Raw genomic sequence first — 126,295 nt, 5'->3', positions numbered from 1 at the left:
ATCAATGTGGAGCTATATACAGGGAGTACTAGTACCAGATCAATGTGGAGCAATATACAGGGAGTACCAGATCAATGTGGAGCTATATACAGGGAGTACCAGATCAATGTGCAGCTATGTATATACAGGGAGTATCAGTATCAGATCAATGTGGATCTACATACAGGGAGTACCAGTACCAGATCAATGAGTAGCTACGTATATACAGGGAGTACAAGTACCAGATCAATGTGGAGCTACACACAGGGCGTACCAGATCAATGTGGAGCTACATACAGGTAGTACCAGTACCAGATCAATGAGCAGCTATATACAGGGAGTACCAGTACCAGATTAATGTGGAGCTATATACAGGGTGAACCAGATCAATGTGGAGCTACATACAGGGAGTACCAGATCAATGAGCAGCTACGTATATACAGGGAGTACCAGTACCAGATCAATGTGGAGGTATATGCAGGGAGTACAAGTACCAGATCAATGAGCAGCTATATACAGGGAGTACCAGATCAATGTGGAGCTATATACGGGGAGTACTAGTACCAGATCAATGTGCAGCTATGTACAGGGAGTACCAGATCAATGTGGAGCTACATACAGGGAGTGCCAGTACCAGATCAATGAGCAGCTACGTATATACAGGGAGAACCAGTACCACATCAATGTGGAGCTATATACAGGGAGTACCAGATCAATGTGGAGCTACATAGAGGGAGTACCAGATCACTGAGCATTAACGTATATACAGGGAGTACCAGTACCAGATCAATGTGGAGCTATATACAATGAGTACCAGTACCAGACCAATGTGGAGCTATATACAGGGAGTACTAGATCAATGTGGAGCTATATACAGGGAGTACCATATCAATGTGCAGCTATATACAGGGAGTACGAGATCAATGTTGAGCTATATACATGGAGTACTAGTTCCAGATCAATGTGGAGCTATAAACAGGGAGTACCAGATCAATGTGGAGCTACATACAGGGAGTACCAGATCAATGAGCAGTAACGTATATAAAGGGAGTACCAGTACCAGATCAATGTGGAGGTATATGCAGGGAGTACCAGTACCAGATCAATGAGCAGCTTTATACAGAGAGTACCAGATCAATGTGGAGCTATATACAGGGAGTACCAGTACCATATCAATGTGCAGCTATATACAGGAAGTACCAGATCAATGTGGAGCTATATACAGGGAGTACCAGATCAATGAGCAGCTACGTATATACAGGGAGGACCAGTACCAGATCAATGTGGAGCTATATACAAGGAGTACCAGTACCAGATCAATGTGCAGCTATATACAGGGAGTACCAGATCAATGTGCAGCTAAATACAGGGAGTACCAGATCAATGTGGAGCTATATACAATGAGTACCAGTACCAGACCAATGTGGAGCTATATACAGGGAGTACTAGATCAATGTGGAGCTATATACAGGGAGTACCATATCAATGTGCAGCTATATACAGGGAGTACGAGATCAATGTGGAGCTATATACATGGAGTACTAGTTCCAGATCAATGTGGAGCTATAAACAGGGAGTACCAGTACCAGAGCAATGTGGAGCTATATACAGGGAGTGGCGCCCCTCCTCGGTCGCTGCCACCACTATTAGCTGCCACCAATCGTTGTTTCTGTGTCTTTTGGTTTTGTCTGTCTATCCCGCACCTGTTTTGTGTCTGTCATTAGTGGGGGGTTATTTAGTGTGTATTTTCAGTTGGGATTCTCGTGCGGGATTGTTTATTGTCTACTCTAGACAGTTGCGAGTATAGCTGTTTGTTTGCTGGATATTGTCTATTGTATTGCCGGGCTGCGCCCCGTGCGCTTTTTCCAGAGCGTTTAATTTTTGGGAATGTGTTTTTCCCTGGCGGACTTTGTGCCCTACTGCTATTGTGTTGGCATTTATTATTAAAACACTGTTGCTCCGGCCCTCTGCCTCCTGCTCCTGATTCCACATCTCCACTGGTCCTAGACAGCCGTGACAGAATCCCGCACCATCTATGGAGTCAGCAGGAGCAGAAGCGCCGTCCATGGCTGAGCAGGTCTCTCACCACGCCAGCCTCCTCCACCGCCTAGGCTCGGCCATGGACCAGGTGTTGGCCGGTTGGAGAACTGGGAGAGAGGTGCTTCCCCAGCTGGACCAGCTCCGGTCCCTCACCCTGCGCCCCTACCCACACCCACTGAAGCGGGCGCCGGCGGTATCCGGATTACTCCTCCCCGGGAGTTCGATGGGTCGGCCGCTGGGTGCAAGGAGTTCTTGCTCCAATTGGAACTATACCTGGCGACCGTCCGCCCCCCTCCCTCCGACGAAGAGAGGGTGAGCGTCCTCGTCTCGTGTCTCACGGGTCGAGCCCTGGAATGGGCCAATGCGGTCTGGGATGGCCCAGACTCGGCTCGGGGCGACTACCCTGAGTTCACCCGCCGCTTCCGGGCGGTTTTCGATCATCCCCCGGAGGGCAGGGCGGCGGGTGAGCGGCTATTCCATTTGAGACAGGAGACGAGGAGCGCTCAAGATTTCGCCCTGGAATTCCGGACTCTCGCTGCTGGATCGGGGTGGAACGAGCGGGCCCTGATAGACCACTATAAGTGTAGCCTTCGCGAGGACGTCCGCCGGGAGCTGGCTTGTAGGGACAACACCTCCACCCTAGACCAACTGGTGGATTTGTCCATTAGACTGGACAACCCTGCTGGCTGCCCGGGGACGTTCCAGTCGGGGCCTGTTCGTTCCGCCTCCCAGTCCTCCCGCTCCACAGCCCATGGAGATAGGGGGGGCTGCGTTGAGGAGGACCGGAGGGGGGGGTCTCTCCTGCACCCGCTGTGGGCGCAGAGGACACACTGTGGACCGGTGCTGGAGAGGTCCACCCGGGAGTTCGGAGGGCAGGCAGAGCACTACTTCGACCCCCCAGGTGAGTCCGCACCAGCCACACCCAGAGCCCCCTGTCGACCACATGTACACCTCCGTTTGTTTTCCTGATTTTTCCCCTCACTTCCAGTATAAGGCACTAGTCGATTCAGGTGCAGCTGGGAGTTTTATGGACCGTGGGTTAGCGAAGAGGTTAGGGATTCCCCTGGTTCAGCTGCACCACCCCTTCCCCGTGCACGCCCTAGATAGTCGACCACTAGGGTCAGGCCAAGTAGGGGAGGTCACAGTGCCACTGGTTATGCAGACGTGGGGGGGTCATGAGGAGCGTATCAGCCTGTTCCTTATTGACTCCCCAGCGTTTCCGGTGGTACTGGGAATCCCCTGGCTAGCCACGCACAACCCTCAGATTTCGTGGAGGCAGAGGGCTCTTACGGGGTGGTCGAGGGAGTGCTCAGGTAGGTGCATAGGAGTTTCCATCGGTGCGACTACGGTGGAGAGTCCAGACCAAGTCTCCACCGTGCACATTCACTCAGAGTATGCCGATTTGGCTATCGCCTTCAGTAAGACGAAGGCGACTCTATTACCCCCCCATCGACGAGGGGATTGTGCGATAAACCTCCAGGCCGACGCGGTTCTTCCTAGGAGTCACGTGTATCCTCTGTCTCAGGAGGAGACAGTGGCTATGGATACATACGTCACTGAGTCCTTGAGACAGGGATACATTCGGCCATCTAAGTCCCCCGTCTCCTCAAGCTTTTTTTTCGTGAAGAAGAAGGAGGGAGGTCTGCGCCCGTGCATTGACTATAGAGGTCTAAATGCTATCACAGTGGGTTTCAGTTACCCGCTACCTCTCATTGCTATGGCAGTGGAGTCATTTCACGGGGCGCGCTTCTTCACGAAATTAGATCTCAGGAGCGCGTATAACCTGGTGCGTATCCGAGATGGAGACGAGTGGAAAACCGCATTTAGTACCACATCGGGCCATTATGAGTACCTCGTCATGCCGTATGGGTTAAAGAACGCTCCCGCTGTCTTCCAATCCTTTGTGGACGAGGTCCTTCGGGATATGCTCGGGCAGGGTGTGGTGGTGTACATCGATGACATCCTGATCTGCTCCGCCACACGCGCCGAGCATGTGTCCCTGGTGCGTAGAGTGCTTGCGCGGCTGCTGGAGCATAACCTATACGTCAAGGCTGAGAAATGTGAGTTCTCCAAACAAGCCGTCTCATTTCTAGGATATCGCATTTCCACTTCGGGGGTGGAGGTGGAGTGTGACCGCGTGACGGCTGTGCGTAATTGGCCAACCCCAACCACTGTGAAGGAGGTGCAGCGGTTCTTGGGGTTCACTAATTATTATCGGAGGTTTATCCGGGGTTTTGGCCAGGTGGCGGCTCCCATTACCTCACTGATGAAGGGGGGGCCGGTGCGGCTACGATGGTCAGCAGAGGCGGACAGAGCCTTCCATCGTCTGAAGGTTCTGTTCACCAACGCACCTGTCCTGGCGCATCCGGACCCCTCTTTGCCATTCATAGTGGAGGTGGACGCGTCCGAGGCTGGGGTAGGAGCTGTGCTATCGCAGCGCTCGGGCGTTCCTCCGAAGCTCCGCCCATGTGCATTCTTTTCTAAGAAGCTGAGCCAGGCGGAGCGCAACTATGATGTGGGGGACCGGGAGCTGTTAGCCGTGGTCAGGGCTTTGACGGTGTGGAGACATTGGCTTGAGGGGGCACGTCACCTTTTCTCATCTGGACCGACCACCGTAACCTGGAGTATATTCGGGCAGCGAGGAGGCTTAATCCCCGTCAGGCAAGGTGGGCCATGTTTTTTACGAGGTTTCACTTTACCCTCTCGTACATTCCAGGTTCCCGGAACCGGAAGGCTGACGCACTGTCGCGTCTCTACGACACCGAGGAGCGGACCATCGATCCTACTCCCATACTTCCCGCCTCCTGTCTGGTGGCACCGGTGGTATGGGAGGTGGATGCGGACATCGAGCGGGCGGGTCGGTCAGAACCCACTCCACCGCAGTGTCCCGTGGGCCTGAAATACGTTCCGCTTGGTGTTCGCGATCGCCTGATCCGATGGTCCCACACTCTACCCTCCTCGGGTCATCCTGGGGTGGAACGGACAGTGCGGGGCCTGAAGGGAAGGTACTGGTGGCCCACCTTGGCTGAGGATGTTCGGCGTTATGTCTCTTCCTGTTCGGTATGCGCTCAGTGCAAGGCTCCTAGGCACCTGCCTCGATGGAAATTACAGCCCCTCCCCGTTCCACAACGGCCTTGGTCTCACCTCTTGGTGGATTTCCTCACGGATCTCCCGCCGTCCCAGGGGAATACGGCGATCCTGGTGGTTGTGGACAGGTTCTCTAAGTCCTGCCGTCTGCTCCCTTTGCCTGGTCTTCCTACGGCCCTGCAGACCGCGGAGGCCCTGTTCACCCATGTCTTCCGGGCACTATGGGGTGCCCGAGGACATCGTATCTGATCGGGGTCCCCAGTTCACGTCCAGGGTGTGGAGATCGTTTATGGAGAGGCTGGGGGTCTTGGTCAGCTTGACCTCGGGGTTCCACCCCAAGAGTAATGGGCAGGTAGAGCGCATTAACCAGGATATGGGCAGGTTCCTGCGGTCGTATTGCCGGGACCGGCCAGGGGAGTGGGCGCAGTTAGTGCCATGGGCCGAGATGGCCCAGAACTCTCAGCGCCACTCCTCTACCAACCTGTCACCCTTCCAGGTGGTATTGGGGTATCAGCCGGTCCTGGTGCCATGGCAACAGAGCCAGACGGAGGCTCCTGCGGTGGAGGCATGGGTGAAGCGCTCTCAGGAGACCTGGAATGGTGTCCAGGAGTGCCTCAGGAGGGCTGGTGAACGACACAAGGAGAGCGCTGACCGCCACCGCAGTGACGCCCCCCGTGTTTAACCCGGGGGACAGAGTCTGGCTCTCGACCCGGAACCTGCCTCTCCGCCTGCCCTGCCGGAAGCTGGGTCCGCGGTTTGTGGGGCCGTTCAAAGTCCTGAGGAGGATAAACGAGGTGTGTTACAGGTTACAACTCCCTTCATATTACCGCATTAACCCCTCGTTTCATGTGTCTCTCCTCAGGCCGGTGGTAGCTGGTCCGCTGCAGGACGATGAGGTGCTGGAGGTCCCCCCGCCCCCCCCTGGACATCGGGGGGGCCCCGGCGTACACAGTCCGAGCCATACTGGACTCCCGACGTCGGGTAGGGGGCCTGCAGTACCTTGTGGACTGGGAGGGGTACGGTCCGGAGGAGAGGTGCTGGGTCCCGGCGGCAGACATTCTAGATCCACCTATGCTACAGGAATTCCACCGTCGCCGTCCGGATCGGCCGGCGCCTCGCCCTCCGGGCGGTCCCCGAGGTCGGCTGGAGCTGCGCGTCAGGGGAGGGGTACTGTCACAGTATCTAACGAAGGTGGCGCCCCTCCTCGGTCGGGCGGCGCTCGGCGGTCGTCGTCGCCGGCCTATTAGCTGCCAACAATCGTTGTTTCTGTGTCTTTTGGTTTTGTCTGTCTATCCCGCACCTGTTTTGTGTCTGTCATTAGTGGGGGGTTATTTAGTGTGTATTTTCAGTTGGGGTTCTCGTGTGGGATTGTTTATTGTCTACTCTAGACAGTTGCGAGTATAGCTGTTTGTTTGCTGGATATTGTCTATTGTATTGCCGGGCTGCGCCCCGTGCGCTTTTTCCGGAGCGTTTAATTTTTGGGAATGTGTTTTTCCCTGGTGGACTTTGTCACGCGCCCTGTGCCCTACGGCTATTGTGTTGGCATTTATTATTAAAACACTGTTGCTCCAGCCCTCTGCCTCCTGCTCCTGACTCCACATCTCCACTGGTCCTAGACAGCCGTGACAAGATCAGCTTTAATATTGATAGATTGTAGCTTCAATTATTGTAATTGTCTGCATTTCCAATCCATCATATTTGTTTGTAAATTATATATATATACACACAGTACCAGTCAAAAGTTTGGACACACCAACTCATTCAAGGGTTTTTCTTTATTTTGATTATTTTCCACATTGTAGAATAATAGTGAAGACATCAAAACTATGAAATAACCCATATGGAATCATGTAGTAACCAAAAAGTGTTCAACAAATCTAAATATATTTTAGTTTCTTCAAAGTAGCCACCCTTTGCTGTGATGACAGCTTTGCACACTCTTGGCATTCTCTCAACAAGCTTCACCTGGAATGCTTTTCCAACAGTCCAACACCCTTTCTTTCTAAAATGATCTGCCGAAATTGTTGCAACCCCTATTACTAGCCTGTTCAACCTCTCTTTCGTGTCATCTGAGATTCCAAAAGATTGGAAAGCAGCTGCTGTCATCCCCCTCTTCAAAGGAGGGGACACTCTTGACCCAAACTGCTACAGACCTATATCTATCCTACCCTGCCTTTCTAAGGTCTTCGAAAACCAAGTCAACAAACAGATTACCGACCATTTCGAATCCCACCGCATCTTCTCCGCTATGCAGTCTGGTTTCAGAGCTGGTCATGGGTGCACCTCAGCCACGCTCAAGGTCCTAAACGATATCGTAACCGCCATCGATAAGAAACAATACTGTGCTGCCGTATTCATTGACCTTGCCAAGGCTTTCGACTCTGTCAATCACCACATCCTCATCGGCAGACTCAATAGCTTTGGTTTCTCAAATGATTGCCTCGCCTGGTTCACCAACTACTTCTCTGATAGAGTTCAATGTGTCAAATCGGATGGCCTGTTGTCCGGGCCTCTGGTAGTCTATATGGGGGTGCCACAGGGTTCAATTCTTGGGCCAACTCTTTTCTCTGTATACATCAATGATGTCGCTCTTGCTGCTGGTGAGTCTCTGATCCACCTCTACGCAGACGACACCATTCTGTATACTTCTGGCCCTTCTTTGGACACTGTGTTAACAACCCTCCAGATGAGCTTCAATGCCATACAACTCTCCTTCAGTGGCCTCCAACTGCTCTTAAATACAAGTAAAACTAAATGCATGCTCTTCAACCGATCGCTGCCTGCACCTGCCCGCCCGTCCAGCATTACTTCTCTGGACGGTTCTGACTTAGAATATGTGGACAACTACAAATACTTAGGTGTCTGGTTAGACTGTAAGCTCTCCTTCCAGACTCACATCAAACATCTCCAATCCAAAGTTAAATCTAGAATTGGCTTCCTATTTCGCAACAAAGCATCCTTCACTCATGCTGCCAAACATACCCTCGCAAAACTGACCATACCAACTGATCCTCGACTTTGGCGATGTCATTTACAAAATAGCCTCCAATACCCTACTCAATAAACTGGATGCAGTCTATCACAGTGCCATCTATTTTGTCACCAAAGCCCCATATACTACCCACCACTGCGACCTGTACGCTCTCGTTGGCTGGCCCTTGCTTCATACTTGTCGCCAAACCCACTGGCTCCAGGTCATCTACAAGACCCTGCTAGGTAAAGTCCCCCCTTATCTCCGCTCACTGGTCACCATAGCAGCACCCACCTGTAGCACGCGCTCCAGCAGGTATATCTCTCTGGTCACCCCCAAAGCCAATTCCTCCTTTGGCCGTCTCTCCTTCCAGTTCTCTGCTGCCAATGACTGGAACGAACTACAAAAATCTCTGAAACTGGAAACACTTATCTCCCTCACTAGCTTTAAGCACCAGCTGTCAGAGCAGCTCACAGATCACTGCACCTGTACATAGCCCATCTATAATTAGCCCAAACAACTACCTCTTCCCCTACTGTATTTATTTATTTATTTATTTTGCTCCTTTTGCACCCCATTATTTCAATTTCTACTTTGCACTTTCTTCCACTGCAAATCTACCATTCCTGTGTTTTACTTGCTATATTGTATTTACTTTGCCACCATGGCCTTTTTTGCCTTTACCTCCCTTTTCTCACCTCATTTGCTCACATTGTATATAGACTTATTTTTCTACTGTATTATTGACTGTATGTTTGTTTTACTCCATGTGTAACTCTGTGTTGTTGTATGTGTCGAACTGCTTTGCTTTATCTTGGCCAGGTCGCAATTGTAAATGAGAACTTGTTCTCAACTTGCCTACCTGGTTAAATAAAGGTGAAATAAATCAAATAAATAGAAAGTTCCCACAAATGCTGAGCACTTGTTGGCTGCTTTTCCTTCACTCTGCAGTCCAACTCATTACAAAGCATCTCAAATGGGTTGAGGTTGGGTGATTGTGGAGGCCAGGTCATCTGATGCAGCACTCCCTCACTCTCCTTCTTGGTCAAATAGCCCTTATACAGCCTGGAGGTGTGTTGGGTCATTGTGTTGGGTTGGCGCCCCCCCCTTGGGTTGTGCCATGGCGGAGATCGTTGTGGGCTATACTCGGCCTTGTCTTAGGACGGTAAGTTGGTGGTTGGAGACATCCCTCTAGTGGTGTGGGGGCTGTGCTTTGGCAAAGTGGGTGGGGTTATATCCTGCCTGTTTGGCCCTGTCCGGGGGTATCATCGGATGGGGCCACAGTGTCTTCTGATCCCTCCTGTCTCAGCCTCCAGTATTTATGCTGCAGTAGTTTATGTGTCGGGGGGCTAGGGTCATTCTGTTACATCTGGAGTATTTCTCTTGTCTTATCCGGTGTCCTGTGTGAATTTAAATATGCTCTCTCTAATTCTCTCTTTCTCTCTTTCTGTCTTTCTCTCGGAGGACCTGAGCCCTAGGACCATGCCTCAGGACTACCTGGTATGATGACTCCTTGCTGTCCCCAGTCCACCTGGCCGTGCTGCTGCTCCAGTTTCAACTGTTCTGCCTGCGGCTATGGAACCCTGACCTGTTCACCGGACGTGCTTGTTGCACCCTCGACAACTATTATGATTATTATTATTTGACCATGCTGGTCATTTATGAACATTTTAACATTTTAACATCTTGACCATGTTCTGTTATAATATCCACCCTGCACAGCCAGAAGAGGACTGGCCACCCCTCATAGCCTGATTCCTCTCTAGGTTTCTTCCTTGGTTTTTGGCCTTTCTAGGGAGTTTTTCCTAGGGAGTTTTTCCTAGCCACCGTGCTTCTTTCACATGCTTTGCTTGCTGTTTGGGGTTTTAGGCTGGGTTTCTGTACAGCACTTTGAGATATCAGCTGATGTACGAAGGGCTATATAAAAATAAATTTGATTTGAAATTTGATTGTCCTGTTGAAAAACAAATGATAGTTCCACTAAGCACAAACCAGATGGGATAGCGTATCGCTGCAGAATGCTGTGGTAGCCATGCTGGTTAAGTGTGCCTTGAATTCTAAATAAATCGCTGACAGTGTCACCAGCAAAGCACCATCACACCTCCTCCTCCATGCTTCACGGTGGGAACCACACATGCAGAGATCATCCGTTCACCTACTCTGCCTCTCACAAAGACACGTCGGTTGTAACCAAAAATCTCAAATTTGGACTCAGGCTAAAGGACAGATTTCAACCAGTCTAATGTCTATTGATTGTGTTTCTTGGCCCAAGCAAGTCTCTTCTTATTATTGGTGTCCTTTAGTAGTGGTTTCTTTGCAGCAATTTGACCATGAAGGCCTGATTCACGCAGTCTCCTCTGAACAGTTGATGTTGAGATGTGTCTGTTACTTTAACTCAACAAAGTATTGATTTGGGTTGCAATCTGAGGTGCAGTTAACTCTAATGAACTTATCTTCTGCAGTAGAGATAACTCTGGGTCTTCCTTTCCTGTGGCGGTCCTCATGAGAGCCAGTTTCATCATAGCGCTTGATGGTTTTTGCGACTGCTCTTGAAGAAACCAAGTTATTGACATTTTCCGTATTGACTGACCTTCATGTCTTAAAGTAATGATGGACTGTCGTTTCTCTTTGCTTAATTGAGCTGTTCTTGCCATAATATGGACTTGGCCTTTTACGAAATAGGGCTATCTTCTGTATACCACCCCTAACTTGTCACAACACAACTGATTGGCTCAAACGCATTAAGAAGGAAAGAAATTCCACAAATTAACTTTTAACAAGGACTGTTAATTGAAATGCATTCCAGGTGACTACCTCATGAAGCTGGTTTAGAGAATACCAAGAGTGCAAAGCTATCATCTAGGCAAAGGGTGGCTACTTTGAAAAATCTTAAAATATATTTTGGTTTGTTTAACAGTTTTTTTGGGGGGGGGTTACTACATGATTCTATATGTGTTATTTCATAGTTTGACATCTTCACTATTACACGGAACCCAAACCGGCTGTGCGCATGCGCCATCGTGCATACATTTATTTTGTCCCCCTACACCAAACGCGATCACGACACGCAGGTTAAAATATCAAAACAAACTCTGAACCAATGACATTAATTTGGGGACAGGTCGAAAAGCATTAAACATTTATGGCAATTTGGCTTGCACTTGCTAGATAATTTGTCCTATTTAGCTAGCTTGCTGTTGCTAGCTAATTTGTCCTGGGATATAAACATTAGGTTGTTATTTTACCTGAAATGCACAAGGTCCTCTACTCCTACAATTAATCCACACATAAAAACAGTCAATTGAAACGTTTCTAGTCATCTCTCCTCCTTCCAGGCTTTTTCAATGTTTAACTTATATGGTGAGTGGCTAAACTTTCATAGTACTACCACGACAACCGGCAACAGTACATCTTTCAATCACCCACGTGGGTATAACCAATGAGGAGATGGCACGTGGGTACCTGCTTCTATAAACCAATGAGGAGATTGGAGAGGCAGGACTTGCAGCGCGATCTGCGTCAGAAATAGGAATGACTTCTATTTTAGCCCTTGGCAACGCAGACGCTCTTTGACGCGCGCGAGCAGTGTGGGTGCAATAATTGAATAACAGTGGTGTAGTCAGCGTATTGTTCTACAATGTAGAAAATAGTAAAAATAAAGAAACTCTTGAATGAGTAGGTGTGTCCAAACTTTTGACTGGTACTGTATATAGTCCAGTGAGTGTGCATAGGGTCAGTGCAAGATAGAATCAGTGCATATAGTTCAGGTACCATTAATTGACCATTTAGCAATCTGGCTATTTAGCAGTCTGGCTATTTAGCAATCTGGCTATTTAGCAGTCTTATGGCTTTGGGGTAGAAGCTGTCTGGGAGTCTGTTGGTCCGAGACCCGATGCTCCGGTAACGACTACCTCATCTCTCTACCCTACCCATACAATTCACTTTAAGGTCCCTCAGTCGACCAGTGAATTTCAACCACAAAGACCAGGGAGGTTTTCCAATGCCTCGCAAAGAAGGGCACCTATTGGTAGATGGGTAAAACAAAAACAAAAAGCAGACATTGAAAACCCTTTGAGCATGGTGAAGTTATCAGTTACACTTTGGATGGTTTATCAATACACCCAGTCACTACAAAGATACATGCGTCCTTCCTAACTCAGTTGACGGAAAGGAAGGAAACCGCTCAGGGATTTCACCATGAGGCCAATGGTGACTTTAAAACAGAGTTTAATGGCTGTGAAAGCTACAGTGCCCTCCACTAATATTGGCACCCTTGGTAAATATGAGCAAAACGGGCTGTGAATTAAAAAAAAAAAAATGTTTATCCTCTTGGTCTTTCATTCAAAATATTCACAAAATTCTCACCTTTAATTCAAATAAAACAATTGAAAGAAAAAATTAATTCTTATAATAAAACAAATATTTTTCTCAAACATATGTGTGCCAAAATTATTAGCACCCCTTCATTCAATACTTTGTGCAACAGCTCTGAGTCTTCTCCTATAATGCATAAAGAGGTTAGAGAACACATGACAAGGGATCTGAGACCATTCCTCCATACAGAATCTCTCCAGATCCTTCAGGTTCCAAGGTCCACGCTTGTGGACTCTCCTCTTCAGTTCATCCTACAGGTTTTCTATGGGGTTTAAGTCAGGGGACTGGGATGGCCATGGCAAAACCTTGATTCTGTGGTCAGTGAACCATTTTTGTGTTGATTTTGAGGTGTGCTTTGGATTATTGTCCTGCTGAAAGAGTTTAAGCTTCCTAGCAGAGGCAGTCAGGTTTTGATTTAATATCTGCTGGTACTTGATGGAGTCCATGATATCATGTATCCTAACAAGTTGTCCATTGCCTTTGGAAGAAAACCAGCCCCACAACATCAAAGATCCACCACCATACTTCACAGTGGGATGAGGTACTTTTCTGCATGGATATCTTTCTGTCTACGCCAAACCCACCTCTGGTGTTTGTTTCCAAAAACCTCTATTTTGGTCTCATCTGACCATAGAACCGGTCCCACTGAAAGTTCCAGTAACGTTTGGCAAAATGTAGGCGCTTAAGTTTGTTGTTCGATGACAGCAAAGGTTTTTCATGGCAATCCTCGCCAAACAACTTCTGGTTATGTACATTAGGTGGCGTCTGATTGTAGTTTTGGAGACTTTCTGACCCCAAGACCCAACTAACGTCTGCATTTGTCACGATTCCCACCGACGGTGGCGCCCCCTCCTGCTCGGGTGGCCTCGGCGGTCGTCGTCACCGGCCTATTAGCTGCCACTGATTCCCTTTTTGGTTTTCCCTTCTTTTTGGTTTTGTGCACCTGTGTTTAGTTTGGTTAATTAGCGGGGCTATTTTTGTTAGCTGGTCCGCTTCCGTGTTGTGCGGGATTATTTCTATTGTGACGGCTCATGTTCGTGTCGGCGCTATTTTACGCCGTGTGTATTTTCTCCCGTGTTTGGGAGTATTTTGTTTGATGAGTGAGTGTAAATTAAATACGCCACTACCCTGTGCTCGCTGCTTCCTGTGCCTCATTCCTTCACCACGACTGCCAATCCGTTAAAGAATCCCGCACCACGAAAAGGCATGGAATCAGCAGGAGCAGCGGCCACCCCTGTCCCCTCGATGGAGGAACGCGTCCTCCACCACACTACGGTCCTCCACCGCATAGGATCCGCGATGGACCAGATGATGGAGAGGATGGACCGATCGGAGAGAAGTGGTCTCCTCTCTCCACCTCCGGCTCCTCCGATACAGCCACCTCCTCCTCCCACTACGTCTTGCTCAGGCGCGCTTCGTTTGGCGCTCCCGAGGGAGTATGATGGGGCGGCGGCTGGGTGCCAGGGATTTCTGCTCCAGCTCGAGCTGTACCTGGCCACCGTCAGACCTGCTCCCTCAGGAGAGGAGAGCGTGAGTGCCCTCGTTTCCTGCCTGACGGGCCGAGCTCTGGAGTGTGCTAATGCGGTCTGGAATGGCCCAGACTCAGCGAGGGACCATTATCCAGAGTTCACCCGCCGCTTTCGGGCCGTGTTCGACCACCCTCCGGAAGGAAGAGCGGCGGGTGAACGGCTGTTCCACCTCAGGCAGGAGACGAGGAGTGCTCAGGACTTCGCGATGGAGTTCAGGACCTTGGCTGCTGGGGCGGGGTGGAACGACAGGGCCCTCATAGACCACTATAGATGCAGTCTCCGGGCGGACGTCCGCAGGGAGCTGGCCTGTCGAGATGCCGCTCTATCCCTGGACGAGCTCATCGACATGTCCATTTGTTTGGACAATCTGCTGGCTGCCCGCGGGCGTTCGGAGAGGGTCCTGCCCGTTCCACCTCCGTGCACCCCCGCCCCTACCCCTATGGAGGTAGGGGGGGCCGTGCCAAGGGGCACCGGAGGAGCTGGCTCCTCCTGCACCAGCTGTGGTCGGAGAGGACACACGGCCGACCGGTGCTGGAGGAGCCAGTCTGGGAGTTGAGAGGGCAGGCAGAACACTTCTCAGTCACCCCAGGTGAGTCAGCACCAGATTCACCCAGAATCCCCTGTTGGTCACGTATTCTTACCTGTTTTGTTTTCTAAATTTTTTCCCTCTTCCCAGCATAGGGCGCTAGTCGATTCAGGCGCAGCTGGGAACTTTATGGATCGTGGACTTGCCATTAAGCTGGGCATTCCGCGGGTGCCGATAGATCCCCCCTTCCCCGTGCACTCCCTAGATAGCCGACCATTAGGGTCAGGGCTAGTCAGGGAGTCTACGGTGCCACTGGACATGGTAACGCAGGGGAATCATAAGGAACGCATTAGTTCTTTTTCTTATTGATTCGCCTGCGTTTCCGGTGGTGCTGGGGGTCCCCTGGCTGACTGGTCACAATCCCCGTATTTCGTGGAAACAGGGGGTTCTCCAGGGGTGGTCAGAGGAGTGTTCAGGGAGGTGTCTAGGAGTTTCCATAGGTGCCACGTCGGTGGAGAGTCCAGACCAGGTGTCCCCCGTGCGCATTCCCCCTGAGTACGCCGATTTGGCGATCGCCTTCTGTAAAAAGAGGGCGACTAAATTACCACCCCATCGACAGGGGGATTGTGCGATAGACCTCCAGGTTAACGCTGCGCTTCCCAAGAGTCACGTGTACCCCTTGTCACAGGAGGAGACAGCGGCTATGGAGACATATGTCACTGAATCCCTGGGACAGGGGTACATTCGGCCCTCCATCTCACCCGCCTCCTCGAGTTTCTTTTTTGTGAAGAAAAAGGAGGGAGGTCTGCGTCCGTGCATTGATTACATAGGTCTAAACGCTATCACGGTGGGGTTTAGTTACCCACTACCTCTCATCGCTACGGCGGTGGAATCATTTCACGGAGCAAAGTTCTTCACGAAACTGGATCTCAGGAGCACGTATAACCTGGTGCGTATCAAGAAGGGAGACGAGTGGAAAACCGCCTTTAGTACCACATCGGGCCATTATGAGTACCTCGTCATGCCGTATGGGTTGAAAAATGCTCCAGCCGTCTTTCAATCATTTGTTGACGAGATTCTCAGGGACCTGCACGGGCAGGGCGTGATTGTCTATATCGATGACATTCTGATATATTCCGCCACCCGCTCCGCGCATGTGTCCCTGGTGCGCAAGATGCTTGGTAGACTGCTGGAGCATGACCTATACGTTAAGGCTGAGAAATGTGTGTTTTCCAAACGAGCCGTTTCCTTTCTGGGTTATCGCATTTCCACCACGGGGGTGGTGATGGAGTGTGACCGCGTTAAGGCCGTGCGTAATTGGCCGACTCCAACCACAGTGAAGGAAGTGCAGCGGTTCTTAGGCTTTGCCAATTACTACCGGAGGTTTACCCGGGGTTTTGGCCAGGTAGCGGCTCCCATTACCTCACTGCTGAAGGGGGGGCCGGTGCGTTTGCGATGGTCGATGGAGGCTGACGGAGCCTTCAAGAAGTTGAAGACGCTGTTCACCGACGCACCCGTGTTGGCGCACCCGGACCCGTCTCTAGCATTCATAGTGGAGGTGGACGCATCTGAGGCTGGGGTGGGTGCCGTGCTATCACAGCGCTCAGGTACGCCATCGAAACTCCGCCCCTGCGCTTTCTTTTCGAAGAAGCTCAGTTCGGCGGAGCATAACTATGATGTGGGGGACAGGGAGTTGCTAGCAGTGGTAAAAGCTTTGAGGGTGTGGCGGCACTGGCTTGAGGGGGCTAAACACCCGTTTCTCATCTGGACCGACCACCGAAACCTGGAGTACATCCGGGCAGCGAGGAGACTGAATCCGCGTCAGGCAAGGTGGGCCATGTTCTTCGCCCGGTTTAGGTTCACTATCTCCTATAGACCGGGTTTCCCTTAACACTAGAGCCGACGCGCTGTCCCGTCTCTATGACACGGAGGACCGGACCATCGATCCAACTCCCATCATTCCAGCGTCTAGGCTGGTGGCACCGGTGGTATGGGAGGTGGACGCGGACATCGAGCGGGCATTAGTGTTGGAACCTGCGCCTGTGCAGGTTCCCGTGGGTCGCATGTATGTGCCGCTCGGTGTTCCTGATCGTTTGATTCGATGGGCGCACACGCTACCTACTGCGGGTCATCCTGGTGTGGCGAGGACAGTGCGGAGTCTCAGGGGGAAGTACTGGTGGCCCACCTTGGCTAAGGACGTGAGGTCCTATGTCTCTTCCTGTTCGGTGTGCGCTCAGAGTAAGGCTCCTAGGCATCTACCGAGAGGGAAGTTACAGCCCCTCCCCGTTCCACAACGGCCATGGTCGCACCTGTCTATAGATTTCTTGGCAGATCTTCCCCCCTCTCAGGGGAACACTGCGATTCTGGTGGTTGTGGATCGGTTCTCTAAGTCCTGCCGTCTCCTCCCATTGCCCGGTCTCCCTACGGCCCTGCAGACTGCGGAGGCCCTATTTACCCACGTCTTCCGGCACTACGGGGTGCCGGAGGACATTGTCTCTGATCGAGGTTCCCAGTTCACATCCAGGGTCTGGAGGGCGTTTATGGAGCGGCTGGGGGTCTCGGTCAGTTTGACCTCCGGTTTTCACCCCGAGAGCAATGGGCAGGCGGAGAGGGTGAACCAGGAGGTGAGCAGGTTTCTGAGGTCGTATTGCCAGGACCGGCCAGGGGAGTGGGCGAAGTACATTCCCTGGGCTGAGTTAGCCCAGAACTCACTTCGCCACTCCTCTACTAACATGTCACCCTTTCAGTGTGTTTTGGGTTACCAGCCGGTCCTGGCACCATGGCACCGGAGCCAGACCCGAGGCTCCTGCGGTGGAGGACTGGGTACAGCACTCCAAGGAGACCTGGAGAGCCGTCCAGGACTCCCTGAAGGAGGCCAGTGGACGGCAGAAGAGGAGTGCTGACCGCCACCGCAGTGAGGCACCCGTGTTCATACCGGGAGACAGGGTCTGGCTCTCGACCCGGAACCTGCCCCTCCGCGTGCCCTGCCGGAAGCTGGGGCCGCAGTATGTGGGGCCCTTTAAAGTCCTGAGGAGGATAAACGAGGTGTGTTATCGGTTACAACTCCCTTCCTATTACCGTATTAACCCCTCGTTTCATGTGTCTCTCCTCAGGCCGGTGGTAGCTGGTCCCCTGCAGGAAGGTGAGGTGCCGGAGGTCCCTCCACCCCCTCTGGACATCGGGGGTCCCCGGCGTACAGCATACGGGCCATTCTGGACTCGAGACGCCGGGCGAGGGGCCTGCAGTACCTCGTGGACTGGGAGGGGTACGGCCCGGAGGAGAGGTGCTGGGTGCCGGCGGAGGACGTCTTGGACCCATCCATGTTGAAGGATTTCCATCGCCTCCGTCCGGATCGCCCTGCGCCTCGCCCTCCGGGTCGTCCTCGAGGCCGGTGTCGGCGCGCTGCGGGAGCCGCGCGTCAGGAGGGGGGTACTGTCACGATTCCCACCAACGGTGGCGCCCCCTCCTGCTCGGGTGGCGCTTGGCGGTCGTCGTCACCGGCCTATTAGCTGCCACTGATTCCCTTTTTGGTTTTCCCTTCTTTTTGGTTTTGTGCACCTGTGTTTAGTTTGGTTAATTAGCGGGGCTATTTATGTTAGCTGGTCCGCTTCCGTGTTGTGCGGGATTATTTCTATTGTGACGGCTCATGTTCGTGTCGGCGCTATTTTACGCCGTGTGTATTTTCTCCCGTGTTTGGGAGTATTTTGTTTGATGAGTGAGTGTAAATCAAATACGCCACTACCCTGTGCTCGCTGCTTCCTGTGCCTCATTCCTTCACCACGACTGCCAATCCGTTACAGCATTTCTCCAGTTGTGATCCTTGGAGATTTTTTTGGCCACTGTGCATGGGGTCAATATAGAAACACGTCCTCTTCCTGGCCGATTGTTAACATCTCCAGTTGCTTTAAACTTCTTAATTATTGCCCTGATAGTGGAAATGGGCATTTTCAACCGTTGAGCTATTTTCTTATAGCCATTTCCTGATTTGTGCAGCTCAACAACCTTTTGTCGCACATCTTTACCGTATTCTCGGGTCTTTCCCATAGTGGTGGATGACTATGGGAACTTGGCCTGTGTGTCACCTCATATTTATACCCCAGTGAAACAGGAAGTCATGGCTTACCACTTAAGTGGTCCAAATCACTCAGGTGAACTTAAAAATTTAATTTTACTTACATTAAAGGTTTGATTTAGTGAATGTGTTGAATGAAATACCAAGAGGATAAACAGCAAATAATTTTTTTCACAGCCCGTTTTGCTCATATTTACCAAGGGGGCCAATATTAGTGGAGGGCACTGTATTAACCTTTGGTCCTGAATACAAACTGTTATGTTTGGGGCAAATCCAATACAACACATTAATGAGTACCACTCTCCATATTTTCAAGCACAGTGGTGGCTGCATCATGTTATGGGTATGTTATGGGTATGCGTGTAAGTTTTTCAGGTTAAACAAAGAAATAGAATGGAGCCAAGCACAGGAAAAGTCCTAGAGGAAAACTTGGTTCAGTCTGCTTTCCACCAGACACTGAGAGATGAATTCACCTTTCAGCAGGACAATAACCTAAAACACAAGGCCAAATCTACACTGGAGTTGCTTACCCAGAAGACAGAGAATGTTCCTGAGTGGCCGAGTTACAGTTTTGACTTAAACGTATATATGAAAATCTATGGCAAGACCTGAAAATGGTTGTCTTGCAATGGTCAACAACCAATTTGACAGATTTTTAAGAATTTTTTAAAGAATAATGGGCAAATGTTGCACAATCCAGGTGTGGAACACTCTTAGAGACTTACCCAGAAAGACTCACAGCTGTAATCGCTGCCAAAGGTGCTTCTACAAAGTATTGACACAGGGGTATGAATACTTATGTAAACAAAATATTTCAGTATTTAATTTTCAATCAATTTGAACACATTTCTAAAAACATGTTTTCACTATGTGTAATCTATGCATCTATATGTCATTCTATGAATAGACAAGTAAAAAAACATGGTAGGTCTCATACCGGTAACAAATTGAATCTCCTTTCACCCCTGGTCCTCGGCACAGCTGCTGGCAGTGCACTAGTGTTGACTGTAATCACATGATGCCTTGTGTTGTCTTTATCATGTCCACCTTATAAACAGGTGATTGTTGTTAACATGGTTCGGTCATTTAATGAGGAGCTAGCTTCTACTGTCTGGTACAACTTATCCAATCATTCATCGGAAGAAAGAGAAGGGATGGAGTGGGTATGAAGGTTTGAGGAAATGTCAAGTCTTGAAATAAGGGCTTTTATTTAGAAGGATTTCTTATTACCATACCGGAAATGACATCGACATGCTCCCCGAGGTCAAAAGGTATACATCAGAACACATCGGAAGGAAAGTCACAGACCATATAATAAAATATATTTAGAGTAATCAGGTATTTCTATGCGTATATAGCGAAATTATATTCGCTTTGTAGATAGGTATAGCCAGAACCATGTAGTCGTTAGCTAGCTAGGTCCACATGGATAGCTAGCTAAGTTAGCCCACGCTGATCTAGCTAGCTCCGCCAACGTTAGCTGCTTTGTACACCGCTAGCTATCTAGCTATAGCTGTTGTAGCGTGGACTGTAAAATAATCCCAATCTTACAGTCCACGCTACAACAGCTATTGGGTTTATTATGCTTGCTAGTTACGTCCCGACTGATTTGCTCCAATGTTGGGATTGATTTGGGTCCCCTACACAACATGAATATAATAGCTAAGTACAGTAACTAGCTAGCCAGCTAACTCATGCTAACAGAGCAATGGCCAAGTTCCAGGCTGATCTTAAAACGGATGGTTATATGTTTTAAATTTCAGCTAATAATGACATGAAATTACAGATGAGTGCTTTGATGTATACATATTTTTTTTACAGGTACTCTAAAGTCCTGCCATTGACTGCATTGTCGTTGTTGCCGCACAAGCAGGACAATATGAATCCACTCAGTTCAGAGAAGGAAACATTGATGGATGAAATCGAAAAGAGTTTGTGGAATTTAACTGAGGACAATTTACGCTACATGTGTGAACGTTGTGGAATAGATGGCTCTGAAGTTAAAGGGATGAATCATCGCTTATTACGGCGTAAAGTCATGGAGGAAATGTGGGACAATACGGAGTCAATGATATCAGAGGAGCAGGGAATGTCTTGGTTAGTCCAACTGAAAGACGACATCAGGAGGATACAGGAGGAGGGTAGCAGTGCACGCATGAGTCCCAGCCAAGCCGATGATGATGTAGACTGCAATGAAGAACACAACAAGGGAGACAGGGATTGGTTGCCTAGCAACGGACTGACAGCGGAGCCCTTGCATCCCAGCCAATGTGATGATGATGCTGTCGACTGCGATGAAGAATGGAATGAAGAGGGAGGAGCTGGGTTGCCTTGCAATGGACTGGAGGCGGAGTCAGCTCCAGAGAGGAACAGTTACGTGAGTATTTCCCAGTCAGAAAGTGTTTTGTTTCTCAACAGTCTTTTCTTGGTTCCTTGACCTCCTATAAATGCATTGAAGGAGAATATCTGAGTTTTTTCCTCTTGGACTTTATCCTCCAATGTATTTTAAGAAGACCAAGTAATCAAAGATGATGGGAATCAAGGAAAGACCTTTGAGATCACTTTAAAAAAATACATTTTAGTCACTTAGCAGACGCTCTTATCCAGAGAGACTTACATTTATTTAACTAGGCAAGTCAGTTAAGAACAAATTCTTATTTGCAATGACGGCCTAACCCCGGCCAAACCCTAACCCGGACAGCGCTGGGCCAATTGTGTGCCGCCCCAAACATGAGCAATTAGGGTTAAGTGCCTTGCTTAGGGGCACATTGACAGAGGCTTGAAGATTCGAATCAACAACCTTTCGGTTAATGGTCCAATGCTCTTAACCACTAGGCTACCTTTTGAGACTTCAAAATTCCTTGACAAGTACGAGAGTGTTTCTCACCCTGATTCTCTATTTTTATGATTTCCAGGACAAGCCTCCACCACCCCCCTCCCCTCTCCCAGAGTCCCCAGGTCGTGCTTCTCCCGGCAGCGCCTTATTGTGCGGTCTGAAGAGGGTGTCTGTACGGCTCGACGACTGCAGGAAGACACCGGGGCAGAGTAGCCATATAATACACAAGACAACACAGACAGGAGAGAAACCCCACAGCTCGTCTAATGCTGAACATATCTGTGATCACTGTGGGAAGAATTTTGTCACAGCTACCAATCTGAAAACACATTTACTGTGTCTGTCTGGAGAGAAACCGTACATGTGCTCTGAATGTGGAAAGAGATTCACGCAGGCCGGCAATCTTAAGAGACACCAGAGAACTCATACTGGGGAGAAACCGTTTGTTTGTCCTCGTTGTGGGAAAGACTACAATGATTCTGGAAACTTAAAGAAACACATGAGATCTCATGCTGTTAAACAACACACAGGGAACCCCACAGTGAAACCTTACCTCTGCTCTGATTGTGGGAAGCAATTCATTGGAAAACAAAGCCTTGAATATCACCGGGAGGTTTTTCACACAGAACACCCTCACCGCTGTGATCAATGTAAGAAGAGCTTCATAACTGCAGCAAGATTGGAATCACACACAAAAACACGACACCCGCCAACTGATCCTCTGAAGAACCCACACGTGTGCTTGGAATGCGGAAGGGGATTCCCTGTGGCCGCCAGTCTTAAAAGACACCTGAGAATTCATTCTGAGGAGAAACCGTATGTTTGCCCTCAGTGTGGAAACAGTTACAATGATCGTGGAAATTTAAAGAAACACATCAGAACTCACACAGAAGAGAAACCCTACCACTGCTTGGTGTGCGGGATGAAGTTTCGTCATACAAAAACGTTACAACGGCATCACCAGGAGAACCACAAGGGGGAGACACTGGGTCCCATCCAAAGGCATCAAGACCCTCTTCCATGCCCCCACTGCGGGGAGAAGTTCTCTACCAAGGCTCTTCTAAAGGATCATCTACGGACCCACCCTAGCCGGGTCCACTGCTCCCAGTGTGACAAGACCTTTTCCAATAAAGGTAACTTACTTGTTCATCAGAGGAAACACACTGGAGAGAGGCCTTACCTTTGCCCTCAGTGTGGGAAGAGTTTCTCTCTGGCAGGGAGTTTAAAACTTCATCTCCGGATTCATGCTGGTGAGAAACCTTACTGCTGTACTTACTGTGACAAGAGATTCACAAGGAAGGGCCACTGCAATAGTCACATGCGAATCCACACTGGAGAGAAGCCGTACCAATGCCCTGACTGCGGGAGGAGGTTTGCTGACAGTAATGTCCTGAAAAACCACAGGCGGACCCACACAGGAGAGAAACCGTTCCAGTGCCGCATGTGCGATAAAGCCTTTGCCCAGTTGACCAGTCTGAAGAAACATCAGGAGACACATAGCCATAATCACACTGTGCGATAAAGCCTTGGCCAGTTGCGCAGTATGAAGAAACATCCAGAGACACAAATTCAGCCTGTCTCTGTCAGGAATCCCTACGTACCACACAATCAGTCCGTCCCTAATACTTACCCACCACGTCCCTTTGGCCCTCACCTTTCCATGTTGGCAGTTCTAGAGAGGGATTTGGGACCAGGTGACTGAAGTTACCAAAGACAAACAGCTGGAAATACAACTTTGTATCACCGACTTCCTCTCATTAGGGCCATCTGAAGGCATTGGATCAGGTGTCTTCTTGATCTCTGGTTTTAAAAGACTTGTCAGCAATCTTACCACCATGACCAGTTCATTTTAAATGACAAATGTGGGTATCCTGTTAGCCTGACATCCAGACCTGTTTTGTGCTAACATTCCACTCTCCATGCCATGTTTGGCATATTAGAATTAGAAAAATGGATACTGTGTGGAATGTAAGCACATCTAGACTGGTACCCAGGATAGTATCTTGTATCTTGTAACAAATAATATTTTTCTGTCTCAAACTGAAATGATTCTGCTCGGCTCCCCATTCAAGTTGAGTTCACATTTTAGCCCGGGAGTTTTTGTATTTACTGTTGATGTTTAGATACGTTGCCCATTTGAATTTATTGCCGAACCCAACTAGAGTTAATAAAAATGGTGACAGAAATGTGTTGTTGGAGTAGATCTTTATGAGTAAGAAGGATTATGCATAACATAGGGTCCTAATATAACCTAGGGTCGTAGCATAACCCAGGATCCAAGCATAACCTAGGATTCATGCATAACATAGGGTCCTAATATAACCTAGGGTCGTAGCATAACCCAGGATCCAAGCATAACCTAGGATCCATGCATAACATAGGGTCCTAATATAACCTAGGGTCGTAGCATAACCCAGGATCCATAATAACCTAGGATCCATGCATAACCTAGGGTCCTGGCATAACCTAGGGTTCAAGCATAACCTAGGGTCCAAGCATAACCTAGGGTTCAAGCATAACCTGGGGTCCTGGCATAACCTAGGGTCCTGGCATAACCTAGGGTTCAAGCATAACCTAGGGTTCAAGCATAACCTAGGGTCCAAGCATAACCTAGGGTTCAAGCATAACCTGGGGTCCTGGCATAACCTAGGGTTGAAGCGTCACAGGCAAAGTGCATGTAGTACAACATCAAAATTGAGTGAGGACAGAAATTATTATATTGTTTATTATTAATCAATATTGGCATGACCAGTGTAATTCTATACTGAACAAAAATATAAACGCAACATGTAAAGCGTTGGTCCTATGTTTCATGAGCACAAAAAGCTTATTTCTCTCACATTTGGTGCACAAATTTGTTTACATCCCAGTTAGTATTTCTCCTTTGTCAAGATAATCCGTGACATATCAATAAACTGATTATACAGCATGATCATTACACAGGTGCACACTGTGCTGGGGACAATAAAAGTCCAGCTCCAAAACATCAAAGTTGTCTCAAGTTTTGAGGGAGCGTGCAATTGGCATGCTGACAGCAGGAAAGACCACCAGAACTGTTGCCAGAGAATGTTATGTTGATTTCTGTACCATAAGCCGCCTACAATTTGGGTCCACTGCTCCCGATGCGGCAAAACCTAGTCCATTAAAAGTAACTTACTGGTTCATCAGAGGATACACACTGGAGAGAGGCCTTACCTTTGCCCTCAGTGTGGGAAGAGTTTCTCTCTGACAGGAAGTTTAAAACTTCATCTCCGGATTCATGCGGGTGAGAATCCTTACGGCTGTACTTACTGTGACAAGAGATTCAGAAGTAATAGCCACTGCAATGGCCACATGCGAATCCACACGAGAGAAGCCGTACCAATGCCCTGACTTCGGGAGGAGGTTTGCCGACGGGAATGTCCTGAAGAACCCACCGGCGGACCCACACAGGAGAGAAACCGTTCCAGTGCTGCATGTGCGATAAAGCTTTTGCCCAGTTGAGCAGTATGAAGAAACATCCGGAGGCACAAATTCAGCCTGTCTCTGTCAGGAATAGGAATGGTAAACGCAGCGGTCAGGCTGGTTCCACCAGGCTAGGTTTTGAAAGTTAATTGGGACAAAACTCAACTGTTTTGACCAGGTCAAATGTCACCAATCTGATTCAAGTGTCCTCCCTGTTCCATTTCTAGGAATGCTGACAGTGAGGGAATGTGATGCTTAGAGTCCCCTTGCTGGTCTTCTATATGTTGAACGTCGCAAACACCAAAAAGTACTTGTTACATTTTGACAGGAAAATGTCTTTATACTGTTTAGTACTTTGCTTCTTTTGGAGTATTTCCATTGATAATTAAAATGTTGCTTCAACACAAGACCTGAACATGTTTCTGACTTGCCTAAATAGACAGATTGGTTGTTTAGCAACAAAACCGACACATGCGGTGTTGGCTTAGACTGTTGGCAACATGTCAACTATATTTAGTCTCCAAATATTTATTGAAAACATAAATACATTTGCACAATGAGCATTTTTTGTCTCTCAAATCATTATGGTTGTTGGTTGGCTAGCTAGCAAATTGTTGCCATATTAGGGACAGATCGAAATTTCCTGGGGGGGGTCCAACTCAAGGTGTCATAAAAAGAAATCACCCCCCTCCCCAAAGTTACAAATATTTTCACATGACCCTCCCCTTGTACTGTAAAATAAATTGAACACCCCCCTCATAGAATTAACACAAAATAATGTTTACGACCACAAATAACAACTGTAGTGACCCTGTGTTTATGAATATGATGTCGACTTTGCCACTTCAGGATGCTTTTTGTGGCACAGTCGACGCCACGCAGGGCTACAGGCCAGAAGGTTGCGGGTTCACCGACCATCACAGACAAGTTCACTCTCCCTGCATTACACTACGGTCGGATCCGGCTGATCAGCCAGGGGGAAATTTGATTTTCAACATTTTTATGCAATATTTCTAATTATATAAAATATATGCAACAGATTTTCCACCTTGAAAAAGAAAAGGAGATCCTTACACTCTAGGAGCTCAGATGCAATAATTGTATAACCAACGTTTGGACAGACAAGCTGTCTTCATCAGGGTATAACAGATTTTCCACCAACAGGTTTCGGTGCCAATGCGCCACACAACCAATAAAACAAACCAGTGATCCAGGTCATGGCACCAATGTAACAGTTTTGCTTCCGTCCCTCTCCTCGCCCCTACCTGGGCTTGAACCAGGGACCCTCTGCACACATCAACAACTGACACCCTCGAAGCATCGTTACCTATCGCTCCACAAAAGCCACAGCCCTTACAGAGCAAGGGAAACAACTATTTTAAGTTCTCAGAGCGAATGACGCTATTGAAACGCTATTAGCACACACCCCGCTAACTAGCTAGCCATTTCACACCGGCTACATGTAGACACATTACACTATTTTTTACATACTGTCACGTCCTGACCAGTAAAGGGGTTATTTGTTCTTATAGTTTGGTCAGGACGTGGCAGGGGGTATTTGTTTTATGTGGTTCAGGGTGTGTTTGTGTATGTGTTCATGTAGAGGGGGTATTTGGCTTATATGGTTCGGGTTGGTTATGTATGTAGATGGGTATTTGATTTATCAGTCCAGGGTTTTGGTTATTGTTCTATGTTAGTTTATTTCTATGTTCTGTCTAGGCGTTTGTATTTCTATGTTTAGTTAATTGGTGTTGGGGCCTTCAGTTGGAGGCAGCTGTCTATCGTTGCCTCTGATTGAAGGTCCTATAAATAGGTACGTGTTTGGCATGGGATTTTGTTTCCGTGTATAGCTTCATGCCTTACAGGACTGTTAATCGTCGTTGTGTTCTTGTATACGTTTTGGTTTTCCTTCTTTGTCCTAAATAAAAGAAGATGAGTATACATTTTCCCGCTGCGTCTTGGTCTAAACCCTATGACACCCGTGACAGAATCTCCCACCAAACACGGACCAAGCAGCGGAGAAGGGAGCAGCAACAGAGCCCAGTGGAATCATGGACATGGGAGGAAATTCTGGACGGGGCTGGACCATGGCACCAGGCTGGGGAATATCGTCGCCCACCGGAGGAGATAGAGGCAGCCAAGGCGGAGCGGCGCCGGTATGAAGATTTGTACGCGCCGATGGGGAAGCATGAGAGGCACCCCCAATAAAAAAAAAAATTGGGGGGGGCACACGGGTAGTTTGGCTGGGCCAAGGGTGAGCCCTAAGCCAACTACCCATGCTTATTATGGGAAGCAACTGGAGGGGAGAGCGCCGGAGTATGCGGAAGTGCGCACGATCTCGCCCAGGCGCACGCACAGTTCGGTGCGAGCGATCCCAGCCCCTCGCAAGTGCCGTGCTAGAGTAGGCATCCAGCCTGGGGGGAGGCTGCCTGCACAGTGCATCTGGCCACCAGTGCGCCTCCTAGGCCCAGGCTACCCTACGCCTGCTCTACGCACGGCAACCATCAGGCCTCTGCACAGCCCAGTTCGCCCTGTACCAGCACTCCGCTTGTGCAGGGCTGCTATTTCCATCCAGCCAGGACGGGTTGTGGAAGAGGTGCGCTCCAGACCTCCAGTACTTACCCATGTCCCGGTGTATCCAGTTCCTGCTTCTCGTGCTGACCCTGAGGTGCGTATCCATAGTCTGGAGTCTCCTAAACCAGCACCAGGCTTCCAGTGCGTCAGCCCAGTCCAACTTGTCCTGTTCCTGCTCCCCGCACTAGCCCTGTGGTGCGTGTCCCCAGTCTGGTACCTCCACTACCAGCCCTACGCATCAGGCTTTCAGTGCATCAGCCCAGTCCCGAGCTTCCGACGACAGTGCCTCCTCCACTGTAGGAGGTTTGGGGAGGGGGGTTGTAGCACAGGAGCCGTTGGTGACGGCATCCACCTTCCCTCCCTTTAGTTTAGGGGTTTATTTTTGTTGGGTTTTTTGTAAGGTGTATCCGGCATTTGTATTTCTATGTTTTGGTAATGGGGATTGGGGCCTTCAATTAGAGGCAGCTGTCTATTGTTGCCTCTGATTGAAGGTCCTATATTTAGGAGTGTTTTGTTTTGGGAATTGTGGGAGATTGTTTCTTGTTTTGCTGTATGCCTGATGAGACTTTCCAGTTCGTTTGTTTTTTTGTATACGTTGTTTGTTTTCCTTCACTAAATAAAAAGATGAGTACATTTTCCCGCTGCGTTTTGGTCTACACCCGTGACAGAGTTGAAGTCGGAAGTTTACATAAACCTTAGCCAAATACATTTAAACTCAGTTTTTCACAATTCCTGACATTTAATTCTAGTAAAAAGTCCTTGTCTTAGGTCAGTTAGGATCACCACTTTATTTTAAGAATGTGAAATGTCAGAATAATAGTAGAGAAGGATTTATTTCAGCTTTTATTTCATTCATCACATTCCCAGTGGGTCAGAAGTTTACATGCACTCAATTAGTATTTGGTAGCATTGCCTTTAAATTGTTTAACTTGGGTCAAACATTTTGGGTAGCCTTCCACAATCTTCCCACAATAAGTTGGGTGTATTTTGGCCCATTCCTCCTGACAGAGCTGGTGTAACTAAGTCAGGTTTGTAGGCCTCCTTGCTCGCACACACTTTTTCAGTTCTGCCCACAAATTTTCTATTGGATTGAGGTCAGGGCTTTGATGGCCACTCCAATACCATAACTTTGTTGTCCTTAAGCCATTTTGCCACAACTTTGGAAGTATGCTTGGGGTCATTGCCCATTTGGAAGACCCATTTGCAACCAAGCTTTAACTTCCTGACTGTCTTGATGTTGCTTCAATATATCCACATTTTCCTGCCTCATGATGCCATCTATTTTGTGAAGTGCACCAGTCCCTCCTGCAGCAAAGCCCCCCCACAACATGATGCTGCTACCCCCGTGCTTCACGGTTGGGATGGTGTTCTTTGGCTTGCAAGCCTCCCCCTTTTTCCTCCAAACATAACGATGGTCATTTTGGCCAAACAGGTCTATTTTTGTTTCATCAGACCAGAGGACATTTCTCCAAAAAGTACGATCTTTGTCCCTGTGTGCAGTTGCAAACCGTAGTCAGGCTTTTTTATGGCGGTTTTGGAGCAGTGGCTTCTTCCTTGCTGAGTAGCCTTTCAGGTTATGTCGATATAGGACTCGTTTTACTCTGGATATAGATACTTTTGTACACGTTTCCTCCAGCATCTTCACAAGGTCCTTTGCTGCTGTTCTGGGATTGTTTTGCACTTTTCACACAAGTACGTTCATCTCTAGGAGACAGAACGCGTCTCCTTCCTGAGCGGTATGACGGCTGTGTGGTCCCATGGTGTTTATACTTGCGTACTATTGTTTGTAATATTGTTTGCTCCCAAGGATGAACCAGACTTGTGGAGGTCTACAATTTTTTTTTTCTGAAGTCTTGTCTGAGTTCTTTTGATTTTCCCATGATGTCAAGCAAAGAGTCACTGAGTTTGAAGGTAGGCCTTGAAATACATCCACAGGTACACCTCCAATTGACTCAAATGATGTCAATTAGCCTATCGGAAGCTTCTAAAGCCGTGACATAATATTCTGGAATTTTCCAAGCTGTTTAAACGCACAGTCAACTTAGTGTATGTAAACTTCTGACCTACTGGAATTGTGATACAGTGAAATAGTTATAAATAATCATATATAATTACAGAGATATAGACACATTACACTATTTTTTTACATAAATACATACAGTTGAAGTCAGAAGTTTACATACACTTAGGTTGGAGTCATTAAAACTTGTTAAAACTTCCTGCCCTCCTGGACACCTACAGCACCCGATGCCATAGGATGGTCAAAAAGATCAAGGACATCAACCACCCGAGCCACTGCCTGTTCACCCCGCTATCATCCAGAAGGCGAGGTCAGTACAGGTGCATCAAAGCTGGGACCGAGAGAAGCTGTTTTTCAGTCTATCTCAAGGCCACCAGACTGCTAAACAGCCATCACTAGCACATCAGAGGCTGCTGCCTATAGACATAGATTAGGAATACCTGGCCACTGTAAGGACATGAAACACTAGCCACTAATGTGTCTGTATCTTGCATTACTCATGTCATATGTGTAAACTGTACTCTATACTATGCCACTGTATCTTAGTCCAATGCCGCTCTGACATATATGTATGTATGTATATATATATATATATATATTCTTAATCCATTCCTTACATAGATTTATGTGTATTTGGGGTATATGTTGTTAAACTGTTAGATATTACTTGTTAGATATTACTGCGCTGTCGGAGCTTGAAGCACAAGCATTTCACTACACCGGCAATAATATCTGCTAAACACGTGTATGTGACCAATAAAATTGGATTTGATTTGAAATGGGAACTTCTTCAATGTCTGTATCTGGCCACCAGGGGGAGCTGTTGCTCTTGCCCATATTGTGAATCACTGGTCTGAGAATAAAGTAGTTTGACTGGCTCCAATCAAGATGGTTTATTATGTTCTGCAATATTGTTGCTACTGCTGTTTTTGACTTGAATATAGATATTGTTGAATATTTTTTGTATATGGCATAGTTTATGGTAGAGAAATTAACATTAAATTGTCTTGCAACAGCTCTGGTGGACATTCCTGCTGTCAGCACGCCAATTGCACGCTCCCTTAAAACTTGAGACATATGTGGCATTGTGTTGTGCGAACAAACTGCACATTTTAGAGTGGCCTTTTATTGTCCCCAGCACAAGGTGCACCTGTGTAATGATCATGCTGTTTAATCAGTTTCTTGATATGCCACACCTGTCAGGTGGATGGATTATCTTGGCAAACGACATATGCTCACTAACAGAGATATAAACAAATTTGTGCACAAAATTTGAGAGAAATATGCTTTTTGTGCATATTCAACATTTCTGGTATCTTTTATTTTTTAGCTCATGTTTAATACAGTGAAAACAAACTTAACAATACCAAAAACATTAACATGTTGCATTTATATTTTTGTTAAGTATAAATGACACACGTGTTTGTGTCATCACAAAACAGGAGAGCAACATCTGTCCGGTGAAGGCCACAAAGCAGATACTGTATGTAACCAACAGTTAGGTCAACATGACCTACAGCATGGTCAAGCACATACTGCATGGTACAAACAGTTAGGTCAACATGACCCACAGCATGGTCAAGCACATACTGCATGGTACAAACAGTTAGGTCAACATGACCCACAGCATGGTCAAGCACATACTGCATGTAACCAACAGTTAGGTCAACATGACCCACAGCATGGTCAAGCACATACTGCATGTAACCAACAGTTAGGTCAACATGACCCACAGCATGGTCAAGCAAATTCATGTTTTCAACAGTTTACTAAACAATTACTGATTGAGAACCACGAAGTTACTGCAAGTCAGAACAAAGACAACAGGAGCACTGCCTCTGCTTTTCCAGCACCATTTCAACTTAAACATTTAAACATCATCAAATCAACTGTGCTACATATGCTTAGTTTAATACAGTGAAAATTACCTTAATGATACCAAAAACATTTTAGTCCAATCATCTGATTCAGAGGGGTTGGGTTAAATGCTCAAGACACCTTTCAGTTGAAGGCATTCAGTTGTACAACTGACTAGCTATCCCCCTTTCCTGTTAAACATCATGCGGCTGTCCATGGTACTGGTGTGTGTGTGTGTGTGTGTGTGTGTGTGTGTGTGTGTGTGTGTGTGTGTGTGTGTGTGTGTGTGTGTGTGTGTGTGTGTGTGTGTGTGTGTGTGTGTGTATTTGTTCTTCTATCCTTGTGGGGACCTAAATTACCAAAAGTCCCCAATTGTAAAACAAGGAAAACTCTCACTCATGAGGACAAAGGCTATTTTAAGCTTAGAGGTTAGGTTTAGGGTAAGGGTTAGGGTTACAGTAAGGGTTAGGGTTATGGGTTAGGGTTACAGTAAGGGTTATGGGTTAGGTTTAAGGTTACGGTAAGGTTTAGGGTTATGGGTTATGGTAAGGGTTAGGGTTATGGTAAGGGTTAGGGTTAAGGTTAGGGTTATGGTAAGGGTTATGGGTTAGGGTTAAAGTTAGGGTTAAGGTTAGGGTTACGGTAAGGTTTAGGGTTATGGAAAGGGTTAGGGTTAAGGTTAGAGTTAGGGTTAAGGTTAGGATTAGGATTAGGGTTAAGGCCAGGGTTAAGGTTAAGGTTATGGTAAGGGTTAGGTTTAGGGTTATGGTAAGGGTTAGGGTTAGGGTTACGGTAAGGGTTAGGTTTAGGTTTAGGGAAAATAGGATTTTGATTGGAAATTAATGTTAGGTCCCCACAAGGTTAGAAGAACATCACGTGTGTGTGTGCACAAGTAAAAAAAAAAAACAATGTTGCCTCACCCTACTTGTAGACTAGTTGAACGCCAATGCCATCCTCATCTCTTTCCTGTTGGCTAAACGGTCTATGGCTCTGTTATACAGTACACTTTTAGTTTTTGTTCTCATAGGCTACCTTGCTAAAACACTTGCAAGCCTAACTTCCAGGCATGGGCAACAATGAACCAGCTAAGTTAGCTAGCTAGCCAATCTGGCATGGGCAACAGTGAACCAGATAAGTTAGCTAGCTAGCTAATCTGGCATGGGAAACAATGAACCAGCTAAATTAGCTAACTAGCTAGCTAATCTGGCATGGGCAACAATGAACCAGCTAAGTTAGCTAGCTAGCTAATGTGAGCCTACTAGGCTACATCTAGGCTACATATTGTAACTTCAATCATCTCAGGCCAGTGGAACAATATATGCATTTATGGTTAGATCAGAAATCACCGTCATAGTCTTTGGCCTGTACAGATAATTATGTCAAAACCAGAAGTCCAAATCCCCATCTCCATCCATGGCTTAGGAATGGGATGATTTAGCAAGCTAGCTACTGCAGGACATCAACACAAGCAGACCCAAAACAGACACGTTTTTCTGACAATCAATCAAATGTAATTATAAACTTGGTGGTTCGAGCCCTGAATGCTGATTGGCTGACAGCTGTGGTATATTTAAGCAATAAGGCCAAAGGAGGTGTGGTATATGGCCAATATACCACGGCTAAGGGCTGTTTCAACATCTTGGAGAACAATCTGGCCTTAATGGCCATGTACTGTTATAATCGCCACCCAGAACAGCCAGAAGAGGACTGGCCACCCCTCAGAGCCTGGTTCCTCTCTAGGTTTCTTCCGAGGTTCTATCTTTTCTCTGGAGTTTTTCCTAGCCACCGTGCTTCTACATCTACATTGCTTGCTGTCTGGGGTTTTAGGCTGGGTTTCTGTATAGCACTTTTTGACATCTGCTGATGTAAAAACGTTATAATTAAGCAATAAGGCCAGAGGAGGTGTGGTATATGGCCAATATACCACGGCTAAGGGCTGTTCTTATACACGAAGCAACGTGGAGTGCCTGGACACAGCCCTTACCCGTGGTATACGGTCTGATATACCACAGCTATCAGCCAATCAGCATTCAGGGCTCGAACCACCCAGTTCATAATAGACCGTATACCACGGGTATGAAAAAACATTTATTTTTACTGCTCAAATTACATTGGTAACCAGTATATAATAGCAATAAGGGTCCTCAGGGGTTTGAGGTTTTTGGCCAAAATACCACGGCTAAGGTCTGTGTCCAGGCACTCCATTTTGCTTTGTTTCTTGGGACTTAGCATTATCATCTCTGTTTTGTCCAAGTTTAAAAGTGAAAAATGTGCCACCATCCACTTCCTTATGTCTGAAACACAGGCTTCTAGGGTAGGCCACTGGGGACTTCACCATGTTTCATCGAAATGTACAGCTGTGTGTCATCCGCATAGCAGTGAAAGTTAACATTATGTTTCTGAGTGACATCACCAAGAGGTAGAATATATAGTGAAAACAATAGTGGTCCTAAAACGGAACCTTGAGGAACACCGAAACTTACAATTGATTTGTCAGAGGACAAACCATCCACAGAGACAAACTGATATCTTTCCGACAGATAATATCTAAACCAGGCAAGAACTTGACAGAGTCGACGAATTAAGGCTTCCAATCATCCCAAAAGAATGTGGTGATCGATGGTGTCAAAAGCAGCTCTAAGGTCTAGGAGCACGAGGACAGATGCAGAGCCTTGGTCTGACGCCATTAAAAGGTAATTTACCACCTTCACGTCTGCAGTCTCAATGCTATGATGAGGTCTAAAACCAGACTGAAGCGTTTCATATACATTAGTTGTCTTCAGGAAGGCAGTGAGTTGCTGTGCAACAGCTTTTTCAAAACATGTTGAGAGAAATGGGAGATTAAATATATTGACCAATAGTTTTTAAAAAAACATTTTCTGGGTCAAGGTTTGGCTTTTTCTAGAGAGGCTTTATTACTGCCTTTTTTAGTGAGTTTGGTACACATCCGGTGGATAGGGAGCCGTTTATTATGTTCAACATAGGAGGGCCAAGCACAGGAAGCAGCTCTTTCAGTAGTTTAGTTGGAATAGGGTCCAGAATGCAGCTTGAAGGTTTAGAGGCCATGCCTATTTTCATGAATGTGTCAAGAGATATAGGATTCAAAAACTTGAGTGTCTCCATTGATTCTAGTTCCTGGCAGTTTTGTGCAGACTCAGGACAACTGAGCTTCCGAGATATTCAAAGAGGAGTCCGTAATTTGCTTTCTAATGATCATGATCTTTTCGTCAATGAAGTTCATGAATTCATCACTGCTGACAGGAATGGAGGTCTTTATTTCAGTGAGATTGCTAAGGCGAACGCCATGTTTAGTTTTGCCCAACCTAGATCGAGGCACAGACACAGTGTCAATGGGGATAGCTGAGCTGACTACACTGACTATGCTAGTGGCAGACTCCACTAAGCTGGCAGGGTGGCTAACAGCCTGCTGCCTGGCCTGCACCCTATCTCAGTGTGGAGTTAGACGAGTTAGAGCCCTGTCTATGTTGATTGATAAGATGAGAGCACCCCTCCAGCTAGGATGGAGTCCGTCACTCCTCAGCAGGCCAGGCTTGGTCCCAGAAAGAGGGCCAATTATCTACAAATTCTATCTTTTCGGAGATAACAGTTTTCAAATCAAATTTTATTGGTCACGTACACATATTTAGCAATGTTATTGCGGGTGTAGCAAAATGCTTGTGTTCCTAGCTCCAACAGTACAGTAATATCTAACAATTCACAACAATACAAACACATTTAAAAGTAGAAGAATGGAATTAAGAAATATATAAATATTTGATCGAGCAATGTCGGAGTGGCATAGACTAAAATACAGTAGAATATAATACAGTACATACATATGAGATGAGTAAAGCATCATTTAAACATTATTAAAGTGACTAGTGTTCCATTATTAAAGTGGCCAGAGATTCCAAGTCTGTGTATATAGGGCAGCAGCCTCTAATGTGCAGGGTTGCGTAAGATGTCCTGGAGGGCAGGTAGTTTGTCACCGGTGATGCGTTGGGCAGACCGCACCACCCTCTGGAGAGCTTTGCGCTTGTGGGCGATGCAGTTGCTGTACCAGGCGGTGATACAGCCCGACAGTATTCTCTCAATTGTGCATCTGTAAAAGTTTGTGAGGGTTTTCGGTGTTAAGCCAAATTTCTTTAGCCTCCTGAGGTTGAACGGCGCTGTTGCGCCTTCTTCACCACACTGTCTGTGTGGGTGGACTGCTTCAGTTTGTCCGTGATGTGAAGGCCGAGGAACTTGAAGCTTTACACATTCTCCACTGCGGTCCCATCAATGTGGATGGGGGGTGCTCCCTCTGCTGTTTCCTGAAGTCCACGATCCTCTCCTTAGTTTTGTTGATGTTGAGTGAGAGGTTATTTTCCTGGCACCACACTCCCAGAGCCCTCACCTCCTCCCTGAAAGGCTGTCTCATCGTTGTTGGTAATCAAGCCTACTACTGTTGTGCCGTCTACAAACCTGATGATTGAGTTGGAGACGTGCTTGGCCACGCAGTCATGGGTGAACAGGAAGTACAGTAGGGGGCTGAGCACACAACCTTGTGGGGCCCCAGTGTTGAGGATCAGCAAAGTGGAGATGTTGTTTCCTACCTTCACCACCTCGGGGCAACCCGTCAGGAAGTCCAGGACCCAGTTGCATAGGGCGGGGTTCAGACCCAGGACCTTGAGCTTGATGATGAGCTTGGAGGGTACTATGGTGTTGAATGCTGAGCTATAGTCAATGAACAGCATTCTTACATAGGTATGCCTCTAGTTCAGATGGGACAGGGCAGTGTGCAGTGCGGTGGCGATTGCATAGTCAGTCTGTGGATCTATTGGGGCAGTAAGCAAATTGAAGTGGGTCTAGGGTGGCAGGTAGGGTGGAGGTGATATAATCCTTGACGAGTCTCTCAAAGCACTTCATGATGACAGAGGTGAGTACTAATGGGCGATAGTCATTAAGTTCAATTACCTTTGCTTTCTTAGGTACAGGGACAATGGTGGCCATCTTGAAGCATGGACAACAGACTGGGATAGGGAGAGATTGAATATATCTGTGAACACACCAGCCAGCTGGTCTGCGCCTGCTCTGAGGACGCGGCTAGGAATACCATCTGGGCCGGCAGCCTTGTGAGGGTTAACATGCTTAAATGTCTTACTCACGTCGGCCATGGAGAAGGAGAACACACAGTCCTTGATAGCGGGCCATGTCGGTGGCACTGTATTATCCTCAAAGTGAGCGAAGAAGGTGTTCAGCCAATGTTGTTATAGAGAATTTGGCAGTATGTCAAACACAGGAGGCTGCTGAGGGGAGAACGGCTCATAATAATGTCCGGAACGGCTCCAGCCATTACCACGAGCCCGTTCTCCCCAATTCAGGTGCCACCAACCTCCTGTGATGTCCAACCAGCCTCAAAACCGCAGACCAGTCGAACCAAGCCAGCCCAGGACCTTCACCTGCTGGATTATCTGAGACCAGCCACCTGATGAAACTGAGGAGTATTTCTGTCTGTAATGAAGCCCTTTTGTGGGGAAAAACTCATTTTGATTGGCTGTCCAGTGGGTGGGCCTGGATCCCCAGTGGGTGGGCATACACACTCCCAGGCCCACCCATGACTGCACCCATGCCCAGTTATGAGAAATCCAGATTAGGTCCTAATGAATTTATTTCATTTTAGTTATTTAGCAGACACTCTTATCCAGAGCAACTTACAGTTGTGAATGCATACATTTCATACATTTTTTTTTCTTCTCCATACTGGTCCCCGTGGGAATCAAACCCACAACCCTGGCATTGCAAACACCATGCTCTACCAACTGAGCCACACGGGACCACCATGTGGCTCAATTGATTGATTTTCTTATATGAACTGTAACTCTGTAAAATATTTGAAATTGTTGCATGTTGCTTTTATATTTTTGTCCAGTATATTTCGCCACTGTGTGACTGTTGTCTTTTTGTCATCTCGGCCTTATTGTATATCACGGTGGAGTATGAATGAATGGGTTATATAGCAATCAACACAATTATCACAACATAGGTTGTAATATGGCTTTTTTACTGGCCCCAGTGATTTTACCCGCTCACTGCAACTGCTTTAAGAGCCGCAAAATGAGCAGCAACGCTCCTCGGGGTGTAAACTCTGTGGATTTGGTAGAAGTGCTCCTGGGTAGAATGGATCCCCTTTTACTGCGACACAACGTACAGGCAGTTATGTACAGTCCAATAAATGAGAAGAGTACACACAGAAGAAAAACATTGTTGACCATTTAAATATCAACAATTGTTCACATTTTCCATTTATTTTCGCCCAAATGATTAATTTACAAAGTATACAGGACAAGACTCTTATTCTGAAAGATTCCAAAACTCGTGACACGGAAGTGCTTAGTTATTCCAGAGCTATTAGAGAACGAGAACATAGGAATCTCAGCTGGAAATAAATGTCGACCAATATGCAGTGGTGTAAAGTACTTAAGTCGTTTTTTGGGGTATCTGTACTTTACTATTTATATTTTTGACAACTTGCATTTTTACTCCACTACATTCCTAAAGAAAATCATGTACTTTTTACTCCGTACATTTTCCCTGACACCCAATTACATTTTGAATGCTAGCAGTTCAGGAAAATTGTCCAATTTATGCACTTATCAAGAGAAAGTCCCTGGTCATCCCTTCTGCCTCTGATCTGGCAGACTCACTAAACACAAATGCATCTTTTGTAAATGATGTCTGAGTGTTGGAGTGTACCCCTGGCTATCCATACGTTTAAAAAACAAGACAATTGTGCTCTCTGGTTTGCTTAATATAAGGAATTTGAAATGATTTATACTTTTACTTTTGATACTTAAGTATATTTAAAACCAAATACTTTTAGACTTTTATTCAAGTAGTATTTTATTGGGTTGGGTGACTTCTACTTTTCTATTCAGATATTTTAACTTTTACTGAAGTATGACAACTGGGTACTTTTTCGACATCTGCCATGAACGTCGACCAATGTGCTCACGCTGTCATGCTGCGTCACGTGGTTGTAAAAACGAATCGGCACGCAATTCCTTATTAAAAGTCAGGGTCGAGACACCTGCCTATTTTCCTCAATAGTACGTAATGTCATGTATTTTAAGCTATACGATATTACAGCGAACAAGTGAATTATCTCACACCCCGATAAAAATGTTGAATGGTGTACTTCTTGTTCACGTAATTCATGCTAAGGTTGGGTTTTTGAGCTGGAGCCCAATGGACTTCCATTCACCTCCAGAAGGAGTGAGTGCGTTGTCCAATAATCCCCCAGAATGCACCACGCGGCCCATTGACGAAGCACGGGCAACGTACACAATGGTCGTTAACACGATTACACTGGAGTTTCTCATCTCCATAAAGGTATCTCTGGTTATTCTTGCCCGCTTCACAACGGTGTCAATACCAAAGATGGTGGACGCCATTCTTCTTTGATTGAAGCAAGAATGGGGCAATTTTGGAATATAGCCGGTCAGTAAAGCATTATGTATCGGGGTTGTTCAAACGATGTAGTTACCTAGTCGTTAGGGTTGCGTAACTTAGTTACTGTTATGTACCTGCTCTTCAGAACGCTACTTTTTTAGTTGGGTAGCTAGCTACTCAATAGCGCCTGCTAACTAATGTGAATCTCTGCTCAAACATAGACGATACAGAAATAAAATGACAATTGTTTTCTGTATGGTAAGAACAGGCAGGGGACTCTACATATAATTAATGAGCTGTTGTACCTAATGTTCCTGTTATGTTATTTAGCTAGCTAGTTAGCTTCCAAAATTCCAAATTGTAACCTTCAAAATAAAAGTCCTCATTGTGGAAACCTTTCAATTTAAATGGTAATAAAGACCACTAATATTGTTCTACTATATTGTTATATTAAGTAAACATGAAATAGTGACGGTAAAATATAGAACATTTAAACATTTGATGGACTTGACAGAAATAGAATGTCACTACATATTTGACCGTACAAATGGCTTTTGTCCCTTTTAGGACGGGATTCGTTTTACTGGGGGAGATCGGGAAAAGTAATTATGCGCACGATCACAAAACTCAACTAACCTAATTTTTGTCCCGTGCGAATCTGCCATGTCCAGTCATTTTCACATGGAGGGAGAATAATAATTCTAGCCGGAAAAACCTACAGTTCTTTTTTTGGCAAACTCCAAGATCCTCTGATAGTACTTATTCTGAGCGAATCGACATCACTGTGTTTTGAAGGGTATTACAGCGTTTAACAGGTGCTGCTTGCAGTTTGGGTAAGAACATGGGAACAAGGCTGTGCAGTGCTCGCTATGTACAGAGCCTACAGATAAGTTATATTTTTGTCATAAACTTTCCTGGTGCCTATTTCTCTTTTAAAAAGATAAAGTGCATGATATTGTGCCAATGAATTGATAAATGGCCAAATACAACAGTTTTAAATAGATGTCTGCATACAGTTCATGGTTCTTATTGATATTATTTTGATTTTCTCCGATCTTAAAGCAAGTCAATATTATATTAGGCTATCCATAGACAAGTTGAAATATCCGCATGCCAAGAACAGCCTCCAGGCTTCCATCATAACGGTCAAGTTTGAATGAGGAAAAATACAAATAAATTACAGGGGGCAGTTTGGTAAAAACTGATCCTGTCCGACTTGCCCTTTACACCATGTCTGCCTATTTTTACACAGGTGACCTCACAAAGAGATTCCACTGTTCTGGTGACAGGAAGAAGATCTGGTTTTCTGAGATAACGCTCACCCTGGAATAACTTGTGTCTTGGCCAGAGACTGGCAAAACAGCACCTCTTGAAGCTTCCTGTGTGGTGCAGCGGTCTAAGACACTGCATCTCAGTGCGAGAGGTCAACACTACAGACACCCTGGTTCTATTCCAGGCTGTATCACAACCGGCCGTGAATGGGACTCCCATAGGGTGGCGCACAATTGGTCCAGTGTCGCCCGGGTTTGACCGGTGTAGGCCGTCATTATCAATAACAATTTGTTCTTAACTGACTTGCCTAGTTAAATAAAGGTTAAATAAAAAATAAAGCTCCCAGTGTGAAGGGAGATATAGGAGACCTGTGAATACACAGGAGAGAGACACCTCACATTAGCGACAGCTCCGTTCAATAACCAGTTGTTATAGATTTTTTTTAAACCAAGAAACATTCTACCTCTGCTGAGACAAAATGAGTTCAGAGAAGGAAATGTTGATGGATGAAATCGAAAAGAGTTTATGGAATTTAACTGAGAACAATTTATGTTACCTGTGTGAACGTTGTGGAATAGATGGCTCTGAAGTTAAAGGGATGAATCATCGCTTATTACGGCGTAAAGTCATGGAGGAAATGTGGGACAATACGGAGTCAATGATATCAGAGGAGCAGGGAATGTCTTGGTTAGTCCAACTGAAAGACGACATCAGGAGGATACAGGAGGAGGGTAGCAGTGCACTCATGAGTCCCAGCCAATCCGATGATGTAGACTGTGACGAAGAATGGAACGAAGAGGGAGGAGCTAGGTTGCCTAGCAACAGACTGGAGGCGAAATCTGATCTAGAGAGGCACACACCAGAGCAGAGGGAGAGTGGTGTGACTACTTCCCAGTCAGAAAGTGTTTTTCTCAAACCACACTTGTGCACTACATGCGGTAAGGGATTCCATCAGGCCGGCTGTCTGAAGAGACACCTGAGAACTCATACGGGGGAGAAACCGTTCGTCTGCCCTCGTTGTGGGAGGGCTTGGAGTGATTCTGGAAACTTAAAGAGACACATGAGAAAAACTCACCCAGGAGAAGAGAGAGTTAAGAGGCTCAACACACAGAGGAGTGACCCTACAGGAAATAGGGAGGAAATGAATGAGGATTCAATTAAATTGGAGGAGCAGGGAACATCTTGGTCACTCCAGCTGAAAGAGGAGGATGCTTGTGGTGCACCCGTGAGTCCCAGCCAGGCTCATGCTGATGATGTAGACTGCAACGTTGAGGACAAGGATTGGTTGCCTAGCATCGGACTGAAGGCGGAGCCCGTTAGTCCCATCCAATCCGACGATGACTCTGCAGACCGCAAAGAAGAATGGAACGAAGCGGGAGGCGCTAGGTTGCCTAGCAATGGACTGGAGGCGGAGTCAGCTCAAGAGAGCCACAGTTGCGTGAGTACTTTCCAGTCATTATGTATTTTGTTTCTCAACAGTCTTTCCTTGATTCCCCAACCTCCTTTTTATAAATGCATTGGGAGGAGAATAACTGAGGCTCCACCTCTTGGACTTTGTCCTCCAATGCATTTTGAGAAGGAGGCAGAGTAATTGAGGATGAGAGTAATCGAGGAAAAACTCTTGAGACTTCAAAATTCCTTGACAGGTAGGAGAGCGTTACCCACACTAAGGGTTTTTCTGGATCAAAAATGGGCTTAGGGGGTGGGCGTGGCATGGGGGTGTGTCAATGGGCGGGGTCGGCCCATTGGCTCAGTTGAATTTTGGACAGCATTTTAGAGGCCCCCATCTTGGCAGTGTACAGAATTCTTAGCATTTTTAAGCCAATTTTCTGCAACTCTACAAATTTCTCCATGGAGCTGAGAGAGATTTTTAACACATTTTTAAAGCAACATTATTTTGCGTTTCTACGTATTCTGCCATGGACCTGAGAGAAGATTTTGCAGTTTGAAGCTAATTTCCTTGAACTCTATGCATTTTGCCGTGGTTAATGCTGTGTTATTCTGCGCAAACAAAAAAAATCTAAATCAATTTTGCTAAATTAATAGTTTTTGGCATTGTTTATTCTCCCTGTCTAGTTTTTATTTTGATGATTGTTAGTTCTCAGATTATATTATTGATACATGTATCGGTCTGTTATCTTTTCTACATACTTTCTATCTGGTTTTAGTCCTTTACCCTGAAAGTGTTTTTCCAGGACTTCAATGGCAGAAAAATCCCTGCACCCTGATTTTTGATTTCATGTCTATTTTTCTGATTTCCAGGACAAGCCTCTCTGGCCCTCCTCCACCCTCCCAGAGTCCCCGGGTCGTGCCTCTCCCGGTAGCACCTTATTGTGCGGTCTGAAGAGGGTGTCTGTGCGGCTTGTCGACTGCAGGAAGACACCTGGGCAGAGTGGCCTTAAAATACACAAGGCAACACAGACAGGAGAGAAATCCCACAGCTCATCTAATGCTGAACAACACAAAACCCTCTCAGGAAACAGGCCTCGCTCCCATATCTGTGATCACTGTGGGAAGAATTTTACCACAGCAACCAATCTGAAAAGACACTTGCTGTATCTGTCTGGAGAGAAACCATACATGTGCTCTGAATGCGGAAAGAGATTCACACAGGCCGGCAGTCTTAAGACACACCAGAGAACTCATACGGGGGAGAAACCGTTCATCTGCCCTCGTTGTGGGAAGGCTTGGAGTGATTATGGAAACTTAAAGAGACACATGAGAAGGCATACTGTTAAACAACACACAGTGAAACCTCACCACTGCTCGGATTGTGGGAAGCAATTCATTGTAAAATCAAGCCTTAAACATCACCGGCTAGTTTTTCACACAGATCACCCTCACCGTTGTGGTCAATGTAAGAAGAGTTTCATAACTGCAGAAAGACTGGAATCACACATAAAAACACAACACCCACCAAGTGATCCTCTGAAGAACCCACATGTGTGCTCTGAATGTGGAAAGGGCTTCCATCAGGCCGGCTGTCTTAAGAGACACCTGAGAACTCATACGGGGGAGAAACCGTTCGTTTGCCCTCGTTGTGGGAGGGCTTGGAGTGATTCTGGAAACTTAAAGAGACACATGAGAAAAACTCACCCAGGAGAAGACATGGTTGTTAAGAGGCTTGACACTCAGAGGAGTGACCCTACAGGAAGTAGGGAGGAAATTCATGTGGATTCAATTAAATCGGAGGAGCAGGGAATGTCTCGGTCACTCCAGCTGAAAGAGGCCATCAGAAGGATACTGGTGGATGCTAGCGGTGCACCAATGAGTCCCAACCAAGCCGATGATTATTCTGAAGACTGTGACGAGGGACAAACTAGGTTGCCTAGCAACAGACTGGAGGCGAAATCTGATCTAGAGAGGCACACACCAGAGCAGAGGGAGAGTGATGTGACTACTTCCCAGTCAGAAAGTATTTTTCTCAAACCACACTTGTGCACTAAATGCGGTAAGGGATTCAAAAAGGCCGGCTGTCTTAAGAGACACCTGAGAACTCATACGGGGGAGAAACCGTTCGTCTGCCCTCGTTGTGGGAAGGCCTGGAGTGATTCTGGAAACTTAAAGAGACACATGAGAAAAACTCACCCAGGAGAAGAGAGAGTTAAGATGCTCGACACACAGAGGAGTGACCCTACAGGAAATAGGGAGGAAATGAATGTGGATTCAATTAAATTGGAGGAGCAGGGAACATCTTGGTCACTCCAGCTGAAAGAGGAGGATGCTTGTGGTGCACCCGTGAGTCCCAGCCAGGCTCATGCTGATGATGTAGACTGCAACGTTGAGGACAGGGATTGGTTGCCTAGCATCGGACTGAAGGCGGAGTCCATGAGTCCCAGCCAATCCGATGATGACGCTGCAGACCGCAAAGAAGAATGGAACGAAGCGGGAGGCGCCCTTCGTTGTGGGAAGGCTTGGAATTATTAAAGAGACACATGAAAAGAGCTCACCCACCACACCATCGGCATGTCCCTTACCCCTACCCACCACACCATCGGCATGTCCCTTACCCCTACCCACCACACCATCGGCATGTCCCTTACCCCTACCCACCACACCATCGGCATGTCCCTTACCCCTACCCACCACACCATCGGCATGTCCCTTACCCCTACCCACCACACCATCGGCATGTCCCTTACCCCTACCCACCACACCATCGGCATGTCCCTTACCCCTACCCACCACACCATCGGCATGTCCCTTACCCCTACCCACCACACCATCGGCATGTCCCTTACCCCTACCCACCACACCATCGGCATGTCCCTTACCCCTACCCACCACACCATCGGCATGTCCCTTACCCCTACCCACCACACCATCGGCATGTCCCTTACCCCTACCCACCACACCATCGGCATGTCCCTTACCCCTACCCACCACACCATCGGCATGTCCCTTACCCCTACCCACCACACCATCGGCATGTCCCTTACCCCTACCCACCACACAATCGGCATGTCCCTTACCCCTACCCATATCAGACACCATCGGCATGTCCCTTACCCCTACCCACCACACCATCGGCATGTCCCTTACCCCTACCCACCACACAATCGGCATGTCCCTTATCCCTACCCACATCAGACACCATTGTAACTTGGTTTACACCTGTCCAATCCCTTATAGATGTGTTTACTACTTCAAGGAGACAAGATGTGAAGGATTAGTTTTTTTAAAGGGGGGTATATTTGATGTTGTAATTGTTTTTAATGGAGACAAGTTAGAAGTAGCGGGGGAGACAGATGAGCAGGGAAGACAGTGAAGAGTAGATGCAGGGATTGAACTTTGGTCTCCAGTGGGGAGGCTGAGGCATACATAGAGCATCCAGCTGTGTTACCACAAGACTACAGGCTATGTACAGAAGGAAGCATTTCTAAAGTATTGGAATACTGCCCTAGAGTCAGCCTGTCCCAAATATCACCTTATGCCCTATATTGTGCACTACTTTTGACCCCTACCCAATGGGGTGCCATTTGGGATTCAGGACGTCCCAAACCCCTACCTACCACGTGCCCTTGCTCGGCCCTCACTAGGGCTGTTGCGGTCATGACATTTTGTCAGCAGGTGATTGCCAAGCAAATAACTGCCAAGCAAGTAACTGCCAATTAAATAACTGCCGGTCTCATGGCAATTGACCGTTTAATTATCATAAACGTGTTTAGAATCTCCTGGCTTCCACGCTTAACCTACAAGCCACTGATGCAGACCTTTGGGCTCCCTAGTGGCGCAGCGGTCTAAGGCACTGCATTTCAGTGCTATAGGCATCACTACAAACCCTGGTTCGATTCCAGGCTGTATCACAACTGGCCTTGATTGGGAGTCCCATAGGGCGGCGCACAATTGGCCCAGCGTCGTCCGGGTTAGGGTTTGGCCGGGGTAGGCCGTCATTGTAAATAAGAATTTGTTCTTAACTGACTTGCCTAGTTAAATAAAAAATACATTTAAAAAAGTATAAACATTGAATTTAATATATCACAATTGAACATAGCTTAATAAAATAGAAAGGATATTTTCCCCAAACAATTTCAAAGGAAGTGCACACTATTCTGTGTTGAGCGGTTAACAAAGAAACTGGTCTACCTTTATGCTTCGTTCAGAGTTATTTATTCGACTTTCGTTGTGATACGAACGTTGAGATATGTTCTTATTCTTAATATATTATAAGGCTGCATGATGGGACTCTGATGATTTGAAAAAAGTCACAAGCTGAACACACTTCATCAGTCTCTCATTCACAATTTGACAAGCACTTGACAATATTCTCACCAGGCCTCGAATTTCCCGGTGGCATCCCCCTTGTGTGGCTGTAATGCCCCATAAAAAAAGTCTGTGCCTTTTGCGGCCAATGTGAGTGTTATAATAATTATAATTACTCTCGCTCACATGGCTCCTTCAGATGTAGTCAATGCCCGTCACGTGATCGGGTCCATCTCAAAGTCATTTCAGCTAAGAAGTAGGCTAAAAGTGAATGAAGACAGACACATCGGGGGCGTAACTGTGCGCGTCCAATTCCGAGGCGCATATTGATAATGTTAGAACTGTCCACATTTTACTTTTCGTCAGCCAATCAGATGAGTCGGTCTAACCAACACCAACAGCACTAGCTTATGCCAATGTACTATCCCCCCATAGTGCAAAAGTTGACCTATGCTATTGGTCAACTGTTCTTCTTCTGTGCAAGAAATAAATATGCCAAACATACTCTAGGACAGTATGTGGGATGCGATAGATGCCAAATGAATACAGCAACTCTCATCCCCAATTTTTTTTTTTTAAAGCTATCTGGCTGGTGCAACAGATCAGAACGTTTAGCTTAAACTGTTGATACACTATTAGGCTATTTCTTCATATTAGAACTGTATCAATGCAATCAATTAGCAGGAAAACACTGTTCCTGAAAGTGAAGGCAAATGCGATTTGTGCATTTAATGGTTTATTATAAAGGTGTATATTTATGGTGAAAATGATCTTCCCCAAACTTGAAACTCACGCACAGCCAGTTAGGCTCTACACCGGTTATAATGCGGATTAATGGTTATTATTTTTTATTTAACGGGACAAGTCAGTTAAGAACACATTTTTATTTTCAATGACGGCCTAGGAACAGTGGGTTAACTGTCTTGTTCAGGGGCAGAATGACAGATTTTTACCTTGTCAGCTCGGGGATTTGATCTTGCAACCTTTCGGTTACTGGCCCAACGCTCTAACCACTAGGCTACCTGCGCTTCCTGTGCTTCATTTTAAGGAGTTATTTGGTGACTTTAGTTGTGATAAAAACCTTATCAAAACATGTAGGCCTATGTGCTTGGCTACATACGGTGTGCGCAAAAAAACACAAGTTATTCCTTGCATTACTGCACAAGCTGGGCATCATTCACAAGTGATAATATATAATCCACAAGTGATAGGGTAATATTGTCACCCATCAGACTATTCTTAATATAATGTTGTCTTTACATATAGTAAATAATATATGTGTGAAATTAGTTTTGATTTAGAATGGACAATTATCATGCACCTGTATCGAAACGGGTGTGGGGGAAAAATGTGTCAACTATGCACTTAAATAGCGAAATGGAGGACGCTTTTCCTGTGGTTCATTTTCATGCCAGCCAGGTAGGCTATACTCCTGTTGTAAAGGAAAGCAATGTGCTTAATATTAGGGAAGTTTATAAATATAATAGGCCTAGCCTATAGAAAGCTGATGGGATCCTCCTCTTTTTAATAGTCCATCAAAACGGTTTTCTCACGCAATTACATGGCCTATAGAAATGTTGACCAACATGAGCTCATGGACTGAAGTGTTTTGGTTAGATTTTGCATTACACTTGCATTGATGTCAGAGTGATTTAAAGGGACAATACAGTGCTGAGTACCAGGCAGTTAGCAAGTTTGGTAGGCTACTAATGACAATCAGTAGCATCAGAGAAGCCTAATTACCGTGACTAAACGGTCTCGTGGAATTTGACTGCCATCATGGCTTGTGACCGCCGATCTGGTGGTAATACCGTCACCTTGACAACCCCTCCATGTTGGCAGATCTAGGGACAAGATGACTGAGTTTACCAAAGACAAACGGCTGAATGTAGAACTCTATACAGCTGACTTTCTATCATTGGACCATTGGAGAAGGGCCCAATCCCAAATTGACATCTAGACCCTATGCACTTGTGGAGATGTAAGATAATCTAATTGGTTGTAAGCAATATGGTATTACTTCCACCTAGCCTATCATTGAGTGGTAGAGCTATTACCATATTGCGTACACTTGACAAAACCTCTCCGATCTCCACATGTGCATATGGCATAGGGTCTAGGGGGCATTTAGGATTGGGTCCATGTGTCTTGATCTCTGGTTTTAAAAGACTTGTCTTACCACCATGACTAGTTCATAATAAATTCAAAATGCCATGCTGTTGTATCCTGTATGTATAACTTGGAATATAATTATATTTTGTAAATTTGTCTCAAACTTAAATAATGCTGCTCGGCTCCCTGTTCAAGTTGAGTTCACATTTTAGCCCGGAGTTTTTGTATTAAGAGTTGACGTTTAGATACCTTTGTATATGTAGTGTACCGCCATGTGATCTCCATAGACAAACATTGGCAGTAAAATGGCCTTACTGAAGAGCTTAGTGACTTTCAACGTAGCATCGTCATAGGATTCCACTTTTCTAACAAGTCAGTTCATCAAACTTCTGCCCTGCTAGAGCTGCCCCGGTCAACTGTAAGTGCTGTTATTGTGAAGTGGAAACATCCCGGAGCAATGACGTCTCAGCCGCGAAGTGGTAGACCACAACAAGCTCACAGAACAGGACCGGCGAGTGCTGAAACACGCAGCGCGTAAAAATCGTCTGTCTTTGGTTGCAAAACTCACTACCGAGTACCAAACTGCCTCTGGAGGCAACATCAGCACAATAACTGTTCGTCGGGAGCTTCATGAAATGGGTTTCAATGGCTCAGCAGCCGCACACAAGCCCACGATAAGTAATGGTCTGTGGCTCTTAACACGACAGCGTACAATGACATTCTAGATGATTCAACTTTGTGGCAACAGTTTGGGGAAGACCCTTTTCTGTTTCAGAATGACAATGCTCCTGTTTTTTTTTTGTGGGGTGATGCCCAACATTTTGGAGTGAGATGTTCGACGAGCATGTGTTCACATCATTTTGGTCATGTAGTGTATGTTGTACATTTCAAGGAATGTTTTAAATTTATTGCTGAACACCAACTAGAGTTAATAAAAATGGTGACAGCAATGTGTTGTTGGAGTAGATCTTTATGAGTAAGAAGGATTATGCATAACCTAGGGTCCTAGCATAACCAAGGGTTCAAGCGTCACAGGTAAAGTGCATGTGTGTAGTGTTACATCAACATTTTGTGAGGACAGAAATTTAAGAAATTCTTAGATTTGTAATTATTTGTTAATTGATCAATAATGACAATAAAGGTGTAATTCTAGCTTCAGTTAGATAACAATAGTCATATGTGTAATTTTTTACATAAACACACATTAATCCCGATAAGATTGCTATACTACCATTATTTGTCACCTATCTAAAAAATGTGGATCTTCATTTCAGTCCGTCTTTCATGGCAGAGTTTTGTGCTTTTGCATGGGGTGACTGTTCAAAATGGGGGGGACACTCATTATAACGTGTTCAGTTATGCACACCGCACGACTAATAAATCCATACTGTACATTCAAGCTAGAAAGCGCGTAATCGTGATTCGTGCATCATACAGCTTTTATTTTGTCGTAGACATATTTTGATTGACGCCGTGTCAAAAACGTCACTACGCCGGAAGTGTTTGTTGGAAAAGATTAAATTCTTCTTGAGTGACAGCAGCGGTTTGGTACATTGTATTTTTGTCTTTCTGTAGGGATGGAGGTGACACGAACAAGTAATTCACCTCTTTATGCACCCTTATAGATAATATACACCAAGATGATATTCATATGCTATTAGATACACAACGTTAGCTGTCGTTTCTCACAGCACAATCGCACGAATATGATTCCGTTCATGTCCGCGAGGTTGTGAATGCTAACCCGCTAACTAGCATTAATGGCTAGCTTGCGTGTTGAGTAAACCACCAACGCATGTTGGCTGATTGTTGTTTTTGTATTACAGATTTCAAAGACAGTTTAAACACTGTGTACAGCGCAATAGAGGAAGCAGACTTTCTCGCAATCGATGGGGAATTTTCAGGTGAGCCATTGTTAGGTAGCTATTTAACTGGCAAACGTTTATAGTTATATCTTAGCTAGCTCGCTGGCCAACCAGTTTCCGTGGCTGCTACAAGCCACACGCGCAGTCGGTTTTGAACTCTGACATCTATATCATTTTCTAGTTAATACAATAGAAAATACTCTTTTCGGTTTCAGGTATTAGCGATGGGCCCAACGTCAGCGCACTGACTAACGGGTTGGACACGCCAGAGGAGCGCTACATGAAGCTAAAAAAGGTAAGTCAAGAGAGGCATGCGTTTAGAGTTGGGGTCAATGCGGTTTCTGCATTATGTTGCATTTACTTGACACTACAACATTTTATGGCAGCCATGTTAGTTCCCCGTTAGTTTAACATGGGGAATATTTAACAATGCTATGTAACGGCATGTCTAAAACTACAACGATATTCAAAACTCGAACAGATAGGCCTCCTTGCTCGCACATGTTTTTTCAGTTCTGCCCACAAATTTTCTATGGGATTGAGGTCAGGGCTTTGTGATAGCCACTCCAATACTTTGACTTTGTTGTCCTTAAGCAATTTTGACAAAACTTTGGAAGTATGCTTGGGGTCATTGTCCATTTGGAAGACCCATTTGCGACAAAGCTTTAACTTCCTGACTGATGTCTTGCGATGTTTCAATATATCCACATCATTTTCCTGCCTCATGATGCCATCTAGTTTGTGACACGAACCAATCCCTCCTGCAGCAAAGCACTTTTGCTTTGCCTCACCCTTTTTCCTCCAAACATAACGATGGTCATTATGGCCAAACAGTTCTATTTTAGTTACATCAGACCAGAGGACATTTCTCCAAAAAGTACGATCTTTGTCCCCGTGTGCCGTTGCAAACTGTAGTCTGGCTTTTTTATGGCGGTTTTGGAGCCGTGGCTTCTTCCTTGCTGAGCGGCCTTTCAGGTTATGTCGATATAGGACTCGTTTTACTGTGGATATTGATACTTTTGTACCTGTTTCCTTAAGCATCTTCACAAGGTCCTTTGCTGCTGTTCTGGGATTGATTTGCACTTTTCGCACAAAATTACGTTCATCTCTAGGAGACAGAATGCGTCTCCTTCCTGAGCGGTATGACGGCTGCGTGGTCCCATGGTGTTTATGCTGGCATACTATTGTTTGTACAGATGAACGTGGTACCTTCAGGCATTTGGAAATTGCTCCCAAGGATGAACCAGACTTGTGGAAGGGTACAATTTTTTTTTTTTCTGAAGTCTTGGCTGATTTCTTTTGATTTTTCCCATGATGTCAAGCAAAGAGGCACTGAGTTTGAATGTCGGCCTTGAAATGCATCCACAGGTACACCTTCAATTGACTCAAATGATGCCAATTAGCCTATCAGAAGCTTCTAAAGCCATGACATCATTTTCTGGAATTCTCCAAGCTGTTTAAAGGCACAGTCAACTTAGTGTATGTAAACTTCTGACTAGAGGTCGACCGATTACGATTTTTCAATGCCGATACCGATTTATTGGAGGACCAAAAAAGCCGATATTTTTTTTATTTGCTATTTTTATTTTTTATATATATTTTGAATGAACACTTAATTTAACTTAATAGAATACATAAATCAATTTGGCCTCAAATAAATAATGAAACATGTTCAATTTGGTTTAAATAATGCAAAAACAGTGTTGGATAAGAAAGTAAAAGTGCAATATGTGCCATGTAAAAAAAGCTGACGTTTAAGTTCCTTGCTCAGAACATGAGAACATATGAAAGCTGGTGGTTCCTTTTAACATGAGTCTTCAATATTCCCAGGTAAGAAGTTTTAGGGTGTAGTTATTATAGGAATTATAGGACTATTTCTCGCTATACGATTTGTATTTCATATACCTTTGACTTTTGGATGTTCTTATAGGCACTTTAGTATTGCCAGTGTAACAGTATAGCTTCTGTCCCGCTCCTCGCTCGAATCGACAACAGCCACCCTCGAATCAGCGTTACCCATGCAGAGCAAGGGGAACAACTACTCCAAGTCTCAGAGCGAGTGAAGTTTGAAACGCTATTAGCGCGCACCCCGCTAACTAGCTAGCCATTTCACATCGGTTACACCAGCCTAATCTCGGGAGTTGATAAGCTCGGGAGTTGATAAACAGCACAATGCTTGAAGCATTGCGAAGAGCTGCTGGCAAACGCATGAAAGTGCTGTTTGAATGAAGGCTTACGAGCCTGCTGCTGCCTACCATTGCTCAGTCAGACTGCTCTATCAAATCATGGACTTAATTATAACATAACACACAAATACAAGCCTTTGGTCATTAAAATGGTAGAATACAGAAACAATCATTTCGAAAACAAAACGTTTATTCTTTCAGTGAAATACGGAACAGTTCTGTATTTTATCTAACGGATGGCATCCCTAAGTCTAAATATTGCTGTTACATTGTACAACCTTCAATGTTATGTCCTAATTAATAAATGGACTTCACACAGTTCGCAACGAGCCAGGCGGCCCAAACTGCTGCATATACCCAGACTGCTTGCATGGAACGCAAGAGAAGTGACACAATTTCCCTAGTTATAAGAAATTCATGTTAGCAGGCAATATAAACTAAATATGCAGGTTTAGAAATGTATACTTGTGTATTGATTTTAAAGAAAGGCGTTGATGTTTATGGTTAGGTACATTGGTGCAACGACAGTGCTTTTTTCGCAAATGCGCTTGTTAAATCACCCGTTTTTCGAAGTAGGCTGTGATTCAATGACAAATTAACAGGCACTGCATCGAATATATGCAACGCAGGACAAGCTAGATAAACTAGTAATATCGTCAACCATGTGCAGTTAACTAGTGATTATGTTAAGATTGTTTTTTTTAATAAGTTTAATGCTAGCTAGCAACTTAACTTGGCTTCTTCCTGCCCTCGTGTAAAAGGTAGTTAGCTTGCCACGCAGGCTCCTCGTGGAGTGCAAAGTAAGGCAGGTGGTTAGAGCGTTGGACTAGTAACCGGAAGGTTGCAAAAACGAATCCCCGAGCTGACAAGGTAAAAATCTGTCGTTCTGCCCCTGAACAAGGCACTTAACCCACCGTTCCTAGGCCGTCATTGAAAATAAGAATGTGTTCTTAACTGACTTGCCTAGTTAAATAAAGGTGTATAAAAAAATCAGCAAATCGGTGTCCAAAAATGCCGATTATGAAAACTTGAAACCGGCCCTAATTAATCGGCCATTCCGATTAATCGGTCGACCTCTACTTCTGACCCACTAAAATTGTGATACAGTGAATTAAGTGAAATCTGTCTGTAAACAAAATGACTTGTCATGCATAAAGTAGATGTCTTAACCGACTTGCCAAAACTATAGTTTGTTAACAAGAAATTTGTGGAATGGTTGAAAAACGAGTTTTAATGACTCCAACCTAAGTGTATGTAAACCTTCGACTGTATATAACTAATAATATAGCGAGGTAGCTCGCATAACTTTTTATTTCATGGCTGAATTTGATCATGGTTTTTGGGTGTTTTTGATTCCTGGAGTCTATGTATGGCCCCACGTGGGCCACAACAAGCCCACGTGCTATCGGTCCTGCTTTAAATGTACACGTTTGACTCTCTCTCCACTCCTCTGGCTCTCCACCCCCCCCCCTCTCTCTTATCCAGCATTCTATGGATTTCTTGCTGTTTCAGTTTGGACTGTGTACGTTCACATATGACCAGGCAGAGTCCAAGTGAGTGGGACTTTTCTCTCTTAGATTTAACCTTCCTTCCTCCACCACAATTGTTATGGTCCTGGGCCACACACGCAGTCGGTTTTGAACTGAGTGACATCTGAGTAACATGAAGCTTCTCAGAGTAGGAGTGCTGATTTAGGGTCAGTTTTTAGCCTTTCGGCTCATTCTGAATGAGACACCATATTGACCTGATCCTATATCGGCCATCTTAATTAGATAAGCTTGACACATAGGACCCCTGACCTGACTCCAGATCAGTTAGTGATTTAGCCAACTTTTCTCTGCTGTGTTGTTACAACCCGTTTGTTATGACAGTGTGTCTGAAATACAGATCTGTGACCAGTCTGCCACAGAATGAAATAGAAGGCTGATTTAGTGTTAAATAGAAGTCAGCTATATTGAATGATGTGATCTCTATGCAGGCTATAGGAATGTTTAACCTACCTGACCTGCTGTTCTTTCTCTCCCGGTGTTTTTGTCCCCACAGGTACGTCATAAAGACTTTTAATTTTTATATATTCCCAAAGCCATTCAACAGAACCTCACCAGACACCAAGTTCATCTGCCAGGTTAGAAAACCTTGGTCTGTTTTATTTAATCCGGGTGGTACAAGCATTTCTTATTGGACAGGTTTAGGTAGTCACTCCCCGTTTCAGCCCTTTTGCTTCCCTTTCATTCCCGGAGAGAAGGACCCATGTTGCCCCTGGCGGTGCTTCGTTAAATATGATTGTTTGTTATTTCAGAGTTCCAGCATAGACTTCCTGGCCAGTCAGGGTTTTGACTTCAACAAAGTGTTCCGTCACGGTAGGTGGCATTCTGTCTGGTTGCCGTAGAAATCCCAACTGGGACAATAGAGATGATGGATTGATTTTATTGATTGAAGCTACTCTAGCTAACTCCTCCTCGGTTCTGGTTGCTCTAGATATTCCAACTGGGACAATAGAGATGACTAGCTAACCAACACCCAGCCATCTAACCCCGCCTCCTTTTGTGGTTGCCGTAGGGATCCCGTACCTGAACCAGGAAGAGGAAGTGCAGCTGCGGGAGCAGTATGAGGAGAGGCGGAGTCAGAGTAACGGATCAGGAAACCCCTCCTACATCTCCCCCAACTCAAACAAAGGCCCCGGCAGCATCCCTGAGGAACACAGGGAGTACATCGGACGAGTGGTGTAAGTTTAAACCTGACTCCCATTTCTAGTTACAACTTTAGATTGTAGTTGCATGTGGTAACGGAGTGGTGAGAGAGATGACAGCCTGGTCCCAAATCTGCCCCTTTCCCTAGCCACCTGCTGACACCAGTTCCTCCAGCCACCACCAGCCCCTTTCCCTCCCGAGCCACCTGCTGACACCAGTTCCTCCAGCCGCCCCTTTCCCTTCCTAGCCACCTGCTGACACCAGTTCCTCTAGCGGCCCCTAGCCCCTTTCCCTCCCTAGCCACCCTTCAGCTCCAGCCCTGAATGCATCCCTGTAGGCGTTTTGTTAAGTCTTCCTCTCGTCCCTTACAGAGAGAAGGTGGAATCTCTGTTCACTACCTCAGAGAAGACTGTGGACCTGGAGCCCTGCACTGGGTAAAGAAGTGTGTGTGTGTGAGAAATGTGCATTTATACAACACTTTTTTTCGGTCTCAAAGGGCTTTACCATGTTAACATGGCTCTCCTGATCCCCCAGCTACATTTACCATTGTTTTGTTTATTAAAAACCTCCATTCCCCCTGTTCTGTTCTCTGCTCCACTCCAGGTTTCAGAGGAAGCTGATATACCAGACACTCAACTCCAAGTAAATACTTTCTCTCCTTCAAGAGCAGCAATGTTCTGGAACTCTGCAGATATAATTCAGTGCTCCACCCCATGAATACAGGGAGATGAATGAAATCCACTTTGTAATTGTTTGTTTACATTCTGCTATTTCTAAAACAAATGAATTGGGGTTTATTACTGTACTTTTAACGCTGCTTAGTCACAGTTAATGTTAATCATAAAATGTTTATATATTTACCAGTACTGAGTGTGTATATTGTACAGAGATTACATATCTTTATGGAAGGATAATGTTGGTCTAATCTCCTATAGGTTCCCAAAGGGCCTTCATGTTGAGACCTTGGAGACAGAGAAGGTCAGTCTGCCAGCTAGATCAGTGGTTCTCAAACCTCACCTCGGGGGGGACCCACAGCCAGTCCATGTATTTGATCTATTCCAGAGCTAGTATTTGATCTATTCCAGAGCCCTACGGGACTTCTGATCATGGCCGGTTGTGATACAGCCTGGGATCGAACCAGGGTCTAGTGATGCCTCTTGCACTTTCGATGCAGTGCCTTAAACCACTAGCACACCTGATTCAACTAATCATCAAGACCTTTTATATTAGGGACAAGGGTCCTGAGTGGCGCAGCGGTTTAGGCACTGCATCGAAGTGCTAGAGGCGTCACTACAGACCCTGGTTCAATCCCGGGCTGTATCACAACCGGCAGTGATCAGGAGTCCCGTAGGGCAGCGCACAATTGGCACAGCATCAACCGGGTTAGGGGAGGGGTAGGCCGTCATTGTAAAATAAGAATTAGTTCTTAACAGACTTGCCTAGTTAAATAAAACCATTAAGCTAGAGGATGTAATGCGTGATACCAGTTTCAACTTTAGTTTAGGGCTCCATTTTAACTGTCTTTATACCTATGGCAGAGTTACATAGGGATTTTCTACGTTAGTAATCAGCAGTTACTCAGGGATTTTCTACGTTAGTAATCAGCAGTTACTCAGGGATTTTCTACGTTAGTAATCAGCAGTTACACAGGGATTTTCTACGTTAGTAATCAGCAGTTACACAGGGATTTTCTACGTTAGTAATCAGCAGTTACACAGGGATTTTCTACGTTAGTAATCAGCAGTTACACAGGGATTTTCTACGTTAGTAATCAGCAGTTACACAGGGATTTTCTACGTTAGTAATCAGCAGTTACACAGGGATTTTCTACGTTAGTAATCAGCAGTTACACAGGGATTTTCTACGTTAGTAATCAGCAGTTACACAGGGATTTTCTACGTTAGTAATCAGCAGTTACTCAGGGATTTTCTACGTTAGTAATCAGGATTAATGAAATTAATTAATTTTCTCTGGAGTATAACTGTGCTTAGAGTAACTTTTGTCTCCAGTCAGTGTGAGGTGTATGTTTGTTTACATTATAAAAACATGTATGTTTTATGTTATATATGGTGTTCCAGAAAGAGCAACACCTCCAGATCTAGAAGGGACAACACAATGCTTAGAGTACAGAAATACTATCCTGCCAGTGTTCTAGTCTGACCGCCTGCCGGTGTTCTAGTCTGACCGCCTGCCGGTGTTCTAGTCTGACCGCCTGCCGGTGTTCTAGTCTGACCGCCTGCCGGTGTTCTAGTCTGACCGCCTGCCGGTGTCCTAGTCTGACCGCCTGCCGGTGTCCTAGTCTGACCGCCTGCCGGTGTTCTAGTCTGACCGCCTGCCGGTGTTCTAGTCTGACCGCCTGCCGGTGTTCTAGTCTGACCGCCTGCCGGTGTTCTAGTCTGACCGCCTGCCGGTGTTCTAGTCTCATCCAGATCTAGAAGGATTAACACAATGCTTAGAGTACAGAAATACTATCATGTAATGTGAGTCATGCTGTGGGATTGTCTCCAGTCAGTAGGTGTTATATTATCAGTAGGTGTGTGTTGTACATTATAGACAGGTGTATTATGATGATATATGGTGTTTCAGAAAGAGCGTTACATCCAGATCAGCAAGGTGGACGACGAGGAGCGGAAGAGGAGAGAACGGCAGAAACAGGAGAGGGAACAGGTGACGTTCCGTCTACCGTTTTTCTAAAAAGCAAACCAACGTTCCAGAACATTTCTCCCTGTGGTGTTCTAGATGGAAGCAGTCTAAACACAGTAACTCCAAAATAACATGACCAGCTGAATTTCCTTCTACTGTATCTAAAAAGCAGACGGTACATTTCTTCTTGAAATGTTCCAAACCTTCACCCCCCCCAATAAGAGACATTCCTTTGTAGTTTCTTTGCAATGTTTTGCTATGTTTCCTACTGAACATGACCCTCGTCAATCCTTCCAGGAGGAGCTGAATGACGCTGTGGGATTCTCCAGGGTCATACACGCCATCTCCAAATCTGTGAGTTACCCTGACAACCTGTTATCAAATTGTTGTTTTAGTTTTAATCTGCATCTTCTGATATGTTACGATGTACAGTATATGCCAACTGCCTTTGCAATCCACCACTGAAACTAGAAGGAATATTTTAGTTGAGTGAGTTCTCCTTTATCTCTCTTGGGCGCTATACCTTTAGGATGGGACTCATCTCTTTTCCCCCTCTCTCCAACCCAGGGAAAGTTGGTGGTTGGCCACAACATGCTGTTGGACGTCATGCACACCATCCATCAGTTCTACTGCGTACTGCCAGAGGTACAAACACGCACCATTTATATGAACGCAATGGTTTATTTTTTTTATTTCACCTTTATTTAACCAGGTAGGCTAGTTAAAAACAAGTTCTAATTTACAACTGCGGCCTGGCCAAGATAAAGCAAAGCAGTGCGACACAAACAACACAGAGTTACACATGGAATGAACAAACATATAGTCAATAACACAATAGAAAAAAAAGTCTATATACAGTGCGTGCAGAAGATGAATGTGCAAGTAGCAATACTGGGGTGCAAAGGAGAAGGAAAAAAATAACAGTATGGGGATGAGGTAGTTGGATGGGCTATTTACAGATGGGCTATGTACAGGTGCAGTGATCTGTGAGCTGCTCTGACAGCTGATGCTTAAAGTTAGTGAGGGAGATATGAGTCTCCAGCTTAAGTGATTTTTGCAATTCGTTCCAGTCATTGGCAGCAGAGAACTGGAAGGAAAGGTGGCCGAAGGAGGAATTGGCTTTGGGGGTGACCAGTGAAATATACCTGCTGGAGCGCATTGCTACGGGTGGGTGCTGCTATGGTGACCAGTGAGCTGAGATAAGGCAGGGCTTTACCTGGCAAAGACTTATAGATGCCCTGGAGCCAGTAGGTTTGGCGACGAATATGAAGCAAGGGCCAGCCAACGAGAGCATACAGGTCGCAGTGGTGGGTAGTATATGGGGCTTTGGTGACAAAACGGATGGCACTGTGATAGACTGCATCCAATTTGTTGAGTAGAGTGTTGGAGGCTATTTTGTAAATGACATTGCCGAAGTCAAGGATCGGTAGGATAGTCAGTTTTACGAGGATATGTTTGGCAGCATGAGTGAAGGATGCTTTGTTGCGAAATAGGAAGCCGATTCTAGATTTAATTTTGGATTGGAGATGCTTAATGTGAGTCTGGAAGGAGAGTTTACAGTCTAAGCAGACACCCAGGTATTTGTAGATGTCAGAACCGTCCAGAGTAGTGATGCTGGACGGGCAGGCAGGTGCTGGTAGCGATCGGTTGAAGAGCATGCATTTAGTTTTACTTGCATTTAAGAGCAGTTGGAGGCCACGGAAGGAGAGTTGTATGGCATTGAAGCTTGTCTGGAGGTTAGTTAAGTGTCCAGAAGTATACAGAATGGTATCGTCTGCGTAGAAGTGGATCAGAGAATCACCAGCAGCAAGAGCGACATCATTGACGTATACAGAGAAAAGAGTCGGCCCAAGAATTGAACCCTGTGGCACCCCCATAGAGACTGCCAGAGGTCCGGACAACAGGCCCTCCGATTTGACACACTGAACTCTGTCTGAGAAGTAGTTGGTGAACCAGGCGAGGCAGTCATTTGAGAAGCCAAGGCTGTTGAGTCTGCCGATAAGAATATATTGATTGACAGAGTCGAAAGCCTTGGCTAGGTCGATGAATACGGCCGCACAGTGATGTCTCTTATCGGTTATGATATCGTTTAGGACCTTGAGCGTGGCTGAGGTGCACCCATGACCAGCTCGGAAACCAGATTGCATAGTGGAGAAGGTACGGTGGGATTCGAAATGGTCGGTGATCTGTTTTGTTAACTTGTCTTTCAAAGACCTTAGAAAGGCAGGGTAGGATAGATATAGGTCTGTAGCAGTTTGGGTCTAGAGTGTCTCCCCCTTTGAAGAGGGGGATGACTGCGGCAGCTTTCCAATCTTTGGGGATCTCAGACGATACGAAAGAGGTTGAACAGGCTAGTAATAGGGGTTGCAACAATTTGGGCTGATAATTTAGAAAGAGGGTCCAGATTGTTTAGCCTTGCTGATTTGTAGGGGTCCAGATTTTGCAGCTCTTTCAGAACATCAGCTATCTGGATTTGGGTGAAGGAGAAATGGGCTTGGGCAAATTGCTGTGGGGGGTGCAGGGCTGTTGACCAGGGTAGGGGTGGCCAGGTGGAAAGCATGGCCAGCTGTAGAAAAATGCTTATTGAAATTCTCAATTATTGTGGATTTATCGGTGGTGACAGTGTTTCCTAGCCTCAGTGCAGTGGGCAGCTGGGAGGAGGTGCTCTTATTCTCCATGGACTTTAGTGTCCCAGAACTTTTTTGGAGTTTGTGCTGCAGGATGCAAATTTCTGTTTGCAAAAGTTAGCCTTATCTTTCCTAACTGCCTGTGTATATTGGTTCCTAACTTCCCTGAAAAGTTGCATATCGCAGGGTCTATTCGATGCTAATGCAGTACGCCATAGGATGCTTTTATGCTGGTCAAGGGCAGTCAGGTCTGGAGTGAACCCAGGGCTATATCTGTTCCTGGTTCTACATTTTTTGAACGGGGCATGCTTATTTAAGATTGTGGAAAGCACTTTTAAAGAATAACCAGGCATATTCTACTGATGGAATGAGGTCGGTGACACAGTGGTTTAGAATCGGAGACACAGTGGTTTAGAATCGGAGACACAGTGGTTTAGAATCGGAGACACAGTGGTTTAGAATCGGAGACACAGTGGTTTAGAAGAACCTTGCAGCTTTTCTATTTGACAAAGTCTTTCTTTCTTCCCCACAGGACCTGAATGACTTTAAAGAAGTCACTCAGTGTGTCTTCCCCAGGTAAATACATTCTGCTGCGTCAGGGTTTCGGTGGGTCTTCTCCGGGTAAATGCATACTGCGCTCTGTCAGGGTTTAGGTGGGTCTTCCCCAGGTAAATGCATTCTGCGCTCCGTCAGGGTTTAGGTGTGTCTTCCCCAGGTAAATGCATTCTGCGCTCCGTCAGGGTTTAGGTGGGTCTTCCCCAGGTAAATGCATAATGCGCTCCGTCAGGGTTTAGGTGGGTCTTCCCCAGCTAAATGCATACTGCTGCGTCAGGGTTTTTGTGGGTCTTCCCCGGGTAAATACATACTGCTGCGTCAGGGTTTAGGTGGGTCTTCCCCGGGTAAATACAGTGAGGGGGGGAGAGTATTTGATCCCCTGCTGATTTTGTACGTTTGCCCACTGACAAAGAAATGATCAGTCTATAATTTTAATGGTAGGTTTATTTAAACAGTGAGAGACAAAATAACAAAAAAAATCCTGAAAAACGCATGTTAAAAATGTTATAAATTGATTTGCATTTTAATGAGGGAAATAAGTATTTGACCCCCTCTCAATCAGAAAGTTTTCTGGCTCCCAGGTGTCTTTTATACAGGTAACGAGCTGAGATTAGGAGCACATTCTTAAAGGGAGTGCTCCTAATCTCAGTTTGTTACCTGTATAAAAAGACACCTGTCCACAGAAGCAATCAATCAATCAGATTCCAAACTCTCCACCATGGCCAAGACCAAAGAGCTCTCCAAGGCTGGAATGGGCTACAAGACCATCTCCAAGCAGCTTGGTGAGAAGGTGACAACAGTTGGTGGGATTATTCGCAAATGGAAGAAACACAAAAGAACTGTCAATCTCCCTCGGCCTGGGGCTCCATGAAAGATCTCACCTTGTGGAGTTGCAATGATCATGAGAACGGTGAGGAATCAGCCCAGAACTACACGGGAGGATCTTGTCAATGATCTCAAGGCAGCTGGGACCATAGTGACCAAGAAAACAATTGGTAACACACTACGCCGTGAAGGACTGAAACCTTGCAGCGCCCGCAAGGTCCCCCTGCTCAAGAAAGAACATATACATGCCCGTCTGAAGTTTGCCAATGAACATCTGAATGATTCAGAGGACAACTGGGTGAAAGTGTGACACTAAGAACACCATCCCCACCGTTAAACATGGAGGTGGAAACATTATGCTTTGGGGGTGTTTTTCTGCTAAGGGGACAGGACAACTTCACCGCATCAAAGGGATGATGGACGGGGCCATGTACTGTCACATCTTGGGTGAGAACCTCCTTCCCTCAGCCAGGGCATTGAAAATGGGTCGTGGATTGGTATTCCAGCATGACAATGACACAAAACACACCGCCAAGGCAACAAAGGAGTGGCTCAAGAAGAAGCACATTAAGGTCCTGGAGTGGCCTAGCCAGTCTCCAGACCTTAATCCCATAGAAAATCTGTGGAGGGAGCTGAAGGTTCGAGTTGCCAAACGTCAGCCTCGAAACCTTAATGACTTGGAGAAGATCTGCAAAGAGGAGTGGGACAAAGTCCCTCCTGAGATGTGTGCAAACCTGGTGGCCAACTACAAGAAACGTCTGACCTCTGTGATTGCCAGCAAGGGTTTTGCCACCAAGTACTAAGTCATGTTTTGCAGAGGGGTCAAATACTTATTTCCCTCATTAAAATGCAAATCATTTTATAACATTCTTGACATGCGTTTTTCAGGATTTTTTGTTGTTATTCTGTCTCTCACTGTTCAAATAAACCTACCATTAAAATTATAGACTGATAATTTATTTGTCAGTGGGCAAATGTACAAAATCAGCAGGGTTTAGGTGGGTCTTCCCCGGGTAAATGCATACTTCGCTACGTCAGGGTTTAGGTGGGTCTTCCCAAGGTAAATACATACTACGTCAGGGTTTAGGTGGGTCTTCCCAAGGTAAATGCATACTTCGCTACGTCAGGGTTTAGGTGGGTCTTCCCAAGGTAAATGCATACTACGTCAGGGTTTAGGTGGGTCTTCCCAAGGTAAATACATACTACGTCAGGGTTTAGGTGGGTCTTCCCAAGGTAAATACATACTACGTCAGGGTTTAGGTGGGTCTTCCCAAGGTAAATACATACTACGTCAGGGTTTAGGTGGGTCTTCTCCAGGTAAATACATACTGCGCTGTGTCAGGGTTTAGGTGGGTCTTCCCCGAGTAAATACATACTGCGCTACGTCAGGGTTTAGGTGGGTCTTCTACCAGGTAAATACATACTGCGCTGTGTCAGGGTTTAGGTGGGTCTTCCCCGGGTAAATACATACTGCGCTACGTCAGGGTTTAGGTGGGTCTTCCCAAGGTAAATACATACTGCGCTGTGTCAGGGTTTAGGTGGGTCTTCTACCAGGTAAATACATACTGCGCTGTGTCAGGGTTTAGGTGGGTCTTCCCCGGGTAAATACATACTGCGCTACGTCAGGGTTTAGGTGGGTCTTCTACCAGGTAAATACATACTGCGCTACGTCAGGGTTTAGGTGGGTCTTCTACCAGGTAAATACATACTGCGCTGTGTCAGGGTTTTGGTGGGTCTTCCCCGGGTAAATACATACTGCTACTACTTCTCTATGGGCCGTTCTGGCTCTGACAAGGCTTACCACTACTTTGACCTAACCTCTCTGGGAGTCAGTCAATTTATCTGGTGCACTGTTATTCTAGAATCCTCTCCAGTAGCCGAGGTTGGAGAGGGGGACCAGCAGCTGGAAGAGCCGGCGACACACATGGGAATGAACTGACAGCTGGAAGGCTGCTGGTCTGATTACACCCCCCCCCCCAACCACCAAATCTCCTGTCATTGTCAAGGCACTTAACCCACATGTTAAGTGCCGCCCTCCCCCCACAGCGCGTGCGACGCCCTCAGCGCGTGTATGTCTGGTGCTGTTGGTAAAGACAGATGTCCCTCTCTAACCAATGGACCAAGTATTTTCTCTATTGTTTCCTCAGGCTGTTGGACACCAAGCTCATGGCCACTACGCAACCTTTCAAGGTAATACTATTTCAAGTATTTAGATGTCAGGTTAAAAAAGGATGTCATGAAACCCCCTGTGGAAGTCTGAAGAATATTTATTGTGACTTTGTTATTTTAACCCTTCTAGGAGTTGATCAACATCACGTCTCTAGCAGAGCTTCAGAAACAGCTGAAAGAGAGCCCCTTCAAATCTCCGAAAGTTGGTAAAAGAACATGACAACTACACCATGTTAAAGGAACGGGAAGTTTATTTCAAAAGCTAGCAGCTGGCGCTCGGACAGCTGATGCAAAGGCTAAAATGGCTTTGAAAAAAATATGATTTCAGCTAATAGGGAGGAGTATCTAACAAAATAACTACATCGCATGAACTAAATCATACAGCTTTTAACATTATAATAGAAATGGTGGTACATTTGTGTACAAAATTCTAACTTACTCAACCTATATTGTCTATAGTAAGGGACAAGATTCTATAGCAGTGGTTCTCAACCCGGTGTACTAGGAGCCCCTGGCGGTACCAGACCTATCCACAGGGGGTGCCTGAAGACTCATGAGACCATAGGCTTACTGTTCAAATGCAAGAGGGAGTACTTCAGGGGTACTCCGGACAGAGCAAAATATACTTGGTATTTTAACCGAGGTTGAACCATAGATCTATAGGACCTGTGTAGATACTGTAATGGTATTCAAAGTAGGGGAAGTGACCCCAGGGCAACTGCAGTGGGGGCACTTTTTTTTTACGAGTACAGATTATTGTATGGGACCATATACTAACAAAAGATACGTTTATAGTCTTTAGATTTTGGGTCGCAAGCTGTAGCAGTGTGGACAAAATCAATGGGTTAGCAGAGCCAGAAAGAAATTCAACGTTTAACCAACCCATGTCAGCGTTTCCCAAACTCTATCCCCGGGACCCCAATGGGTGCACGTTTTGGTTCATGGTTCTCACCCCCTACCATAGACTTACACAGTAATTATGACGACTTCCAGAGGACGTCCTCCAACCTATCAGAGCTCTTGTATGAACTGAACTGACATGTTGTCCATCCAATCAAAGGATCAGAGAATGTCAGAATCTGGTACTGAAAGTAGAAGCTACAGCTAGCTAGCACTGCGGTGAAATACAATAGTTGAACGTTTTTTAACAAAGTAATTTCTTCCAAAATAAAGAAGCTAGAGATAAATTATTCAGTTTTACTCAAGTAGCTAGCAAATGCAGCTACCTAGTTTAGCCTACTGAAACACGCTGCTCAAACATGGGATGCTATGTTAGCTGGCTATGACTATCCAACACTGGAACTCTTCCAAGTCAAGGTAAGCTTTTGGTTTTACCAATTTATTGCCCCTGGGGTCCGCCAACTAAGTGCTAAACTGCTTAGTGACTGTACACTGTAATGTTACTGCATGATTGTAGCAGGTTTACTATTGGCTGTGTTGACTATGTTACTTGAGCTAATATGGCGAAAACGATGTAGTCCTTGTGTTAGCGGTTATATAGTATGGCTTAGAAGGTTTTTTTCGCCTGGTCTCACACAGCGCATGTGTTGTGCATTGAAGTCCACAAGCGAAGGGATAAGTTGAGAGGGGAGAGCGCATAGACGTGAGCAGGAAAACAACGTGGCTGCTATGAAAGTCAACACGTGATAAGGGGTGTATTCATTTATCCGATTCTGTTAACTTTTCTTCAACTGAAGCAACTGGAACAAAACGAGGTTAAACGTACTTGAATTTGTCTAGTAGAAACTCTCATTAGAAATTTGGACTAATGATTACACCCTAGATCAGCTAGACGCAGGCAAGAATGTGCAAGGCTGTATTGAATGTGTCACGGTCACCTAGAATGTTATTCTCGACCTGTGTGCACCTACTTTGTAAACTTTCATTCATAGGCTAGGTTGTAGCAACATCACGATGGGTACAGGGACAATTAGAGTATCATGTAGTAGCCTAAACCTATCAATGTTACATTGAACTGGGTGAATGGAATATGAATGACCGTCAATATGCTGTAATAGAAATAAGGCCAAGCTCATGGGGGGAAAAAACCCTGACCTGTGTTGTGATAATTGCTTTGTTTGCTCTATAAGCTGTTAGTTCATATGCCTTGCCACCGTGATATATAGTTCTAAGGCCGAATCAATAAGACTGGCAGAATTCATTCTAACACAACTTTTTGTTTCATCACAAAACCGAACAGCAACATCTGTCTGATGTCCACAAATCATTTTGCATGTAACAAACAGTTGCTTGACCATGCTGTAGGTCATTTCCGACATTTTTTGGACTGCTAAACAACTATCGATTTCGAACCACGGAGCGTTCCCGCAAGTCGAAAATAAATCAAGAGCTTTCCATCTTGTCCAGCTGTGTATGTAACATTTAACGTAAACCCTGTTTCTTGTCTGCATCGAAGTAGCGGTCCTTGTACCTAGCATCGAGCATGGTGGCGACACAGTAAAGAGGCTCAGAGAGAATACCACCGAATCGCTTGTGCACAGACTCTAGTAGAGTACTTTTGTAAGTTAACCGCACGGTCTGTGTCGGCAGTTTTGTTGAGCAGGCGCGTCAATACCATTAGAGGGTATCACGTCTGCTGCAGACGCAGTTGATGAGCTTATTTCTCGAGTCAGTTGTTCGAATGGAGCTAGGAGTGTGTTCATGTTTCAAACATGTTCTCAAATGCCATTGAAATGGCAGCAGCGGTATGAGAACCAGCACATTCTTGAGCATGCAATACGGCTTTCCTCAGTACAAAATCCTCATCGACACACTGTGCTGTCAAACTCAGCATGCTCATGGGGATGACATCGCTGGTCCAAATGGAAGTCGTGACGCCAATAGCAAGCAGCATAATGAATTCCATTATCTTGGCTTTAATGGATTTCGCCTTTGAGTTGTCTCGCTGAAATGTAATAACTCTTTCAAATGACTGCTCGATTTGAACTTGTTTAGTTGTTGGAAGTGTATTTTTCTGGTTTTGTTCTGTGTCGCGCTGTATTTTTCGTGGCGTCATTAAGTCATGTACTTACGTTATATATGTATGCAGTCAGTAGAATAGGACAGGTCTCCATGGCTAATGTGGTGTCTGATTACAGTAGAATAGGACAGGTCTCCATCCATGGCTAATGTGGTGTCTGATTACAGTAGAATAGGACAGGTCTCCATCCATGGCTAATGTGGTGTCTGATTTATCCCTGCTTCTTTCCTCTGTGGCCCAGTAACGGCGGAGGGGTTCCCCAGCTACGATACAGCCCAGGAACAGCTCCACGAGGCGGGCTACGATGCCTATATCACTGGCCTCTGCTTCATCTCCATGGCCAACTACCTAGGTACTACCATTTACACTGTATACTGCTATTGTCTCTGCTCTCTCTACTACTACTATTGTGGCTCTAACCCTACACCACTGGCCTGGTGCTCTAACCCTACACCACTGGCCTGGTGCTCTAACCCTACACCACTGGCCTGGTGCTCTAACCCTACACCACTGGCCTGGTGCTCTAACCCTACACCACTGGCCTGGTGCTTCAATGGCCTTTTCTCATTTGGGCAAAAGTCTGCTCTCCTCCTTTCTCTGTTCTGTGGTCAAAGATGTCAGTTGGTTAGTAGGGAACGGAAGTCCTCCCCTCCTCGACAGTCACTTTTCCATTGAGGATAGTCGAAGTGTATCCTACCCTAAGTCCTTCATGGAAGAGTTTATCTGCCACTTCCCATTTTTGAATCAGGTGTTGTCGGAGGAGACAAGCATGTACTCACTTAAAACGATAAGTAGCATATTGTTTTTATCTATAAAAAGTCCTGCACAACTTAATTTGTTTACGTCACTTGACACATTTTTCTTTTAAGATCCACCCTGTAAACGTAATTTGCCTCATGTGGTGCTAGGGGAGGACTCATGTCATACAAGCGCATTTTCATCCACGTTCCCTTATCGTTGCCTCTCCTCGATTTTCCTCTTACCATTTTCAAAAGGAGGTGGGAGAGGATGCGTGAGTTGAGAAAAGACCATCTCCATGGAAACACTACCGCTTACCGTTAGTGAAAACGGATGGGGGACAGTACCATGGACAGCTTTGAATCTCTGATGCCATGTAGACTATATCAGTAGCTGCTGTCATGTGTTTGGTCATCGGTGGCTGTTTCTCAATCTTTGAAACTCTCTTTCCTTCTCAGGTACTTTCCTGACTCCTCCCAGAGCCCACATCCCATCCCAATCTAAACTCATCCAACCCTTCGTCAACAAGTAAGATCTTTGTTCTCCCCTTCAGTTTCTTTACCTCTCCGAAGGGGACTCGTATATCCCCTACCTCAATTTAATCCTAGTGTAGTTATAACGCATCTGTCAACTGTATGAAGCATTATAATGCGACGTTGACGTCTCATGTCTTCGCCAGACTGTTCCTGATGAGGATCATAGATATTCCCTACCTCAACATCAGCGGACCAGACCGTGAGTATTTCAATGTGGTACAATATACTGTACAACACATCCTACAGCACAGTATTTCAATGTGATACTGTATACTGTACAACACATCATCCTACAGTACAGTAGTATTAGTAGTTCAATGTGATACTGTATACTGTACAACACATCATCCTACAGCACAGTAGTATTAGTAGTTCAATGTGATACTATATACTGTACAACACCATATCCTACAGTAGTATTAGACACTACCTCGTCTGCATATAGTCGGCAGCCAAAGGAAAATGGAGAGGATTTATTAAAGATGGCATATAGAAATGGACCGTGGCAATGATGTATATAAACCTATCACTGGCCAGTGGTGACTGAACTTTCCTTGTTCCCCTCTTTCCCCCTCTCTTTATCTCCCCCCTTTCCCTTCATTCCCCTCTACAGTCCAGCCCAAGAGGGATCATGTTCTGTATGTCACCTTCCCTAAGGAGTGGAAGACCAGTGACCTCTACCAGCTGTTCAGTGCCTTTGGTAAGACCCACCACATTATATGATAATAATAAAGGCTGTTCAGCAGACACTTTATCTAAAACAACGTACAATTTCGCGTTGGTGGTCCCAGTGGGAATCAAAGCCACCGTCCTGGCCTTGCGACTGGGCCACCACGCCCACCAGCCACTACCGACTGGGCCACCACGCCCACCAGCCACTACCGACTGGGCCACCACGCCCACCAGCCACTACCGACTGGGCCACCACGCCCACCAGTCACTACCGACTGGGCCACCACGCCCACCAGTCACTACCAACTGGGCCACCACGCCCACCAGTCACTACCAACTGGGCCACCACGCCCACCAGTCACTACCAACTGGGCCACCACGCCCACCAGTCACTACCAACTGGGCCACCACGCCCACCAGTCACTACCAACTGGGCCACCACGCCCACCAGTCACTACCAACTGGGCCACCACGCCCACCAGTCACTACCAACTGGGCCACCACGCCCACCAGCCACTACCAACTGGGCCACCACGCCCACCAGCCACTACCAACTGGGCCACCACGCCCACCAGCCACTACCAACTGGGCCACCACGCCCACCAGCCACTACCAACTGGGCCACCACGCCCACCAGCCACTACCAACTGGGCCACCACGCCCACCAGCCACTACCAACTGGGCCACCACGCCCACCAGCCACTACCAACTGGGCCACCACGCCCACCAGCCACTACCAACTGGGCCACCACGCCCACCAGCCACTACCAACTGGGCCACCACGCCCACCAGCCACTACCAACTGGGCCACCACGCCCACCAGCCACTACCAACTGGGCCACCACGCCCACCAGCCACTACCAACTGGGCCACCACGCCCACCAGCCACTACCAACTGGGCCACCACGCCCACCAGCCACTACCAACTGGGCCACCACGCCCACCAGCCACTACCAACTGGGCCACCACGCCCACCAGCCACTACCAACTGGGCCACCACGCCCACCAGCCACTACCAACTGGGCCACCACGCCCACCAGCCACTACCAACTGGGCCACCACGCCCACCAGCCACTACCAACTGGGCCACCACGCCCACCAGCCACTACCAACTGGGCCACCACGCCCACCAGCCACTACCAACTGGGCCACCACGCCCACCAGCCACTACCGACTGGGCCACCACGCCCACCAGCCACTACCGACTGGGCCACCACGCCCACCAGCCACTACCAACTGGGCCACCACGCCCACCAGCCACTACCAACTGGGCCACCACGCCCACCAGCCACTACCAACTGGGCCACCACGCAGAAAACCTTTTTTTAATTCCCATGTCTTCCCCCATGTCTCCTAGGTAACATCCAGGTGTCGTGGATTGATGACACGTCAGCGTTTGTCTCTCTGAGTCAGACAGACCAGGTACAGATCGGTGAGTACTGGCCTATCCATAAGCCTGTTCCCTATATAGTGCGCTACCTTTGACCCAGAGACCAGCCCTGTTCCCTATATAGAGCGCTACCTTTGACCCAGAGACCAGCCCTGTTCCCTATATAGAGCGCTACCTTTGACCCGGAGACCAGCCCTGCTCCCTATATAGAGCGCTACCTTTGACCCGGAGACCAGCCCTGCTCCCTATATAGAGCGCTACCTTTGACCCGGAGACCAGCCCTGTTCCCTATATAGAGCGCTACCTTTGACCCAGAGACCAGCCCTGTTCCCTATATAGAGCGCTACCTTTGACCCGGAGACCAGCCCTGTTCCCTATATAGTGCGCTACCTTTGACCCAGAGACCAGTACTTGACTTGGGCCGGAGCTCACATGATCGGAGTACCGGGCCAGCAGCACCTCAGCTCACATGATCGGAGTACCGGGCCAGCAGCACCTCAGCTCACATGATCGGAGTACCGGGCCAGCAGCACCTCAGCTCACATGATCGGAGTACCGGGCCAGCAGCACCTCAGCTCACATGATCGGAGTACCGGGCCAGCAGCACCTCAAATGTTCTACTGCTTGAGTTCTGTCACCTCCTTATAGAATACGTTGAACTATTGCAGAGTTCCTGCAGCTGTAAATTAATGGTCCAGGATGAACAGCTGTTTCAGGCCTTGTGGAGCACTGCCATAGACCTGACCCTGTTCCCCTGCCTTTAACCAGAGACCTGACCCTGTTCCCCTGCCTTTAACCAGAGGCCTGACCCTGTTCCCCTGCCTTTAACCAGAGGCCTGACCCTGTTCCCCTGCCTTTAACCAGGGGCCTGACCCTATTCCCCTGCCTTTAACCAGGGGCCTGACCCTATTCCCCTGCCTTTAACCAGGGGCCTGACCCTATTCCCCTGCCTTTAACCAGGGGCCTGACCCTATTCCCCTGCCTTTAACCAGGGGCCTGACCCTGTTCCCCTGCCTTTAACCAGGGGCCTGACCCTGTTCCCCTGCCTTTAACCAGGGGCCTGACCCTGTTCCCCTGCCTTTAACCAGGGGCCTGACCCTGTTCCCCTGCCTTTAACCAGGGGCCTGACCCTGTTCCCCTGCCTTGCCTTTAACCAGAGGTTGATGTGGCTGTACTGCAGGTGTGGTCTCACTCTGTTCCTGTCCATCTCCAAACCCTGGAAACACCAGGTTGACCAACACTGCTCTAGAAAACAACTGAACATTTCACTTCAAATTAGTCAAAGTTTATTTATATTCTGACTGACTCCCATTCTCTCCTCTGTGTGTCTAGCGATTAACACCAGTCGCTATGCAGAGAGCTACCGTATCCAGACGTATGCAGAGTACGTCCAGGGCAGACAGCAGGTCAGGGAGAGCCAGGGCCACTCTACCCAGTCCTGGGATGAGGACGGCTGGGTTAAACCACACTACACCTCCCCCTCTACAGTTGGTGCTGGTCCTACTGGCTACAGCTACGGTCACAGCAGGTACACCTCTTACATAGACACCACTTCATTTCATGGACTTTTAATGGACGTGTCTTGAAAGGCGTCTGTCAATTAAAATGTCCATTTTTTAAATTAAAATAAGTTAACCTCTCTTGGGTATGTGGGACGTTGGGCTGTTGGGACACACTCCCAACAGCCAGTGAAATAGCAGGGCGGCAAATTCAAAACAACAAAAATCTCATAATTCTAATTTCTCAAACATACGACTATTTTACACCATTTTAAAGATGCACTTCTCCTTAATGCAACCACATTGTCCGATTTCAAAAAGGCTTTACAGCGAAAGCAAAACATTAGATTATGTTAGGACACCACCTAAACAAGTAAAGCCACACAGCCATTTTCCTAGCAAGGAGAGGCGTCACAAAAACCAGAAATACAGCTAAAATTAAGCACTAACCTTTGACGATCTTCATCAGATGACACTCATAGGACATCATGTTACACAATAATGCATGTTTTGTTCGATCAAGTTCATATTTATATCCAAAAACAGCATTTTACATTGGCGCGTGATATTCAGAAAATGTTTGCCTCCCAAAACTACCGGTGAATGTGCACATTAATTTACAGAAATACTCATAAACCTTGACAAAATATATAACAATTATTTAAAGAATTGTAGATGCACTACTTCTTAACCTGTTGAGTCTAGGGGGCAGCATTTGCACGTCTGGATAAAAAAAATGTACCCGATTTAATCTGGTTACTAATCCTACCCAGTAACTAGAATATGCATATACTTATTATATATGGATAGAAAACACTCTAAAGTTTCCAAAACTGTTTGAATGGTGTCTGTGAGTATAACAGAACTCATTTGGCAGGCAAAACCCTGAGACATTTTCTGACAGGAAGTGGATACCTGATGTGTTGTATTGACTTTAAACCTATCCCATTGAAAAACACAGGGGTTTAGGAATATTTTGGCACTTCCTATTGCTTCCACTAGATGTCACCAGCCTTTACAAAGTGTTTTGAGTCTTCTGGAGGGAGATCTGACCGAACAAGAGCCATGGAACGATGATGGCCCATTAGACACCTGGCGCTAGTTCATGTTGGGTACCCTCGTTCCAATACGTTATAAAAGAGTATGCATTCGTCCACCTTGAATATTATTCATGTTCTGGTTAAAAAAGGCCCTAATGATTTATGCTATACAACGTTTGACATGTTTGAACGAACGGAAATATATTTTTTCCCCTCGTTCATGACGAGAAGTCCGGCTGATTTACATCATGTGCTAACGAGACGGAGATTTTTGGACATAAATGATGAGCTTTTTTGAACAAAACTACATTCGTTATGGACCTGTGATACCTGGAAGTGACATCTGATGAAGAGAATCAAAGGTAATGGATTATTTACATAGTATTTTCGATTTTAGATCTCCCCAACATGACGTCTAGTCTGTATCGCAACGCGTATTTTTCTGGGCGCAGTGCTCAGATTATTGCAAAGTGTGATTTCCCAGTAAGGTTATTTTTAAATCTGGCAAGTTGATTGCGTTCAAAAGATGTAAATCTATAATTCTTTAAATGACAATATAATATTTTACCAATGTTTTCTAATTTTAATTATTTAATTTGTGACGCTGACTTGACTGCCGGTTATTGGAGGGAAACGATTTCCTCAACATCAATGCCATAGTAAAACGCTGTTTTTGGATATAAATATGAACTTGATAGAACTAAAAATGCATGCATTGTCTAACATAATGTCCTAGGAGTGTCATCTGATGGAGATTGTAAAAGGTTAGTGCATCATTTTAGCTGGTTTTATGGTTTTGGTGACCCTGTCTTTGACTTGACAAAACATTACACACAACTCTTGTAAATGTACTGTCCTAACATACTCTAAATTTATGCTTTCGCCGTAAAACCTTTTTGAAATCGTAAAACGTGGTTAGATTAAGGAGATGTTTATCTTTGAAATGGTGTAACATAGTTGTATTTTTGAAAAATTTGAATTTTGACATTTATTTGGATTCAAATTTGCCGCTCTTGAAATGCACCTGCTGTTGATGGAGTGCACCACGGGTGGCACGCTAGCGTCCCACCTAGCCCCAAGAGGTTAATGCAACCGCTGTCAGATTTCAAAATAACTTTACGGAGAAAGCACATTGTTCAATATTCTGAGTACAGAGCTCAGCCATCAATGCAAGCTATACAGCTACCCGCGAAGTCATGGCATCAACAAAACTCTAAATTAGTGTTATAAATCTTTCCTTCCTTTGCTGATCCTCGGCGGAATGCACTCGCAGGACTCCCACTTCCACAAGAAATGTTCATTTGTTAAATAAAGTCCATTTATGTCCAAATACCTCCATTTTGTTGGCACGTCCAGAACACTATTCCAAAGGCACGATGCGGGCGCGCAAATCAATAGACGAAAAGCTCAAGTTCCGTTACCGTTTGTAGAAACATGTCAAACGATGTTTACAATCAATCCTTAGGGTGTTTTTAACATAAATAATCGATAATATTCCAACCGGACAATAGCGTATTCATTACAGAAGAAAAATAAAAAATGCTAGCCATGCGTGAACGCACATGAAGTAACTACATGACCTCACAGTCCACTGCTTGAACCGGCTGTTATTCCCTCAAAATTCGCCATAGAAGCCTCAAACAAGTTTCTAAAGACTGTTGACATCTAGTGGTAGCCTTAGGAAGTGCATAATGACCCCACAGATACTGTAGTTTCAATAGGCAATGGTTTGAAAGACTACAAGTCTCAGATTTCCCACTTCCTGGTTGGATTTCTCAGGTTTTTGCCTGCCATATGAGTTCTGTTATACTCAGACATCATTCGAACAGTTTTAGAAACTTCAGAGTGTTTTCTATCCAAATCTACTAATAATATGCATATTCTAGTTTCTGGGCCCGAGTAGTAGGCAGTTTAATTTGGGTATGTTTTTCATCCGGCTGTGAAACTACTGCCCCCTACCCAAGAGAGGTTAAGGATGTTCTCCATGGAATCTCTAAGGCAGGTTGATGTTTAAATGTGAAGGCCGGTCTGTGTGTTGTATCTTGTTGTACGTGTCAGGCCGTCATTGGGGAAACGCTGCGTCAGTCCTATCCAGGAGGAGCAGCCTACAGACGGAGAGGCTCAGAGATCACACGCTGACGGATGGAGTGCCTACACGCACTCTCACACACACTCCGACACGGGCAGCAAGAAGATCAGGACCGACGGTAAGGAGACACACACTCCCCTGCTAGAAGACAGACAGTAACTAAGTGTATATATCCACCACCAGAGTACAAACCATGAACAAAATGTTTAAAGGAAAACACTGATCAAGAAACGCCTGTTCTGATCTGGTCTGTGTTGTCGTCTCTAGGGGGGTGGAGATCTGGTCTGTGTTGTCGTCTCTAGGGGGGTGGAGATCTGGTCTGTGTTGTCGTCTCTAGGGGGGTGGAGATCTGGTCTGTGTTGTCGTCTCTAGGGGGGGTGGAGATCTGATCTGGTCTGTGTTGTCGTCTCTAGGGGGGTGGAGATCTGATCTGTGTTGTCGTCTCTAGGGGGGTGTGGAGATCTGATCTGTGTTGTCGTCTCTAGCGGGGTGGAGATCTGGTCTGTGTTGTCGTCTTAGGGGGTGGAGATCTGGTCTGTGTTGTCGTCTCTAGGGGGTGGAGATCTGATGTGTTGTCGTCTCTAGGGGTGAGATTTTTTTCGTCTCTAGGGGGTGGAGATCTGATCTGTGTTGTCGTCTCTAGGGGGGTGTGGAGATCTGATCTGTGTTGTCGTCTCTAGGGGTGTGTGTACGGACGTATGCAGGAGTAGTGGACAGTAGGACGTCAGAAGGCTGGATGAAAACTCAGTAAGTAAAGATGTGCACAGTTGAACATGTAACTCCAGTACTTTTAGTGCTGCCTTAACTACCTGGGTGTTCGTTGAAGGAAGTTATGCCTGTGATTGGTTGCTGTTCCCTGTAGGTCTGGGTCTGATTCGTCGAGCATGAGTCCGATCCAGGAAGAGGTGGGGTCGGAGGCGGTAGACGACGCTAGTGATCCGGCGCTGGGCGAATGGCAACAGCAGCCTTCTACCAATCAGAGCAAGAAGGGCCGCAAGAAGAGGAAGACTGATGGTGAGACGAGTGAGAGAACCATGCGTGTGTTCTGGAAGGCTTGTTTTAATGTGTATTGATCCATCAAATCAAGCTTTATTTCTACAGCACATTTCAGACATGACTGTACACAAACCATGGATTAAAAACACTGAAAATAGAAACTGAAATATTTACTACACAACAAACATAGGTGGATAAAAAAAAACGAATAACAACAACTGAGTGACTAAAGCATCTTAAGGAAATGCAAAGCTACAAATGTGCATTTAAAAAATGTCCACAGTTTTGCCCCCCTCAGGTTCTCTGACAGGCTATTCCAGAGGCTGGGGTATAGTAACTAAAGGCTGTCTCTCCATGCTTCTTGGTCCCCCTCAGGTTCTCTGACAGGCTATTCCAGAGGCTGGGGTATAGTAACTAAAGGCTGTCTCTCCATGCTTCTTGGTCCCCCTCAGGTTCTCTGACAGGCTATTCCAGAGGCTGGGGTATAGTAACTAAAGGCTGTCTCTCCATGCTTCTTGGTCCCCCTCAGGTTCTCTGACAGGCTATTCCAGAGGCTGGGGTATAGTAACTAAAGGCTGTCTCTCCATGCTTCTTGGTCCCCCTCAGGTTCTCTGACAGGCTATTCCAGAGGCTGGGGTATAGTAACTAAAGGCTGCGCCTCCATGCCTCTTGGTCCCCCTCAGGTTCTCTGGTAGACTATTCCAGAGGCTGGGGTATAGTAACTAAAGGCTGTCTCTCCATGCCTCTTGGTCCCCCTCAGGTTCTCTGACAGGCTATTCCAGAGGCTGGGGTATAGTAACTAAAGGCTGTCTCTCCATGCTTCTTGGTCCCCCTCAGGTTCTCTGACAGGCTATTCCAGAGGCTGGGGTATAGTAACTAAAGGCTGTCTCTCCATGCTTCTTGGTCCCCCTCAGGTTCTCTGACAGGCTATTCCAGAGGCTGGGGTATAGTAACTAAAGGCTGTCTCTCCATGCTTCTTGGTCCCCCTCAGGTTCTCTGACAGGCTATTCCAGAGGCTGGGGTATAGTAACTAAAGGCTGCGCCTCCATGCCTCTTGGTCCCCCTCAGGTTCTCTGGTAGACTATTCCAGAGGCTGGGGTATAGTAACTAAAGGCTGTCTCTCCATGCTTCTTGGTCCCCCTCAGGTTCTCTGGCAGGCTATTCCAGAGGCTGGGGTATAGTAACTAAAGGCTGTCTCTCCATGCTTCTTGGTCCCCCTCAGGTTCTCTGACAGGCTATTCCAGAGGCTGGGGTATAGTAACTAAAGGCTACCTCTCCATGCCTCTTGGTCCCCCTCAGGTTCTCTGACTGACTATTCCAGAGGCTGGGGGTATAGTAACTAAAGGCTGTCTCTCCATGCCTCTTGGTCCCCCTCAGGTTCTCTGGCAGGCTATTCCAGAGGCTGGGGGTATAGTAACTAAAGGCTGTCTCTCCATGCCTCTTGGTCCCCCTCAGGTTCTCTGGCAGGCTATTCCAGAGGCTGGGGGTATAGTAACTAAAGGCTGTCTCTCCATGCCTCTTGGTCCCCCTCAGGTTCTCTGACAGGCTATTCCAGAGGCTGGGGGTATAGTAACTAAAGGCTGTCTCTCCATGCCTCTTGGTCCCCCTCAGGTTCTCTGACAGGCTATTCCAGAGGCTGGGGGTATAGTAACTAAAGGCTGTCTCTCCATGCCTCTTGGTCCCCCTCAGGTTCTCTGGCAGGCTATTCCAGAGGCTGGGGTATAGTAACTAAAGGCTGTCTCTCCATGCTTCTTGGTCCCCCTCAGGTTCTCTGGCAGGCTATTCCAGAGGCTGGGGGTATAGTAACTAAAGGCTGTCTCTCCATGCCTCTTGGTCTGAGGCGTTGGGAGAGTTAAAAGGCCAGAGGACCTGAGGGACCTACTGGGTACATCACTTAAAAGCATGTCTGACATGTATTGATTGACGTGCACAATCATGGATTGATTTAAAAACCAATAGAAGGATGTTAACATGAATTGTAAAACTCGCAGCCAGTCCAGAGACCTTAAAACCGGTGTGTTGTGTTCTCTGTCTGGTCGCGTTGCAGCGTTCCGTATGTTTTGCAGTTGACCAATGGCTTTCTTGGGTAGACCAGACAGGAGAGCATTACAGTAGTCAAGCCTGCTTGTAATAAAAGCATGGATGAGTCTCTCTGTATCAATGTTCTTTTATTGCTGGTGAACTAAAATGTGCGGCCAGATTCTCTGGGTTTCGGCTCCAGCAATAAGAACCTCGGTCTTGTCTTGATGTAGCTGGAGGAAGTTGAACCATCCAAGTATTTAAATCTCTAATAGTCTAATTGATCTGTGGAGCTAACATCCTCTGGTGCCAGACCCTGATAGTTGGCTGTGCTTTTGCTCTCTGCTTCTCTGGATTGGAACAGTTGTCCGTAGCACTGTCACCAGTACAACAACACACCAGTGGTGTACCTCAGGTTGACTGACTGGGACTGTCTCTCTGTATCTCTCATCTTTCCCTCCCTCTAGGTGCAGAGACGACGTCTTCTCTGTTCGACGTTCCTGAGGTCTGGTAGCGATGGAACCGAGCCCCTGGCTCCTTACCACCTTGGTTCCTACTTCGTACCCCTGGCTACTTGACTCCTACCCCCTAGGACCGGGTTTGGAACTAGGCCTGAAATTTCAACCAGCTGCACTTATCTGACTGGCTGAGAGAAATGTCTTAAAGCCATAAATCATGGTAGGAGTCCTCGGCATGTGGTATAGCAGGATATTCCTTAGGAAAGATTAATCAGTCTTAAATGGCTCCCTATTCCCGATATAGTGCACTACTTTTAACCATGGTCAATAGGGCTCTGGTTCAAAGTAGTGCACTATGGATTGAAATAGGGTGCTATTTGGGACATTTTCAATCTTTTTTTCACTGTCTCTATTTTGCTCGCACTGTTTTTCAAGTCTGATTTATTGATTGCTAAATCCTGTGTCGTGATGGATTAGGTAGTTACCACTGCATGTTGTGGTGCTACTGACACCTGTTCAATACAGTGAGAGAACTCACACCCAGGCTTAGTTCTAATCACCTAACCCATCAGGTTCTGAAATGGCAGCCTAATCTCTGTTCCACTACTCTTAACTAGGGTCTATAGCGCTCTGGTCAAAACTAGTGCTCTATATAGGGGATGGGGGCCATTTGGTACACAGCCAGGGTCTGTGTTCCATGAGGATCGACGTTACAGAATATTCATCTAGAAATAAACTATCTAGATTGATGTGCTTCTTTGTTCTATAGAAGAGGGAATCGTGTCCTTCATCTGGTGTGTATTTTCAACGTTGTATCATCCTGAACACCAGGCTAGTTGTTCTACGACCACCTAGTTTGTCACCGAGTCTGAAATGTTTCCCCTCACTGTGTCTGTTACCGGTGCCAAACCGGTTTAGTTTTAACCGTGAAAATGTTGCCTCCGTGTCCCGTTCATAGTGAACCATTTAAGTGTCTCTTAAACCCCCCGCCCCCCCCAATGCCACTTGACTGATTCTAGTGTAATACTGTCCTGGTGCGGTAATAATATTTTAAATGTAGTTTAACTTCCTTTTTAAAAAAAAAATATGTATAACGTTAAAGCCCCTCCCCTCTAATTTTATAGATCCTGCTAGAACCTTCTCCAAGGGTGTATCCTAAATGTCTCCCTGTATAGTGCAGTGTACTAGAAAGGGAATAGGGAGCCATTTTGTGATACAACAAGAGATGTGGTTTTTGGCGTGGTTGGTCTTTTCCCTACAACAGACGGTCTAGTGGCATTACTTTTGTATGGAAGACATTTTTGTGGCGTTTAAATGTCTTTATTTTTGCTGTCTTACTTTCCCCTCATTGTAACTCCTCCCCTGCAACTGTGTCAAATATTGTATCAATGCAAAATGTGTCAACGTTAAGAATACGTATGCTGTTTTTGTATGAAAAATGTTAAAACAAATATTTCCTTATGAACAGGAACAATTAAAGAACGTTTCTTAGTAATCCAGTGTTTCACTGTGTTCCTTTTTCATCTATTAGAACTGTTCTATATCCATGGCAACGTTACATCTCAGCCGTCGGTGTAGGATCTATTTAGTACTGTTCTATATCCATGGCAACGTTACATCTCAGCCGTCGGTGTAGGATCTATTTAGTACTGTTGTATATCCATGGCAACGTTACATCTCAGCCGTCGGTGTAGGATCTATTTAGTACTGTTGTATATCCATGGCAACGTTACATCTCAGCCGTCGGTGTAGGATCTATTTAGTACTGTTCTATATCCATGGCAACGTTACATCTCAGCCGTCGGTGTAGGATCTATTTAGTACTGTTCTATATCCATGGCAACGTTACATCTCAGCCGTCGGTGTAGGATCTATTTAGTACTGTTCTATATCCATGGCAACGTTACATCTCAGCCGTCGGTGTAGGATCTATTTAGTACTGTTCTATATCCATGGCAACGTTACATCTCAGCCGTCGGTGTAGGATCTATTTAGTACTGTTCTATATCCATGGCAACGTTACATCTCAGCCGTCGGTGTAGGATCTATTTAGTACTGTTCTATATCCATGGCAACGTTACATCTCAGCCGTCGGTGTAGGATCTATTTAGTACTGTTGTATATCCATGGCAACGTTACATCTCAGCCGTCGGTGTAGGATCTATTTAGTACTGTTCTATATCCATGGCAACGTTACATCTCAGCCGTCGGTGTAGGATCTATTTAGTACTGTTCTATATCCATGGCAACGTTACATCTCAGCCGTCGGTGTAGGATCTATTTAGTACTGTTCTATATCCATGGCAACGTTACATCTCAGCCGTTGGTGTAGGTGTTTTCTTCGGTTTTTGTGCATTTCTTTTCAACACAAACATGTATAGACAGATCCACATCTTAACAAATATAATCAAACCTTAAGGTATCATGTGTTTTTATTAGAAATGAGCTCCGATCAGTTTATCCTTCAATTTCTAAAAGTGGAAGATTTTTCTAAATGTCTGTCAGTTTGCCTGTGAAGTGCCAACCCTGGTCATTGATATGATGGCGCAGACCAGATCACAATTTAAATGTTTCTTACGTCCCTGCCAATGAAGGCACCCAACTGCCCGGCACTGAAGGCTAGAAAGCCAGTACCAATTATATCTGGATAATGTTAGTCAAAATTACATGTATGTAATTATCTAACTGCACCTCCAATTAATTCCACTTCATGTCCATATTGATAATCTCTAAATCTGCTGTAAAACTCTCCACTGACCAGACAGTCAAAACTGAAGACAAGAACTACAACAGAACTCAGTTCAAACACGTTTACTGTCACGGTTTCCAAGTTTTTCCATAGACTCAAACAGCCTTTGAAACACACATTCTTCAATATCATCTGCCAAAGTATATTCTTAGGCCTAGATTCAATGAGATTAACCGGCATAGCGGACGTTTTGGTGGCGTCTGAGGGGGAACTGCTGGAGCTGTCGACTATACATAGAAAGAATACACTCAGATTTAAAAATCATTCAACTGGCTGTAGATTACATCACATTCCAGTGTTCCAACTTCTAAACAATTGGATTTCTGTTAATGCGACTGTGGAGCCGATTGCAATGTCCGCTTTGGGTATAAAGCCAGGAGGATGGATTTGACAGCTCTAACGCAGTTCTACCTCCCACATCACTGAAACGGATCTGATCGAATAGAGCCCTAAAAATGTAAAACAAAAAATGACTTGCTATACACAACTGTGAAACGTCAATATACTATAAGTTCATTGAGTCTCTTAGGTAGAGGGGCACTTGTTTTTAATTGTCTTGTTTCTTGGTAACTAAAGAGTTGTGGAAATGTTATCTTGAAGGACAAACAGTCAATCAATGAATGGATCCATTTTAAATCCAATGGCTGTAAACGGTAGCTGTGTAAAATGCTATGGGCAGCTTTCTGTTGCCATGTCTATGAATTTGAGGTTGTTTTCTCATCCTTTAGCTTGTTTACACCAAAGATGGAGTGTTGATCTCGTCGTCTTGGTGTTTCCAGACTCCCGACCAAATGATCTCCTCACGCTCTTGGTGCAATTACTTTTTTCTTCAATAATATATATTATGTTATATAATTGGGCAAAGTCTCAATACAACATGCAACGAAACAAAATGTCTCCTAATTAAAGCAGAATTGTCAGACTGAAGGTTAACATACTGTGAAGAGGAAAAAGCCTGGAGAACTGCTGGCCAAAACAATAAGACAACACAATCATATCTGCCCTGTTTTAATGAGGTCCTGGTCTCATCTGACTGGGGGTCAATACTGAAGTCCTGTCTGAGTCTTTATAATGAGGTCTGAGTCTTGGTCTGTCCTGTCTTTGTGAGTTTTGGTCTGAGTCTTTATAAAGAGGTCCAGTCTTGTCTGAGTCTTTATAAAGAGGTCTGAGTCTTGGTTTGAGCCTTGGTCTGTCCTGTCTTTGTGAGTTTTGGTCTGAGTCTTTATAAAGAGGTCCAGTCTTGGTCTTGGTCAGAGTCTGAGTCAGTATTAGAGTGTTGCGGGTCTTGACTCCATCGCTGCAGTATACCGGACCAATAGGGGGCGCTGTCTCTCCGGTGTGTCTTCTGGTGATTCGTAAGAGCTCTTTTCTCTGAAAAACACTTGCCACAGTCAGGGCATTGGTACGGCTTTGCTCGAGGGCTCCGGTCTTGACTCAATCTCTGTTTTTTACCAGGCAAAGAGAAAGCAGAGTTGTGTGCCCCTGACCCGTGTGTGTTGCTGTGTGTCTCTGTCCCGTGTGTGTCACGCAGGTGTTTTTTCATGGCTTTCTTTTCAGTGAAACGCTTCCCGCAGTCGGGGCACTGGTACGGTTTCTCTCCGGTGTGCGTTAGTATGTGTGTTTTCAGCGTATTTGACTGAGAGAAACTCTTGTCGCAGTAAGTGCAGTGGTACGGTTTCTCACCTGAGTGTATTAGGCGGTGCCGTATTAAAGATGCACCATGCGAGAACTTCATATCGCAGACGGAGCATTGGAAAGGTTTATCTCCCGTATGCACCGTCTGGTGGCGTTTCATGTAAGACTTCTCAGTGAAGCGTTTGTCGCAATGGGAGCATTGGTAAGGCTTCTCTCCTGTGTGCTTTCTCTCATGGATTACCAATCTATGCTTTGAATTGAATTCCTGGCCGCAAGTAAGGCAGAGGAACGGATTCTTCTCTCTTACTTGCTCGTTTGTTTTCTGATGCTTGGTTCTCTGATGATTTGACAAGGCCTGAAGCACCCTGAAGGTCTTCCCGCAGTCGGGGCAGAGGTGCTGTTTCTCCTCGTGGGTCACCACATGTTTCTTCAGCGCTCCAGATTCCATGAAACCTTTTCCACAGACAGAACAGACGTGTGGCTTCGCTACTTGCTCTCCGTGCTGCGTTTTCTGATGTCTTCTCAAAGCTGAGTGGAAGCCAAAGCTCTTGCCGCAGTCGGCGCAGAGGTGAGGTTTCTCTCCAGTGTGGGTCCGCAGGTGAGTCTCTAACCCTGCCTTAGAAGCCAGCCTCTTCCCACAGTGAGGGCATGGCTCAGAGACCTGTGTTTTACCTACCTTCTCTCCTTTATGTCTTCTAACATGTGTTCTAAGATTTGAAGAGTCGTTAAATTGCTTCCCGCAAAGGGGGCAAATGAAGGGTTTCTCCCCAGTGTGCATACGAAGGTGCCTTTGATAACTACTTGAGTGAGAGAAGCGTTTGTGGCATTGGGAGCAGCGAAATGGTTTCTCTCCGGTATGCGTCCTCTGGTGGCTTGTCAGCCGTTCCTTTGTTGGGAAATGGCGCTTGCATTCAGGGCATTGGAATTGGTCTCTGTTTAAACGATGCAATTTGGAATGATTTGTTAAGGTAAATAAGGATGCAAAAGTCTTTCCACAATCAGAGCAGAGGTGAGGTTTCTCTTCCGAATGGATGGCTTGATGTTTTTTTAAGTATCCAGAATCTCTAAAGCCTTTCCCACAGACAGAGCACATGTGGGGCTTTGCACTACCTGCTGCGTGAAGTGCCTGATGTCTTTTCAGAGACGACTGAAAAGAGAAACTCTTCCCACAGTCAGCACAGAGATGAGGTTTCTCTCCAGTGTGTGTTCTTTGATGGGACCTCATGGCTCCTGGTTGATTAAAGACTTTACCACACACTGAACATTCGTGCCGTTTCACTCCTCCGTGCTCTGAATGACTAAGTTTCTGATGTTTGGTCAAGGAGGGACGGAAAGCAAAGCTCTTTCCACAGTCAGGGCAGACGTGAGATTTCTCTACAGTGTGGGTCTTCAGGTGAATCTTTAGTCTTGTCTTGGTTGACAACTTCTTCCCACAGTGAGAACATGGATGAAGGACTGGCTTCTTTACTGTCTCCTCCTGTTCTGAAGAACCAACATTGTTCTCAGAAGGTTTCTCTTTGGAATGTTCTCCGGAGTGAGTTCTTTTTATGTGTTTCTTCAAGTTTCCTGGATCATTAAAAGGCTTGCCACAACGAGGGCAAATGTATGGTTTCTCCCCAGTATGAGTTCTCAGATGCCTCTTAAAGCTAGACAATTCATTGAATCCCTTCCCGCAGTCAGAGCACTGGTGAGGTTTCTCTCCTGTGTGGGTTACCAGGTGCTCCTCCAAAGCCTTCTTTGTGGGAAACTTCTCCCCACAGTGAGGACACGGTTCACGGTAGAGCCTCTCCACACCCAACTTCTCTCCTGGGTGAGCTCTCCTGATGTGTTTCTTCAAGTTTCCTGGATCATTGAAACCTTTCTTACAACGAGGGCAAACATATGGTTTCTCTCCAGTGTGAGTTAGCAGATGTCTCCTAAGACTGGAATGTGTACTGAATGTCTTTCCGCATTCAGAGCATGTGGTTTCAGAAACATGACATGTCTCTCCAGTATGGGTTTTCAGATGCCTGGTAAGGCTGGAAAATGTACTGAATACTTTTCCACAGTCAGCGCATATATTTTTCTGTTTCTCTCCAGTGTGAGTTAGCAGATGTCGCTCCAGAATGTCTTTTGTGGCAAGACTCTTCCCACACTGAGCACAGGAGTGGGTTTTCTTGCAGGTTTTCTGCCCCAGTGGTTTCCTGCAGTCCATCAACTGCACAGACACCCTCTTCAGACCCCAAATTAAGGCGCTACCGGGAGAGGCACGACAAAGGGTCTTCGGTGGGCGACGCTTGTCCTAGAAATCACAAAAAAAGAGACTTAATTAATCAGGATGGGAAACCCTCTCCTACCTGACAAAGAACTTTGAAGTCTTTCAACTCCTCTCATCCTCCATTACTCAACCTCCTCCTTCTCAATAAAGGAGAAAGTCTAAGAGGAAGATCATCCGATATTCTCCCAAAGCCTTGTATAAGTTGTTGAGGAATCAATGAAAGCATTGAGAAACAAACTAAATACTCACTTTCTGACTGGGAAAATAAATACTCACTTTTTGACTGGGAATTAAATACTCACTTTTTGTCTGGGAATTAAATACTCACTTTTTGTCTGGGAATTAAATACTCACTTTTTGTCTGGGAATTAAATACTCACTTTTTGACTGGGAATTAAATACTCACTTTTTGACTGGGAATTAAATATTCACTTTTCGACTTGAAAATAAATACTCACTTTTTGACAGGGAAATAAATGCTCACTTTCTGACAGGGAAATAAATACTCACTTTCTGACTGGGAAAATAAATACTCACTTTTTGACTGGGAATTAAATACTCACTTTTTGACCGGAAAAATAAATACTAACTTTTTGCCCGGGAAAATAAATACTCACTTTTCGACTGGGAAAATAAATATTCACCTTCTGCTCTGGTGTGTGCTTCTTTGGAGATAACTCCACCTCCAGCCCATCGCTAACCATCCAATCCCTGACCTCCCTGTCCAATTCTTCATCGCAGTCTGCAGTATCACAATCATCGGACTGGCTGGGACTCATGGACTCCGCCTCTAGCCCATTGCTAGGCAACCAATCCGTGTCCCCTGCGTCACAGTCTGCAGCGTCATCATCATCAGATTGGCTGGGACTCATGGGTTCCACCTCCAACCTGTTGCTAGGTAATCCAGACCCTCCCTCTCCATTCCATTCTTCATCGCAGTCTACAGGATCATCTTCATCGGCTTTGCTGGGGCTCACGGGTGCACCACTGGAATCCTCCTGTATCCTCCTGATCTCCTCCTTCAGTTGGACTAACCAAGATATTCCCTGCTCCTCTGATTTCATTGAATCCGTATTGTCCCACATTTCCTCCATGATTTTACGCCGCAACGACCGGTGATCCATTGCTTTAACTTCAGGTCCATCATGTCCATGATGTTCACAAAGGGAGCGTAAATTGTCCTCAGTCAAATTCCATAAACTCTTTTCGATTTCATCCATCAACGTTCCCTTCTTTTGACTCATATTGTCTGTTGATTTAGAATGATTCTTGGTAAAAACAGCAATAATAACACCTAGTTATTGAATGGAGCTGTCACAAGTTTGATGTATCTCTCCTCCCACTGGGCACAGGCGTCAATTCAAGGTCTATTCCATGTTGGTTCAAAGTAATTGAATTAAAATGATGTGAAAACAACGCCAATTCAATCAGTGTGTGCCAAGTGGGCTGCGTTTATTCACAAGTCTTCTAGAACTGGAGTCTCATAACACCAGATCTTGTATGGTCACCTGTGTACATAGGAGGATATGGAGTGAAACAAAAACTGTTTGTACCATTCAATATCTACATGTATAGTCCGATTCTATTTTTGTCAAGTGTGTCAAATTTCTCCACTTGTCAAACCTTTTGTATAATGAATGTGTATTTTTAGTTAATAGAACAATATCAGTGACACATTTATTTACCGATTTAATAACATTTCAACGTTCCCATGAGGGATTTTATTTTGAAGGATCCAACCCGGAAGCATAATTCCGCTAGCTAACAAGCTAAGAAAAGAGGAACAGAAAGTACAACAGTAACTATTGATTATACACATCTACAATCGATATGCATGTAGCTACCAGTCAGCAGAAACAATAATTGTATTATTATATCGACTCAATTTGAGCACAGCTTCAAATTAGTTAGCAGGAGCAATTAGCTAGCTAGCTACCAAGCTGCAGAGCAGGTAGCTAGCCTAGCTAACGGTTATGCAAACCTATCAACTAATTACAACGTTTAGACGACCTTTATGACTGCTGGTAGATACCTGATACTTAACTTACCAGTTCGATTTAAGAAAAAATATTTCCCTGTATTTAGCAGTGTACTATTAGCTAGCTAGCTTTTCAAACGCGACCTGTTCACGTTCGAGGAGAAAAGAAACAAAGGGGCGGGGCCAACAGAAAGTACGGAAGCTGAGAAAGGACATGAGAGGAGAGCAGTGGTTCTCAACCAGGGGTACTAGGACCCCTGGGGGTACTCGGCCCATCCACAGGGGGTACTTGAGAAGATTCATGAGACCATAGGCTTTCTGTTAAAATGCAGAACAAAATTCAGTTGGTGGTACAGTAACCGAAAAAGGTTGGGAACCACTGGCATAATGAGTGAGAGCCTTCCCTGTAGCTCAGTTGGTAGAGCATGGTGTTTGCAACGCCAGGGTTGTGGGTTCGATTCCCACGGGGGGCCAGCACAGAAAAAAAAATGTATGAAATGTATGCATTCACTACTGTAAGTCGCTCTGGATAAGAGCGTCTACTAAATGACTAAAATGTAAAAATGTAAATGTAAGGTTAGAGATGAGAACTAATGAAGATATCCTCATTGAGGACGTGGATACACTTTATATTGCATCATAGCTGAATAAAAAAGTAACATTACTCAATATATGCACAAATTAATTAACGTGTTTTTATTAACCCCTTGCCTACGTAATGACACAGCACAGTGACAGAGAGGAGTGTTCATTGAGTTTCCTGATGATTTTCACTAGTTTGTTTACAATGGTTATGATTGAGGAGTTTGCCAAAACCGGCAGATGAATGCAAACTTTAACGGTTCAATCTGCGATTGGTCCATCCATTTTTGGACTAATTAATTCTACATACCCATTGATCCTTGAAGAAAATAACCTATAAATACCTCATGAGCTTTAGCTCAACTGTCATACCCTATCAAAACCCCAAATACACTTCTTGTTTTACTCTATTGTTTGTAAACAAACAAACACTGTATAGCCTCAAAACATTATTAAAACTATTATTTTGATATCATGAATGGTGAGTTCTTGCATCTATAGCTATGTCTATGAATTTGACAGTGGCTACATTTCTCCAAACCTTATCCCTCAGCTTTTTACCATAACAATGACAGGGTGACCACTTTGTTATTGTTTGAACTGCAGATTGCCCTGTAGCCCTTTCCTGCAGTCAAATTACTTAGTGGCCTCATGCGTGAAATGTTATTCATATTTTTCATAATTAATAAATATTTATATATTTTTTTTAAGCAGCAGAAAATCTGGTGTTTTTATGTCAAACGCATTTGTTATATTTCAGTCTTCTGTGATGTAATATTGGGATGCAAACTCAAAATGTAATACATTTCAACTCTATATCTGACATGGTACAGGTGTCTTCTATTTATAAGCCCATAAACATGTGTGTGAGGTGTAGACTTTGGTTTCAAAGTAGATTTGTTTAAGACGAACAAGAAACACTCTGTGTAACTCTGATTCATGGTAAAAACAGCAATAATTAATAAGTCATAACTGAATTGAAATGATGTGAAAACAACGCTGTGTGTGCCCAGTGGGCTGTGTTTATTCACAAGTCTTCTAGAACTGGAGTCTCATAACACCAGATCTTGTATGGTCAAAAATAGTCTTATTGAAAGATATATAAATTATATAAGATATATAAATGAGTCCATGTTTCTATCCACTTGAAACCACTTTTGCTTCCAGATGATTAATCTATACAGCTAAATAAAAATAAAACAAACAAAAATAAACATCACTTTCAAGATCAGGAAATGTTTCGAGCTCAAATTCATGACTTTTTATCCTAACCAGACTTACCGCTGGGGCCAAGCGGAGAAAAAACATGTTTATTTTGAGACATTTACAAACCTTCAGATCAAAATTAAATTTCAGATTCACAACTGTTTCAGACATGGCAACATTAATGACTTCCACCTCCAATTAAAATATAGAACTGAGACTCCTGGAGGAGCCTGGGTAACAGTCTGTTTAGATATGTTCTATCATTCCACTCCTTGTGAGATTCTCAATGAGGAGAGTGTCAATTTGCTAGTAGGTGATACAAATGAGTCTTCTCCCCTCCTCGATTCCCTACTTCGGCAGAGGATGCACAAGAGTATCCTCGTAGTGGCACACGCGGAAGTTTTCTAAAATCCGCCACACCCCCTTTGAATCAGCTGTTGTTTTCTCGAAGGAGAAAAGCATGCAAACATAAAAAAAAAAACGATATGCTACTTATCCTTTTATCTATAAAATGTATTTCACAACTATACAGTGCATTCTGAAAGTATTCAGATTCCTTGACCTTTTCCACATTTTGTTACGTTACAGCCTTATTCTAAAATGGATTAATAGCTTTTCCCCCCTCATCAATCTACACACAATACCCCATAACGACAAAGCAAAAACAAGTTAAGACATTTTAGCAATGAAATATCACCACATTTACATAAGTATTCAGATCCTTTACTCAGTACTTTGTTGAAGCACCTTTGGCAGCGATTACAGCCTCGAGTCTTCTTGGGTATGATGCTACAAGCTTGACACACCTGTATTTGGGGAGTTTCTCCAATTCTTCTCTGCAGATCCTCTCAAGCTCTGTCAGGTTGGAAGGGGAGCGTTGCTGCACAGCTATTTTCAGGTCTATCCAGAGATGTTTGATCGGGTTCAAGTCCGGGCTCTGGCTGGGCCACTCAAGGACATTCAGAGACTTGTCCTGAAGCCACTCCTGCGTTATCTTGGCTGTGTGCTTAGGGTCGTTGTCCTGTTGGAATGTGAACCTTCGCCCCAGTCTGAGCTCCTGAGCGCTCTGGAGCAGGTTTTCATCAAGGATCTCTCTGTACGTTGCTCCTTTCATCTTTGCCTCGATGCTGACTAGTCTACCAGTCCCTGCCGCTGAAAAACTTGCCCACAGCATGATGCTGCCACCCCCATGCTTCACCGTAGGGATGGTGCCAGGTTTCCTCCAGACGTAACGCTTGGCATTTAGGCCAAATAGTTCATTCTTGGTTTCATCAGACCAGAGAATCTTGTTTCTCATGGTCTGAGTCTTTAGGTGCCTTTTAGCAAACTTTAGGTGCCTTTTTGGCTGTCATGTTCCTTTTACTGAGGAGTGGCTTCCGTCTGGCCACTCTACCATAAAGGCCTGATTTGCAGAGGGCTGCAGAGATGGTTGTTCTTCTGGAAGGTTCTCCCATCTTCCACAGAGGAACTCTGGAGCTCTGTCAGAGTGACCATCAGGTTCTTGGTCACCTCCCTGACCAAGCCCTTCTTCCCCGATGGCTCAGTTTGGCCGGGTGGCCAGCTCTATGAAGAGTCTTGGTGGTTCCAAACTTCTTCCATTTAAGAATGATGGAGGCCACTGTGTTCTTGGGGACCTTCAGTGCTGCAGACATTTTTTGGTTCCCTTCCCCAGTCCACCTTGTGGTCAATTGAATTGACCACAGGTGGACTCCAATCAAGTTGTAGAAACATCTCAAGGATGATCAATGGAAACAGGATGCACCTGAGCTCAATTTCGAGACTCATAGCAAAGGGGGGTCTTAATGCGTATATAAATACTGTATTTCTGTTTTTGCTTTGTCAATATGGGGTATTGTGTGTAGATTGATGAGGAAAACAATTCATTTAATCCATTTTATAATAAGGCTGTAATGTAACAAAAAGTGGAGAAAGTCAAGGGGTCTGAAAACTTTCCGATTTGCACTGTATATGCTTAGAATACCAGTAAAATGACATGTACTGAATGATATTGTGAAACGGTCCCGTGTGGCTCAGTTGGTAGAGCATGGTGTTTGCAACGCCAGGGTTGTGGGTTCGATTCCCACGGGGGACCAGTACGGAGAAAAACATTTATGAAATGTATGCACTCACTACTGTAAGTCGCTCTGGATAAGAGCGTCTGCTAAATGACTAAAATGTAAATGTAAGATAACAGGCAGCTAACAGCCAGACTGTAAATAATGATATGGATTTGAAAGGATTTTTGTACTTGCACAGACAAAAAGATCCCGTAACAATATTTCTCCATTATCACTAGTTTTGACTTAATAGCATTCCTTTAATGGGCAACTCAACCACCTGGTAGAGCATATTTTTTAACATTTCTTAAAATAAAAAAACATATTAGTAATTTAATCATTCTTAAATTACATTACAACCTTGTAATTTCCCATTTTATACACAATTAGTACAAAAACATTTGTGGTAAATGAGGTTTGGTTTTGCTCACGTTCACTTCCTGGTTTTTAACCATCTTTGAATGGATGTTTAAAAATATGTGAGTCTGATAAATAGCATTGTTTGAGATGATAAAATATGCCAAACAAAATGCATATGTTTAATTTCATAAGAAAATTGCAGTTCAAATTAGCTCAACTGCAGGTTTGAGCTGCCTGTTAAAGGGTTTTAAGTCCCTAGCAACAATAAATGCGGCCTCAGGATATGCAGTTTCCAGTTTGCAAATAGTCCAGTGTAGTTCCTTGAGAGTCGCCGCAGCGTCGGCTTGGGGAGGGAATATACACGGCAGTGACGATGACCAAATAAAACCATTTTTGTGAAGTAATGCGGTCGGCATATGATGGTGAGGTATTTCAGATCCGGAGCACAGAAGGACTTGAGTTCCTGTACATTACCACAATCACACCATGAGTTGTTAATCATGAAACAAACCCTTCTGCCTCACTTAATAAGGTAACACTCATTTCATATGTACATACAGTATTCTATTCAACTATTGCTGTACATTAACTCTTCTATCCTACGAATTCTACAGATATACAAAATATTATTTCCACATACTGTCCATAATGTCTATACATTCCATCACATATACATTTTGCTCTTTTATTTTTAGATTCATGTGTATTATTGTTGTGAATTGTTAGATATTACTACACTGTTGGAGCTAGGAACACAAGCATTTCGCTACACCCACAATAACATCTGCTGAATATGTGTATGTGACCAATAAAATGTGATTATATTTTTCCTGGGGAATTCTTTCTTCCTGTCGGCGCGATGGACAGAGAACCCGCGTTGGCTGAATGGATGGGGGATAATATATCCGGAGAGAGACACTATTCTGTAAAACAGAGTATGTTACAGTCCCTGATGTCTCTCTGGAAGGAGATCCTCACCCTGAGCTTGTCTACTTTATTGTCAAGGGACTGAACGTTAACGAGTAACGTACTCTGAAGCGGTGGATGGTATGTGGTGTCTGACTAGGGCTCCACTTCTTCTTCTTCTCCGACGTCAGCGTTTTGGTGCAGCTCCCAGGATGAAAATAATGACCTGTCTCAGAAAGTTCAAACAAAGGATCCAGGTCAGGAAGTCAAATTTGTGCTCATCTTATATCCAAAAGTTATTTTCGGCTGTAGATAATAATACAAGAAACGTTCTGAGCAAATAACGTCCGAAACATCAGAAGAAAAAAAAATACTGCAAAGTTAGAAGCTCATAGCTTTTCCTGGTTAAATAAAGGTTAAGTCTACCTTCACATGTAGGGAGGTGAATGCATACCTTACCTAGCCTAGCTTCACATGTAGGGAGGTGAATGCATACCTTACCTAGCCTAGCTTCACATGTAGGGAGGTGAATGCATACCTTACCTAGCCTAGCTTCACATGTAGGGAGGTTAATGCATGCCTTACCTAGCCTAGCTTCACATGTAGGGAGGTGAATGCATGCCTTACCTAGCCTAGCTTCACATGTAGGGAGGTGAATGCATACCTTACCTAGCCTAGCTTCACATGTAGGGAGATGCTCTTTATTAAAAAACAATAGAACCATTGATAAAATAATTTATATGTCTGAGGTTTTGACTAAAGTATTCCACTCTGAAACCATATAACTTTGTGAAATGTATTAGAATTATGAGACTATAATAATGTGTTAAACTATAATCCAATACTGTGTGTGAGTAGACTGTTTAAGACTAAGACACTGTTACTATTTCAAAATGAACAGGGCATAGTTGATAAGACGACCTCATGAAAGGAACAGGAAAATGGGCCTCGGAAAACGGCTAGGCTGGCAAAAGATAAGGAGACAGGTGGTATGTGTACTGTGGAAAAATACAGCCGCCTAAAGCGGGGTGGAGTTCTCTACTGATGTGAGTTCATTTTTGTGTTTGTGTGTGGTAATATAAAAGGCTGTGTGCATTGTATGATTTTTCGAGCTCTCGTAAATAAACATCCTGATTATTGTAGGCTGGGTCTCAGTCTGTTTCCTTCAACCGGAACCTTACACCTTCTGGTATACAAACTGAGTAGTTAAATTGAAGTTCGGTTTAAGAACATTAATAACTTAATTCCCGTATCAACCATAGACTATCATCTTCCTTTTTCCTCAGTTCACCAATCATCTCAGGCAACGGGCACCAACCACACCTTAGATTATTTTCTTGAGGTATTCAGCCTCAACTGCCATAGACACCCCGGAGATGACTTGGGGTATTCAGCCTCAACTGCCATAGACACCCCGGAGATGACTTGGGGTATTCAGCCTCAACTGCCATAGACACCCCGGAGATGACTTGGGGTATTCAGCCTCAACTGCCATAGACACCCCAGAGATGACTTGGGGTACTCAGACTCAACTGCCATAGACACCCCAGAGATGACTTGGGGTACTCAGCCTCAACTGCCATAGACACCCCGGAGATGACTTGGGGTATCCTACTAATTGGACTGTTTCCATTTACTATGTTACGTCTACACCTGAGTCCAGGTTGCATCTGGTCACTCTGATTGACTCCACTTTTCATGTACAACAGGGATAGGCAAGTTGCGGCCCATCAATTTCCAAAACAAATGTTTTTTTAAAGATTTTTTTTGGGGGGGGGGACTCAGTCAGGGTATCAACTTACTGTTGAGAGTTAGAATAGTAGAATACACAAGGTGACATTTCGATATTTTATAGATATTTTATAAACTCAGCAGTTTCTCTCTTGTTATGTGAGTCCCTCAATTAGCCCATGTAAGCTAACATTTTTTAGATCCGTAAATTAGTCTAACCAGCCATCTAAACTTCTTGAAATTGTGGGCGAATTACCGACCGTTGGGCCCCCCATTGATTTTGTTAGTCACTCAAATATTATATTAAAAATAGCAAACATTTCTCTCCACCCTATGGTAAAATATGTATAAGGAAATTTCAGCCAAATTACTTTAAAACTGCAACATTTGATCTCCTCGGTCGGGGGGGGGTATTGATGTGGGTATGCTGACCCTTGAGCCACTGTGAACCCCTCATGCTGTTCAGATTGTTTGTGGCCCCCACCCCCATCCAAGTTGCCCAGAACATCATTAGATACAATCTTTTGATATGAATCTTTTGTACTTCCAAAGATGGTGGATTAATAAGATATTTATTAAGGCTGTTTACCGTAAAAAAAATATTCAAGGTTCCTGTCAGTGTAAGTGGGTGTTCCCTCTCTCACGTGAGCTCAAAGCTATTGGCTGGCTCTGGTCTATTTATTGTCCCCTCCCCGTTTGCCTGCCCAGAAGAAATTAGGCAGTGAAATTTCTCGCTCTGGGGCACCCCATATTTTTTTTAATTAAGGAATGTTATCTGGGAGATTCGATTACTGGCCACACTGTTCCAGTCTCTCTCCTCTCTCCTACTGACCACACTGTATCAGTCTCTCTCCTACTGACCACACTGTATCAGTCTCTCTCCTTCTCTCTCCTACAGACCACACTGTATCAGTCTCTCTCCTTCCCTCTCCTACTGACCACACTGTATCAGTCTCTCTCATACTGACCACACTGTATCAGTCTCTCTCCTACTGACCACTCTGTATCAGTCTCTCTCCTACTGACCACACTGTATCAGTCTCTCTCCTTCCCTCTCCTACTGACCACAGTGTATCAGTCTCTCTCCTTCCCTCTCCTACTGACCACAGTGTATCAGTCTCTCTCCTTCCCTCTCCTACTGACCACAGTGTATCAGTCTCTCTCCTTCCCTCTCCTACTGACCACACTGTATCAGTCTCTCTCCTTCTGACCCCACTGTATCAGTCTCTCTCATACTGACCACACTGTATCAGTTTCTCTCCTACTGACCACACTGTATCAGTCTCTCTCATACTGACCACACTGTATCAGTCTCTCTCCTACTGACCACACTGTATCAGTCTCTCTCATACTGACCACACTGTATCAGTCTCTCTCCTTCCCTCTCCTACTGACCACACTGTATCAGTCTCTCTCCTACTGACCACACTGTATCAGTCTCTCTCCTACTGACCACACTGTATCAGTCTCTCTCATACTGACCACACTGTATCAGTCTCTCTCCTACTGACCACACTGTATCAGTCTCTCTCCTACTGACCATACTGTATCAGTCTCTCTCCTACTGACCACACTGTATCAGCACATGCTCCACTGTCTCTGTTTCCCGGCAGTAATCACATCTTCCTGTTGGATGCTTTCCTATCACATGTAAAGAGGTAAGAGAGAGATGAGAAAACTAATGAAGATATCCTCATTGAGGACATGGATAGACTTTATCACTAAATAAAAAGAAACATTACTCAGTAGGATGATTGTTGAGTTAATACACGTACACATGAATGAAATGACCTGTTTTACCCACGTTGGGTAATAGCCCATGTCATGATGATACAGCTCAGAAAGGAGTGTTCAGTTTGCTGGTGATTTCACTAGTTCGTTTAGAATGTTTATGTTTATGATTGAGCAATTTGCCAAAACCAGCTGTTGAATGCAATAGTATTATTGAAATATCAATATATAAATCCATGTAAATCCATGTTTCTATCCACTTGAAACCACTTTAGCTTCCAGAGGATTAATCTATACAGCTAAACATACAAAAATAAACATCACATTCAAGACCAGAAAATGTTCTGAGCACAAATTCATGACTGCATCCAAAGCAGACTCACAATTTGGGCCAAGTGGAGAAAAAAAACATTATTTTAAAAAGCACATGTTTATTTTAAAACATTCTCAAAACCTTCAGTTCAAAATGAAAAAATAGGGGGCGCTGTCTCTCCGGTGTGCCTTCTGGTTTTTCACAAGAGCTCTTTTCTCTGAGAAACATTTTCTTCAGTCAGGACATCGGTAGGGCTTTGCTCGAGGACTCCGGTCTTGACTCAATCTCTATGAGAAAGCAGTGCGTTGCTGTGTGCTCCTGTCCCGTGTGTGTCGCGTTGGTGTTTCTTAATGGCTTTCTTTTCAGTGAAACCCTTCCCACAGTCGGGGCACTGGTACGGTTTCTCTCCCGTGTGGGTTAGTATGTGCGTTTTTAGCGTGTTCGACTGAGAGAAACTCTTGTCACAGTAAGTGCAGTGGTGCGGTTTCTGACCCGAGTGTATTAGCCGGTGCCGTATTAAAGAGGCGACTTGAGAGAACTTCATGTCGCAGACGGAGCATTGGAATGGTTTCTCTCCTGTGTGCACCGTCTGGTGACGCCTCATATTAGTCTTATCAGCGAAGCACCTACCACACTGGGAGCATTGGTAAGGTTTCTCTCCTGTGTGCTTTCTCTCGTGGATTACCAATCTATGCTTTGAATTGAATTCCTGGCCGCAAGTAAGGCAGAGGTACGAATTGTTCTCTCTTACTTGCTCATTTGTTTTCTGATGCTTGGTTCTCTGATGAATCGACAAGGCCTGAAGCACCCTGAAACTCTTCCCGCAATCGGAGCAAAGGTGCTGTTTCTCCTCGTGGGTCACCACATGTTTCTTCAGCGCTCCAGACTCCACGAAGCCTTTCCCACAGACAGAACAGATGTGCGGCTTTGCTACTTGCTCTCTGTGCTGCGTTTTCTGATGTCTTCTCAAGGCGGAGAGGAAGGTAAAGCGCTTGCCGCAGTTGGCGCAGAGGTGAGGTTTCTCTCCAGTGTGGATTCGCAGGTGAGTCTCTAACCCTGCCTTAGAAGCCAGCCTCTTTCCACAGTGAGGGCATGGCTCAGAGACCTGTGTCTTTCCTACCTTTTCTCCTTTATGTCTTCTAACATGTGTTCTAAGGTTTGAAGAGTCGTTAAATCGCTTCCCACAGAGAGGACACACAAAGGGTTTCTCACCGGAGTGCATACGAAGGTGCCTTTGATAACTATTTGAATGAGAGAAGCGCTTGTGGCATTGGGAGCAGCAGAAAGGTTTTTCACCAGTATGCGTCCTCTGGTGGCTTGACAGCCGTTCCTTTGTTGGGAAATGGCGCTTACATTCAGAGCATTGGAATTGGTTTCCATCTAGCCGATGTGATTTGGAATGATTTGTTAAGCTAAGGAAGGATGTGAAAGTTTTTCCACAATTGGAGCAGAGGTGAGGTTTCTCTCCTGAATGGATAGATTGGTGTTTTTTTAAGTATCCAGAATCTCTGAAGCCTTTCCCACAGACAGAGCACACGTGGGGCTTCGCACTGTCTCCTGCGTGGAGTACCTGATGTCTTCTCAGAGACGAACGAAAACAGAAACTCTTTCCACAGTCGGAGCAGAGGTGGGGTTTCTCTCCAGTGTGGGTTCTTTGATGGGACCTCAAGGCTCCTGGTTGATTAAAGACTTTCCCACAGACTGAACATTCGTGCCGTTTCACTCCTCCGTGCTCTGAATGACAAAGTTTCTGATGTTTGGTCAAGGAGGGACGGAAAGCAAAGCTCTTCCTGCATTCGGGGCAGACATGAGGTTTCTCTCCACTGTGGGTGTTCAGGTGAATCTTTAGTCTTGTTTTGGTTGACAACTTCTTACCACAGTGAGCACATGGATGAAGGACTTGTTTCTTCACGGCCCCATCATGTTCTGAGGAACCAACATTGTTTTCAGAAGGTTCCTCTTCAAAATGTTCTCCTGAGTGAGTTCTAAAGATGTGTTTCTTCAAGTTTCCTGGATCATTGAAACTCTTCCCACAACGAGGGCAAACATACGGTTTCTCTTCAGTGTGAGTTAGCAGATGTCTCCTAAGACTGGAATGTGTACTGAATGTCTTTCCGCATTCAGAGCATGTGGTTTCAGAAACATGACATGTCTCTCCAGTATGAGTTTTCAGATGCCTGGTAAGGCTGGAAAATGTACTGAATACTTCCCCACATTCAGCGCATATATTTTTCTGTTTCTCTCTGTGAGTTAGCAGATGTCGCTCCAGAATGTCTTTTGTGGCAAGACTCTTCCCGCCTTGAGCATAGGAGTGGGTTTTCTGCTCTGGTGTTTTCCTGCAGTCCATCAGCTGCACAGACACCCTCTTCAGACCCCAAATTAAGGCGCTTCCGGGAGAGGCACGACTCAGGGTCTTTGGGAGAGTGGAGCGGGGCGGGAGAGACGTGTCCTGTAAATCACAAAATATAGATGGAATTAATCAGGGTGGGAAATGCTCTTCTACCTGTCAATTAATTTTGAAGTCTTTAAATTCCCCTCATCCACGATTATGTAACCTCCTTCTCAAAAAGGAGAAAGGTCAAGAGGAGGAACCTCAGATATTCTCCTCCAATGTCTTTTATAGAAGGAAGTTGAGGAATCAATGAAGGACTGTTGAGAAACACTTTGACTGGGAAAATAAATACTCCCTTTCCGACTGGGACAATAAATAAATTAACACTCCCTAGCTTACTGGGAAAAAAAAATAAACACTCCCTTTCCGACTGGGAAAATAAACACTCCCTTTACGGCTGTGAAAATAAATACTCCCTTTCCAACTGGGAAAATAAATACTCCCTTTCCAACTGGGAAAATAAATACTCCCTTTCCAACTGGGAAAATAAATACTCACGCCTCTCACTCTTTGCTCTAGTGTGTGCCTTTCTGGAGATAACCCCGCCTCCAGTCTGTTGCTAGGTAACCAATCCGTGTCCTCCACGTCGCAGTCTGCAGCGTCGTTGGATTGTCTGGGACTCATGGACTCTGCCTCCAACCCGTTGCTAGGTAACCCAGCCCTTCCCTCTCCGCTCCACTCTTCATCACCGTCTACAGCATCCTCAGCCTGGAGGGGACTCGACGGTGCACCACTAGAATCCTCCTGTATCTTTCTGATGTCGTCTTTCAGTTGGACTAACCAAGATATTCCCTGCTCCTCTGATTTCATTGAATCCGTATTGTCCCACATTTCCTCCATGATTTTACGCCGCAAAGAGCGGTGATCCATTGCTTTAACTTCAGATCCATCATGTCCATGATGTTCACAAAGGGAGCGTAAATTGTCCTCAGTCAAATTCCATAAACTCTTTTCAATTTCATCCATCAACACTCCCTCCTTTCGATTCATTTTGTCCCAGCAGAGTTTGAATGTTTCTTGGTAAAAGTAGCAATAACAACTGGTTATTGAATGGAGCTGCAACAAGTGTGAGGTGTCTCTCTCCTGTGCCAAATCAAATGTTATTTTTCACATGCGCCAAATATATGTGTAAACCTTACAGTGAAATGCTTACTTACAAGCCCTTAACCAACTATGCAGTTTTAAGAAAAAAATTGAGAACTCATATCTGGAGTTGTCATAACACCAGATCTTCTTCCTGTCACCAGAGCAGTGGAATCTCCTTGTGAGGTCACCTGTGGAATCTCCTTGTGAGGTCACCTGTGGAATCTCCTTGTGAGGTCACCTGTGGACGTAGGAGAACATGGTGTGAGAGAAAAACCCAGTTTTTACCATCTAATCTAGATGTGTAGCGGCATTCTATTTTTGCAGAGTCTGTCAAATCAAACCATTTTCTACATTAGATTGTCAACCTTACATTTTTTACTTAAAGCACCGATCAGCAGTTAAAACAATAACAAAGCGTCATCCCTGACCCTGTTTTGATAAAAAGCAGAGGGATGGGGCAGGAGAAATCTAACCACTCTCAAATTCATTGACAGAGCTATAGATGCAAGGACTGACCATCCATGAAATCTAAATTACAGTTTTAACTATATTTTGAGACTATATAGTGTTGTTTACATTTATTTTGTTTACAAACTATCACCTGACCTCAACCCAATTGAGATGGTTTGGGATGAGTTGGACCACAGAGTGAAGGAAAAGCATCCAACAAGTGCTCAGCATATGTGGGAACTTCTAAGACTGTTGGAAAAGCATTCCTCATGAAGCTGGTTGAGAGAATGTTAAGTGGCTACTTTGAAGAATCTCAAATATAAAATATATTTTGATTTGTTTAACACTTTTTTTGTTTCCTACATGATACCATATGTGTTATTTCCTAGTTTTGATGTCTTCACTATTATTCTACAATGTAGTCAAAATAAAGGAAAACCCTGGAATGAGTAGGTGTGTCCAAACTCTTGACTGGTACTGTATGTCGTGAATCGCCCATCAGTTTAAAGGAAAGGGGTGGGTGTGTCGAAAGGAAAGTAGTGGGTGTGTCGAAAGGGGTGGGTGTGTTGAAAGGAAAGTAGTGGGCGTGTCAAAAGGGGTGGGTGTGTTGAAAGGAAATTAGTGGGTGTGTCATGTGGCTCAGTTGGTAAAGCATGGTGTTTGCAACGCCAGGGTTGTGGGTTTGATTCCGACGGGGGTCCAGTACTAAAAGAAAATTAAAAAAAATGTATGAATTCACTACTGTAAGTCGCTCTGGATAAGAGCGTCTGCTAAATGACTAAATTGTAAAAATGTAATGGGTGGGTGTGTCAAAAGCACTCTGCTATAAGTTGTGTTGTTCCCCCTTCCGTTTCTTAAAACGCAACAACCGTACATTGAGCTACCATACCACGAGAGTTTGGACTTCTGTTCTGAAGCCAGAGGATGAGTCAGTCGTATTTCACTGTTAGTTTTACACAAAAAATTATACATTTTCAGTTAGAAAACTGATTGTTTATTTTTGATTCAAATGTTGCTTCATGAGTTGTATGCGTGTGCTTACTGTGACTGGCTACTAGGTAGCTACTTCCCAGGCCGGTGCTGGACAGTCGTGCTTGTCAAGCGGTAGCGAAGGGCACTGTGTCCCGGTGTTTCCGTTCATTCCCTCCCCATTGAGTAGCAGACTGCATGTAGGCTATGTATCAAGGTGGCATCTAGATGGTTATCAGTATTAGTTATTTCTTGTGTAGGCTGCTATTCTACTTGAGATAAAATCTTGTGAGAGAAAAACATGGCCACTTTAGCTGCCGCCGGCGACACGACCGTGATACCCAGTAGGAAAAACTTCAAGTTGGCAGGCAGGCCGATACAACACTGGTCGCCGCCTTATCGATTCGCTGTGCCACCCAAAACGCTCTTGAATGGCAACAAATCTGCCCAATTAGCTGATTCGCTTTTTATACAGCCACTCCTTCCGACACACCCACTCTCCCATACTCCGGTCGCCATATTGGGCTGCAGCGACCCATATTTGTTTTTATTTGGAAGGATCCAACAGCTACTACGGTGGATCAGAAGTCACAGAAAATAGAGGTTGTGGTGGCAGTTGCTGAGAAGTACTTGGGATTGCAAGGATTTACTGCAAAACAGTTGCAGGGGGGTGTTGAGTGGTAGTGTTTTGTCCTCTCAGACCCTTCGGTCTGGAGTAGAATATAAGAGGTGGTGTTAATAGAAGAGGTGGTGTTAAATAGTGGAATGGGGTGGTGTTTTTTAATAGAGGGCTAATAGTTGGCAGGGCAATTTTCCTTTTCCTCAATTTTGTATTACCATACCAATTAAATGTACGTTGACCGAATGGCCTCACATCAGTACAGTAGGTGGCGCTGTACGCACCTAAAAGTTGGATGCGATGCGCCAACCAAATCCTAAAGAAGAAGAAGCAGCTAACGTTAGCTAACATGGCTAATACAACAGTAACTCGTTGATGATTTCATATAACTACAATCGATATGCCTGTAACTACGAGTCAGAAAACAATCATTTTATTCGAATATCGACTCAGTTTGACTACAGCTTAAACATTGTTTACAGGAGCAATTAGCTAGCTAGCTACCAAGCTAAAACAAAACAGCTAGTCTGAAGAGCAGCTAGCCAGCTAAATTAGCGGTTATGTAAACCTAACTACTTGCTAATTACATATTTTGGACGACCCCTTCTGGCCGTTAGTAGATACCTAATGATTTACTTACCGGTTCGATTGAAACATTATCCTTTGGAAGTATTCAGTCGTCTTCTAGCTACCTGTTCAAACGCAAGCGGCCTGTTCTCGTTCGAGATGAGAACAAAACAAAGGGGCGAGGCTAGCAGAAAGGACATGAGAGCAGAAGGCCGAGGGTAGAGAGAGTCGAGAATAGCAATACAACTATGCTCATTGAGGACATAGATACACTATATTGCATCATAGTTAATTAGAACAACAATTACTCAGTACACGTACAAATGAGTACATGCCTCTGTAATGACACAGCACAGAGAAAGGAGTGTTCAGTGAGTTTACTGGTGATTTTCACTAGTTTTATGTTTAAGATTGAGCAATTTACCAAATGGGGTGGTGAAAGCAAATTTGAAAGTAGTTTTATGAAATGATCTATAAATGAATGTATTGGGTGTAGTCACTAGGGATTTGTCCAAACGCAACTAGTTTTCATTGCATAGCATTTTATGTTGCAAAACTGTTTGCTATGGTCTGCAACTAATGAGCACATACCATTTTCTATCCACTTCAAACCGATCTAGTTTCCGCGGGATTAGGCCAGCGTTTCCCAAACTCTGTCCACGGGACCCCAAAGGGTGCACGTTTTGGTTTTTGCCCTAACACTACACAGCTGATTAAAATGGTCAAATCTTGATGATTAGTTGAATCAGCTGTGTGGTACGGAGGGCAAAGACCAAAACGTGGCACCCGTTGGGGTCCAGAGGACCGAGATTGGTTGGGAAACCCTGGATTAAGAAAGATCGATACAAGACCGAAAAATTAGCTCAACTTCATGCATCCAAACCAATCTCACCACTGGGGCCAAGCAGGAACAAACATGACTTATTATTTGAAAAACATGTGTTTAATTTTTAAACATAAAAAAAAAACACCACAATGAAACTTTACATGAACAACTGTGTGAGACATGTCAACATCTGTAACTTCCCCCTCCAATCAACAGATGGAACGGAGAATCACCTTTATTCGCCAAACACATTTGCATGTACAGAAATTTGACTTGGTGATATGGTGCTGACACAATAAACAGAATATAGGCTTCAGACAGACAATAAACAGAATATACGGACAAGATATACACGCAGCATTTACACACTTCACATACAGTATGTACACTATGAACAGTGTAAGCTAAAAACTACACTATGAACAGTGTAAGCTAAAAACTACAGACTACACTATGAACAGTGTAAACTAAAAACTAGACTACACTATGAACAGTGTAAACTAAAAACTAGACTACACTATGAACAGTGTAAGCTAAAAACGAGACTACACTATGAACAGTGTAAGCTAAAAACTACAGACTACACTATGAACAGTGTAAGCTAAAAACTACAGACTACACTATGAACAGTGTAAACTAAAAACTAGACTACACTATGAACAGTGTAAGCTAAAAACTAGACTACACTATGAACAGTGTAAGCTAAAAACTACAGACTACACTATGAACAGTGTAAGCTAAAAACTACAGACTACACTATGAACACTATAATCTACATTATGAATTGGGCATGTATTGATGTAGAACTAAAAGATGACTCCTGGGAGTCCAGGGGAAAGGGGGATACCTGGTCAGTTGTACAACTGAATACCTTCAACTGAAATGCATTTAACCCAACCCCTCTGAATCAGAGAGGTGCGGGTAGGCTGCCTTAAATCCACGTCTTCGGCGCCCGGGGAACATAACGTGGGTCTGTTAAAATATCATTTATTAGTTATTAAACAATGACACATTACAAGAAGTGGATAGAGATAGTCATTCAGAAGAATTGGAGCCTAGACCTTTAAATAAATATATAAACACATATGTAGCTAGTTGCTTCTTCAGACTTCTTCTAAACTGCCATTTAATTCATGGATATTATTATTATTAATACAAACTCATTTATTGTGATAACAATGTTGCCAGTAGCTAGCTAGCTTATGAAGGAAGTATTTAGTGTTCAGTAACTCTGGCTACATGGCAGTATCACTATAAAGATGACATCATCACACAAAACGCTGATCGTTTTTACTCCAATGCAGTGTGTAGACGGCGCCTTATTCAAGGCAATATCCGTCACAACAGACAGTTAGCCTTCACATATATATTTTGGGAATATTCTTTCAAAATCGCCAGAGTTTATAGAACAGAGGCTACAGTACCATGTCGATCACATTGGTCGAGGGTTCAGAAGAGGGGGAGTAAAGCATAGATTAAAGAGAGAAACTTGAATGTGTGTGTAAAATAAACACATACGCAAAACATTATTTGTATCCTTAGTTTTGAGAAAGATGTTTCTAAAGGGGAGGGACGGAGGCGGGAGTGAAAACTTTATATTCGTAGCCTCGGCCTATAAATTAACTGGAGACTGCATCCAAAATGGAAGACTGTTGTTTTCAACTTAACCTACTCACATTCACAAAACGCTGACTTGTGGATGGTCTATATAAAACAGGAGCAATTAGGGTTAAATGCCTTGCTCAAGGGCAGATTTTTCACCAAGTCGTCTCAGGGATTCGACCCAGCGACCTTTCGGTTACTGGCCCAATGCTCTTAACCGCTAGGTTACCTGTCGCACTGTATATCTCCGGGTTGCATCCTTTTCACTGGGGCCAACTCACATGCACACTAGCACTCAATGCGCACAGGGAGCACCGCGAGCAGTGATGACATCATCACGTCATCCAAAAATATATATTTTTATTTAACTAGGCAAGTCAGTTAAGAACAAATTCTTATTTACAATGACGGCCTACCCTAGGCCAAACCCTCCCCTAACCTGGACGAAGCTGGGCCAATTGTGCGCCGCCCTAGCCCTATCCCGATCACGGCCGGTTGTGACACAGCCTGGGAACGAACCAGGGTCTGTAGTGACGCTTCTAACACTGCAGTGTCTTAGACCGCTGCGCCACTCGGGAGGCCTTTCGAGAGGCCTAAACATGGCAGACATTGGTTGAATGTAAAATGTTAATGTCTTCGGCTGTGAGTGATGGAGAAAAAGATGGCCTCAACTGATATTTTGTGCACAAAGGTGACGGGTAAAGTATCTTATTAGGAATTTGAAATCTGACTTCTCTATGGGACCATCAATGGGAATGGTCTTTGTGGGCCAAATGTCAGGCAAACTGCAGTACTGAAACTGCCCTCTGGGTACAGTGGAAAGCGTGCTTCCAGACCTGAACCCTGGCCCCTTCGTTTGTCTGTGTTGGACAAATTTAAGTTAGAAGTACTGCTTGTACAAACACAAAAACACCGTAGCTAGATGTAAAAGTAAGATATCCTCAGCAAAAAAAAAATAAAAATTATTGATTTCGCTTAAATTCAGCCTGTTTTTACAAAGGAATTTACTTCACTTCAGTATTATTTTTTTAACGTTATAACAGCCGGAGTCCTTTTGATCAATCCCATGACTCTTTGCAAAAGATACGAGACAGATCAGTGCAGGCGTGTTTGTTACCTCGGGAATAAGATGCCATAATGTATTTATCTTGTTGCTTCGTTCAGACTTGTACAGTTGTCTTGGCAGACTTCTTCTAAAACTGCCATAGCGCGAGCCCACCATAGTAGAAGAAAAGTGAAGCAACCTCACAACATTAAAAAACAGGCAAGTGGTGTCCTTTTAGTGGCCACATTGGTACTGCACCATACACTGCTAAATACATGCCAAAATGGGAGTCATATATACACACACACACACACACACACACAGATACATACATACATACACATACATACATACACAAAACAGGTTCTGGAGTCAGGCTCGATAGAACAGTTCAAAGCAAGCAGACAATTCATAAACAGAACACCAAGACACAAAATAACTAGTTATGGTAGTTTCTTAGTAAGCCTTTTCAGAGAAAATAAGACAGAAATGAACTATCACGTGGGAGTCGGGAAGGCAGCGGTGTACAATATCTATGTTTTATTTTTAAATGTTTTAGTAATTTAGCAGACGCTCTTATGCAGAGCGACTCAGTCTAATGGCAGTTATTTATGCTCTTCAACCCCAGTGTGTATCTCCTGGTGCTGAGTTACATTCTCACAGACATTGGAACGTTGGAGCGGTTTCTCTCCCGTGTGTGAGCATGTGATTCTTTAGAGCCCTCTTCTCTGAGAAACCTTTCCCACATTCAGGGCAGTGGCAGGGTTTCACTCCAGTGTGTGTTTGCAGGTGTGATTTCAGACCAGATGAAGAAATGAAACTCTTTACACAATAGGTACATCTGTAACGCCTCTCACCCGAATGCACCCTGAGATGCTTTTTAAGATTTTGTGAAAGAGCGAAACTTTTCCCACACTGGGAGCAAAGGTAGGGCTTCTCTCCAGTGTGTACACGCTGATGACTTTTCAATTTCTGCTCATTAACAAAGCGCCGGTCACACTGAGAGCAGTGGTAAGGCTTCTCTCCAGTGTGCATTCTCTGGTGAAATATCAGGTTGCGCTTTGTTGAGAGACACTGATTGCAAACAGGGCAAGGGAAAGATGGCTTTGCTTCTACATGCTGTTTCTGGTGTGTTGTGAAGTGTCCTAATGTTCTGAAACTCTTCCCGCATTCAGAGCAGAGGTAAGGTTTCTCGCCAGTGTGAATACTCTGATGTGACTTCAAGGATGAAGCTGCTGTAAAGCCCCTCCCACAGACAGGACACACATGCGGCCTTTCCCTGTGTTCAGCATGGACCCTCTGGTGAGATATCAAGTGTGCCTGAGTATAGAAGGTCTTCCCACAGTCAGGGCAGAGGTGGAGCTGTTCCCCAGTGTGTAGTCGCTGGTGTTTCCTCAGGGCGTAGGTGCTAGAGAATCTCTTGCCACATTCAGAGCAGAGCTGAGTTTTTTCAGTGTGGCGGATTCGCAGATGATCCTTTAATTCTTTCTTGGAAGCTAGCATCGTCCCGCAGTGAGGACACGGATGCGGAACTTTGACTTTTTTCGTCCCTCTAACCTCACCAGTGTGAAGTTTCTGATGTTTTTTTAGGCTTCTTAACAGACGGAACGTCTCCCCACACTCGGAGCACTCATGAGGTTTGTCTTCGGTATGAACGCGCATGTGGCTTTTCAGGCTTTTTTGACTTCCTAAATTCTTCCCACAGTGATCACAGATATGGGAGCTAGGCCTGTCTCCTGGGAGAGTTTTCTTGCATCGTTTAGCACTAGACAGGCTGTGAGATTTCTCTCCTGTGCGAGTTGTTTTGCTGTCGTCTAGCTGCACAGACACCCTCTTCTTCAGACAGCGCAGTAGAGCGCTACCGCGGGACGCACGACCCGGAGACTTCGAGAGGGAGGAGGGGGGCCGGGGAGGCTTGTCCTGGAAATTGTAAAAATAGTGACCGAATGAAACAGGGTGGGAAACCATCTCCTACCCGTCAAGTCTTTCCTCAATTCCTCTCATCCTCAATTATTCAAACTACTTCTCAAAATCCATTGAAGGAGAATGGCCAAGAGGAGGAACACCAGGGGTGTATTCACTGGAACACAAACAGAAGTCAACGGAATGAAAACGGGGAGCGATCTACCCGACTTTGTCTAATATAAAACACTTTTTCCATTGAAAAACGTTTTGCAACTGTTTGGAATAATGATTACACCCCAGATGTGGAGAAAGACCAAGAGGAGGAACATCAGATCCTTTTATAAAGGGAAGTCGAGGAATCAAAGAAAGACTTGCGAAAACAAAATGTAAGACTGGGAAATCAAATACTCACCCCTCTCACTCTCTGCTCTGGTGTGTGCCTCTCTGGAGACACCTCCACCTCCAGCCCATCGTTAGCCATCCAATCCCTGACCTCCTCGTCCCTTTCTTCATCACAGTCTACAGCGCCATCATCATCAGATTGGCTGGAACTCATGGGCTCCACCTCCAACCCATTGCTAGGTAACTGAACCCCGCCCTCTCCGTTCCATTCTTCGTCACAGTCTACAGCATCATCATCATCAGCACTGCTAGCATCCTCCTGTATCTTTCTGATGTCCTCCTTCAGTTGGACTAACCAAGATATTCCCTGCTCCTCTGATTTCATTGAATCCGTATTGTCCCACATTTCCTCCAGGATTTTTCGCCGCAACGACCGGTGATCCATTGCTTTAACTTTGAAGCCATCTTTGCCACCGTGTCCATGACGTTCACAAAGGTAACGTAAATTGTCCTCGGTTAAATTCCATAAACCCTTTTCGATTTCATCCATCAACATTCCCTTCTCTCGGTCCATTTTGTCCCAGAAGATTCTTAATGATCCTATTCTGATGAGTTACTATGCGTCTTGGTCAAAAATAGGGTCAGGTGTCTTTCCTTTCATATGGATTCAAAGGTCTCCTAGATCTCTCTTCCCACTGGGAGTTTTAGCAAGTGCTGCTATGTGAGTCTCCGACCAAGACAAGTTATTCCAGGTTCTGAGTTCTCACAACACTGGATCTTCTTCCTCCCACCAGAGCAGGAGGGGAATTCCTTGTGAGGTCACCTGTGTAGATAGGAGAATGTGGTGTAATACAAAAACACTCTGTACCATCCAAGATCCACATGTATAGTCAGATTCCATTGCTGTCAAGTGTGTCAAATCGTTACATTTTCTATCATTCATTGTAAATATATTGTTTTTACTAAATAGAACAATATCAGTGACCAGTAATTCATTTCAATATTCCTATGAGGGCTTTTATTTTGAAGGATCCAACCTGGAATCATAATTCCGCTAGTTAACAAGCTAACTTACATTGCTAACACGAACATCAAGTACAACAGTAACTCGTTGATTCTATACAGCTAAAATCGATCTGCATGTAGTTACCAGTCAGAAAACAATAATTGTATTTGTGTATCGACTGAGTTTGAGCACAGCTTCAAATGGGTTAGAATGAGCTATTAGCTAGCTAGCTACCAAGCTAAACAGCAGCTGGTCTGAAGAGCAGATAGCTAGCTAGTGGTTATGCACACCTAACGACTAATAACGACGTTTGGGCGACCCGTTATGACCATTGGTATATATCTAATGCTTTACTCACCAGCTCAAGTTTTATGTTTCCCTTTCGAAGTATTCAATAGTCTTCTAGTTAGCTATTTAGCTAGCTTTTCAAAGAGCGGCCTGTACGCTTTCGAGAAGAAGCAACAAAGGGGCGGGGCCAGCAGAAAGTACGGAGGCTGGGAAAGGACATGAGAGGCGAGCAGTCGCGAAAGGGTGAGGGTTTGAACTAGCTTACATATTTGCGCAAACCACAACCACAGACAAAATCTGAAAACATATTTGCAACAACAAAATGTTAAGGTGTGTATCAATTGAACCTTTTGTAAAAAAAAAAAAAATGCAGATATGAAAGATAAGGTCCTTCTGTTTCCAAAACCTAAACGCAAGCGATGCTTGTTAATGTTCAGACCGAGCATTGTGGCTCTTAATTAACAAAACTTCCCCATACAGAAGACGCCTTCGTCCAATGACTCTTCGGTGTAATGTAATGGAACTGCAAATCATGATCAAGGGCAATACAAGAGTCTAACGAAGTAATTGAGATAAGCTTGCTTGCTTAATTTAATCACTGGTTGAATCAACGTTGTTTCCATGTCATTTCAATGAAATTACATTGAACCAACGTGGAATTGACTTTGAATTGATGTCTGGGCTCAGGGGGACTGGATTCTATTATTAGCCAAGACAAACTCATTTTCATAATTTCACTAATATATCATATAAATCAATCATTCACAGCAAATTTTTGGCCTCATTCAGCAGTGTTTCTCTGATTCAGTAGAATCTTTTTTAATGTATTTTTTTTACGTTTTTCTCAATCGCTTTGGCTCAATTCTGAAATGAGAGTAATTTTTTTTCAAAACAATAAGTTAAAAATCTCTGAACAATTAGGTTCTTGTTCACACCAGATTTGAATTTCTTATTCATTTAAGCAACTGACATGTTTTGGCACGTGTGCAAAAGAGTAAATACAATTGTCTACAATTTGCACAATAACTACATGCATGTGGCTGATCAAAACTGCTGAGTTGATTCTCAGTGAAACTGTGATACTCTTCACAACTCTAAACATTCTGTCATCGTGTGAGCCATCACATGCAAAATGATCCATTCAATTATCAAAATCAGTCAGATATACATCCATATTCCATAAATATCTACGACATGGAATGTTGGTGATGTCTGCTAAATTGTCAAATTACCTGCCAGGTGACATAGTAATGAATCACAATCTTACCAATCAAGTTTGGAAGCATATATATGGAGCTTGCCCACAGCACAATCACTACCATTTCTGAACATGGAGGAACATCACTACCCTGAACAGCAGCTACATGCTGGTGGAAGAGCAATAAGAAGGTGTGTAAGAATGCGTGGTGGTGTTAGGGGAAGAGAATAGAGGAAGAGGTAGAAGGCAAAGAATAAGAGTCCCTGATGAAATCAGAGCCACAATTGTGGACCATGTCATAAACCATGGTCTTACAATGGAAGAGGCTGGTCAGAGAGTACAGCCTAATGTAAACAGGTCCACAGTGACTGTTACGGATACAAGTATCCTGTGTGTTTCGTTTCTCTCTCCTTCTCCCCTCAAAGGTGACAATCATCACTCCCCAATCAGTCCCCAAACAGAAGACACCTGCTCCTCTTCCCTCACCCAATCACAGCCCCTTTCCCATGGTTTAAAAACCCCAGTCAGTTGCTCTCTCTCTAGCTCATTCTCACTCTGAGATCAATCTTTGTGTTCATTCTCTCAATAGCTCTCTCTGTCCCCAGCTCTATCCATCGCTTTATCTCTGTATTGATCTCTTTTGTTTTGCAACTACATTTGTCCGGTTATCCTGTGAGTATTGTTTTGTTTGTTTGGTGTGAAAAGGAGGTACCAAGACAAGTCGCCCATGGGCATACATTACCCGTAGGAATACTTTGTCTAAGTACCCTAGTTAGAACTGGGCGGACCACCCACTGTATTTTTGGTTAGTTAGCTAGCTGTTCTTGAGGTAGGCTAGTCTAGTTTAGGGGTGTTTTGGATTATTGTTTCTTTGCTTGGGTCCAGCTCAGCCCCTTTTCTCACACCCCTTTACCGTGTGTTTAAAATAAACCTTTTGAGTTTGACGGTAGATTTCAGTTGTCTGTGGTTTTTGGTTCTCACTGTTCTTTATCACTATTATAATTTGCATGATTTATGTTACGGGTCTCGTATCCATCCCCCCTAGACTGCTGGGCCAAAGGGATTCGTAACAGTGTCATAAACCATGTTCTGACAATGGAAGAGGCTGGTCGGAGAGTACAGCCTAATGTAAACCGGTCCACAGTGTCATAAACCATGGTTTTACAATGGAAGAGGCTGGTCAGAGAGTACAGCCTAATGTAAACAGGTCCACAGTGTCATAAACCATGGTTTTACAATGGAAGAGGCTGGTCAGAGAGTACAGCCTAATGTAAACCGGTCCACAGTGTCATAAACCATGTTCTGACAATGGAAGAGGCTGGTCAGAGAGTACAGCCTAATGTAAACCGGTCCACAGTGTCATAAACCATGTTCTGACAATGGAAGAGGCTGGTCAGAGAGTACAGCCTAATGTAAACCGGTCCACAGTGTCATAAACCATGTTCTGACAATGGAAGAGGCTGGTCAGAGAGTACAGCCTAATGTAAACAGGTCCACAGTGTCATAAACCATGGTTTTACAATGGAAGAGGCTGGTCAGAGTGTACAGCCTAATGTAAACCGGTCCACAGTGTCATAAACCATGTTCTGACAATGGAAGAGGCTGGTCAGAGTACAGCCTAATGTAAACAGGTCCACAGTGTCATAAACCATGGTTTTACAATGGAAGAGGCTGGTCAGAGTACAGCCTAATGTAAACAGGTCCACAGTGTCAAACCATGTTCTGACAATGGAAGAGGCTGGTCGGAGAGTACAGCCTAATGTAAACCGGTCCACAGTGTCATAAACCATGTTCTGACAATGGAAGAGGCTGGTCAGAGAGTACAGCCTAATGTAAACCGGTCCACAGTGTCATAAACCATGTTCTGACAATGGAAGAGGCTGGTCAGAGAGTACAGCCTAATGTAAACAGGTCCACAGTGTCATAAACCATGGTTTTACAATGGAAGAGGCTGGTCAGAGAGTACAGCCTAATGTAAACAGGTCCACAGTGTCATAAACCATGGTTTTACAATGGAAGAGGCTGGTCGGAGAGTACAGCCTAATGTAAACAGGTCCACAGTGTCAAACCATGTTCTGACAATGGAAGAGGCTGGTCGGAGAGTACAGCCTAATGTAAACAGGTCCACAGTGTCATAAACCATGTTCTGACAATGGAAGAGGCTGGTCAGAGTACAGCCTAATGTAAACAGGTCCACAGTGTCATAAACCATGTTCTGACAATGGAAGAGGCTGGTCAGAGTACAGCCTAATGTAAACAGGTCCACAGTGTCATTGTGTAAACATTCTGTAGGGAAAACAGGTGAATATGTACTCCTTCTTTACTTTTGTTACAGCATTTCATTCACAACAATACAGCAAATATTGTAAATGCAAGTCTGAAAATCACAATGTACCATAAGATATGTATGAGGAATATACAGAAACATTTGAATAGTGTTTTCTATCTGTAACATGGTCTATTTGTGAATTCTACATGTCATATATAGGACTGCACCACAACCTCATGCTGGTGGCAGAGCAGCAGTATTCAGCCATCAGCAAGAACAAGAAATTTGCAAAATGGTTATAGCCAACAATTCCATCAGGATAAGAGCGATCCAAAGTGCAATCCTAAATGACAATATCTTCGCAAATATCAATTCTGTCAGCATTTCCACTATAGACAGAGTTTTGAAAAAATAATCAAATGACTATGAAACAACTGTACAAGGTGCCATTTGAGAGGAATAGTGACAGAGTGGAGGAGCTGCGGTACCAGTGTGTCCAGGTAGGAGCTGCGGTACCAGTATGTCCAGGTAGGAGCTGCGGTACCGGTATGTCCAGGTAGGAGCTGCGGTACCGGTATGTCCAGGTAGGAGCTGCGGTACCAGTATGTCCAGGTAGGAGCTGCGGTAGCAGTGTGTCCAGGTAGGAGCTGCGGTAGCAGTGTGTCCAGGTAGGGGCTGCGGTACCAGTGTGTCCAGGTAGGAGCTGCGGTACCAGTGTGTCCAGGTAGGAGCTGCGGTACCAGTGTGTCCAGGTAGGAGCTGCGGTACCGGTGTGTCCAGGTAGGAGCTGCGGTACCGGTGTGTCCAGGTAGGAGCTGCGGTACCGGTGTGTCCAGGTAGGAGCTGCGGTACCGGTGTGTCCAGGTAGGAGCTGCGGTACCGGTGTGTCCAGGTAGGAGCTGCGGTACCGGTGTGTCCAGGTAGGATCTGCGGTACCGGTGTGTCCAGGTAGGATCTGCGGTACCGGTGTGTCCAGGTAGGATCTGCGGTACCGGTGTGTCCAGGTAGGAGCTGCGGTACCGGTGTGTCCAGGTAAACCACTGGTGTACACATGGTATATTGTACAGGGAGTTCTACTGTACTTCAATGATGCCTGTATGTACTTCAAGTTGTAGATACCCATAAGAACAGAAAATATTTCTACTTTACTAAACTGTCTGATTCTAGAATAGGCTATATAAAACTAACTTTATATTCTGTTTCTGTGTTACTATGTAGAGAGTAATGGAGCTGGAAGGACATGAAATGACCCACATTCTTGTTTTTGTGGAACGAGTCTGGGTTCAATCTGGCCAAAGGCAGGAGACGTTGCCGCAATCTCATTGGACACCGAGCCACAATTGGCACACCAGGCCAAAGTGGGGGCAGTTTTACAATGTGTGCTGCCATTTCTGAGAATGGCGTCAGCACACATATTCCACACATTGGGCCCCATAACACCCAACTTCTCCTGTCCTTCCTAAATACACTTTACAGAGACCTAACACCAGAACATCAGAGGTTTAGTTAGACCAGATTGGCCAAATCATGTAATTGTGTGGGATAATGTCAGCTTCCACCGAACCAACATTGTTAGGGAATGGTTTGAAGCGCATGAAAGGATAACAATGGAGTTCTTCCACCATCCTCCCCATTCCTGAATCCAATAGAAGAGGTTTATTTCAGCACGGAGGTGGAAAGTATATGACTATCAGGCACAAGATCAGATGTCTCTGTTAGATGCCGTGAATGATGCTTGTGAGGACATCACATGTGATCAATGCAGGGGATGGTTGCGCCACGCAAGGAGATCTGGTCTAGTACAGTAAACAGTCAGTGTCAACAAAAAAGTAGAACAAACTGAAATGTGTATATAAAACATTTCCAGGGTTGACTGCCATGGTGAAAAAACATCCAAACATTTTGACCAGTACGGCTCACACGATGACAAAAACAAATTTTCATTTTGGTGGCATTGGGCCAATTTACTGAAAAATAACTAGATTTTGAAGCATGAATTAAATGTTTTGGGGGGGAGTTACTACATTTTCCAGACATGCAATAGAGTTGTGATGTCCCATAAAACAGTTGTGACAATTGCACTTAGTTTACAAAATGTTAAGACTGTTTCAAAAAATGAGCCAAAGCATCGAGAAACTGTAAAAAGTACCATTTATATTCATAAAACATAACTTAAATTATACTGTTGCTGCTTCCTGTTGTCATATTTTTTTAGATTTACAACCCAATGTCAAAACACCAGTTTTCAATGTCCAAATTCATAATCAATATGCAGAAATAGGTAGTGATACTTTGAAGACCAAAACATAAAAATGACCCTCTACACAAATCCATCGGCTGTAGTGATCAAAATACAGTAGCCATATCTAGGAAAACCAAAGTTCCAAAGGCTGGGCCTAATATAGTGTATAAGAGGTCATACAAAAAATTGTAGTGATTCCAATGTTGTTGTAAGGAATATTTGTTGGTCCGGGGTGTGTAATGAGAAGCAACCAGACGCTGCACTTGATACATTTATTAAATTGCTTATCCCAGTTACTAATAAGCATGCACCCATTAAGAAAATGACTAAAAACTTAAATCCCCATGGATTGATGAGGAATTGAAAAATGATGGTTGAGAGGGATGAGGCAAAATAAATGGCAAATAGGTCTGGCTGTACAACCGATTGGCAAACGTTTCTGCAAATTGAGAAATCATGCGACTAAACTGAGTAAAAAGAAGAAACTACACTATGAAACAAAGATAAATGACAAAGAATGATAGTAAAACTTTTTGGAGCACCTTAAATGAAATTTTGGCCAAAAATGGAAAACCTCAGCTCTATCATTCATTGAATCAAATGGCTCATTCATCACAAAACCCACTGATATTGCCAACAACTTCATAATTTTTTCATTGACAAGATTACCAACATTTTGTTGTACTTCAGTGCGGCTTTTGACATTATCGGTCATAGTCTGCTGCTGGAAAAATGTATGTGTTATGGCTTTACACCCCCTGCTATAATGTGAATAAATATTTTTGTATTTATTTAACCTTTACTTAACTAGGCAAGTCACTTAAGAACAAATTCTTATTTTCAATGACAACCTGGATGACGCTGGGCCAATTGTGCGCCGCCTTATGGGACTCCCAATCATGGCCGGATGTGATACAGCCTGGATTCTGTTAGGGTTGAACTGGCTATTTGTATGCATAACCTTTATAATATACTGGGGAAGCTATGCTAAGTACATAAACTACGAGTAAATCAACTGTTGAAGACAAGAACTACAACCGGCAACAGGAAGTGCGTCACGACGCTGGGATCAGCCTACACGCCGACGACAGGAGGAGCAAGTTTAAACCACGCTCCTCCTCCCTCGGACAGGCCAGCATTGAGCGGGAAATATCTCTCAGTATAAAACAGAGAACAAAGGAGGTGTCGTGCTCTTCTTCTGTTTTGCCCTGCAAGGTGTCACAAAGAGACCGTATACGAACGACACATTTACCATACACGTGTTTGCATTAATTAAAGTACAGCTAAATCAGAAGTTACTATGTGCTGACTATTTTGTTCAGTTACCAGAAACGAACTGTCGCAACATTAACAATTCGAACCAGGGACTGTAGTGACACCTCTTGCACTGAGATGCAGTACCTTAGACTGGTGAGATAATTTGATTCCTGTCTAACAGAACACAGAGGGTGTTCTTTAATGGAAGCCTATCCAACATAATCCAGGTAGAATCAGGAATTCCCCAGGGCAGCTGTCTAGGCCCCTTACTTTTTTCAATCTTTACTAATGACATGCCACTGGCTTTGAGTAAAGCCAGTGTGTCTATGTATGCGGATGACTCAACACTATACATGTAATCTACTACAGCGACTGAAATGACCGCCACACTTAACAAAAAGCTGCAGTTCCATTTCAGAATGGATGGCAAGGAACAAGTTAGTCCTAAATATTTCAAAAACTAAAATCATTTTATTTGGGACAAATCATTCACTAAATCCTAAACCTCAACTAAATCTTGTAATAAATAATGTGTAAATTGGTCAAGTTGAGGTGACTAAACTGCTTGGAGTAACCCTGGATTGTAAACTGTCATGGTCAAAACATGTTGATACAACAGTAGCTAAAATGGGGAGAAGTCTGTCCATAATAAAGTGATGCTCTGCCTTCTTAACAGCACTATTAACAAGGCAGGTCCTACAGGCCCTAGTAGTGTGGCCAGGTGCCACATATAAGGCTGGCCCTTGGATGTACACAGAGAGCTAACAATAATATGCATGTAAATCTCTTCTGGCTCAAAGTGGAAGAGAGATTGACTCCATCACTACTTGTAAACTCAGGAAAAAAAAAGAAACGTCCCTTTTTCAGGACCCTGTCTTTCAAAGATAATTCGTAAAAATCCAAATAACCTCAGATCTTCATTGTAAAGGGCTTAAACACTGTTTCCCATGCTTTTTCAATGAACCATAAACAATGAATGAACATGCACCTGTAACAGTATAGCGTCCGTCCCTCTCCTCGCCCCAACCTGGGCTTGAACCAGGGACCCTCTGCGCACATCAACAACTGACACCCCACGAAGCATCGTTACCCATCGTGCCACAAAAGCCGCGGCCCTTGCAACGCAAGGGGAACAACCACTTCAGGTCTCAGAGCGAGTGACGTCACTGACTGAAACGCTATTAGCGCGCACCACTGCTAACTAACTAGCCATTTCACATCGGTTACACACCTGTGGAACGGTCGTTAAGACACTAACAGCTTACAGACGGTAGGCAATTAAGGTCACCGTTATGAAAACTTAGGACACTAAAGAGGCCTTTCTACTGACTGAAAAACATCAAAAGAAAGATGCCCAGGGTCCCCGCTCATCTGCGTGAATGTGCCTTAGGCATGCTGCAAGGAGGCATGAGGACTGCAGATGTGGCCAGGGCAATACATTGCAATGTACATACTGTGAGACGCCTAAGACAGCGCTACGGGGAGACAGGATGGACAGCTGATCATCCTTGCAGTGGCAGACCACGTGTAACAACCCCTGCACAGGATCGGTACATCTGAACATCACACCTGCGGGACAGGTACAGGATGGCAACAACAACTGCCCGAGTTACACCAGGAATGCACAATCCCTCCATCAGTGCTCAGACTGTCCACAATAGGCTGCGAAAGGCTGGGCTGAGGGCTTGTAGCCCTGTTGTAAGGCAGGTCTTCACCAGACATCACCGGCACAAACCCACCGTCGCTGGACCAGACAGGAAAAAGTGCTCTTCACTGACGAGTCGCTGTTTTGTCTCACCAGGGGTGATGGTCGGATTCGTGTTTATTGTCAAAGGAATGAGCGTTACACCGAGGCCTGTACTCGGGATCGATTTGGAGGTGGCGGGTCCTTCATGGTCTGGGGCGGTGTGTCACAGCATCATCGGACGGAGCTTGTTGTCATTGCAGGCAATCTCAACATTGTGCGTTACAGGGAAGACATCCCCCTCCCTCATGTGATACCTTTTCTGCAGGCTCATCCTGATATGACCCTCCAGCATTACAATGCCACCAGCCATACTGCTAGTTCTGTGTGTGATTTCCTGCAAGACAGGAATGTCAGTGTTCTGCCATGGCCAGCGAAGAGCCCGGATCTCAATCCCATTGAGCAGGTCTGGGACCTGTTGGATCGGAGGGTGAGGGCTAGGGCCATTCCCCCCAGAAATGTCCGGGAACTTGCAGGTGTCTTGGTGGAAGAGTGGGGTAACATCTCACAGCAAGAACTGGCAAATCTGGTGCAGTCCATGAGGAGGAGATTCACTGCAGTACTTAATGCAGCTGGTGGCCACACCAGATACTGACTGTTACTATTGATTTTGAGCCCCCTTTGTTCAGGGACACATTATTCCAGTTCTGTTAGTCACATGTCTGTGGAACTTGTTCAGATTATGTCTCAGTTGTTTAATCTTATGTTCATACAAATATTTACATGTTAAATTTGCTGAAAATTAACACAGTTGACAGTGAGAGAACGTTTCTTTTTTTTGCTGAGTTTATTTGTGAGAGGTATTGACATGTTGAATGGACCGAGCTGTCTGTTTGAACTACTTGTCACACAGGTCAGACACCCATGCATACCCCACAAGACATGCCACCAGAGGTGTCTTCACAGTCCCCTTGTCCAGAACAGACTATGGAGGTGCACAGTACTACACACTGCCATGACTACATGGGACTCTATTCCAAGTAAGTCGTGCAAGCAGTAAAATTTGATTTAAAAAACAGATAAAAATACACCTTATGGAACAGCGGGGACTGTGAAGCAACACAAACATAGGCACAGACGCATGCATACACACACGATAACATACGCACTATACACACGTACACATGGATTTTGTGTTGTATATATATGGTAGTAGAGTAGGGGCCTGAGGGAGCACACTTAACGTCGTGAAATCTGTAATGTTGTTAAAATTGTATAACTGACTTATTTTTGCTGGACCCCAGGAAGAGTGGGAGCAGCTAATGGGGATCTATAATAAATACAAATATTTGCCAAGCGTCCTCGAATTGATTTGCTTGTTCTACTATAATCAATAGCTCACACAAATTAATCACTCACGTTGATATTGAAATCAGTGAAAAATGGGACAATAACAGCGTCTCCATGTGCCGTTTGCGCTCTTCTCAAAGACAAACAAAAACGAATTTGGGTAAACGACATACCTGTCGATTAGATGAGAACCTGTAGTAACCACAGATCCGGAGTGCGCTGTAGCCAGGATTAATGCCACAAAAGTGGCACATCTGACGAATGTCAGAGCTGGTGTAGTAGGATTCAATCTTAATCCTGTATTGACGCTTTGCTTGTTTGATGGTTCGTCTGAGGGCATAGCGGGATTTCTTATAAGCGTCCGGATTACTGTCCCGCTCCTTGAAAGCGGCAGCTCTAGCCTTTAGCTCGAAGCCATACATGTGGTCTACGGTTGTGAGGCTGTTTGGAAGTACTGCCAAATTCTCTAAAATGACTTTGGAGGCGGCTTATGGTAGATAAATTAACATTACATTCTCTGGCAACAGCTCTGGTGGACATTCCTGCAGTCAGCATGCCAATTGCAAGCTCCCTCAACATTTGAGACATCTGTGACATTGTGTTGTGTGATAAAACAGCACATTTTAGAGTGGCCTTTTACTGCCCCCAGCACAAGGTGCACATGTGTAATAATAATGCAGTTTAATCAGCTTCTTGATATGGATGGATTATCTTGGCAAAGGAGAAATGCTCACTAACAGGGATGTGTGTATGGAACATTTCTGGGATGTTTTATTTCAGCTCAACACCTTACATGTTACGTTTATATATTTTTTGTTCAGTGTAATTCAACATGTCAATTTAAGATGATAGTCTATTTTGCCCACTCACAAACTATTGCAACAATGAGATCTATGTCACACTCTTTTAACCATTTAGAGAGTAAAAAAATGCTCTTAAAACACAATGTAACCGGGCGCTCTAGACTAGAACCTCCATAGTGTCTGTACAGCAGCCTGAACGTTCCACGTCCCCACTAATAGGCTGTCCCATAACTCTTTGCAAAAATGGGACCAGTGTTGCTAGTTAACAGCGGCACTAGTAGTTAGCAACGGCGCAGGTCCCATGAACTTGTTTATTTTTTAATGCTTCCGCATGGAATTATTACATTGGTTAATATAACTAGTTTCAAAGGTTAAAACAGAGGTTCATTCAGTTCACTTGAACATTTTCTACGTTGCAGAACGGATTGTACTAAACCACACATTCCCGAAAATGTTCTTGAACAGACTTTGAGGTACATTTTCTCCATTCGGTGGATTTGCCAGGGTGTGGCTTGAAGCAATGAGTGATGTATTTAAAGGGCAGCCTAGGGCTGCAACGGGCTGCAACGGGCTGACACTTCACTCATTTTTAGCATACACATGTTCTGCAACATGCTGGTTATCGTGGTTCCATACATGGAATAGGTACAAAAATCTAAGGTGTGAACCATTAATTCAAACGATTACAAATCGCTTTAAGAAACAAAACTGTGATATATGGAAAAAAGTAGAGGGTACAAGACTGGTTTTATGGCGGACTAGCCTACATCCCAAAACGGTGTATTGCCGTCAACTGGATGGGGTTGAACAATTTCCCAAAAGAAAACCGCTTTTAAATTCCATTGCGGAGAAGGGATAATGAACGTTAACAAACTACAAAAAAGAATGAACAGAAAATAAATAATATACACTCAGTAGACAGTTTATTAGGTACACACACCTTGTTGCCTCCAGAACAGCCTGAATTCTTCAGGGCATGGAAACGTTGCTCAATTGGTATTGAGGGACCTAACATGTGCCAGGAAAACATTCCCCACACAGGCAGCCAGTGCAGAGACCTTAAACCGGTGTAAAGTGTGCTCTCTTCAGTACCCATGCTGCAGCATTCCGTATGTTTTGCAGTTGACCAATGGCTTTCTTGGGTAGACCAGACAGGAGAGCATTACAGTAGTCAAGCCTGTACCATTGACAGCAGGCAGGATGGGGCCATGGACTCATGCTGCTTACCCCAAATCCTGACTCTGCCATCAGCATGACGCAACAGGAACCGGGAGTTGTGGTGGTGGAGATGATGGGGCCTTATGGAAGAGAGGAAGAAATGTGCCATATATAGTCAGGAAGGTACAGGAAGCAATTGATGAGGTAGAGCGGTGGGCATTAATGTGGGGATTCATGTTCTCTGTAGAGAACTCAGACATTGTTCTTTACCAGGAGGAAGGTGGTAGATGAGGTATGCTTGAGGTTATATGGGAGAAACTTGGAGAGGGTGGGGGCTTTCAGGTTCCTTGGGGTGTACTTTGATACAGGACTGACCTGGGCAGAACACATCGAGAGTGGTGGGAAAGTTTAAGAAGGTGCTAAATGTGAAGCGCTGTCTGACGGGGAAGGAGTCGGGGGCTGGGAGTTCCTCATTGAGGGCCATGTATGTTGCATTGATCCAATCTGTAATAGACTATGGCAGTATCGCGTATGGTTCAGCAGCCCAGACCTCATCTGTAATAGACTATGGCAGTATAGCGTATGGTTCAGGCAGCCCGGACATCATCTGTAATAGACTATGGCAGTATAGCGTATGGTTCGGCAGCCTGGACATCATCTGTAATAGACTATGGCAGTATAGCGTATGGTTCGGCAGCCCGGACATCATCTGTAATAGACTATGGCAGTATAGCGTATGGTTCAGGCAGCCCGGACATCACCTGTAATAGACTATGGCAGTATAGCGTATGGTTCGGCAGCCCGGACATCATCTGTAATAGACTATGGCAGTATAGCGTATGGTTCGGCAGCCTGGGCATCATCTGTAATAGACTATGGCAGTATAGCGTATGGTTCGGCAGCCTGGACATCATCTGTAATAGACTATGGCAGTATAGCGTATGGTTCGGCAGCCCGGACCTCATTGGAAAGGCTAGATGTCATACAAGGACAAGGACTCAGAATATGTAGTGGGGCGTTTCGGACATCTCCAGTGGCTGCACTACAGGTGAAGATGGGGGAAATGCCATTGCAGATTAGGAGACAGCAGCTGGCAATGAACTATTGGGTCAGCCCTTCAGGGACATGGGGTATCTCATCCTGCGAAAGGGCTATGCTTGGAACATGAGCGAAGACAGAACACGAGCTTTGGGCGGGTGGGTAACACCCAGGCGAAGGAGATGGGACTGTATGGAAGGGAGTTTAGTCCAACGGTAGCTATCCCGGTGAATCCACCATGGCTCCTCCCACCTCCAGTAGTAGCTCTAGAAGTATTGGAGAGACTAGGGAAAGATGGGGAGGGTGTTGATCCATCTGATTGGAGAGACTAGGGAAAGATGGGGAGGGTGTTGATCCATCTGATTGGAGAGACTAGGGAAAGATGGGGAGGGTGTTGATCCATCTGATTGGAGAGACTAGGGAAAGATGGGGAGGGTGTTGATCCATCTGATTGGAGAGACTAGGGAAAGATGGGGAGGGTGTTGATCCATCTGATTGGAGAGACTAGGGAAAGATGGGGAGGGTGTTGATCCATCTGGTTGGTTTAAGAGATGTCTGGATACTGTGTATCAGAATTCTATGGCCATTTACACAGATGGTTCAAAAGATCCAAGGACAGGACCTACTGGGTCAGCATTTGTAGAGCAGGAATGTGGGGTGAGAGTCAGGAAACGTATTACAGATCATCTGGCTGTATATACGGTGGAGATGATGGCCATACTGTTGGCCTTGCAGTGGGTGGAGGAAGTTAAGCCAGACAGATTAGTTATTTGCTCTGATTCATGTGCAGTATTGATGAGTCTCCAGTCCTTTGTATCACGTAGCAGACAAGACCTGCTTAATGACGTGCTACAAACCCATGGCAGGATTAGACAATATATATATATATACACAGATAATATTTACATGGGTCCCAGCTCATGTGGGAGTGGAACGAGGTAGTTGATGTACTGGCTAAACAAGCACTTAGTAGTGGGGATGTTGATATACTGGCTAAACAAGCACTTAGTAGTGGGGATGTTGATGTACTGGCTAAACAAGCACTTAGTAGTGGGGATGTTGATATACTGGCTAAACAAGCACTTAGTAGTGGGGATGTTGATATACTGGCTAAACAAGCACTTAGTAGTGGGGATGTTGATGTACTGGCTAAACAAGCACTTAGTAGTGGGGATGTTGATATACTGGCTAAACAAGCACTTAGTAGTGGGGATGTTGATATACTGGCTAAACAAGCACTTAGTAGTGGGGATGTTGATATACTGGCTAAACAAGCACTTAGTAGTGGGGATGTTGATGTACTGGCTAAACAAGCACTTAGTAGTGGGGATGTTGATGTACTGGCTAAACAAGCACTTAGTAGTGGGGATGTTGATATACTGGCTAAACAAGCACTTAGTAGTGGGGATGTTGATGTACTGGCTAAACAAGCACTTAGTAGTGGGGATGTTGATATACTGGCTAAACAAGCACTTAGTAGTGGGGATGTTGATATACTGGCTAAACAAGCACTTAGTAGTGGGGATGTTGATATACTGGCTAAACAAGCACTTAGTAGTGGGGATGTTGATATACTGGCTAAACAAGCACTTAGTAGTGGGGATGTTGATATACTGGCTAAACAAGCACTTAGTAGTGGGGATGTTGATATACTGGCTAAACAAGCACTTAGTAGTGGGGATGTTGATGTACTGGCTAAACAAGCACTTAGTAGTGGGGATGTTGATATACTGGCTAAACAAGCACTTAGTAGTGGGGATGTTGATGTACTGGCTAAACAAGCACTTAGTAGTGGGGATGTTGATATACTGGCTAAACAAGCACTTAGTAGTGGGGATGTTGATGTACTGGCTAAACAAGCACTTAGTAGTGGGGATGTTGATATACTGGCTAAACAAGCACTTAGTAGTGGGGATGTTGATATACTGGCTAAACAAGCACTTAGTAGTGGGGATGTTGATATACTGGCTAAACAAGCACTTAGTAGTGGGGATGTTGATATACTGGCTAAACAAGCACTTAGTAGTGGGGATGTTGATGTACTGGCTAAACAAGCACTTAGTAGTGGGGATGTTGACATACTGGCTAAACAAGCACTTAGTAGTGGGGATGTTGATATACTGGCTAAACAAGCACTTAGTAGTGGGGATGTTGATATACTGGCTAAACAAGCACTTAGTAGTGGGGATGTTGATATACGTGCTAAACAAGCACTTAGTAGTGGGGATGTTAATATACTGGCTAAACAAGCACTTAGTAGTGGGGATGTTGATATACTGGCTAAACAAGCACTTAGTAGTGGGGATGTTGATGTACTGGCTAAACAAGCACTTAGTAGTGGGGATGTTGATATACTGGCTAAACAAGCACTTAGTAGTGGGGATGTTGTAGTTTCAATGAGCAAGGCAGAGGCAAAAAGCATGATATGGACAGTGATGGCGCAGCGATGGCAGGAGCAGTAGAATAGAGAAACTAAGGGCCGGCATTTATTTCAAGTAGAGGAAAGTTGGGGAGGGGTGAACGGCAGGAAGGGAAAGAAGAGAGGAGGCTATATTTACAAGATGAAGGGTGGGACACAGCCAGTTGAATAAGACCTTACATGTGATAGGAAAGCTTCCAACAGGAAAATGTGAGTATTGCCAGGAAACAGAGACAGTGGACTGTGTACTGATACAGTGTGGACATTATTGGAGGGAAAGAGAGAGGACGAGATCTAGTATGAGGGAGAAGGGGATACAGGAAATTAGTTTAAAGAGTATATTGAGTAGAACGTCATTAGATACAGTCTTAAATATTTTGTTATGTTTTTTAAGAGCAACGGGCTGGCAGGTAGGATTTAGTTTCTCCCTGACTCTGGCCCACACTCCAGTACAGTAGGTGGCGATAATGCACCATAACGTTGGATGCCAACTGCTGATAAACCCCACCGAAGAAGTCTCATCTGTGATATTTTTTCCTACAGTCAAATGACCAAATCGCCCTCTAGTGGCCTCATGGGTGGAATGTTATTCGTATTTTTCACTATTAAACATTATATCGTTTCTATGTCAAAAGGTTTTGTAATATTTCAGTCTTCGTGATGTATATTAAGTGTAATATTGGGATGCAAACTCAAAACTGAATACATTTAAAGTCTATATATCTATATAAGCCCATAACCATGTGTGTGAGGTGTAGACATTGGTTTCAAAGTAGATTTGTTTAAGACGAACAGAGACACTCTCTGCGACCCTGATTCAGCCCACTGCAGTAAATTAAGACTCAGGCCACAACAAATGAAATTAAACAATATACCACATGAATTCTTACTAGTAATACATTTATTACATACATTATTTGTGTGTGTGTTTTGTTGGTGTAATTTTAGCAACAACAAAAAATATTTGGTCTGGTCAAAAATCTGAGTGGCTGATAGATTTTTGTGTATACCTGCCACAGTGGCTGGTGGACCAACACGTTGGTGATCGCGTGCCCACTGGAGCCGCTTCGTCTTGTTGTTTTTAGCTGATAGGAGTGGAATCCTGTGTTGTCGTCTGTTGCAATAGCCTATCCGAGACAAGGACGAGTTGTGCGTTCCGAAATGCCGTTCTCCACACCACTGTTGTACTGTTGATTTGCCTGTTTGTGGCCCACCTGTTAGCTTGCACGATTCTTGCCATTCTCCTTCGACCTCTCATCAATGAGCTGTTTTAGCCCACAGGTCTGCCGCTGACTGGATGTTTTTTGTTTGTTTGTCGTACCATTCTCGGTAAACCATAGACGCTGTCGTGCATGAAAAGCCCAGGAGGCCGTCAGTTTCTGCGATAATGGAAACGGCGCGCCTGGCACTTCTTTTTTGGACAATTCTAGCGTTTTACCTTGTCACGAACATAAAGTACAACAGTGCATTAAGCATCTCATTGATTGAACAGTCGATCTGCCTGTAGCTACCCGACAAAAATAAATGTTATTCTAATATTGACGCTGCGCTTAAAATATCTAGTTAGTTTTTAAAATGTCAATTTAGAAGTATTCAGTAGTGTACTAGCTAGCTGGCCACCTATTCAAAGGTGCATTGACGCGAACTAGATTGCGTGGGTGGGCTTTGCGACTTGGGACCAATCAGATGTGCCTGTTCAGTTGACACGCTGGGCCAATCCAAAGCAACCGCGTCCTCCCTCACCGGAACTAGTTTACACAAAACAACCACAACGGCCACAGAAGATCTATGCAACAATAAAATGTTTTATAAGTTAGGTAGCTAACGTTATATTGCCAAAGGGGAATTCGGAAACTGGTGAGTAAATGAACAAGGCAGAAAGGTGTGGGGTTCGCCAATGATTTGTAACTAGCTAGCTAACTATGTTGATAATAGCCTAGCTAGGTTGTCTAAGGGTGATGCTTTTTCCATTTGTCACGTGGAGGGTTTAGTATTTATGTATTTTTGTCCAGGGAAGGGTCATGTAATTTGTAATCGATTAAATGTCAGCATTTTGGAATTTAGTTATGGAATTAGACTAACTTCGGCGCACAACCCCCCCCCCCTCTGCTGCTCGGCTGGGTGGGCATTTCGCTTTTATCTTTCCATTGGCTGTTCGATCATTCCCTCTTTGTGCTTGGCGAATCCAGAACGAGTATCTGGCGAATCAAATATCGCTTGTAGTGCCGCAAGAAATAACGGAAGAGGATATAATGTAAGAGATCGATGGATTGGTTGGTGCAGGTTGACTGACCTGTATGGTGGATGGAGAAAATACATTCACTTCATGCATACTGCTGTTCTTTGATGAAGAGTTTCTCCCTTCCAGTGGCGATTTTAGCATGGAAATCTTGTTGGGAATCTTGGTGGGGCAAAAAAACGTATTTGTTTTGCATGCCAGCAAAGCCACTACACAACACTAAACAATACAT

At 44.9% G+C, this 126,295-nt stretch overlaps 7 protein-coding genes across 12 annotated transcripts in view; 4 read left to right on the top strand and 3 right to left on the bottom strand.

Annotated features, from left to right (window-relative positions):
* The first annotated feature begins 19,799 nt into the window (after positions 1–19,799).
* LOC106593583 (gastrula zinc finger protein XlCGF26.1) lies at positions 19,800–23,600 on the top strand. 3 transcript variants are annotated; one of them, XM_014184943.1, is made up of 3 exons: positions 19,800–19,849; positions 20,400–20,955; positions 21,494–23,600. In XM_014184943.1, the coding sequence occupies exons 1-3, from the start codon at positions 19,830–19,832 to the stop codon at positions 22,934–22,936; spliced, it is 2,019 nt and encodes a 672-aa protein (XP_014040418.1). In that variant the 5' UTR covers positions 19,800–19,829; the 3' UTR covers positions 22,937–23,600. The 3 variants fall into 3 exon arrangements, with proteins under 3 accessions (XP_014040418.1, XP_014040411.1, XP_014040428.1); XM_014184953.1 differs by having other exon boundaries at positions 19,838–19,916; XM_014184936.2 differs by having other exon boundaries at positions 19,837–20,955.
* A 14,989-nt stretch (positions 23,601–38,589) lies between these two features.
* On the top strand, positions 38,590–47,929 carry LOC106593569 (zinc finger protein 585A). The gene is made up of 3 exons (XM_014184922.2): positions 38,590–38,788; positions 39,993–41,450; positions 42,275–47,929. The coding sequence occupies exons 2-3, from the start codon at positions 40,491–40,493 to the stop codon at positions 43,937–43,939; spliced, it is 2,625 nt and encodes an 874-aa protein (XP_014040397.2). The 5' UTR covers positions 38,590–38,788; positions 39,993–40,490; the 3' UTR covers positions 43,940–47,929.
* Positions 47,930–49,305: 1,376 nt separating this feature from the next.
* Positions 49,306–79,299, top strand: LOC106593600 (poly(A)-specific ribonuclease PARN). Of its 2 annotated transcripts, XM_045710481.1 has the most exons (26): positions 49,306–49,423; positions 49,654–49,731; positions 49,908–49,987; positions 53,364–53,431; positions 53,922–54,003; positions 54,178–54,238; positions 54,438–54,603; positions 54,940–55,002; positions 55,172–55,210; positions 55,504–55,546; positions 57,155–57,235; positions 57,509–57,565; positions 57,779–57,856; positions 60,371–60,414; positions 63,366–63,408; positions 63,518–63,593; positions 66,609–66,719; positions 67,564–67,633; positions 67,785–67,840; positions 68,255–68,341; positions 69,671–69,745; positions 71,036–71,231; positions 74,301–74,449; positions 75,012–75,078; positions 75,194–75,345; positions 77,814–79,299. In XM_045710481.1, the coding sequence occupies exons 1-26, from the start codon at positions 49,405–49,407 to the stop codon at positions 77,858–77,860; spliced, it is 2,088 nt and encodes a 695-aa protein (XP_045566437.1). In that variant the 5' UTR covers positions 49,306–49,404; the 3' UTR covers positions 77,861–79,299. The 2 variants fall into 2 exon arrangements, with proteins under 2 accessions (XP_045566437.1, XP_045566443.1); XM_045710487.1 differs by lacking the exons at positions 75,012–75,078; positions 75,194–75,345.
* Positions 79,300–80,600: 1,301 nt separating this feature from the next.
* On the bottom strand, positions 80,601–86,615 carry LOC106593561 (zinc finger protein 585A). Its single transcript, XM_045710436.1, has 3 exons — positions 86,494–86,615; positions 85,090–85,953; positions 80,601–84,469 (listed from the first exon to the last, which is right to left on the bottom strand). Exons 2-3 carry the CDS (start codon positions 85,687–85,689, stop codon positions 81,776–81,778), a joined length of 3,294 nt encoding a protein of 1,097 aa, XP_045566392.1. The 5' UTR covers positions 85,690–85,953; positions 86,494–86,615; the 3' UTR covers positions 80,601–81,775.
* Positions 86,616–94,946: 8,331 nt separating this feature from the next.
* Positions 94,947–101,734, bottom strand: LOC106593608 (zinc finger protein 11). Of its 3 annotated transcripts, none has more exons than XM_014184971.2 (4): positions 101,466–101,734; positions 101,110–101,141; positions 98,200–99,025; positions 94,947–97,758 (listed from the first exon to the last, which is right to left on the bottom strand). In XM_014184971.2, the coding sequence occupies exons 3-4, from the start codon at positions 98,689–98,691 to the stop codon at positions 95,590–95,592; spliced, it is 2,661 nt and encodes an 886-aa protein (XP_014040446.2). In that variant the 5' UTR covers positions 98,692–99,025; positions 101,110–101,141; positions 101,466–101,734; the 3' UTR covers positions 94,947–95,589. The 3 variants fall into 3 exon arrangements, with proteins under 3 accessions (XP_014040446.2, XP_014040462.2, XP_014040449.2); XM_014184987.2 differs by having other exon boundaries at positions 98,209–99,025; XM_014184974.2 differs by lacking the exon at positions 101,110–101,141.
* A 582-nt stretch (positions 101,735–102,316) lies between these two features.
* On the bottom strand, positions 102,317–108,615 carry LOC106593542 (gastrula zinc finger protein XlCGF26.1). Its single transcript, XM_014184884.2, has 3 exons — positions 108,477–108,615; positions 107,183–107,935; positions 102,317–106,785 (listed from the first exon to the last, which is right to left on the bottom strand). The coding sequence occupies exons 2-3, from the start codon at positions 107,684–107,686 to the stop codon at positions 105,523–105,525; spliced, it is 1,767 nt and encodes a 588-aa protein (XP_014040359.2). The 5' UTR covers positions 107,687–107,935; positions 108,477–108,615; the 3' UTR covers positions 102,317–105,522.
* Positions 108,616–125,566: 16,951 nt separating this feature from the next.
* Positions 125,567–126,295, top strand: part of LOC106593054 (gastrula zinc finger protein XlCGF57.1) — an 11,050-nt gene continuing 10,321 nt past the window's right edge. Inside the window, exon 1 of the mRNA XM_045710502.1 lies at positions 125,567–125,681. The gene's annotated coding sequence lies outside the window, so the exon portion shown is untranslated. The remainder of the gene's footprint in view (positions 125,682–126,295) is intronic.

The sequence above is a fragment of the Salmo salar genome, chromosome ssa02, assembly GCF_905237065.1.
Source record: "Salmo salar chromosome ssa02, Ssal_v3.1, whole genome shotgun sequence".
Classification (NCBI taxonomy): Eukaryota; Metazoa; Chordata; class Actinopteri; order Salmoniformes; family Salmonidae; genus Salmo; species Salmo salar.
The sequence above is the reverse complement of the archived record's forward strand: the minus strand, read 5'-3'. Positions and strand labels throughout refer to the sequence as shown.

What these genes read in the sequence shown, in the direction of transcription:
- LOC106593583 (XM_014184936.2), top strand. Translation starts at nt 20,353, where the DNA reads ATGAAATTACAGATGAGTGCTTTGATGTATACATATTTTTTTTACAGG. An exon ending in CTCCAGAGAGGAACAGTTAC is followed by an intron (nt 20,956 to 21,493) that starts GTGAGTATTTCC and finishes TATGATTTCCAG; the next exon opens with GACAAGCCTCCACCACCCCC.
- LOC106593569 (XM_014184922.2), top strand. Translation starts at nt 40,491, where the DNA reads ATGAGTTCAGAGAAGGAAATGTTGATGGATGAAATCGAAAAGAGTTTA. An exon ending in CTCAAGAGAGCCACAGTTGC is followed by an intron (nt 41,451 to 42,274) that starts GTGAGTACTTTC and finishes TCTGATTTCCAG; the next exon opens with GACAAGCCTCTCTGGCCCTC.
- LOC106593600 (XM_045710481.1), top strand. An exon ending in CTCCATGGCCAACTACCTAG is followed by an intron (nt 66,720 to 67,563) that starts GTACTACCATTT and finishes TTTCCTTCTCAG; the next exon opens with GTACTTTCCTGACTCCTCCC. An exon ending in ATCCAACCCTTCGTCAACAA is followed by an intron (nt 67,634 to 67,784) that starts GTAAGATCTTTG and finishes TGTCTTCGCCAG; the next exon opens with ACTGTTCCTGATGAGGATCA.
- LOC106593561 (XM_045710436.1), bottom strand. Translation starts at nt 85,689, where the DNA reads ATGAGTCAAAAGAAGGGAACGTTGATGGATGAAATCGAAAAGAGTTTA. An exon ending in AGCACACACCAGAGCAGAAG is followed by an intron (nt 84,470 to 85,089) that starts GTGAATATTTAT and finishes TGTGATTTCTAG; the next exon opens with GACAAGCGTCGCCCACCGAA.
- LOC106593608 (XM_014184971.2), bottom strand. Translation starts at nt 98,691, where the DNA reads ATGAATCGAAAGGAGGGAGTGTTGATGGATGAAATTGAAAAGAGTTTA. An exon ending in TAGAGCAAAGAGTGAGAGGC is followed by an intron (nt 97,759 to 98,199) that starts GTGAGTATTTAT and finishes TGTGATTTACAG; the next exon opens with GACACGTCTCTCCCGCCCCG.
- LOC106593542 (XM_014184884.2), bottom strand. Translation starts at nt 107,686, where the DNA reads ATGGACCGAGAGAAGGGAATGTTGATGGATGAAATCGAAAAGGGTTTA. An exon ending in CAGAGCAGAGAGTGAGAGGG is followed by an intron (nt 106,786 to 107,182) that starts GTGAGTATTTGA and finishes TACAATTTCCAG; the next exon opens with GACAAGCCTCCCCGGCCCCC.